Raw genomic sequence first — 110,473 nt, forward strand, 5'->3', positions numbered from 1 at the left:
AACGTCGTCCATTTGCGAGCGCAAATTCGAATTTCCAGAAATGACGTCATGATAGAACAATGTTTTCAAGAAATTAACGACATTTTGTTCTTCATTGTTATTTGTGATTTATCGCTTCGCTATCTTATTTACAATCGTAAACGTCGTCAGTATTGTGCTAGTCGACGTAGATGGGGTAGCCTCGTCGTTAAAGCGTTCGCTCGCCATTCCGAAGGCCCTGTTTCCATCCTCCATATGGCTACAATGGCCAAAATATATTTCTCTTGTCCCCAAATATGATTTTGAGGGAATAGTGCTTAAAACGGGTCAAAATACTACTCACTCACTCTGTTAGGCGCTATACTAAGTTTTGTAGGAACACAGGCATTGGGTTTTCTCCTGTATATACTCTTTCAATGTGTTATTGAGATCTATGCATAAAAGATTCACATTAACAAAACACCCTCCACAAGACTCTATGACTAGAGGGATGGCCATAACTTTACCTTCATGTCGAGCAATATTCCTGCAGCTCCAGCCCTTGGTGTCTATATTTCACAACTTTTGAGATCCAATCGAGCTTGCTCTTCTACCAAGATTTCAAAGAGCGTCATACTTCTCTTGCTCAGAGTGAACGAGTGAGTGAGTTGGGTTTAACGCCGCTTTTAACAGTATTCCAGTTATATCACGGCGTGTCAGCTTAATGTGGGAGGAAAGCCCGAAGTGATGCAGGTCTCAGACGTTTACCACTTCGGTGAAACCCCACGAGCACGGGTATGGTGCTGACAAACCTAGACACATAATCGGGGCGAGCCGGGATTCGAACCCACAATCATAGGTTTCTGGCGTGCCCAAGGGTCGCAACTCTACACAGCGAATTGCGGCGCCTTAGACGACTGGGCCACCCGTGCCCCCTCTCTTGCTCAGAAGTTGTTTGGTGAAGGTTACAACAGTCAAGGCCTCAGTCACATCTTCAGAACGTTTATGTGTACTTAACTTAAAGCCTCGGTGAGAAAAATGACGTCCGATGCAATTCCTTATTTGGACTTGTACCAAATGTTTCTGTGATTATTAGGTGAAGAATTGACTTGCCTTTGCCTGTGTTTGTGATGGGTACCACCGGTTGGTCAGGATACGCTCACCTTTTCACGAACCCCTGATGAATAAAGAAAATGTTTTGTCACTTCTATTTATTGAATATTATCGGTTCTACTTATCTGATCAAGATGGATGCACAACTCTTGAAAGGGCACTATACTGGGTAATTTAATTCCAACCATTGTTGTGTTGGGTATCACTTCTCTTCTTGTAAACTTGTAGTTGTATTAGTATTAGTGGGAGGAGGAGTAGTAGTAGTAGCAGTAGGAGTAGTAGTGGGAGTAGTAGTAGTAGCAGTAGTAGTGGTAGGAGTAGTAGTAGTAGTAGTAGCAGTAGTGGGAGTAGTAGTAATAGTAGTAGCAGTAGTAGAAGTAGTAGTAGGAGTAGTAGCAGTAGTAGTAGTAGCAGTAATAATAGTAATAGTAGTAGTAGCAGTAGTAGTAGTAATTGTTGTTCTAGTAATAGTAGCAGTGGTAGTAGTAGCAGTAGTAGTAGTAGCAGTAGTAGTGGTATTAGTAGAAGTAGTAGCGGTGGTAGGAGAAGCAGTAATAGTAGTAGTAGTAGTAGTAGTAGTAGTAGTAGCAGTAGCAGTTGTAGTAGTAGTAGCGGTGGTAGGAGAAGCAGTAGTAGTAGTAGCAGTGGCAGTAGTGGCAGTGGCAGTTGTAGCAGCAGTAGTAGTAGTAGTATGAGTATGAGTAGTAGTAGTAGTATGAGTATGAGTAGTAGTAGTGGTAGAAGCAGTAGTAGTAGTAGTAGATCACGTCTAATACCGAACGTACATTCAGACTAATCCTCCACTGTTCCGTATTAATGTCTCCAGAAGATTCTGGTTTTCAGTGTAAAACTGGATACGACACATCACTCTCCACAATGGCTCTGTCAATCAGAATATCCATATCCTCACTGCCCTTAAAACTACGTGACCATGTGCGGTGATATCAGATTTGAGGTGCCAGCCCACCTCTGAGCAGCCATTGATTAACACATTGAGATCCGGATGTACACACATGATTGCGTGCTCGGATTGCATGATCAGAGTACAAACAGCATTGGGGGGTGTACCACAATCTGATTATACTGACGCGCAAAAATAACTTCCCACTTTAAAAAATTAACTGGCATCACCGACAAAAGACCAAAGGTCTTTATAAACGACGGCCTGAGACCAGAGCTATGGCCGCCCGCAAAGCCGGATTTCTTACGTCCGAGAATAGGGCTAAAGGGGCGTAAAACCATACTCACTCACTCACTACGTCCGAGTATAGGACTAAAGGGGCGTAAAACCATACTCACTCACTCACTACGTCCGAGTATAGGACTAAAGGGGCGTAAAACCATACTCACTCACTCACTACGCCCGAGAATAGGGCTAAAGGTGTGTAAAACCATACTCACTCACTCACTACGCCCGAGAATAGGACTAAAGGTGTGTAAAACCATACTCACTCACTCACTACGTCCGAGAATAGGGCTAAAGGGGCGTAAAACAATACTCACTCACTCACTACGCCCGAGAATAGGGCTAAAGGGGCGTGGCTTTCAGGGTAGTCATGCCCACTCTCTTCGCGAACACCTGGTGTCATCACTGATGTTCAGTCATATGATTTTCATCACACTTTCGCCTTTTGTGCCCAACGGAACTTGTGTCGGCAAGAGTGATTATTCTGGTTGACCTTTAATACTTCTTGGGGGTGAAATCCTAATAAAAAAAATAAATAAAAATCCTACGCAATTCAAAGAGGTGAATGGGGCTACACGACTGATTTCTAAGATTTCTAAGACCGTCTTTTGACTCTTGCTCAGAAGTTGTTTGATCACGGTTACAACATTAAAGGCCTCAGTAATGCTTTTAAACAGTTTTATGGTAGATATGTGGAGGACATTTCCAAATTTGACGCATCAGTGACAAATACATGTATGATGTCCGATGCAATTCCATAATTTCAGGTGAACAATTGCTTTGCCTTTGCATGTGTTTGTGACAGGCGCCACCAGTGGAGCAGGATACGCTCGACTTTTCGCGAACACCTGGTAACGTCACTCTGTGATGGTAATTCATAAACACATGCTTACGGTATGTAGTCGGAATCATACAGTGGATCTGCTTGAGTAGAGAGTTCTTATGGTTATTGAAATGAATCTTGTCGCTGTCAGTTTTTTAAAGAGAAACATAAAAAGTCATGACTTAACTTTCCACATTGATTGCAAACATGAAAAGTCACGTTGCATTTAAACTGTGCGACACACTTCACTGAAGAAAGTCTGCGTTATATACAACCCACAAAAGGAAATTGTGCATAGGTCTGCAGAATATTAGAAAATATTAAGTGAACCAAACGAAAAATGACAATGAAATATATATAGGCTCATGATCGTTTATTTGCACATGTAACAATTTCTGACAATAACCCGACAATGACGGAATAGTAATGTCCTCAAACAATCACAGGGGAATGTTCAGATTCACAGTGTCAGCACGGCCGTACACCCCAGTGGGAGAGCGTTCCCTGTACACGGCCGTACACCCCAGTGGGAGAGCGTTCCCTGTACACGGCCTTACACCCCAGTGGGAGAGCGTTCCCTGTGCACGGCCGTACACCCCAGTGGGAGAGCGTTCCCTGTGCACGGCCGTACACCCCAGTGGGAGAGCGTTCCCTGTGCACAGCCGTACACCCCAGTGGGAGAGCGTTCCCTGTGCACGGCCGTACACCCCAGTGGGAGAGTGTTCCCTGTCCTCGTGAGTGCTGCTGCCAAACCTCGTACGTTATCAGGTGTGTAGGAATGACATCGAAGCCGTTGCTCCATTTCATCCCATACATGGAAGAGAGACCAGGGGAAACAGTCGGACGGGGAAGTCTGTGAATGTTGTTTTGTTGAGTAACCTGCTGTACGACTGATGAGGGTATGGTCGTGTGTTGTCCTGCTTCAAGCCAACACCGGCCCAATGACGACTGGTGCCACAATTTGGTATCTGTCTCGAAAGCCGAATTTCCTTGGACAACAACAAGTGGTGTAGGGTTACGTGCAGTCACACCTCCCCACACCATCACAGAGCCATCATCTGGGTGGTTTCTCTCAATAACACAGGCCTGGGCATAACGTTCTCTGAGAGTGTGACATGTGCAACCTGACTCATCTGACTTTGTTTGAATGGATTCTCCTGTGAGGAATTGTTTGCGCTGTCGTCACGGCCGTTTAGATCCGGTTCCGCAGATGAGTGACCACTGTCGAACGCTTCTAAGCGTTGTTGGCCATGTGCAACGCTCTTGCATATGCGTGACAAGTTGACCTATAGAATATTTCATTGTTAGGACAATGACATATGTTAAATTCCTTGATGCCCGTACTGTTCGAAGTTGAACATATATCATATTTCAATATCATTACAATTGCCAAATTTGAAATTTGCAAAGAGAAAATACTTTCCCTTTAATGTCGTGTTCATCAATTCATTGACACCCTCTGCCTTGTGCACGTGCATCCTACTGCTAGCGATATGACCGCAGTCTGGTAAGTGAAGTTACCATTTGCACAACCGGTTTCCAAAACTCGAATGGACGTCACCACAGGCTCACACTGATTATTTGTGTTACCAATACAATCATCGCATGTGCACACCGCCTCCCAGAACTGTCGTGGGTAGTACTTGTCCTCCAGCGTAGTAAAAGTGTACCGCCAGGGACAGATGGAACGTTCCCAGATGACGTCGTGACGGCTGGAGTTGACGTTGCTGAGATCATGCTGATGCTGTGGCAGGTGGATGTCGAGAGACAGATTGTTGTATAATTCCCGGATGTTGGCTGGTTTTTGACAGTGAGTGACATCCCGCCGTACCCGTGTTACGTTACCGGCGTGTTCTATCTGGGGCAGAGCAAAACTTTTCCCAACGACGACAAGCAGGGACGTCACATGTAATAGCTGTAAGATCGTGAACATGACCTTGAGACTTTGCCCTTGTGCAAAAATCCTTTCCCGTGTAATTGTGAAGAACTGTTTGGCATGGAACCTCTTCACAACCGTTTGTCCCTGGAACCTCAGAATGACGGCTTGTGTATGAAGTCAAGGCCAGCTTGAATAAGGAACTTCAACAAAATGTGTTGGTTTCGAAACTAACCCCGTCAGGTTTGATGTCCAGCCGAAAACGGTTTCTTTTATAGGCACGGAAGGTGCGACAAAATTTATTCTTTTTTACGGAAGCCGTGACAAGAAAAACATTCTTTCCTGTGTGGCGCTCCTTGTAACCATATAAGATAACATCCCTGTGGATATCCTGCCGTCGTACGTGTAAAACATAATAATGTTATTCACCAATTTGATAAGGATGGCGGAAGTCGAATGATGAATCTGATGCATTATTGTGGGCGGGGAGAGAAGGTGGGTGTTGAGAACAATGGTGTGACAGAATACCCTGGCCTTTTCGCGAACATCTGGTATCATCAATGTTTGATAGTGATTCATAAACATATGAAATAGTCGGAATCGTACAATATGATTCTGCTGTTAGCAGATATTTCTTGTGATAAAAGCTTTCGTAAGTGTATGTCATTTTCAGTTATCAAAATTAACGAAACATATTACATTTTGCTGAAATGAGGCCCCGATGCAAGCAAGTGATGAGGTTATGCCATTAAGGAAGTTCTATTTTCGAGTAATTTTTCGATGTTGATGTCTCATTTTCGATGTTTTTAGTGAGTTGGGTTTAACGCCGCTTTTGAAAGTATTCCACTTATATCGCGGCGCGTCAGCTTAATGTGGGAGGAAAGCTCGAAGTGATGCAGGTCTCAGACGTTTACCACTTCGGTGAAACCCACGAGCACGGGTATGGTGCTGACAAACCTAGACACATAATCGGGGCGAGCCGGGATTCGAACCCACAATCATAGGTTTCTGGCGTGCCCAAGGGTCGCAACTCTACACAGCGACTTGCGGCGCCTTAGACGACTGGGCCACCCGTGCCCCCTCTCTTGCTCAGAAGTTGTTTGGTGAAGGTTACAACAGTCAAGGCCTCAGTCACATCTTCAGAACGTTTATGTGTACTTAATTTAAAGCCTCGGTGAGAAAAATGACGTCCGATGCAATTCCTTATTTGGACTTGTACCAAATGTTTCTGTGATTATTAGGTGAAGAATTGACTTGCCTTTGCCTGTGTTTGTGATGGGTACCACCGGTTGGTCAGGATACGCTCACCTTTTCACGAACCCCTGATGAATAAAGAAAATGTTTTGTCACTTCTATTTATTGAATATTATCGGTTCTACTTATCTGATCAAGATGGATGCACAACTCTTGAAAGGGCACTATACTGGGTAATTTAATTCCAACCATTGTTGTGTTGGGTATCACTTCTCTTCTTGTAAACTTGTAGTTGTATTAGTATTAGTGGGAGGAGTAGTAGTAGTAGCAGTAGGAGTAGTAGTGGGAGTAGTAGTAGTAGCAGTAGTAGTGGTAGGAGTAGTAGTAGTAGTAGTAGCAGTAGTGGGAGTAGTAGTAATAGTAGTAGCAGTAGTAGAAGTAGTAGTAGGAGTAGTAGCAGTAGTAGTAGTAGCAGTAATAATAGTAATAGTAGTAGTAGCAGTAGTAGTAGTAATTGTTGTTCTAGTAGTAGTAGCAGTGGTAGTAGTAGCAGTAGTAGTAGTAGCAGTAGTAGTGGTAGTAGTAGAAGTAGTAGCGGTGGTAGGAGAAGCAGTAATAGTAGTAGTAGTAGTAGTAGTAGTAGTAGTAGTAGTAGTAGTAGCAGTAGCAGTTGTAGTAGTAGTAGCGGTGGTAGGAGAAGCAGTAGTAGTAGTAGCAGTGGCAGTAGTGGCAGTGGCAGTTGTAGCAGCAGTAGTAGTAGTAGTATGAGTATGAGTAGTAGTAGTAGTAGAAGTAGTAATAGTAGTAGTAGTAGTAGTAGCAGTGGCAGTTGTAGCAGCAGCAGTAGTAGTAGTAGTAGTAGTAGTAGTAGTAGTAGTAGTAGTAGTAGTAGTGGTAGAAGCAGTAGTAGTAGTAGTAGATCACGTCTAATACCGAACGTACATTCAGACTAATCCTCCACTGTTCCGTATTAATGTCTCCAGAAGATTCTGGTTTTCAGTGTAAAACTGGATACGACACATCACTCTCCACAATGGCTCTGTCAATCAGAATATCCATATCCTCACTGCCCTTAAAACTACGTGACCATGTGCGGTGATATCAGATTTGAGGTGCCAGCCTACCTCTGAGCAGCCATTGATTAACACATTGAGATCCGGATGTACACACATGATTGCGTGCTCGGATTGCATGATCAGAGTACAAACAGCATTGGGGGGTGTACCACAATCTGATTATACTGACGCGCAAAAATAACTTCCCACTTTAAAAAATTAACTGGCATCACCGACAAAAGACCAAAGGTCTTTATAAACGACGGCCTGAGACCAGAGCTATGGCCGCCCGCAAAGCCGGATTTCTTACGTCCGAGAATAGGGCTAAAGGGGCGTAAAACCATACTCACTCACTCACTACGTCCGAGTATAGGACTAAAGGTGCGTAAAACCATACTCACTCACTCACTACGTCCGAGTATAGGACTAAAGGGGCGTAAAACCATACTCACTCACTCACTACGCCCGAGAATAGGACTAAAGGTGCGTAAAACCATACTCACTCACTCACTACGCCCGAGAATAGGGCTAAAGGGGCGTAAAACTATACTCACTCACTCACTACGTCCGAGAATAGGGCTAAAGGGGCGTAAAACCATACTCACTCACTCACTACGCCCGAGAATAGGGCTAAAGGTGTGTAAAACCATACTCACTCACTCACTACGTCCGAGAATAGGGCTAAAGGGGCGTAAAACCATACTCACTCACTCACTCACTACGCCCGAGAATAGGGCTAAAGGGGCGTGGCTTTCAGGGCAGTCATGCCCACTCTCTTCGCGAACACCTGGTGTCATCACTGATGTTCAGTCATATGATTTTCATCACACTTTCGCCTTTTGTGCCCAACGGAACTTGTGTCGGCAAGAGTGATTATTCTGGTTGACCTTTAATACTTCTTGGGGGTGAAATCCTAATAAAAAAAAATAAATAAAAATCCTACGCAATCCAAAGAGGTGAATGGGGCTACACGACTGATTTCTAAGATTTCTAAGACCGTCTTTTGACTCTTGCTCAGAAGTTGTTTGATCACGGTTACAACATTAAAGGCCTCAGTAATGCTTTTAAACAGTTTTATGGTAGATATGTGGAGGACATTTCCAAATTTGACGCATCAGTGACAAATACATGTATGATGTCCGATGCAATTCCATAATTTCAGGTGAACAATTGCTTTGCCTTTGCATGTGTTTGTGACAGGCGCCACCAGTGGAGCAGGATACGCTCGACTTTTCGCGAACACCTGGTAACGTCACTCTGTGATGGTAATTCATAAACACATGCTTACGGTATGTAGTCGGAATCATACAGTGGATCTGCTTGAGTAGAGAGTTCTTATGGTTATTGAAATGAATCTTGTCGCTGTCAGTTTTTTAGAGAAAAACATAAAAAGTCATGACTTAACTTTCCACATTGATTGCAAACATGAAAAGTCACGTTGCATTTAAACTGTGCGACACACTTCACTGAAGAAAGTCTGCGTTATATAAAACCCACGAAAGGAAATTGTGCATAGGTCTGCAGAATATTAGAAAATATTAAGTGAACCAAACGAAAAATGACAATGAAATATATATAGGCCCATGATCGTTTATTTGCACATGTAACAATTTCTGACAATAACCCGACAATGACGGAATAGTAATGTCCTCACACAATCACAGGGGAATGTTCAGATTCACAGTGTCAGCACGGCCGTACACCCCAGTGGGAGAGCGTTCCCTGAACACGGCCGTACACCCCAGTGGGAGAGCGTTCCCTGTGCACGGCCGTACACCCCAGTGGGAGAGCGTTCCCTGTGCACGGCCGTACACCCCAGTGGGAGAGCGTTCCCTGTGCACGGCCGTACACCCCAGTGGGAGAGTGTTCCCTGTCCTCGTGAGTGCTGCTGCCAAACCTCGTACGTTATCAGGTGTGTAGGAATGACATCGAAGCCGTTGCTCCATTTCATCCCATACATGGAAGAGAGACCAGGGGAAACAGTCGGACGGGGAAGTCTGTGAATGTTGTTTTGTTGAGTAACCTGCTGTACGACTGATGAGGGTATGGTCGTGTGTTGTCCTGCTTCAAGCCAACACCGGCCCAATGACGACTGGTGCCACAATTTGGTATCTGTCTCGAAAGCCGAATTTCCTTGGACAACAACAAGTGGTGTAGGGTTACGTGCAGTCACACCTCCCCACACCATCACAGAGCCATCATCTGGGTGGTTTCTCTCAATAACACTGGCCTGGGCATAACGTTCTCTGAGAGTGTGACATGTGCAACCTGACTCATCTGACTTTGTTTGAATGGATTCTCCTGTGAGGAATTGTTTGCGCTGTCGTCACGGCCGTTTAGATCCGGTTCCGCAGATGAGTGACCACTGTCGAACGCTTCTAAGCGTTGTTGGCCATGTGCAACGCTCTTGCATATGCGTGACAAGTTGACCTATAGAATATTTCATTGTTAGGACAATGACATATGTTAAATTCCTTGATGCCCGTACTGTTCGAAGATGAACATATATCATATTTCAATATCATTACAATTGCCAAATTTGAAATTTGCAAAGAGAAAATACTTTCCCTTTAATGTCGTGTTCATCAATTCATTGACACCCTCTGCCTTGTGCACGTGCATCCTACTGCTAGCGATATGACCGCAGTCTGGTAAGTGAAGTTACCATTTGCACAACCGGTTTCCAAAACTCGAATGGACGTCACCACAGGCTCACACTGATTATTTGTGTTACCAATACAATCATCGCATGTGCACACCGCCTCCCAGAACTGTCGTGGGTAGTACTTGTCCTCCAGCGTAGTAAAAGTGTACCGCCAGGGACAGATGGAACGTTCCCAGATGACGTCGTGACGGCTGGAGTTGACGTTGCTGAGATCATGCTGATGCTGTGGCAGGTGGATGTCGAGAGACAGATTGTTGTATAATTCCCGGATGTTGGCTGGTTTTTGACAGTGAGTGACATCCCGCCGTACCCGTGTTACGTTACCGGCGTGTTCTATCTGGGGCAGAGCAAAACTTTTCCCAACGACGACAAGCAGGGACGTCACATGTAATAGCTGTAAGATCGTGAACATGACCTTGAGACTTTGCCCTTGTGCAAAAATCCTTTCCCGTGTAATTGTGAAGAACTGTTTGGCATGGAACCTCTTCACAACCGTTTGTCCCTGGAACCTCAGAATGACGGCTTGTGTATGAAGTCAAGGCCAGCTTGAATAAGGAACTTCAACAAAATGTGTTGGTTTCGAAACTAACCCCGTCAGGTTTGATGTCCAGCCGAAAACGGTTTCTTTTATAGGCACGGAAGGTGCGACAAAATTTATTCTTTTTTACGGAAGCCGTGACAAGAAAAACATTCTTTCCTGTGTGGCGCTCCTTGTAACCATATAAGATAACATCCCTGTGGATATCCTGCCGTCGTACGTGTAAAACATAATAATGTTATTCACCAATTTGATAAGGATGGCGGAAGTCGAATGATGAATCTGATGCATTATTGTGGGCGGGGAGAGAAGGTGGGTGTTGAGAACAATGGTGTGACAGAATACCCTGGCCTTTTTCGCGAACATCTGGTATCATCAATGTTTGATAGTGATTCATAAACATATGAAATAGTCGGAATCGTACAATATGATTCTGCTGTTAGCAGATATTTCTTGTGATAAAAGCTTTCGTAAGTGTATGTCATTTTCAGTTATCAAAATTAACGAAACATATTACATTTTGCTGAAATGAGGCCCCGATGCAAGCAAGTGATGAGGTTATGCCATTAAGGAAGTTCTATTTTCGAGTAATTTTTCGATGTTGATGTCTCATTTTCGATGTTTTTAGTGAGTTGGGTTTAACGCCGCTTTTGAAAGTATTCCACTTATATCGCGGCGCGTCAGCTTAATGTGGGAGGAAAGCTCGAAGTGATGCAGGTCTCAGACGTTTACCACTTCGGTGAAACCCACGAGCACGGGTATGGTGCTGACAAACCTAGACACATAATCGGGGCGAGCCGGGATTCGAACCCACAATCATAGGTTTCTGGCGTGCCCAAGGGTCGCAACTCTACACAGCGACTTGCGGCGCCTTAGACGACTGGGCCACCCGTGCCCCCTCTCTTGCTCAGAAGTTGTTTGGTGAAGGTTACAACAGTCAAGGCCTCAGTCACATCTTCAGAACGTTTATGTGTACTTAATTTAAAGCCTCGGTGAGAAAAATGACGTCCGATGCAATTCCTTATTTGGACTTGTACCAAATGTTTCTGTGATTATTAGGTGAAGAATTGACTTGCCTTTGCCTGTGTTTGTGATGGGTACCACCGGTTGGTCAGGATACGCTCACCTTTTCACGAACCCCTGATGAATAAAGAAAATGTTTTGTCACTTCTATTTATTGAATATTATCGGTTCTACTTATCTGATCAAGATGGATGCACAACTCTTGAAAGGGCACTATACTGGGTAATTTAATTCCAACCATTGTTGTGTTGGGTATCACTTCTCTTCTTGTAAACTTGTAGTTGTATTAGTATTAGTGGGAGGAGTAGTAGTAGTAGCAGTAGGAGTAGTAGTGGGAGTAGTAGTAGTAGCAGTAGTAGTGGTAGGAGTAGTAGTAGTAGTAGTAGCAGTAGTGGGAGTAGTAGTAATAGTAGTAGCAGTAGTAGAAGTAGTAGTAGGAGTAGTAGCAGTAGTAGTAGTAGCAGTAATAATATTAATAGTAGTAGTAGCAGTAGTAGTAGTAATTGTTGTTCTAGTAGTAGTAGCAGTGGTAGTAGTAGCAGTAGTAGTAGTAGCAGTAGTAGTGGTAGTAGTAGAAGTAGTAGCGGTGGTAGGAGAAGCAGTAATAGTAGTAGTAGTAGTAGTAGTAGTAGTAGTAGTAGCAGTAGCAGTTGTAGTAGTAGTAGTGGTGGTAGGAGAAGCAGTAGTAGTAGTAGCAGTGGCAGTAGTGGCAGTGGCAGTTGTAGCAGCAGTAGTAGTAGTAGTATGAGTATGAGTAGTAGTAGTAGTAGAAGTAGTAGTAGTAGTAGTAGTAGTAGCAGTGGCAGTTGTAGCAGCAGCAGTAGTAGTAGTAGTAGTAGTAGTAGTAGTAGTAGTGGTAGAAGCAGTAGTAGTAGTAGTAGATCACGTCTAATACCGAACGTACATTCAGACTAATCCTCCACTGTTCCGTATTAATGTCTCCAGAAGATTCTGGTTTTCAGTGTAAAACTGGATACGACACATCACTCTCCACAATGGCTCTGTCAATCAGAATATCCATATCCTCACTGCCCTTAAAACTACGTGACCATGTGCGGTGATATCAGATTTGAGGTGCCAGCCTACCTCTGAGCAGCCATTGATTAACACATTGAGATCCGGATGTACACACATGATTGCGTGCTCGGATTGCATGATCAGAGTACAAACAGCATTGGGGGGTGTACCACAATCTGATTATACTGACGCGCAAAAATAACTTCCCACTTTAAAAAATTAACTGGCATCACCGACAAAAGACCAAAGGTCTTTATAAACGACGGCCTGAGACCAGAGCTATGGCCGCCCGCAAAGCCGGATTTCTTACGTCCGAGAATAGGGCTAAAGGGGCGTAAAACCATACTCACTCACTCACTACGTCCGAGTATAGGACTAAAGGTGCGTAAAACCATACTCACTCACTCACTACGTCCGAGTATAGGACTAAAGGGGCGTAAAACCATACTCACTCACTCACTACGCCCGAGAATAGGACTAAAGGTGCGTAAAACCATACTCACTCACTCACTACGCCCGAGAATAGGGCTAAAGGGGCGTAAAATTATACTCACTCACTCACTACGTCCGAGAATAGGGCTAAAGGGGCGTAAAACCATACTCACTCACTCACTACGCCCGAGAATAGGACTAAAGGTGTGTAAAACCATACTCACTCACTCACTACGTCCGAGAATAGGGCTAAAGGGGCGTAAAACCATACTCACTCACTCACTCACTACGCCCGAGAATAGGGCTAAAGGGGCGTGGCTTTCAGGGCAGTCATGCCCACTCTCTTCGCGAACACCTGGTGTCATCACTGATGTTCAGTCATATGATTTTCATCACACTTTCGCCTTTTGTGCCCAACGGAACTTGTGTCGGCAAGAGTGATTATTCTGGTTGACCTTTAATACTTCTTGGGGGTGAAATCCTAATAAAAAAAAATAAATAAAAATCCTACGCAATCCAAAGAGGTGAATGGGGCTACACGACTGATTTCTAAGATTTCTAAGACCGTCTTTTGACTCTTGCTCAGAAGTTGTTTGATCACGGTTACAACATTAAAGGCCTCAGTAATGCTTTTAAACAGTTTTATGGTAGATATGTGGAGGACATTTCCAAATTTGACGCATCAGTGACAAATACATGTATGATGTCCGATGCAATTCCATAATTTCAGGTGAACAATTGCTTTGCCTTTGCATGTGTTTGTGACAGGCGCCACCAGTGGGGCAGGATACGCTCGACTTTTCGCGAACACCTGGTAACGTCACTCTGTGATGGTAATTCATAAACACATGCTTACGGTATGTAGTCGGAATCATACAGTGGATCTGCTTGAGTAGAGAGTTCTTATGGTTATTGAAATGAATCTTGTTGCTGTCAGTTTTTTAGAGAAAAACATAAAAAGTCATGACTTAACTTTCCACATTGATTGCAAACATGAAAAGTCACGTTGCATTTTAACTGTGCGACACACTTCACTGAAGAAAGTCTGCGTTATATAAAACCCACGAAAGGAAATTGTGCATAGGTCTGCAGAATATTAGAAAATATTAAGTGAACCAAACGAAAAATGACAATGAAATATATATAGGCCCATGATCGTTTATTTGCACATGTAACAATTTCTGACAATAACCCGACAATGACGGAATAGTAATGTCCTCACACAATCACAGGGGAATGTTCAGATTCACAGTGTCAGCACGGCCGTACACCCCAGTGGGAGAGCGTTCCCTGAACACGGCCGTACACCCCAGTGGGAGAGCGTTCCCTGTACACGGCCTTACACCCCAGTGGGAGAGCGTTCCCTGTGCACGGCCGTACACCCCAGTGGGAGAGCGTTCCCTGTGCACGGCCGTACACCCCAGTGGGAGAGCGTTCCCTGTGCACAGCCGTACACCCCAGTGGGAGAGCGTTCCCTGTGCACGGCCTTACACCCCAGTGGGAGAGCGTTCCCTGTGCACGGCCGTACACCCCAGTGGGAGAGCGTTCCCTGTGCACAGCCATACACCCCAGTGGGAGAGCGTTCCCTGTGCACGGCCGTTCACCCCAGTGGGAGAGTGTTCCCTGTCCTCGTGAGTGCTGCTGCCAAACCTCGTACGTTATCAGGTGTGTAGGAATGACATCGAAGCCGTTGCTCCATTTCATCCCATACATGGAAGAGAGACCAGGGGAAACAGTCGGACGGGGAAGTCTGTGAATGTTGTTTTGTTGAGTAACCTGCTGTACGACTGATGAGGGTATGGTCGTGTGTTGTCCTGCTTCAAGCCAACACCGGCCCAATGACGACTGGTGCCACAATTTGGTATCTGTCTCGAAAGCCGAATTTCCTTGGACAACAACAAGTGGTGTAGGGTTACGTGCAGTCACACCTCCCCACACCATCACAGAGCCATCATCTGGGTGGTTTCTCTCAATAACACTGGCCTGGGCATAACGTTCTCTGAGAGTGTGACATGTGCAACCTGACTCATCTGACTTTGTTTGAATGGATTCTCCTGTGAGGAATTGTTTGCGCTGTCGTCACGGCCGTTTAGATCCGGTTCCGCAGATGAGTGACCACTGTCGAACGCTTCTAAGCGTTGTTGGCCATGTGCAACGCTCTTGCATATGCGTGACAAGTTGACCTATAGAATATTTCATTGTTAGGACAATGACATATGTTAAATTCCTTGATGCCCGTACTGTTCGAAGATGAACATATATCATATTTCAATATCATTACAATTGCCAAATTTGAAATTTGCAAAGAGAAAATACTTTCCCTTTAATGTCGTGTTCATCAATTCATTGACACCCTCTGCCTTGTGCACGTGCATCCTACTGCTAGCGATATGACCGCAGTCTGGTAAGTGAAGTTACCATTTGCACAACCGGTTTCCAAAACTCGAATGGACGTCACCACAGGCTCACACTGATTATTTGTGTTACCAATACAATCATCGCATGTGCACACCGCCTCCCAGAACTGTCGTGGGTAGTACTTGTCCTCCAGCGTAGTAAAAGTGTACCGCCAGGGACAGATGGAACGTTCCCAGATGACGTCGTGACGGCTGGAGTTGACGTTGCTGAGATCATGCTGATGCTGTGGCAGGTGGATGTCGAGAGACAGATTGTTGTATAATTCCCGGATGTTGGCTGGTTTTTGACAGTGAGTGACATCCCGCCGTACCCGTGTTACGTTACCGGCGTGTTCTATCTGGGGCAGAGCAAAACTTTTCCCAACGACGACAAGCAGGGACGTCACATGTAATAGCTGTAAGATCGTGAACATGACCTTGAGACTTTGCCCGTGTGCAAAAATCCTTTCCCGTGTAATTGTGAAGAACTGTTTGGCATGGAACCTCTTCACAACCGTTTGTCCCTGGAACCTCAGAATGACGGCTTGTGTATGAAGTCAAGGCCAGCTTGAATAAGGAACTTCAACAAAATGTGTTGGTTTCGAAACTAACCCCGTCAGGTTTGATGTCCAGCCGAAAACGGTTTCTTTTATAGGCACGGAACGCTGAAGGTGCGACAAAATTTATTCTTTTTTTCTTGTGTGGCGCTCCTTGTAACCATATAAGATAACATCCCTGTGGATATCCTGCCGTCGTACGTTTAAAACATAATAATGTTATTCACCAATTTGATAAGGGTGGCGGAAGTCGAATGATGAATCTGATGCATTATTGTGGGCGGGGAGAGAAGGTGGGTGTTGAGAACAATGGTGTGACAGAATACCCTGGCCTTTTCGCGAACATCTGGTATCATCAATGTTTGATAGTGATTCATAAACATATGAAATAGTCGGAATCGTACAATATGATTCTGCTGTTAGCAGATATTTCTTGTGATAAAAGCTTTCGTAAGTGTATGTCATTTTCAGTTATCAAAATTAACGAAACATATTACATTTTGCTGAAATGAGGCCCCGATGCAAGCAAGTGATGAGGTTATGCCATTAAGGAAGTTCTATTTTCGAGTAATTTTTCGATGTTGATGTCTCATTTTCGATGTTTTTAGTGAGTTGGGTTTAACGCCGCTTTTGAAAGTATTCCACTTATATCGCGGCGCGTCAGCTTAATGTGGGAGGAAAGCCCGAAGTGATGCAGGTCTCAGACGTTTACCACTTCGGTGAAACCCACGAGCACGGGTATGGTGCTGACAAACCTAGAAACATAAGCTTGTGTTTTAGTCATTTTAAATCATGCAAATCCAAGCAGGGTCATTTATTTCTGCTTATTTGGAGTATTTATTTATTTTTTTTTTTTTTTTTTATTTCGTCGCCTCAATCCCGACCGTCCCAATGAAAATATCACGTTGATGAACAGTAGTCAAGGGAAGTGGTAGATAGAAGTTCCCATCAGTCAGTTGCTGATTGTGAAAAGCGAATGCATGGAACTGCAAGTGATGCTTGATGACTTGGTTGATTGCATGTCATCTTGCCCGGCGGTCGTCGGACCCTGACATTAATATCAACCACTGGTTTACCTGCCTCACATTCCATTATTTGCTGACGCCGTGATATAGCTGAAGTATTCACAGCGGTGTAAAACAATCAATATAATACCACAAATACTGTCAGATAGTAATAGATCATATGAGGTGAGGTGAAATGGGTAAAGATTTTCATGACTAAACATGGCATTCTGATTTGTCGAGTAACAAGAATTATATACAGTGTTTCAGAGTGTTACATTATCGCTATTCTTGTCCAGATTATTATCAAAAGAAAATATACGTACGCTTAATATATTAAGTATTGTTGAATTGGAAATTATATATTATATAGGGAGGAGAGCGGGCATCGTTAAGACACTTCGGTTTTGTCCGTTGCGTAACTTACATATGTGATTGAAAACGAAATATATAGTGTGTTTATATGCCCAACATTCAAAATAATTCCGTGTTTTCAATGTCCGTATTGATGATAACCCAAGGGATAGTTTGATAACAGTGTTGCAGTCCTCTAATGTAGTGAGTGAGTGAGTTTGGTTTAACGCCGCTTTTAACACTATTCCAGTTATATCGCGGCGTGTCAGCTTAATGTGGGAGGAAAGCCCGAAGTGATGCAGGTCTCAGGCGTTTACCACTTCGGTGAAACCCACGAGCACGGGTATGGTGCTGACAAACCTAGAAACATAAGCTTGTGTTTTAGTCATTTTAAATCATACAAATCCAAGCAGGGTCATTTATTTCTGCTTATTTGGAGTATTTATTTATTTATTTTTTTATTTCGTCGCCTCAATCCCGACCGTCCCAATGAAAATATCACGTTGATGAACAGTAGTCAAGGGAAGTGGTAGATAGAAGTTCCCATCAGTCAGTTGCTGATTGTGAAAAGCGAATGCATGGAACTGCAAGTGATGCTTGATGACTTGGTTGATTGCATGTCATCTTGCCCGGCGGTCGTCGGACCCTGACATTAATATCAACCACTGGTTTACCTGCCTCACATTCCATTATTTGCTGACGCCGTGTAAGCCCTCCTGCGAGGTTTTACAATCGTTGTAGTACCTCCTACGAGGTGTTACAATCGTTGTAATAGCTCCTACGAGGTGTTACCACAATTTCAAAAACTCTATATCGAGTTACACGAACAGCCAGTAGGTTTACAACAATGAAATAATTACTTTTATTTGGTTTAATCCTTAAAGGTTTAGAGAATGATGATTGAATCGCGAGAGATTAACATTTGTAAAATCTTCATGTTCTCAAAATGTGCAAGCAATTCCTATAATGACGCGTTCAGCACCACACTGCGATGATTAACTCTCGACGGAGCATGGCGCCCATGCATGAGCTGCAGAGATCTCATTCCACGTGCGTCACAACGCTTAACGCACTGCACACAGGATTCAAAGAGTTCCCTGGGTTTTTTTTAATATTTTCTACAAAGTGTCAAGAGCCAATGGCTTTTATCCGGTACCGGGTAATAAAATTTATTATGAAAGACGCCATGCATGTCCTGGTTCTGCTTTACCAGCTAGGAGTGTTTGTAACTGAATGGGATCACTTGATCCGATTATTTATCGCGATCCTCTCTTAATTACCAACGTCTAATCACCTAGGCCAGACTCGATGTCAGTTTTTTACACGAGAAACGCCTCTATAACTCAAATCGGCCAACCTCCTCCCCCTTTACAATAAGCGGAAACAAGTTATATTTACAGCTTCAATGGCCAATCGTCGTCAGGGCAGTCTCTGGCTGTTTCCATTGGAAGACCAGCTTATGAAGACGCGATGTCATTGTCTGTGCATCCTGAATGACGCTTTCTGGCATGCGTGAGTGAGTATAGTTTTACGCCGCTTTTAGCAATATTCCAGCAATACCACGACGGGGAACACCAGAAATGGGCTCCACACATTGTACCCAAGTGGAGAATCAAACACGGGACTTCGGCGTGACGAGCGAACGCTTAAACCACTGAGCTACCTCACCGCCCCGCGGGCATCATGAGGAGAACCTGTGTGGGACGACAAGTAAGTCATCTTTTGGTCTGTAGATTTAAGACAGAAGGAATTTGGTATATTATTTTGTCAGAAAATGTTTTTATTTCATATATAACCGTACTTTATTGTATGAATAAAGTATTTCTTTTGTTTCGATATTTCTGATAGGGAAAAAAAAATTATCATAATATTTGGATGACAAAATGTATCCTTCTCGCTCCCGGATGATTTGGCCAATTTCGGAAAGACATACATCCCAAGTAATATTCTGTTGTCGTAAAATGTGAAGACGTTTACTGCTGCTGCAAAACGGACATTAGATGAAACTAACACTGAATCCGGGCAACATCGTGATGTTTGCAAGTCTGACCCGCTTCTTGTTATCCCGCAGACTTATCTAAACATGGCGGATCGACATGTAGACTTACATCAGTCTGTGCAAGAGTACTGGGGTAAATAAATAAGTGGACTGGATATGTAGGTGAGTGAGGCGTATTCAGTCAATGAGGAGGTACTGGATTTGTATAGCGTTGAACGTTATTGTTCAGATGTTACAGGTTTATTCCGTGTCCAAGTGAGCCCAGCTCATCTTAAACCTGATATCCATATAGTTCTCTATTAAATTCGGAAATTCCCCGACAGTTTAGATGCCACGCTGTTCTGAAATCATACATCAGTGTGTGTATATGATATTCATACTGTCTTACTATATATATATATATATATATATATATATATATATATATATATATATATATATATATATATATATATATATAGATAGATAGATAGATAGATAGATAGTAAAATTGCAAAAATACAGAATCTTACGGTAGAAAGAGAAGCATATAGACAGAGGAAGTTAATGGAACACCTATGAAACGGGGTTGAATGAAGAACACATTATGCTGCCTCTTAAATATCACATTCGACCAATAGAAGGTGAGAGTGGTGCAGCAAAAGATATTCGTATCAAGCTAGCAGTTCAGATATTGCGAAGTAACATTCAGCTGATGCAAATAAACGCGGATAATTATCGCCGTAAGTTTGATGACGCAGATGAACATATGCGGGAATTGCTACATAGAAGAAATTCAGGGCATGTACTTGATAAACTTCTTAAAATCTGGAAAGATGAGTGCAACAAAGATGAAGAAAACGCATTTGAAAAGTGGCGACAAAAAGAAAACCTGTTTGCTGAGATATCAAGAAAGATATGGGAACAGTGTTTTTTTCAAAAATAAGAAGCAAACAGATCACACCCCTCATGCATTTGTTAATAAACCCGTTGTGATCAGGAATCAAGGATCCCAGATAAAATGCCTAAGACAAATAACAACAATTCAAAGGTTGTTAAATGCGGGAAAACCTTTGCCGATGCAGTTACAGTTGAGAATTCTGAAACAGTTCATTCACAACAGCAAACCCTTTCTCAAAAAGAGATACGAAGGCGCATCAGTAATAGATACAAAGGTGGGGATAAACTAAAGAGTATTAAAACATATGACCGACAACGGGGTCCCAACGGACCAGGACGTGATCATAAAAACAAATCGTATGGAAACAAGTGTGATGGTGACAACGTTACCTACATCGGCAATGCAATAAAGAAATCTTTTTTAGGAAGAGGCAGTTTCCACGAAACGCCAAGACTCCCCAGGTGGAAAAGGCAGGGAATCACATAAAAGATCCTAAAATCATAAACCTGTCTTGTCATCCCCTCAGTGTAAATAAAGTCAGTTTACTGAAAAAAAGGTTTAAAGTTTACACCTACACCTACACCTACACCTACGCCCAATCCGGAGGCTATCAAAACAGACTTAAGAACTTTCCTCGAAAAGTGAGACTGGCTGAATATTTGAACCTGGAGAGGACAACGACGTCAAATGGGATGATGACGCGGGCAATATGAAATATGGTGAAAGTCTGGTGAAAAATAAATCCAGTTTTATACCTCCACGCGGGAGAGAAAAATATTTGGAAGACATTTGTGATAGACTTGAAAGTGCTCCTATTCATGTAAAACAAACAAAACAAAACCTATCTGAATATGAATTGAAAGGCCTTACTAATCTTAAAGAAGCCGATAAAGGGGGTGCTATTGTTATTATGAATAAATCATTTTATCAAAGAAAGATAATGTCCATTTTAAATGATGATCAATATTATAGCAATTCTAGTAAAAGAGAAGAAAAATCTGTCCAGAATAAGAATAAGAAATTGTTAGATAAGTATGATGACGAAATTCTAGACAAAAAAAGGACTATCTAACCAATTTTGAACCTAAAACCGCTAATTTTTATGGCCTACCCAAAGTACATAAAAGTAAATGTATTCAAAAGGAAATTAATGATAAAAATTGTGAAGTCATTTCTATTGAAAATCCCGAAGATTTACCATTTAGACCAATTGTGGGAGGACCCGAGAGCTGTACTCAGCGTCTTAGCAATTTCATAGATATTATTCTTAAGCCTTTATGTAAACATGTAAAAAGTTTTCTCAGAGATGACATTGATTTTTTATGTTAATTACCCACTGAGGTACCGGAAGGATCTATGTTAGTTAGTTTTGATGTTGTTAGTTTGTATAGTAATAGTTTTGTATTGAAGTTGGTTATTACCAATAACATGTTTTATTTTGATGGATCTTATTATTCACAAAAGAAAGGAGTAGGCATGGGTACTAAGGTAGCCCCTACTTATGCAACCCTTGTGTTTGGATTTTTAGAGAATATGTTTTATGATAAGGTGAGAGATACTCATGGTGAATCTATGAAAGAACAAATTGAATATTCAGAAAAAGGGTTTTAGACGACTGTTTTATCATATTAAAAACCAGTGAAAGTCAACTTACCGCTGTTCATGAAATTTTAAATTCACTTAATGCGTCACTCAATTTCACTATGGAAAAAAGCGAATCGAGTTTAACCTTTCTCGATGTAAGAATCAATTTAATATCTGGGAGATTCGTACAAACTGATATCTTTTATAAAGATACTGATACGCACCAATATTTGGATTTTGGATCATGTCACCCGTATCATACAAAACGTAATATCCCTAACTGTCTCGCAAGACGTATTTGTACCATGTTTCTGGGAATGATGTTAAAAACTACCCGTCTTGCTGAACTTAAAGGGCAAGTTCGCACTGAAATGAACCTTTTTTTCTTGTACTTTTTCCACATTAAAAGTGTTAACATAGAAGTGTCATAGACAAAAATATAAAAACATCATATTTAATTAACATATTTTTTGCACTAAAACGATTTATATTTTTCACATTTACCAAGGGTTCTATTTCCATAACAAAAACACCATGGCTTATGTCCCTTGCAATATGACGTCATTGGTGCCAATTGATAAACATTATGACGTCATCATGCTTTGTTAGAGCCGCTTCACGTGGTGTAGGTACAGTTTTGTGATTCTAGCATCTCAGATGCCAGCCAGAATTGTGTTATGCTGAGTCACCACTGCGCCGGAGTGTGTCGTAGACCATGTTGTTTTACCGCAAACTGGTCCTTGATATCTTTTGCGTTGAGAATAGACAGGGACCCAGTTGAATTGGCACCAATTACGTCATAATCTAAGGGGGATAACTCAGGCCTATTTCGCTCGTAAAACGAAGGCCTCATAACAGCATATCACTTTCACACTATTGTGAGCTTCCTACTTTCACTGTGAAAAAAAATGAGTGAATATTTTCAAACACAGATACTAACTAATTCTAAAATTGCGTTTTGTTTAGAAAAAGAAAGAAAGTGATTTTTGCGTGTACACTTCCCCTTTAAGTGTTTCCTACTGCATAAAAATTATCCCGCAAAGCTAATTGAAGATAGCATACAGAAGGCGCTAAGTATTAAGCAACTAAAACTGAGAGAAAAGTCTGAAGAAAACAATGTGGGGAATAATTTAACTCTAGTATCTACCTTCAACCCTAATCATGAAAAAACATTATCCATGGTTCAACGATACCTGCCTATTTTGAATCAAAGTATTAAAATGGAGAAGATATTAAGCAAATACAAAATTATCAACAGCCAAAGACAACCCAAAAATCTTAGAAAGATTTTGACAAGTTCTAAATTTGATTCTGTTGTCATCACTCCACAGGTTTCTAAGTGCGGTGACAAACGTTGCCTAACTTGCAGCAATATAATTGAAGGCTGTTCAGTCCAAATTACCAAGGACACTAAATTTACTGTAAAACAATATATGACTTGTGATACTAGAAATGTTATTTACTTGATTGTTTGTAGTGGATGCAATGAAAAGTATATCGGAAAGACAGAACTTAAATTAAAAAGAAGAATGAATCTTCACCGTTCACAAATAAAGCAGCCACTCAACCGCACGATTCCACTCAGTGAACATTTCCCCGCTATATAAGCTCAATTTTGATCATGAACGTACATTGTTTAAAAAAGAGCAACATTTCATTCATAAATACGCGCCTAAGTTAAATGTAAAGGCGTAAGTTATTTGGCCATTGTCACCTTGGTATTGTGACGTCATAGTTTCCTAAATGTTATGACGTCACGTAACTATATGTTACTATTTCATGTCCGTTATTCAGTTATGGCCTCGTACGTGGTACGAGTTGAAAGCGCTAGCCTATTAAAACTGTGTTCAATATTACTCCACTTATTTAATTATTACTATATATATACACACAGTAAACTACATATATGTATATTTATCATTTAATGGGTAGGTTTCTCGGCAGGATAAAGCCAACGGATAAAAACGATATCCGTTGGGGTCATATGCGGATAGAGATGCAAATTTCAAAGGTCAAGTAGGGACTACTTTCAGTGTTTATAAACAAACATGGCATCGCCCTCCACACTCCGTCGCAGTGATGACTCAGCATAACACCACTGCCACAGGCTAATTTGCATATCACGTGACCGGACTTTTCTCTTGTTTGTAAACAAACGCGCTTTTTCAGAAATCAGTATAGAACGGACTAATGCAAGTATTTGGGGGCGCTTTACATACTGTCTGGCATAACTATATAGATATGCTACTACAACTGCGACACTGAGTTGCATGACAATATATATTTATGCATCAAAGTGACCGTGTCGCTACCTCTCCGTTGAGCTTCGATGACAGCACGTGGAGCCGTACAACCAATGTAAACATAGGATAACTACGCAAAAACAAGTAGATTTTTACGTATTAGCATACTTTCTCAATGAAAGTTAACCATTCGTTGACTTTTGTTTATGAAAATGTGTAGACTTGTCAAACATGAAACGGATGAAAAGCATATGCAATATCTTGAATGGACTGTTAAAGATGTGACGAATCGTCACACGGCGCTGGCCTGTGGCAGAGGTACTATGCTAGCTGGCTCCCGGCCGCATGGAGCTCTGGGTAGGAGAGTGGTCGCCCTTGTCATTCGGTGATCGAGTCAGAATTAACCATCGGGAATCTGGATAAACTACAGGGCTAATTGCTATCATTATCAAACAACAGTCTAATATACTGAAAATCAGTGTCTAACTGTGACGTAGCTAAGGCATTTTATAAGTTTGGGCAACTTTAGAGATATAAATTTCGAAACAATTTTGCGAGGGCACGAGGCCTAGCCAAGCGGGATCAGTAGCCATATATCTGTGCTTGTAGACCTCTGCGGCTTAAAACCTTCTCCACAAATTAAAATAGTTGGATTTGGCCGAAATATGTTTGAATTGCTACCTTGTTTCCTTTTGTCGCTGTGTGTACATCTGACTACACTTCTTAACGTTATGACAGGACAGACCGATTGTCAACAACGTCTGACCATGGCCGTGTGACGTCTCATAGACTAGGGTTAGAGTAGCTTCCCTTTGACAAAGGGCAGTTACTCTAGCTGACAGACCGATGGATTGCCGCGAAAGGTAATTAAAAACAATTGTTGTTTTGCGTAAATGTTGCTTCGTCACTGTATAAGAAACAGATTTCAGCTCGAACTATATTGGCTACTGTCACTGTCCGACTGACAACCACTTACCCTGTGACGTAATTAATATCAATGCACGCATTCCAGGAAAACTCGCAATGTTTCGCTAATGTAAGTGAGAGAGGGAAAGCGATTTTGAAGCATAGAATTGAAGAATGACATTATATGATAAAGAGGTTATCACGCTTGTGCAAATATATACAGTAAACTATACAGTAAACTACGGTTCTAACGAACATGCCTATTACGAACTGACGGATATAACGAACTTACTTTTTGATCCCGACTATTTGCTGTAGTTATGCTGTATATATGCTTATAACGAACTACGGCTTTAACGAACTTAAATTAGTGGTCCCTTTGAGTTCGTTATAACCGTCGTTTACTGTATATATATATATACATGATTGGTATCGTAGATATCTTATCTTTGAAAATCAATAATTTTTTATCTTTTCGGCACAAATTTACAACATTTGAAATATGTAACGGGTCATGTGTTTGCAAATTCATTTCTTACCCCTGTCCTCCTTTGTACACAGCAAATAATGCACCAATACCAATACCGGAGTTAAGAACGACAACACACAATGCATTGTGTTATTCCATTGTGATGTCATTTCTAAGTAATCGCACCCGACATCTGTTATCTGTCGATTACATCAAATCTACATTTTAACTTATCGGAGTCTAACGCTTCGTTGTCTGGTTCAGACTCGGTTATTTACAGACCGCCGTCATTTAGCTGAGTGCGGCGCAAAACAACAAACAAACAAATCGAATCCATAAATGAGCTGTATACTAACCAACTTTCTAGTTTAGCTGGTAAAATTTAAGCTGTACCTTTTCAATTTTTAAATCTTTGTCATATGTTTTATCCAACCGGACGTCGTATACTTGTCCCCATTTATATGTACAAAAGATCGAAAATGTCTGTTATTCCTGTCCTTTTCAAATAATCGTCAGTTTTGAAAATTCCCGCTTCTGTATTATTTGTGCTGCTTAACTTGGTTTTATCTGTCACCTTGTCTTTATAACATTTTATTGTCTTTATAACATGTTATTGTCTTTGTAACATGTTATTGTCTTTATAACATGTTATTGTCTGTATAACATGTTATTGTCTTTATAACATGATATTGTCTGTATAACATGTTATTGTCTTTATAACATGATTTTGTCTTATTTACAATTTGTTTGTTTTTGTACGTGTACGCTCTGATGAAAAGAAAATCCCTCTCGTATAAGAAGCAAAGCACTATCATATCTTATCTTTTTGTAAATCGTGTGAGCTGGAACGAAATCGAGAAAGAGTTATTCCAAACTTACGTAACTTTACACTTAAAATATTATGTTCAACTACTATAGTAGTTTTAAATACTAGTATAGTGTAGTATTTACCATGCCGTTTTTCGATGTGCATTTCTTGTAATGTCTGTGCAAAACATGTTGCTGTAGCCAAATATAACTGTAGCCACATATGTATAATATGCTGGTTCGTAGCTATTGGAACCAAATTCGTTTTCCCATGGCTGTCGTAGGGAAACATTGTCCTAACATCTACTGGAGTGTCCTAGTGCGTAGGGGGCACGGGTGGCCCAGTCGTCTAAGGCACCGCGATTCGCTGTGCAGAGTTGCGTCCCTTGGGCACGCCAGAAACCTATGATTGTGGGTTCGAATCCCGGTTCGGCCCGATTATGTTTCTAGGTTTGTCAGCACCATACCCGTGCTCGTGGGTTTCACCGAAGTGGTAAACGTCGGAGACCTGCATCACTTCGGGCTTCCCTCCCACATTAAGCTGACACGCCGCGATATAACTGGAATACTGTTAAAAGCGGCGTTAAACCCAACTCACTCACTCCTAGTGCGTAGCTTGACCCAGATTTTCATGACCTTTATGCAACAACAGGGATATATCAGAACCCTTCCACATCCATCATGTACCCTTGAGTATTGTGTGTTAGATTTTACACCCCAAAATTATTTACATGCATATACATGAACCTTTCCAATAACCTCAAAATGTTCTAGGCCCAACATCCATACAACAGATTTTTTGTTTTTGTTTGTTGTTTGACGCCGCACTCACCAATATTCCAGTTATATGACGGCGGTTCAATACAATAGAATCGGGCTTATTTGTGTATCAAATATTTTGGAGTAAACATCATATGTAATAATGTCGAAAACTCGTTTTTTAAATATGTCGTCTAAATTTGTCTTGGCTTTCAATGCAATATTGCGTTTATTATTTGACTAAGTTTATCTGCTTGTAAAATATACACCTACGAATTTATAAAATGAAACAACTTCTTAGGGTTTTCTTTTATAATGCCATTTTTTTTCTTTTCTTTACCAACGTTGTTTACAAACCAATTTTTTGTGGTTTTTTTCCATATTTACATTGTGAATACAGCCTTGAGTACAGTGATTCGTGCTGCACTGAACTGATGGAAGATTTAAGAGAGATGACGGTGGCAGTGTAATAATGTGGGAGGTTGTCCCAAACAGGTAGAACAAACCTTGTGCCAGGCTCCGTGACAACCCCAAGCTAGTCTGATGACATTCTGCTGCTTACAGGCCCACACGGGGCGGTCGGATAGCCTAGTGGTTAAAGCGTTCGCTCGTCACGCCGAAGACCCGGGTTCGAATCCCGACATGGGTACAATGTGTAAAGCCCATGATATTGCTGGAATATTGCTAAAAACGGCGTAAAACCAAACTCACTCACTCACTCACTACAGGCCTACACGAGTTTTCATTATTTAGACATAGGCAATTTCCTTGGAATGTCTTACAGAGTTACAACAATCGAGCTACAGTTAGATACAGTGTGTCGTCGTGCTTGCGAATTCAGTACATGGGCTTAAGGGTGCTGTCTTTTATTAGATGGTCAGTATGCACCTACCTATCCGCTTTACATTGTTTCCCGCGACTGAGCAAAATCGCCATATCGCCATTCACCGTACCGTGTCGTGGCGAGCTATCGCCATGTCGTGTCATATTATCACCATGTCAGTGTTATTTCGTTTTGGGCCGCATTGCAATATCGCTGTATCGCGTCACTAAATCGTGTTGATTTCACGGGGCGATGGCCCTAATCAGCACCCATAGGAGGAGTGTTTATTCAACAACAACCTAAATGCAAGAATTACCAGAAAACATCGAAATACCTTATACTGAGACAATGCAGTGTGTCACGGTATAAAAGGAATTCTATCATGGCGTGAGAGAGAAAACACGTGCAGCAACTCTTGCCATGACGTAAAATTGACATGCGAGGTTGCGGGTTCGATTCACGTCATGGAATTTTCAGGAAAAAGAAATTGTGACTTTTAACCAATCTAAAATAGACATTTCATTCATATCAAAAGGCTAGTTTATAAAACGTCAATAGTAAAACATAAAGTAATACTGGAAATAATAGAAAAAAAGCTTTTTGCGACTCTGTTGTGATGAGTGAGTGAGTGAGTTTGATTTTACGCCGCTTTTAGCAATATTCCAGCAATATCACGGCGGGGGACACCAGAAATGGGCTTCACACATTGTACCCATGTCGGGAATCGAACCCGGGTCTTCGGCGTGACGAGCGAACGCTTTAACCACTAGGCTACCCGACCGCCCCTGTTGTGATGATAATACAAATAACAAAGTCCTCATCACAAAAAGCAAGAGAAAAGCCTGTGCATCTTAAAAAATAACAAACGACGCTGCATTTGTTTTGTCAACACTGATCCCATAATGCATGTTGCAATAGACTTGCATAGACAGAGCAATGGTACACGATATAGGGTCTGTCGTAGGAAGTGTGGATAGTGGGAAACCATTTAGTATTTTAGATATGGTTTAAAACCGATCTGCACAAGCTCTGGGTCTTTCATGAAACATACAAATATCCGGTATGACACATGAAGCAACGAAGGTTGGGGTCGTCTCAAAAACCAAAAGGAAATTACACAGCTTTGAGAAAGGGGTGATTCGGCGTACAGCGTACAAGCTTTGAGCAGAAGGTACTCCCGACTTGTAGTATAATTCGGGAGGAAATTGAAGGCACAATTAATGTTTCCCGGGCTACATGAAGTATTGTTCGCTATACTGCACGTGGCGATGACAGAACATTTTTCAAGTGAAAATATTTATTCTGCCTATTGTCATATGGCAGTGTAATTTATTGGTAAACAGTGATATTACATTGTTTCTGTTGGGATTCTGTAGACGCTCATTGCTTTGTATTTGAACAATGATTAGTCGTCAGGAATGTAGTACTTTTTAATGTAAGCAGTCGCCAGGAAGATATTGCATTTAGATGTTTGAATTTTCTGTAAAGAACCGGAAAAGCATGGATGGTTGTCAAGCGTTATAGAAACATATGGAATATTTTGTGAGTGAGTGAGTTGGGTTTGACGCCGCTTTTAACAGTATACCAGTCATATCGCGGCGTGTCAGCTTAATGTGGGAGGAAAGCCCGAAGTGATGCAGGTCTCAGACGTTTACCACTTCGGTGAAACCCACGAGCACGGGTATGGTGCTGACAAACCTAGAAACATAATCGGGGCGAACCGGGATTCGAACCCACAATCATAGGACGCAACTCTGCACAGCGAATCGCGGTGCCTTAGACGACTGGGCCATCCGCGCCCCCTGAATATTTTATGATGTTCTAGTGACACTGGACTGGTCAAGCACTTTGTGGAAAGTCCATGAAGCTGGTTGCACTATACAAGTGGAGCGGGCGCGTCCATGTCTCATCTCACATTTCATCTCACATTTCACCTGACACTATATCAAGACCAGCTTTTATGTGAAGATCACTTATAACCCCGGATTCTCGGGAGCTTCATCACTGTTGCGGATAGGTGAATATTATTATCACAGAACTATTTTTTTATATCGCCACTGCCATCATATTTTGTATCTGATACTGCCACTGAATATTGTATTACCACTCTATTGCATAATGCCATTGTAATTGTTGTGCAATAATGTGTATTGATTTGTAAACCTAGTTAATTGCGTAATACAACGGTCGGTTGTTAGTTGGTTTCACTCTAAATTCTTTTACCACAGATTTTTGGGACAACATACTGTTTATATTTGGGAATCGACACGTAAAACTATGAGATCACATATTCTCCGCATCATTCATGAATATCGCAGTCAGGGCTTCCAGATCATTTACTTTGATGAAACCTGGGGGAATACGAATCATTTCAGTGACAACATGTGGCTACCGTCATGGACGAAAAGTACCAATGGTACCATACAAAATGATGATTATCAGTAGGAAATGAATGGTGTTGTGATCATAGACTGGGCAGTAGCTGATGGCCCAGCCAATCGGAACAACACCAGCGTTATTGTCCTGGATAACGCTTGATATCATAAGGCCCGGAAACCACATACGGTCGCGCCTACCATGAACAGTCTGAAGGTGACCAATCAGGATTATTACCCTTATTGGCTCAAATATGTAGTGTAATAACTTTAACAGAACTTTATTTTTCACGCGTAACAAGACGTTAATTGAGTAATGCGGTTGGAATGAGTGGACAGTGTTTTTTCACACGCGGATTGATACAAAACAGCTGATTCTTGGTCGGCGACAGTCCATTGTTTTTTTCTTGAAACATGTCTTTAATATGAATATGGGTAATAAATAGAATAACCCACTCGGTACGAGTGATTATGGAAAATAAAGCTCGGAACTTAAAAAATTAATTTCACTCGTGACATATTTTCCGTAATCACTCGTACCTCGTGGGTTATTCTATAAATATCTGATAACTTGCATAGCCGACTTCATACCATCTGAAACGAAAGTTTCAACTGATGGAGAAATTTCGCCTGAATTTAAGAAACCAGTAACGTACAAGACAGGCCAGTCCTTGTGAACTCAGCCCTGTTGAGCTTATGGGGGCTAACTGTAAAGGGTTCGGGGCAAGGTATAACAAAACATTCATATGTCAAAGGGTTGATCAACGCAGCCTTTGCTAGAATCACACCAGAGATATGACAAAGGGTTGATCAACACAGCCTTTGCTAGAATCACACCAGAGATGTGGCAAAGGGTTGATCAACGCAGCCTTTGCTAGAATCACACCAGAGATGTGGCAAAGGGTTGATCAACACAGCCTTTGCTAGAATCACACCAGAGATATGGCAAAGGGTTGATCAACGCAGCCTTTGCTAGAATCACACCAGAGATATGGCAAAGGGTTGATCAACGCAGCCTTTGCTAGAATCACACCAGAGATGTGGCAAAGGGTTGATCAACACAGCCTTTGCTAGAATCACACCAGAGATGTGGCAAAGGGTTGATCAACGCAGTCTTTGCTAGAATCACACCAGAGATGTGGCAAAGGCCGAAGATCACGTTCTTTACAGAGAACTTCAGTACCGCCAACGTGACGGCTTGATATCAGCATTGTTGCACCAGTTATCATTCATTTGGCTGAGAGTAAGATTCTGATATCACCTGAATCAGGAGCTGGCTAAAGGAATCTTCTTTCGAACAACAAATACTCCGTGATAAAGTTAAATGGCATTGTATTGTGTTGAACCAGGATTTTAACTGCGTTATATTGTTTCTGTTGAGATTCGGTAGACTCTCGTTGCTTTGTATTTGGCCAATGATAACTCGTCAGGAATGTAGTACTATTCAATATGTAAGCAGTCGTAGGGAAGTAATTATAGTTTGAAGCACGAGTGGTGTGGTAACCTACGGAAACGGCGAGGTACGTCCAGCCTTACAACAATGTGTAGAAAGTTCTGGAGGTGAGGTGAAATTGGGTTTAACGTCGCGTCGGAGATTATTGCACTTATATAGCGACGTGCATGCACGTGTGTGTGTTTGTACTAATCCGGACTGATACCGATTTATAGTGCTAGCTCACTGAGATACCATGCCGCAGTTTAACATGAATACCCCACTCAGACACAGTATACTGACTCCGAGCCGACCAGTCCTTGTTTTAGTCCCTTAATGCCGAACGCCATACAGGGTAACAACAAGAACCATCTTTTTAACGTCTTTTGGTATGACGCGGCAGGGGATCGAACACCGGACCTTCCGCTCTCCGGGCGGACGCTCTACCACTAGACCACGGAGGCGGTTAGAACGTTCTGGAAGCTGGTTAGACGGTATATAAGAGGACAAGAGCATGCCTTTTGTATCATTCACATATTTCATCACGTGTTTTCATCCAAGAATACACAAAGACAAGCTTTCATCCCTGATTCCAAGCTTTGGCCCATCTCGGAAGTTGGACCACCGTTGCCGCTGGGTGAATATACTACTATCACTGACTTTTGATATCACCACTGTATTTCTGTATTTGATACTGACCACTGCCATCATATTATATACTGTCGTTGAATATTGTACTATTGTACTCTATTGTGTACTGCCATTGTCAGTGTGAAGCCAATTTCTGGTGTCGACACCGGGAATGGTGTTGAGCAATTACCTCAGGCTAAAGGCCGTTTCATACACACATGACCTCAGGCTAAAGGCCGTTTCATACATACATGACGACACAGGAATATTTCTGTTTGTCATCATTTAACATCTTTTTAGGCTAACCACAGTGTCAGTTAGGATAGACAAAACCTCGGTTCATCCACAGCAGAAATGACGTGATCATCATTTGCATAATACTTGCCAGACAGATATTTATTCATGTTTTGAAAAGGAGGAAATCTTACGGTGCCAGTCTAGTGAATACGGAGGATGTTCAATGCCTTCAAAGACATAGTTATGCATTTCAGCCATGGCATCTTCCCGAGGCAAGTCCAGTTTCCACCCTTGCCGAACTAGGCTGGAATTCTTGGGCTCGATCGTAGCGCCACCAGGGGTTATTACGAGTTATGTCCCTTATAAGCCTCTCCTATAGACCAATAAGATTCCACCTCTCGAGACCATCTGATCGAAAATCAAGATCTATATTGTGACAAATCGGTCTTACATCGCGAAGTGCATCTTTGGACTATGCATAGGCTCGTTAGACCAGCCAAAATGTAACACCAAAATACCAGCCTACTTCGGCAAGGGTGGAAACTGTGCTTTTATAGTCACTTAACTCTCTTGCTTCGGGAAGATGAGCAATGGCGACACTAGACTTGACTGCAGGTACATTGTCCTGGTCGAACAACACTTGTAATATTAAGTTTCCCACGACGTTTAGCCTTGGTATTCTCACGCAGTTGCCTGAACAGAGTAGCGTGATATTGACCATTAATGGCCTTAATGGGTAGTCCACCAGTAAGATTCGTTTGGAAATAGAAGCCATCACTTTTCCAGTTGATAGAAACATCCTGTGTTGTGTACTTGGTTAATATGTATTGTATTGTACTTAATACATCTCTCACTGTTGCCACTTCAACAATGTAGAACAATCACATGTGACAAAACAATGCAGAACAATCATTTAGTGACAAAACAATGCAGAACAATCAAATAGTGACAAAACAATACAGAACAATCACTTAGTGACAAAACAATGCAGAACAATCAAATAGTGACAAAACAATGTAAAACAATCACATAGTGACAAAACAATGCAGAACAATCACATAGTGACAAAACAATGGTCCAATGACTGTTTTATTGCCATGACATGATGGAATCTCTAGGTCAGTGACAACCCGGACAAGTAATCGGTAGTGAGACGTGCAGCTTAAACTTTACCGTAGACTTGCTCAAGTCTATAAGGCAATAATTATAAGTTTACATCATACTGTCTAGATTGAGTATATGATAAGTACAAGTTGTCCCTATAAGAGACTGGCGTCCTTAGATACTGTCCACATATCTGGACTTCCACATCCGTGGACGACAAAGAACAACGTAAAGAAACTACTATAAATTACTATAAATAGTAAGAAGGAAACTTGTAAAGAATATAGTGAAGACGTCTTACGCAGCGTCACTATGACGACATACGTGTTAGTATCACAACGCCTTGCACAACGCCACAATGTGTCACAATGACTTGCACAACGCCACAATGTGTCATAATGACTTGCACAACGTTGCAATGCCTTTATAAAAGCCTAACATGATGCCACAGTGCTTACACATCATTACAACACAGGATGTAACGTCGGTGTGCCTTACTCTGCATTCAACTGTAATATCAGTGCCCTAACATGCATTTCAACGACATTTCCTTACTACGCCTTACTATGTCTTAAGATGTCTTGTGTCACAAAAACGTCTACCCCTCTTGCCTCAGTGTGAACCTTCGTCAACCGGTACGAGGCTTCGTACACGTACACCCAACTGTTATTTCTATGTTAACGGGTTCATACTGCAACACTCCGTTCTCGCAATGAGTTCTTAAAACTCCTATGGTAGATTGGACAGGCTCGCACTGGTTCAGGTCGTTCCCAACACACTCTCTGCACGCACACGCAGCCTCTGACACCTGTCGTGGGTAGTACTGGTCTCCCAGGGCCCTGATGGTGTAGTACCAGGGGCAGATGGAACGTTGCCAGATGGGGTCGCGAGGGTTGTTACTCACATCGCCGAGACTCCTTGGACAAGTAAGCATTCCGTAATTCAAACCACGCGTCAGTCTGTTCATACTGCGATAGATGAGTTGTATGTCGAGTGACGGCTCACACCATTTTGTATCCCTCCGCGCATTCGTACTTCCAGCGTTCATTACTGAATCCTTTCCCGTCCTCGCATTACCAACGCCCATCATTGAATCCCTTCTCGTCAGTGCGTTACCAAAGTCCATCAATGAATCCCTTCGCGTCATTGCGTTACCAAAGTCCATCAATGAATCCCTTCGCGTCATTGCGTTACCAAAGTCCATCAATGAATCCCTTCGCGTCATTGCGTTACCACCGTCCATAACTGAATTCTTTCCCATCATCGCGTTACCAACGTCGATCATCGAATCCCTTCGCGTCATCGCTTTCACAAAGTCCATCACTGAATCAATTTCCGTCCTTCTGTTACCAACATCCATCACTGAGTCCTCAAAGTCTATCACTGACACAGAATACGTCGTCACGACGACACACAGCCATACACACACGTACGCTTGCCACATATTCCACAACATATTCAGCACAGTCTTTTGTGACGTCTTAGCGGTGAGCAGAACGGGCATGTTGAGAGGCTGTCATCACTCATTATATACCATCAGACCCAAGCCACGTGGTACATGCATGTGTAATGGTGCTTGTTATTTGATCATTCCATCCCTTGAATGTTCATTCGAAGCGACTGGGATTAATTTACCACCAATGTCTCCGCTAAAACAGTAATACTCGTTAGGGTTATTGAAGTTTGTTGTCACTTTTAAATCATGTAATGAAAACGATGTAATTGCCAGTAATGGCTCCCATGTGAGATACATATCGTGTTGTAAGATGAGCTACAGTCGTTATGTACGAAGGTGAAGTGTGATAAGTGATTGCAGGAGGTTTCAAGTAACCCACACAAAAGACTTGTAATGTCCGGTAACTAACGTAGTTAGGCCCACTAAACACGAGTCCAACATTACTCATATAACAGTACATGACGTCCAGAGGGACATTTGTTAGTTTGTGTTTCACATGGCCATCACAGTGGCGTCAAACACAACTCACTCACTCACTCACTCACTCACTCACATCGCCATCAGGCTAAAACATTTGATTGCATTGTCTCTAATTAAATGAATGAGTTTGTTGTTACACCTCTTATAGCAATATTCCAGCACAATACCGGACACTAACCATAGACTTCGAACCCCGTCTTTAAGTTCCAGTTCTTTGACTACTATGCTAATTGTATTGGCTGCTACTAATTAAAACGCACATTCATGTGCGTTCAAAGCCTAATGATAGACCTCCAACTTCAGCGCTTGTCACAATTATTTGGTTGAAGTGTTGGTTCTTTTAAATTACTTCCTTAGAAGCTAAGAATTCAAAACTAGTAATAAACCTTCACGAAGTATGAAAGGCAGATTCAAATTTAAAGTGACTAGAGAGAAACAGTTCAAAACGTATGTAATTCCACTTCACCCAAGGCGCCGAAAGTCGCTGTACAGAGTTGCGTCCCCCGGGCACGCAAGAAACCTATGATCGTGGGTTCGAATCCCGGTCCTCCCCATTTATGTTTCCAGGTTTGTCAGCACCATACCCGTGATAGCGGGTTTCACCAAAGTTGTAAACGTCTAAGACCTGCATCACTTTGGGCTCTCCTCCGGAACCAAGCTGACACGCCGGGATATAACTGAAATACTGCTGGAAGCGCGTTGTACTCACTCACAGACTCCACCTCTCAAAAAGATATATTGTTAAAATTCAGAACATAATTTCTCCAGGATCAGACCCTGCAAGGAGAAGAAATCCTGTCTCACATTTTCGCACTTTTTGAATATTTAGCTTTTTTTCAAAGGGCAAGAGAGTGTCCCTTACATTACTTCAAAGTCACACCATGTTAAATTCATTATGGAGATAAACTGTTGAAATGTGACATTTGTCAATTAGTCCACAGATGTATGGACAAATATAAGTAATATGATTGACAAGTGGTATTATTGGATCGGGCTGATTTGAGGGATGACGATCCAGGTCATGCTGACATACCATGGATATCCATGTTGTGTACGGATATTAATACAGGTTTACGCACAGGTCACAAATCAGATTAAGTTATGCAACGTCAGTCGCGGAAAGTCCTGGGATGGGTTTCGTGTTGTACTGTCCAGTGGCTAAAGTTACCTGTAGCTAGAAGTTGACAAACTGGCAAACGACTCCTATTACATAAACATTGACATCAATGTTAGTGATTGAAAATATCACATGGTATATATATATAGTAATGATTAATTAAGTGGAGTAAGATTGAACACACAGTTTTAATTGGCTAGCGCTTTCAACTCGTACCACGTACGAGTCTCTTCAGGCCATAACTGACTAACGGACATGTTATTACAATATTGTGCCTGAGAGTTAGAGCTTTACTGTGCTTTATATATATATATACCCGATGTCATATCTATACTGATGAAAGTCGTTTGCAAAGACTTACCAAACATTACATCATAATGCTTGAAGCGGCCCATCAAGGTCGACTTCATTGTCGTAAGTCGAACGTGGCGAATATTCTTCTCGTATCTTGCTTGTGCAGTGCAGCTCACACGCGGTCGCGTGGGGAGTGACATACATTCAGCAGTTGCTAGTTGCAAGTATTCCACCATCAACAACGTTTCTACATTGAAAAGTATTATACAAAAGTATATGTCCAAACGTAAAGGAGGATTTTGTTATATAATCATGATATGATAATTGTTGTTTTTCTTATTTCTTTGATTCAGTTAAGAGAGATCTTTGGTATTTCATGTTATCGGGTAATATCCGTGGTCATAAACTGGCGGCCAAAAGAAACTTTACCGTAGTTTTAAATCACTCTAGTTTAAAAACTACAAAAGATAGATGCATGAAGTAAAACGTATTGAAAAGATCGAAATCTCAACGAAATCAACACTTAAAATGACAGTCATACATGTGGCATCTGATATTGGCGTGACAGTTGCCCGAACTGAGGTTGGGTAGCAAACACCAGCTTTCAACGTAATGAACAAAGGGTACACACATCTAAAATCGCTCAAGTTCAATGACACGTCACATTAATAGCGTGTGTGACTACTGCCTTCAACAAAACACGCAAAGACAATCCGGCGCACAGAAAACGTCTGCCGTCTGATGATGTCTAATGGGATACGCCGCCATTCTTCTTGGAGGTCCTGGTCCATTTCTTGTCGGTTGGCTGGAGGATGTGGTCGCTGTCGAACACGACGATCCATGACATCCCAGAGATGTACTATGGGGGACATGTCTGGGGAGGCATCACGTTGACGATGTTGGCTGTATGGGGTCGAACCATGTCATGCTGATAAAGGACACCACGTGGCAGCTGTTGTAGAAATGGTGGGACAATCGGACGAAAAATGTCATCCATGTGACGCTGAGCTGTCAAATTTCAGTAAACGATGACCAGTGGTGTCTCCTGCCGTCCTCCACACACCATAACACCATACGGCACGACCTCCCGAACGCAACATGCCGCCGTTCGTTCTCCGTTAAACACAGTCTTCCATCAGCTCTAAACAGACAAAACCGGCTTTCATCAGTGAAGACAACCCTCTACCAGTGACGTCACAGACGTACAGTCCGGGCCCATCTAAATCTCTGGCGACGATGTTGCTCTGTCAACAACTGTCCTCTGTAAGGTCTGGCCACTGTCTGTCGTCTAACCATATGCCCTAAGGGCATTCGTCGTGGATGACGTCACTGCGAGGTATCGATTCCGGAGATGCGAAGTACACAAGTACAAGTCTTCATTGGGCGTAGTTACCCTGGGTCTGCCTGTTCTTGGCCTGTCTCATCTCTGACCGATCTGTCTGTAACGTTGCATCAGGTTTGCATCATGTGATTTAGATCATGTTGGCAGGAAAACTTAGATTTATTATGTTAAAAATATTTTGTTTAGCTCTGGATTGGGATGCCCAAGGGAATTCCAGAACGTTGATAGTAAAGAACCTTTTCTGAATTAATTTTCATCAGGCATGAATGATTGTTATGTGCAGTCTATCAAACACTGCGTATGTACCGAGCCTAAGGGGCGGCGGGGTGGCCTAGTGGCTAAACAAAATATTTTTAACATAATAAATCTAAGTTTTCCTGCCAACATGATCTAAATCACACGACATAATATAGCACTGTTTTGGGTATCTAACCTCCGGCAGCTTCAAAAAGTTCAATCAGTATTAAACAACTCTTAATGGGGAACCAACAAACATGTAATTCCTGCCACATTCAGCTGAAACGGCAACATTTGTACAGTTATAACTTATACGCAACACATACGTGCAAAGCTTCACCTGAAACTGTTCGACATCTGCCCATATCTGAAATCCCCATACTTCGCTTTATTTGAACATCAAACATTTCAAATAAAAGCTGATACCGGAGAATCTCATATATTCTACGTTTGGTTGCCAAAAACTGGAGATATTGCTTTATTTGCCCTTTTTCACAAGAGTTTTTTACTGTTCATGATATTTTGAAATTATTAACCTTCTATCACCAACATCCCAGGCTTCATGCTGCTTTTACTAACCACCTTTCTGTTAAACCTCATATTTGACAAAATTGAGCGAATGTCATTCTTTCTCTATCTACAAACTGATGACAGAATCAGAATTAGACACAGACCATCTGCATTCAAGAACAAATACATTTCCAAAACACCAGACCAATAAATGGCAAAAAGTGAAAAACACGTGCCGCTTGGGTAACCGAAACTACTCTTGCAATAAGGTATATAAATTATATGGACGGCATGTCAGACACTCACACCGATAAAAAAAAACACCACAGAAATGCCACGACTGAGACTCGAACAGTGCGAGCGGGCCCTGGGTATGATACATTGCTAAAACTTTCGGTTGCTCCCGTGTTGGTGTAGCTAACCTGATGCAACGTTACAGATAGATCGGGAAGAGATAAGACAGGCCAAGAACAGGCAGAACCCGGGTAACTACGCCCAATGAAGACTATGTGTGACGCCCATTTACGGTGTCCCCCGCCGTGCTATTGCTGGAATAGTGCTGAAAGCGACGTAAAACCATACTCACTCACGACTGTGTCTTATGTGTTAGAGTTACGGCGCGGGATCACCTTATTATGAATACTGGATGACGCATGGAGTAATCAGACAGTCAGTTTTGTGTAATATTGTTGAAGATGAATTTCGTTGTATAAATGAATGTCCACTATATAACGATTTGCATCATATATAGTCTGCAAAAAAAGAAAAGCAAAAGTGATTTTAGATCTATATTTTATGTATCATATAAATAATCAACAGATGGTAAGCGATGGTAGAATAGGCCCATATCATTGTCATTGACCAAGGCTCCATATGGCGCACAATGAACAGTATATTTTGAAGGTAAAGATCATCTGTTCTCAATATCTTGTATGGCCTCCATTAGAGTCCAAAACTGATTGGCGTCGTGGTCCCATGGAAGTAATCAGATCCCGAGTTGTGACCGGGGAATGTCCACCCACTCTGCCTTCCAACTGTCGGAGGTTCTGTGCATGTCGCTGACGTGCTCGCAGGCGTTGATTCAGTGCATCCCATAAATGTTAGATTGGGTTTGAATCTGGAGACCTGGAGGGCCACAGCAGCAACAGGATGTGGTGATTCCTACAAACGACTGTTGTCAGTCTTCACGTATGAGGCCGGGCGTTGTTTTGTTGGAAAATGACGTTTGCTAAGGACGTGTGGTCGAAGGATCTCATCCGTTGTGCCGTTAAATTCTCCAGACCTTACACAAAGTCTGTGTCCAACAGTGTAGGAGGGGCGGTCGGGTAGCCTTGTGGTTAAAGCGTACGCTCGTCACGCCGAAGACCCGGGTTCGATTCCCGACATGGGTACAATGTGTGAAGCCCATTTCTTGTGTCCCCCGCCGTGATATTGCTGGAATATTGCTAAAAGCGACGTAAAACCATACTCACTCACTCACTCACCAGTGTAGGAGATGGCTGCCCCCCTCATCACGCTACCACCACCAAATCTGTCCACTTCCTGTATGCAGTCTCGTGCATAACGTTCCCCACGACGCCTGTAATCACGATGTCTACCATCCGCACGGCGAAGCGTAAACTGTAACTCGTCACTAAACCAAACTTGTCTCCTTCGCAGTTGTGGCCATATTACTGTTTGCAGGCGGCCGAAGGCTTTGTTGCGTTGGGCTTCCGTCAGTCGTGGCATGTTTGGGCGTGATGTAAGATTGTGATGGTATGCAGATGTAGACCCAGTGCTTATACGAAATAAAACTGATTGGTGGATTGATTGTTAGTAGTGGTGGCATTCATCGGAGTAGTACAAGCAATTCCGATAATAGTAGGGAGTGAATGAGTATGATTTACGCCGCTTTTAGCAGTTTTCCGGGACTGTGACGGCGAGGGACACCAGAAAAGACCTTCACACATTGCACCCATGTGGGGAATCGAACCCGGGTCTTCGGCGTAATGAGCGAACGCTTTACCCAGCAGGCTACCCCACCAACCCAGCAGTGGTAGTGGTAGTAGTAGTTGTTTGTTTGTCAATAGTATTTAATCTATAAAGGTGGTGGTCTCTAAATAATCAAGTCTGGACCAGACAATCCAGTGATTTGACATCATCAGTCCACGCATTTAGGATGATGACATGCATCAACCAAGTCAGGGAGCCTGACCACCCGATCCCGTTAGTCGCCTCTTACCACAAGTAATATAGGTAATGAACGGCTGGAATGTTTCTTTCCAATTACCAAGAAGAGTATATAGTCTGGTGTCCTAGTAAAATGAACGAAGAACTTAGTAAAAATGTTGAATATCACTTTGTTAACCAAAGACATTGGCTTAACACATCGCACCACTGTGGGGAATCGAACCCGGGTCTTCGGCGTAATGAGCGAACGCTTTACCCAGCAGGCCACCCCACCAACCCGGTAGTAGTAGTAGTTGTTTGTTTGTCTGTAGTATTCAATCTATATGACGGCGGTCTCTATGGTCCAAACAATTCCATGATTGTCATCATGAACTAGTAGTAGTAGTAGTAGTAGTAGTAGTAGTAGTAGTAGGCCGACACAGCGCTGACGCGACAGACATCTGAGAGAGTCGAGTGAATGAACAACGTCCAACGCTGCGCCTCACAGCGAGAGCTATTAATGTCACGTGACCAGAGGAATGCGGAAGTTGGATCAGAGAAGCGTGAAGCACGATCCCGACCGCACGAGCAGGCTGGGGTTTTGTGACTGGGACACATCGGTCATGCACAACAAGGGAGCATGGCGACCAGGAGCTCAAATTTCAGGCTTGACGTCACAATGAGAGAGTGAAGCGTCACATCGTGTGGTCGGTCCTCACTTCTCTGTGGTGAACGTGTGTGTCCTGCTTGAATTGGGTATTTCCCTGCCCCGTCATTGATCTAGCATGTTGTATTAATAGATTAGTACAAGCGGAAGTAACGATAAAAATAGACGCGTATTTGGACAAGTCAAAGAATTATGAAGCACAATTACCATCGTACCAATAGCTGCTTGTGGGCGAGGAGGGGACGACAGGGGGAGCTGGTGTTTATGACGCGGCTGTGAACAGTATCAGTTGTATCACGGCGTGTGAGGTGGGGTGGGTGGAAGTGATTCAGGCCTAACACCTTTGGCATTTTTGGTGACACCCACGAGTGCTTTATCGTGCTGACAAACATGGAAACAATCGGGGGAGGGAGGAGGGAGTCGATTGGATATCGTAAGCGTAAGATTCTGGTACGCCTAAGGGACGCAACTCTGCACAGCGAATTGCAGTGACTTCGTCGAGTGTATGACTCCGGGTTTTCCTCCCACATCTAGCTGACACACCGTGATATAATTGAAATACTGTTGAAAGCGGCGTTTAACCAAATTAACTCACTCCCTCACTCATCACTCATTCATTCCAAACACACGCGCGCGCACACACACACACACACACACACACACACACACCCTCACTACCTCACTCACTCACTCACTCACTCACTCACTCGCTCATTCCAAACAAGTAGATCAGACAGTTTTGGAAGAAAAACATTTCACTTCTCAAAGTTTTTATTCGTTCAACATCCAACTGGGCATTTGTACGAAAGTACAAAATGCACTCAATGCACTCTAATGCATTAACCGTACAGAACAGGAAAACTACGGTTTTTAAGAACATGACAAAACGGCCTCGTGTATTACCCGCAGTATTACATGTTATAAACATTATCTCTTGTTAACAGATATATGGTCATGGAGTTCAATATATAGTTAATAGACATTATATACATTAAAATAATAGACATATCGCTCTAGAATCACATGGGAATAATAACTTAATAAACATGTAGAAAGACACACAAATATTAAATAACGTATATTATTAATGTGTCAAATATCATCGGTCCAATATTTCAAATAAATCAAATGAGTACGATAAATGAAACATGCGCAGCGTGAATGTCATGATATGGCGGGAATACACTGAAACTCCCTCACAGCGGGCAAAAGGCGCCTACTCTCTGCATGAAGTGATTCGTTTTGTTTTGTTTGTTGTGGCTTAACCTGCATCAACCAAGTCAGCGAGCCTGACCACCCGATCCCGTTAGTCGCCTCTTACGACAAGCATAGTCGCCTTTAACGGCAAGCATGGGTTGCTGAAGACCTATTCTACCGCGGATCTTCACGGATCCTGAGTTAATCAAATGCGGCATGATAGATGTGGGAATTGCACGACACGGCCGACAAACATGTCCTTCAGAGTAAAATACAAAACGTATAATGCTGACAGGGGATAAAATTATCACATCCAACTCCATAGAAGGCTATGGAAAACAAAAGTGAAGTACTCAGTCGACGAAGAACACAAGGTCTGCAACATTTGTCCATTGTCAACGTAAACCTGTACAAATAAATACCAGCCATTAACTGACTTAATCGATGTTTCCAAACACTGGAATGAGTATCGTGGCTGGAACGTATACATATATGCTAACAACATAATCACGTGGAATGGGTTTGCCTGTATATTATTTTGTGCATGGATAGTCGCCACACATCAGGGTACGGGAAATGCCGCTCGAACTAGACTGACTAAGATTTAACGTCGCTATGCGACGGTTAGCGCACGTGCATCCAACATAGTGAGCGATAGTTTTAGGTTTGTATTTGTAAAATCCATTTCCACAGCCAATTTCTTCTAAAACTCGGATTTGAGTGGAAACTCTCTCGCACTGCTTTTGGTTATTGTCAACGCATTTCTCACACTTACACACGGCCTGGGGGATGGCACTTGGGTAGTGACCGGCGGGGAGACGGGTGACGTTGTAGTACCAGGGACAGAGGGACCTCATCCACAGGGGGTCCTGAGGGTCGTCACTGACGCTGCTGGGACAGGTGGTACCTCTGTAGTAGTTCTCGCTGTCGAATACCTGGTCCGTGTTCAGTTCTGTGTGGAGGTACGGCCTTATGCCTTCTCGGACATGGCGGAAGTAGAGCGACGTGTCGGCGTTCTTGTTGAGACTTTGGAAGAGTTGGTTGATATCTTGAGGTGGTTGACAGTTGGCGGCGTGACGACGTTGACTTATCACGTCGTCCCAGTGTGTGGCCACAGGTAACGCTGACACAAGAGTTTTGTAGACAAGGATTTGCATGAACACCAAACGCAGCAACATCATGGAAGAATCGCCGTATTTCGATGTCTGATACATATTGGTGATCAACAAATGCGAACTGTCCTAGTCTATCCAGGCCGCGCTCTTATATAACTACTGTATTACAAAATCCCCTTCCACAACAGCATTCCAAAAATAGATGTTTTTTGCGGATGAGTTATCATTCGCGCACGGAGCTGTATCTCGTGACTGGAAAACGTTAATTAGGCGCACACAGTTCATCAACATTGCAACACTGAGAGTTTGTTCTTATAGGGTTGTGTTTCCAAACTGTCGTACATGTGGCAATAGTGTTGTCTTGGAATACGTTGTCTGCAACATTTTCTGCAATACATTTCTGCAATTATTTTATGATGTGAAAGTTAAAGTATAATGTTATGATTCATTGTGCAACATTGTAAGACAATTTACAGAAATGCCCATGGCTCTCTTGAATTGAACGAAACATTTTATATCGTACGGGGAACCAACATCCCGGGGTATTTATTTTAGGGACACTGATATATCTTGATACATATCGTACGGGCATCAATATATCATGGTGAATGTCGTACAGGCACAATATATCAGGATATAATTCTTACGGGTACCAATATACCATGGTATACATTGTGTGGGTACTAATATATCATGGTATAAATCGTGTGGGTACCAATATATCATGGTATACATCGTGTGGGTACTAATATATCATGGTATACATCGTGTGGGTACCAATATATCACGGTATACATTGTGTGGGTACCAATATATCATGGTATACATCGTGTGGGTACTAATATATCATGGTATACATTGTGTGGGTACTAATATATCATGGTATACATCGTGTGGGTACCAATATATCATGGTATACATTGTGTGGGTACCAGTATATCATGGTATACATCGTGTGGGTACTAATATATCATGGTATACATTATGTGGGTACTAATATATCATGGTCTACATCGTGTGGGTACCAATATATCACGGAATACATTGTGTGGGTACCAATATATCACGGTATACATTGTGTGGGTACTAATATATCATGGTATACATTGTGTGGGTACCAGCATATCATGGTATACATCGTGTGGGTACCAATGTATCATGAAATGGATCATGTTGGCACCAACGATACGGTTATTTTTTAATATATCAAAATCACATCAGCACCAAAATAGTTATCAGGACAGTCTCTGTCCTGACGATATTCCTCTCTATTTCCTGAATGAAGTCACATCATGTCGGGGAGACATTTTTATTTATAATACCAGTTACATGATATGCCTCCAGTCATCGTTATATTTAACAACTGGGGTATTGCAGATGTCAATACCTATAAGTAGAACGTATAATTTCGTTCAACTTTGGAAATAAAACAGTTAATGATTTAAAGAAACAATCTGAAATAGTTTGTGCGAGTTTCTCATAATCGTTTATTGGTTATTCAGTACAAATCCAGTGACGCGTATATTTTAGATTATCCAAGATGAGGTTTAATAATCACTCCATATCATGTCATGTAAGTTTGTATAGAACTTCAAGATAATTACTTTGATCACACAGATCAATGTATTTACGTTCACAAAAAGGATAAAAGTGTACATTAATCGTCAACCGATATTCATGACTTCATGAAATAAATAACTGCACCAGGATCTTTATCGCGTACGACGTCAGAAAGGGGCGAGATGATAGAAGACGGCACCAAGTTCCGTCCACCCCTAGTGCATGCACATCCTAGACAACGTTTGTTTGCTTGTTGCGACAACGCGTAACATGATAGGAAACTTTCTGAGGGTTTGGAAAGATATTTTAGGGATACCTTTTCACAGATCCTTTTGGTTATACTTACATTGGGCTATGACGTAGAGACAAGCCCTTGAAATGACTTAAATGGTTTGCGCTCCGTTAGCTCTGTATATCAAGGGCGTCAAGTGCCGCAGTGGAGCTTACAGTCCCGAGACAGCAATGGTGACACACTCATGCTGGTGTATTGTTTTCTAAGTAAAACTCAATCTATCCAAGCAAAATAGCTATTTGTCTTCAATTTCAAATTACCACGTGCTTTACGTGTCAATATTTTATTACGTGCTTTACGTGTTACTTTATTACCTCTTGCGTTACGTGTCACTGTATTGCCACGTGCTTTACGTGTCACTGTATTACCATGTGATTTACGTGTCAATATTTTACCACTTGCGTTACGTGTTAATATTTTACCACTTGCGTTACGTGTCAATATTTTACCACTTGCATTACGTGTTACTGTATTGCCACGTGCTGTACGTGTCACTGTATTGCTACGTGCTGTACGTGTCACTGTATTACCACATGCTTTACGTGTCAATATTTTACCACTTGCGTTACGTGTCACTGTATTACCACGTGCTTTACGTGTCAATATTTTACCACGTGCTTTACGTGTTACTTTATTACCACTTGCGTTACGTGTCACTGTATTGCCACGTGCTTTACGTGTCACTGTGTTACCACGTGCTTTACGTGTCAATATTTTACCACTTGCGTTACGTGTCAATGTATTACCATGTGATTTACGTGTCAATATTTTACCACTTGCGTTACGTGTTAATATTTTACCACTTGCGTTACGTGTCAATATTTTACCACTTGCATTACGTGTCACTGTATTACCACGTGTTGTACGTGTCACTGTATTACCACGTGTTGTACGTGTCACTGTATTACCACGTGCTGTACGTGTCACTGTATTGCCACGTGTTGTACGTGTCACTGTATTACCACGTGTTGTACGTGTCACTGTATTACCACGTGTTGTAGGTGTCACTGTATTGCCACGTGTTGTACGTGTCACTGTATTACCACGTGTTGTAGGTGTCACTGTATTACCACTTGCGTTACGTGTCACTGTATTACCACGTGCTGTACGTGTCACTGTATTACCACGTGTTGTAGGTGTCACTGTATTGCCACGTGTTGTAGGTGTCACTGTATTGCCACGTGCTGTACGTGTCACTGTATTACCATGTGTTGTACGTGTCACTGTATTACCACGTGTTGTACGTGTCACTGTATTGCCACGTGCTGTACGTGTCAATGTATTACCACGTGCTGTACGTGTCACTGTATTACCACGTGCTGTACGTGTCACTGTATTACCACGTGTTGTACGTGTCACTGTATTACCACGTGTTGTATGTGTCACTGTATTACCACGTGTTGTACGTGTCACTGTATTGCCACGTGTTGTACGTGTCACTGTATTACCACGTGTTGTACTTGTCACTGTATTACCACTTGCGTTACGTGTCACTGTATTACCACGTGCTGTACGTGTCACTGTATTGCCACGTGTTGTACGTGTCACTGTATTGCCACGTGTTGTACGTGTCACTGTATTGCCACGTGTTGTGGGTGTCACTGTATTGCCACGTGTTGTACGTGTCACTGTATTACCACGTGCTGTACGTGTCGCTGTATTACCACGTTTTACTGTGTTTGCCGCACGTAGTAACACATGTTTTACTGTTACCTACCGCCGTGTGTCGGGTGACGGGTCAACATGGAATGTCTTGGATTGGTGGGAGACGGGTGACACGTACTGATAGAGATCATAGGACTCGACTGATGCTTCACAATTGACGAGAACCGGATGTGCGTCATTGCCTCCCAGAGTGAGACTGTCGGGATTAAACTGTGTGACCCGACCCCCTGGGGATAGCTCCAACCAAGATAACCAGTAAAGGCGTCACTCGTTGTTTTTTTACCACTGAAAACATCTATAATAATTCCTAATAGTTAATGACTTATCACGATCTGTGGGTCTGATTCAGTGGCAACCGGATGTTCCGTGTAGAATCTGTTTGCCCACTGCATAGGCCTTCCTACGGAAACATAGCATCTGAGAGGGCCATGCTCCACTCGTCCAATAAAAATTATTTGGATTTTGTGGATGAATATAAATATCTTAGTATTTAATTCCAAAGCAATAATTGATGTTCTAAAATTCTTAGCAAGCAACGGAAGCAAAAAATGAATGTATTTATCTTACGAGAATTTTTCATCCCCAAACACTATTAAAAAAACAAATATGTTACAACTCCAGCAATTATGTAACTGCCATAAGATATCTGTCCAAACGAAACTATGTTAATTTGTTAACATTATGATAAAAATTGTAAAAGCTCCCGATTAACCTCTGTCCATCGAAATATAGCCATATCATCCTAGAGTATAGCCATACCACCCTACTGTATAACCAGCCATACCAACCTGATGTATAACCAGCCATACTACCCTGGTGTATAACCAGCCATACCACTCTGGAGTACAACCAGCCATACCATCCTGATGTATAACCAGCCATACCACCCTGGTGTATAACCAGCCATACCACCCTTGTGTATAACCAGCCATACCACCCTGGTGTATAACCAGCCATACCACCCTTGTGTATAACCAGCCATACCACCCTGGTGTATAACCAGCCATACTACCCTGGTGTATACCAGCCATACCACCCTTGTGTATAACCAGCCATACTACCCTGGTGTATAACCAGCCATACTACCCTGGTGTATAACCAGCCATACCACCCTGGAGTATAACCAGCCATACCACCCTGGAGTATAACCAGCCATACCACCCTGGAGTATAACCAGCCATACTACCCTGGTGTATAACAAGCCATACTACCCTGGTGTATAACCAGCCATACCACCCTTGTGTATAACCAGCCATATCACCCTGATGTATAACCAGCCATACTACCCTGGTGTATAACCAGCCATACCACCCTTGTGTATAACCAGCCATACCACCCTGGTGTATAACCAGCCATACTACCCTTGTGTATAACCAGCCATACCACCCTGGTGTATAACCAGCCATACCACCCTTGTGTATAACCAGCCATACCACCCTTGTGTATAACCAGCCATACCACCCTTGTGTATAACCAGCCATACTACCCTTGTGTATAACCAGCCATACCACCCTGGAGTATAACCAGCCATACCACCCTTGTGTATAACCAGCCATACCACCCGTGTGTATAACCAGCCATACTACCCTGGTGTATAACCAGCCATACCACCCTTGTGTATAACCAGCCATACTCTACTGGTGTATAACCAGCCATACCACCCTGGTGTATAACCAGCCATACCACCCTGGAGTATAACCAGCCATACCACCCTGGAGTATAACCAGCCATACCACCCTTGTGTATAACCAGCCATACCACCCTTGTGTATAACCAGCCATACTACCCTGGAGTATAACCAGCCTTACTACCCTGGAGTATAACCAGCCATACTACCCTGGTGTATAACCAGCCATACTACCCTTGTGTATAACCAGCCATACCACCCTGGTGTATAACCAGCCATACCACCCTTGTGTATAACCAGCCATACCACCCTTGTGTATAACCAGCCATACCACCCTTGTGTATAACCAGCCATACTACCCTTGTGTATAACCAGCCATACCACCCTGGAGTATAACCAGCCATACCACCCTTGTGTATAACCAGCCATACCACCCTTGTGTATAACCAGCCATACTACCCTGGTGTATAACCAGCCATACCACCCTTGTGTATAACCAGCCATACTACCCTGGTGTATAACCAGCCATACCACCCTGGTGTATAACCAGCCATACCACCCTGGAGTATAACCAGCCATACCACCCTGGAGTATAACCAGCCATACCACCCTTGTGTATAACCAGCCATACCACCCTTGTGTATAACCAGCCATACTACCCTGGAGTATAACCAGCCTTACTACCCTGGAGTATAACCAGCCATACTACCCTGGTGTATAACCAGCCATACTACCCTGGAGTATAACCAGCCATACTACCCTGGTGTATAACCAGCCATACTACCCTGGAGTATAACCAGCCTTACTACCCTGGAGTATAACCAGCCATACCACCCTGGTGTATAACCAGCCATACTACCCTGGAGTATAACCAGCCATACCACCCTTGTGTATAACCAGCCATACCACCCTTGTGTATAACCAGCCATACCACCCTGGTGTATAACCAGCCATACTACCCTGGTGTATAACCAGCCATACCACCCTTGTGTATAGCCAGCCATACCACCCTTGTGTATAACCAGCCATACCACCCTGGTGTATAACCAGCCATACCACCCTGGTTTATAACCAGCCATACTACCCTGGTGTATAACCAGCCATACCACCCTTGTGTATAACCAGCCATACCACCCTGGAGTATAACCAGCCATATCGGCTATAATTTTGCTATTTTATCCCCAAAAGTGGGAACAAATGTTATTATGTATTTTAATTTATAATATACTAACTGATTCATAACTAGACACCAGAACGATATATTCTCGCCGACATGAACATAGGTCTTTACAAATGGTTTTAAACAGAATCAATAAACCTTTGCCTCCACCAGTGACACACTTGTCATCGCACGAATCGTTTCTCCAGAAATATGCCTAAAAGGAATAGTTTGTTGGCATTGGTGAAAATAATGAATAGTTTCTTTTGTGGAAAATACCCAAAGGTCCCATTTTTTTGTTAATGGTGAAAATGAATAGATTGTTTTATGATTCTCGGTATATTATCCCACCCCATACACATCAAATTGATGCTCCCTAAATAAAGAACAGATTTTACCCTGGCCACCGCCAGACACATTGAATGTGGAGCCCCCGATCTGTGTACCTATACTGAGTACAGTGGACCTCAGGTAGTCTGGACACTCCACATTCCGGGCGATGAAGTTTGAACGTCTGAACCAGTTGAAAGCGACGTAAATCTATGTTTTGTTACCCCGGAAACTTGTCAACCCGAACAGGGAACGATACAGTCCGGATTGACGGGGTGTCCTGTCTCAGCGGATCCCTGTCATTCGGCACCACCTATTGTCACACCCCGGGGTTTTCCAGCGTGGAATGATGTCATCCTCTGTGTATTCCGTTAGGATGGGGTTTGCTATTTGTTTATATTTATTTAACAATATTATATGTCTATGAATAAATTTATCATGTAATTGTGATCACAATTTCAAGAAATTATGTAGGTGGGGCGTGCGCATCACACGTCCCCTGAAATCTCGGTATTGACAACGTGTCATTGATGACGTTAACTGTATGTCCTGTTATCACCCGGGCGCATCCGCTATTGCATCAGTGGAGCTGTTTCTCCGGACATGGAAGGACCCGCTTGTAATTCCTGGGCCAGCGCCAGCGTCCACTGAGAGACGTGGGTTACTGTACGCGTCGTCCCTCTCAACGGCTGACGGGAAACTGAAGCACAATCGTTCATTGAGCTTTATGAGGTTGGATTGCGGTCAAGGTTTTCAACTGTTTCCTGGTGGCTGCATGGCCCGTTACACTGACACTTGAAAATGAGCGGCCCCGAGCATGAATGTAGGTCGACAATGACAACAATGCGTAGAACAAAGAACACATATAACCGTTTCTTTGTTTCTGTTTGTTAGTTTAACGCCGCACTTGCTTGTTGTTGTTTGTTTGTAGATTAACGCCGCACGTGGGGTTGGAGTGAAAGGGGTAAACATAGAGAATAGTAGCGGAGTGTTTTCGTGACGTAATACATGTTAGGAATAGAATTTGAGAAGCACTCCCTAATCTGAATATCCAATCGAACATTGTTACACGGTATCTTCGCACGAATGCGAATTGCGGTGCACTTTGTAGTTTGTTTTGTTTGAGTTTGTGTAAGGGATTGTTAAGGGGCTTGTAAAAAGCTCAGCTGACATGATTGGTGAACAGATTTACAGACGACGTCGAACTGTAGCGGACACTGGGTCAGAACCCAACGAGATACGCCAACAGCGCATCACATGTTATAAAATTAGCATAATGTATGTGAGATACATGATAAGTCTGTGACTTTTGCTTGTGAATGATGTATTATAATTGTTTCTTCTTTGATAGGCATTTATAAGTTGGAGTACTAAGTAAGGATAAGAATGTATGGATGAACAACTTCTTTATTACAATTATGAGCGACTTGCTTCATAACAGTGTTAGAACCTTCACCGAAACGTCGCTCTTAATTGTAATAAAGAAGTTGTTCATCCATAAATTCTTATCCTTACCTATTATAATTGTGTTTATATATATGTTATTATTTATAGTAGACAGTAGAATGTTTACAGACTTATCGCACATACATTATGCTAATATTATAAAATGTGATGCGCTGTCGGTAAATATATATATGGATAGTGAACCATGTGTAAGATGTAAGATGTAAGATGTAAGATGCATGGGCGGATACAGCTTTTTTGAAAAGGGGGATGCACAATAAAGACCTATTTATTGTCTTTGGTGGTAATTTATAGAGAAATAAAAAAAATCGAAATAAAAAGGGAGTTTAGGGTTTATTGGCAGCTTGTTTGTTGTACTTTAATATTTAAATGCGACCAAGTAGGCCTGTTTTTATTAGATATATGCCTAGTGCTTTAAAGGTTTGTAAGTCATTTAGGGGATTTAGTACCGTTGCTAGTGTCATTTGATTGTTGCAATTTAGTGTGGATTGGAGCGTTGTTCTGTGTTGCTGGTAATGTGTGCAATATAGTATTACGTGTTCAGGCGTTTCTTTTAAGTTGCAGTGGGGGCATTTACCGGTTTGGTGTTTTTTTTAATTTGGTGTGGCCTGTTTGTAGTTTAGTTATTACTCTGTCAATTTTTTTGGTATCATGATGGATTGTTGTTTTTTTAGTGGCTTTTGTAGCAGGTGTTTTAGTTTGCAATCAGATTTCAGATAGTTATTTTGCCACTTTTTGAAGATTTTCTTCTTTGTAATACTTTTAATTTCGTTTTTTTTTTATATTGGTAGGTTGATGTTTACTTCTTCTAATTTTAGTGCTGATTTGGCTGCTTTGTCTGCGTGTTCGTTGCCAAACACTCCGACATGGGCAGGGATCCAAACTATTTCTATGTCTTTACCTAGTTTACGTAGATTGTTGGCGCTTTTAATTATCTGTTGTATTAGTTTGGGGCGCTTTTTTTGTGTTTTTGTTTTTTATGGCCTGGAGTCTACTTAATGAGTCTGAAAGGATTAGGGTTTTTTGGTGTCTATTTATTTGATCGCTGTGCAGGGCTGTTACTATCCCCATTAATTCGGCTGTGAAAATTGATTGATTATTTGGGAGCCTATTGGATTGTGTTTCTTTTTGGGGTTTGTTGATATGGATGCCGAATCCTGTGCGTTTTGAGCTCGGGTCAAAGGACCCGTCTGTGTAAATGTGACACCAGTTTGGCCATTTTTCGTGAATGTATGCTAGTGTGATGGATTTAGCGGTATTTGGATCAGTTTCTTTATTTAGTCTGGTGGAGAGAGATATGTCGATTTGGGGGGTTTGGAGTTTGGGTGTGAAGGTATTATTTGGGGCTGTGTTTAACTGTATATTATTTAGGTTGTGTGTATTTAGGTAATTTATTATGTGTTGAGAGATTGGTGTTAATTGAGGGTTTTTGCGAGCTAGAGCTTGGAGTCTGGGGCTTGTTATTTTTAAGGATCTGTTGGATTTGTTGGTTTTGTTGGGTTGAGGCCCAGTAATTTATTAGATGTTAGATGTTCTCGGCGTAGATTCAGGGGTATTTCGCCTGTTGGTGCCTGTAGCGATATGCGCGGCGTGCCCTGCCATGCTGAGTGCGTTCGATGTATAGACTGTGTGCATGGCGAGAATAAAATATACCGGAAACTAACATTTCTGTTGTCTACATTTGGTTGGTTGGTAGGTTTGTTGTTTAACGCCGCACTCAGCAATATTCCAGCTATATGACGGCGGTCTGTAAATAATCGAGTCTGAACCAGACAATCCAGTGATTAATATTATGAGCATCGATCCACGCAATTGGGATCGATGACATGCATCAACCAAGTCAGCGAGCCTGACCACCCGATCCCGTTAGTCGCCTTTTACGACAAGCATAGTCACCTTTTAAGGCAAGCATGGGTTGCTGAAGACCTATTCTACCCCGGAATCTTCACGGGTCTGTCTACATTTGAGACGACCCTACCCAAGCGCAAGGCTTAGCTTGCGAAAACATAATAACCTCTCGTTGTTTAAGTCAATTGGACAGGAGAGAAATTCGCAGGAAGGTGACAGAAAAAAGAGTACCATGTTGTTACACCCGAAACAAAAGTCGCCGTCCTGCGAATGAGCCGTTGTACGTTATGCAATAGATGTCTCAGGAAGAAGCCTTCGCATTGGTGTATGGAGCTCACTAAAAGTAGGTCCTTCTTAGTGATCCAGTTTGCTTTCTTATCAGATCAAGAATCACGTGTAGAGATTTCCTTAAGTACAACAGCGACCGGGTACAAAACTAGAACATTTATATCGCGCAGGGGCAAGAACATGGTACATATCATTCTTTTGCATTGGAGTGTTCATGATTTCCGATCTCACACCAAGTTTATCGGTTTTTGGGGAAGGGTTCTAAACATTCTACCTGATACCAATTTCATAGATCTGTCGCATCGATGCCACTGTCCATGATGTGATACAGGAGAATCTGACAGAATCCGGCCACAGCTGACAGCAGCGGAAACAGAGAGGTCTCTGAAATGTGAGGCGTGCTATCTGGTGTCGCCCCTCCAGGGCTCAGTGACCGCCTCCGTGGTCTAGTGGTAGAGCATCCGACTTGAGAGCGGAAGGTCCGGGGTTCGATCCCTGACCGCGTCATACCAAAAGACGTTAAAAGATGGTACTTGTTGTTACCCTGTCTGGCGCTCGGCATTAAGGGGCTAAAACAAGGACTGGTCGGCTCGGAGTCAGTATACTGTGTCTGAGTGGGGTATTCATGTTAAACTGCGGCATGGTATCTCAGTGAGCTAGCACTATAAATCGGCATCAGTCCGAACTAGTACAAGAAGCCACACAAACACACACACGTACATGCACGTCGCTACATAAGTGCAATAATCTTGGACGCGACGTTAAACACCATTTCACCCCACCTCACCTCCAGGGCTCAGTATTGTTTGAACAGGGAAAATGGAAGGAACATGACCGTTGCGCCATATTACAACATCCGGTGAGTCCATTTAATCACGTTCCTGCACCGGTCGCACAAGGCAACAACCTCGCTATCTGCCTGTCACTCTTATGACACCACTTCCTTCTGGGCAGATTCAAGTGTTTTCACTCCAGTACGGGGAGAGCGCGCGCACAGCTTGTGGACAGGAAGTCATCTTATTTCAGAAGTCGTTTTCAGTAGACATAAGCTGACCTTACTTCATGTACTGTCGCTAAGACAAACATTTGTTAAGTATTAATTTGTATAAACAGGAAAGGTATGTGGTATGTCGTCCATGAAGTAAGTGGTATGTAGTATGTCGTCCATGAAGTATGTGGTATGCAGTATGTCGTCCATGAAGTATGTGGTATGTAGTATGTCGTCTATGATGTATGTAGTATTTCGTCCCAGAAGTATGTAGTATGTCGTCCATGAAGTATGTAGTATGTTGTGTATGAAGTATGTGGTATGTCGTCCATGAAGTATGTAGTATTTCGTCCATGAAGTATGTAGTATGTCCTCCATTAAGTATGTAGTATGTCGTGTATGACGTATGTGGTATGGCGTCCATGAAGTATGTAGAATGTGGTCCATGAAATATGTGGTATGTAGTCTGTCGTCCATGAAGTATGTAGTATATCGTCAATGATGTATGTAGTATGACGTGTATGAAGTATGTGGTATGTCGTCCATGAAGTATGTGGTATGTCGTCCATGAAGTATGTAGAATGTCGTCCATGAAGTATGTAGTATGTCGTCCAAGAAGTATGTAGTATGTCGTCCATGAAGTATGTAGTATGTCGTCCATGAAGTATGTAGTATGTCGTCCATGAAGTATGTAGAATGTCGTCCATGAAGTGTGTAGTTTGACGTACATGAAGTACGTAGTATGTCGTCCATGAAGTATGTAGACTGTCGCCCATGAAGTATGTAGTATGTCGTCTATGAAGTATGTAGTTTGTCGTCCATGAATTATGTAGTATGTCGTCTATGAAGTATGTAGTTTGTCGTCCATGAAGTATGTAGAATGTCGTCCATGAAGTATTTTTTTTCGTCTATGAAGTATGTGGTATGTCGTCCAAGAAGTATGTAGAATGTCGTCTATGAAGTATGTAGTATGTCGTCAATGAAGTATGTAGTTTGTCATCCTTGAAGAATTTGTTTCTGTTCAATATTTGACATGCTGATACTGACATACAGAAAACGAAATCGATGATCCAATAACATGTTTTCTGACTGTTCCTTGCTACTTGTTACTTTTGAACTCTTTCAACTATCTTTTTTCCTGCCTCAAATCAGATCATGTGAGCCAGCGTGTTTGGCCATCTGGAGGAACAGTCCGTTTTTCGTTGCCATCGGTGCTTTCTTGGATGCTTTCCACGTGCTCACCAAAGTGGTAAACGTCTGAGACCTGCATCCCTTCGAGCTTTCCTCTCCCATTGAGCTGACGTGCCATGATATAACTAGGATACTGTTCACTATTACTGTACCTACTCCGATGGTCCCCAGGAGGTCATCGAATCTGCAATGCTTTAGTCTGTAGTTGAGGAAAGGGATCTTTTTGTAGAAATGAACATAAAACATTAACGGAACTATTGTCATACAAGAGTTACCTTCCCTCAAATTGTCACCCGTTATCGTAAGTGTCTGGCCCGTACACAAACTGTTGACTTCCCACTTACGTTAGTTCCACACTGACAAGGCAAAATAATGACAGATGGTCATTTATGGAGTTAATACCGCCGACTCGTCAATCGAGACTGGTCGTTTCGCAAAGCGCCGTTTTTCTTACTTGACCAGCGTGTAATCCTTCGCCCTAACAGTAGTCTCGTAGCTTTCGAGAATAGTTGATTTTGTATATAATCATATCCAAATGTTTGGTAAAGAAGTTTAGTGGCCGCTAATAGTTTTTTGCCAAATTTATTGTTTGTGTGTATTATTTAGATTTTTTTTAAATTTTCAAAGTCGAATCTACTTCGCAATTACAAGGGCTGGTGAAACGTCCCTGCGTGTCAGGTAGGGAGAATTTACTTTTTAAGGTTTTACATTAGTAATGATAAAAAAATTATAACTTTCCGGTAGACAACTGCACGAAATGTATTTAATAGATACTAAAAATATCTCCTTTCCCCGTCTCTCGTTGAGAGAAACAAGATATTTCACTCGATACGCGGAATATCCTCCATTTGCTCATAGGAAACGGGCATTGCAGAAAGAATTTAACATTGACACATTACTGATATCTCATACATGACGACATTTCTACGGACATACACCCTAGACAAGAGCATATTTGTCCTTGTCAACAGGACAGTACTATCAGCTGCTGTAGACGTCAACAGAAATACTCGATGTGCGCAATAGACTTATGGAAAATATAACAACATGGATGACTGATGTTTATAATTACTGTCAACATCATAACGATTCATATAAATATGGAATACACTGGTTCTAACTCACTACATTGTCTAACGATCTTCGTGAGATTTATTTTGAAGTCACGAAATTAAATTTTAAAAATATTATTACGGTTCCCTTATTCAATGCCATGCGTAAAGTTCAATTATCTAAATTGATTCCTTTTTGTTCTTTCTTTCCCACAAAATAATTCAAAGAGGATAATTGGATTTTATTCATGAGACACGCGGACACAAAGCAAGGAAGGAGAAGAGGGAAGGACATAGCACCACGCGCCTGATGTTTGTGTTCTCACGAGCACAGGACATGGGCGTATTTCGGCGTTCATGTTATTTCTAAAGCTTTTGTCAAATTCTACTTCATGTTCCGGATTCCGAACCAAAGACTCAAATTACTGTGTAGTCTGAGTTCCTGATCGACACATTTTGAGAAACAGAAGTAGGAAGTTGGACGTTTATATCCACATTCTGGTAATGAAGTGTTACGCAAATGTGTTCAGTACGTGGTTGCGTAAGAGGGATGTAACGTTAGTTCCGAGTGACGCGTCTGTTTGGCAAGCTAGCAAGTTTAATTTGAGTTGTTCGAACTCCATTTGTGTGATCTTTTAACTCAAATAAATGACAGTTGCTGATCACTTCAGATACACAAATACAATGTCTCCGTTTCACACAGGTCACTGACAACAGCATCTAAATAATGTCTCTGTTCACACATGGCACTGACTACAACATCTACACAACGTCTCTGAACCAAGTCAGCTCCCTTTCTTCCTGATTTGTTTCTTTATGCATATGAACCGGAGTTTTTGCTCGGAATGGCAAAGTCAAAAGAAAGTAATTTGGCCAAGACGTTTAACTGAAGCTTCAGATATACCGATGATCATGTAGCCAATTCAGTAACTCGCCTGAACCAGAAATATGGGAGGCCAGTGGGACCCGTCTGTTTCATACACTCTCCACAAGCCTGTATGACAAGAGCTATGACTTCAGCAATCCAATAGTCAACTTTACTTTATGTCAATATTTCAGCAGCTCCAGTCTTTTGCTCTAACTTCTGAGATACGAGTATGCTCTGTCTATGAATATTTGAAAGAGCGTCATACAACTACATATTGTTTCATCAAGGTTACAACTTTCAAGGGCTCGCGGTAAACGTGTGAAGGGCATTTCCAAATTTGACGCATCAGGGACTAAAGTTATTTGCCTTTGCATGTGTTTGTGTTATGTCCGTTTTGACGTGTATGGTATGCTACCGTGTGTTTTCAGGTGAAAAGTTTACTTGCCTTTGCATGTGTTTGTGTTATGTCCGTTTTGACGTGTATGGTAAGCTGCCGTGTGTTTTCAGGTGAAAAGTTTACTTGCCTTTGCATGTGTTTGTGACGGATGACACCTGTGGGGCAGGATACGCTCACTTTCCGATGTCCATATTCTCCTTGATTATTGTTAAAAGGAGACCAGTAAGATAACCACACACACACAAACACACACACGCACATACAACCACACACGCACACACACACACATACAACCACACGCACACACGCACGCGCACACACACACGCACACACACACGCACATACAACCTCTATCTGAGCCATAAATCGATATTTTGATAGCGAAGAAATTAAATAATCATAAGTTATATATGGTAAATCAGATAATAAAGATTGTCACTGAAATAAGTATGAACCTTGAGTTTAATATCTAGGGTTTTTTAAAAATTCTTTCTTGATGAAAACAAACTTACGTTATAAATCTCTACCAAATTCCCCGAAACCGACACTCATCTGTTCAACGCCATCACGCTATTGTCATATGTATGACGTCATTGAAAAGTCAAAATAGAACAAATGAGAATATCTCTATTGAATCTCAATACCCACTGTCCACGTTATATTAATTAAGTATACACGCTTGAAGTACAATCCCAGTGAACAATTATTATTACGTAATGTTTTTGTCTTTTTTATATTTCAGGATTACCAATATGCTAGCACTATTTCGGTAACCTGACGTCACGTGTCATTTCATAATGTGGATACTAACTAATTAGGGATGGATCAATTATTAAATGGGAGGGGTGGAGTGGAGGGGAAGGGGGGTAGATCGGTGAGACTGGTCTTAGGACTGTAGGAGAGACTGTATCATATTTGACTAACGCGCTACCCACCCTCTTCTTTGTGACATGTTTTCACCGCGTGTAATCTTGTTGTGGCAATAACACTCGAAGTGATGAAGGTCTCAAACGTTTACTACTTTAGTGAAACCCACGGGTATGGTCCTAGAAACATAATCATGATCATCGGTTTCTGTCACACCTAAGGGACGCAACTCCATACAGCGAATTGTGGCGAAGAATGCTACCCCACGGCTCGTGTCCCCTTAAGGGGTGATCGGGTAGCCTATTGGTTAAAACGTTCGCTCGTCACACCGAAGAGACTGGTTGATTCCCTACATGGGTACATTTCGTTCAAGTCCCCCGTCGTGATATTGCTGGAATATTGCTAAAAGCGGCCTAAAACCATACTCACTCACGCACGTGACGCAGAGGATACCCGGATGAGATTAATCCAAGCAACGCCGGGAATGCGTTTTTTACTTCATCACTTGATGTAATTCCGTGATTGCGTGGCAATATCCTGGCAATATATTTAAAAAAGCTGCAATCAAAATCCCCTTTGAATCCCATGTATGCCTATGGCCTCATTATCGAATACAGAAAGGGGAGGTGGGGGCACTTGCCCCTCCTTGTTGGAGAAAAGAAATTTCACACTTGTGGAGTGAACTGACAGGAAGCATACAATAATATAATGACTCAGTTATTGAACGCGCATTGCCAAATCACAAAAAGCCCCCATCCCTTTCCAGATGGTTGTATCCATGCTTAGAGCTAAATCTAACCCTCATCGTGTCCTGTTGGAGAGTCCGCGATTATGCAAGTCTCTTAACTTCCATGGAATTATACGTGTATCAAGATAAATACAGTAAACTACGGTTATAACGAACTCAAAGGGACTACTATTTTTAGTTCGTTATAACCGTAGTTCGTTATAAGCATATATACAGCATAACTACAGCAAATAGTCGGGACTAAAAAGTAAGCTCGTTATATCCGTCAGTTCGTTATAAGCGTGTTCGTTATAACCGTAGTTTACTGTATATGATTGTGGTCTGGCAGTTTCATAGTAACGCCCAGAATTGTTGAAAATGTACGAACTCGGTGCAAAGAGAATCTGGCGATACAGGGGCAACAGGTTCTACTTCCACTTCACTATTGCCCTCAGTGTTATGTAACAAGTGCAATAAGCCGGGTTGATCGACTGAAGGGATTGTTTGACGGTGTTCTGTTACCCCCTGCTTGGTCGAGGGGACGCCGATGGGGTGTTATTAACGCCAAGGGGTTTGTTTCACTGTTGATCGACTGAAGGGATTGTTTGTCGGTGTTCTGTAACCCTCTGTTTGGTCGAGGGGACGCCGATGGGGTGTTATCATCTAGTGGGTTATACCATGTTTACGTTGCAAGTTGTGACATCAGTGATTTCACAAAATGCCTGAAAATAACCACAAACATTTCACTGTAATCACTGATATCTAAGATGTAAGACAAATAATTAATTGTATTTCAGAGACCGCAATAACCTTTTTCTTCAAAGAGACGCATCATTAATAATTGATATTTTGACATTTTAAATGGACGGATTCGTTTCAGCTTGTTGATCTAGTCTCCTCACACTCTCTCACCCCAACCTCACCCAACCTCACCCAACCTCACCTAGCCTCACCCAACCTACCCAACCTCACACCAAACCTCACCCCAATCTCACACCTAACCTTACCCCAACTTCACCCCAACCTCACCTCACCCCAACTTCACCCAACCTCACACCTAACCTCACCTAACCTCACCCAACCTCGCCCCACCCTCACCTCATCCACATCTCATTCTCAACCCATTCCTAACATAATCCCTCCCTATTCCCACTCAAATCTCGCCCTAACCTCGCCCCATTTCATATCCATTTTACAAACATTACAAGGTGCATCACTGATTATTGTTAACCTGTTTCCGACCTGCGTAAATCGATCCAAAATATCCCCAGAAACATGCCGGTGACCTCGTGCCCCCTTGTAACTGAAACACCTCATGAGTCAGATTTGACTTAATGAGTGACCCCAAGTAGAATAGGGGCGCAGGGGATGTTCGTAACACAATGGCAAAATCCATGACAGGGTGATATTTTAATTAGGAATATCTGCCGGGCGTGGATATATTTTAAACAATACTAGTCAGTGATAGCGTGATATTTTGGTTCAGTGTTTTCGAACTTTCTATTAAACTGTATGACTAAAACTGGAAAAACCCAAGTCAGGTGCCAGTAAACCACAGTCTTGTTATGTTATCTTGGGATATCGTAGCTGGGGCGCTACCCACGTCCTCCTCCGTGATGGTAATGAAATGTTACCGAATATTTATCTCCATAAACTAACATAATGACGTGCAGGAAAGATATCTCACAACCCCACTTCATCAAGTTAACGTCCTTATTTCACTGCCCCAACTTCAACTATTAAGCAATAAGATTAATTCATTTAACAGGATGATACTCAGGCAGATATCAAATATCATAACAGGGGATTCATATTTATTGATTTTCCGATAACGTTCTGAGAAATTGTCCTGTTGATACACCACGATTGCATCGGCGCCCACGGGCTCAGCTATATGAGATGTGTGGATCTTACACCGCATTTGTGTTATTGGATTGTAAATATCCTGTATTAGGAACATACATTGTCTTTAGTGAGCCTTCGGGTATCACGATTGTGGGGCGTATTTCAGCTATCAAAAATCTGGAGCAGGTTTCAGAAATGACAAATGTGGAGTACATTTCAGAAACATGTATCACACATGAGGTGTATACTTCAGATATCACAAATGGCGTGAATATTTCAGAGATCGCATATTTTAGATATCACACGAGGAGCATATTTCAGATATCACAAATATGGAGCGAGTTGCAGGTATCACACGTATACAACTCAGATATGGCAGTGTAGATTAGATATAAAACATCAGCATGTTATCTGGTGTCAAGAGAAGGTAGCACTGAGATACCACATTCAAAGACTACGCAATTGAGATACCAACATAAGAGGACACTATTTGATACATCACTTGAATATATATCGGAACTTTTAACATATGTTATGTGTTCAGTAATTTCAATGATTCATCATCTTAAAGAGCAACAATTTAGATGCCACTTTTCTGGGAGATATAATTCAGAAAAAAACAAAAGGGGTAGAAGTGAGATTTACCATTTTGGAGATATAACTAGGATATTATTTTTTGGAAGAGTGGTATGGTTTTAGACCGCTTTAGTAATATTTCAGCAATATCACGGTGTATATTTCAGATATTACAAATGGCGTGAATATTTCAGAGATCGCATATTTTAGATATCACACGAGGAGTATATTCTTCATATTTTGTACCCATGTCGGAATCAAACCCGGGTCTTCGGCGTGATGAGCGGACACCGCAGCCACTAGACACCCACCTTCCACTGTTTGGAAGAGCTAAATGAGGTTTTTTAAAGAAATATCACTTTATGAACATCTCTGGGAAGGTATTAGATAGGTTTCCCAATACATGTCTGATTATTCGAGCTTAAACCGGAGGTTGAATTATCGTTAAACACCCTATATACAACTTTGACGTCTCATTGTTATAATGTTTATTTTCACGGAAGGACTAGTGGCTAAGATATACACGCCATCATAGTGGATACAAACACATATACGAGTGAAATGGTATGAATGTGGAACACACGTGTAAAATTCCCCGCCAGCCATCGTGTAATAGGAGGGGAATTTCTGTGTAGTTTGCAAGATATAATAGCAGCAAAGCTACCAACCCTTCATTCACAAGGAACTATAAAAGCTGGGCTTGCTTAGATCTACTGATGTAAGAAACCCAGCGACCAATCGCATTACCGACCTGTCAGTGGGGACGGATATAAACTTCCGGGTTCTCATGCGGAGACGACACTTCACTATAACGCTTTATCGCAAATACACCATAGAAAATGTAATCAAAGATGAAAATAAGAATTCACTTAGTAATTAATATAAGTTATAGCAATGATCATTCATATAAGTGATCAATGACAATGTAACTTTGATGCCATTAATTAACGTTATAACGGGGTTAACCCTCGCCCCAAACGTGTCACCTCACAGGCGATCATGTAAATGTTTAAAGAGACAGTAAACCAATTTTTCTAATTTATTAAGAGCAGATTTGCTCTCTTTTTTCACTTTTAAGTCTTGAACAGCATTATTATTATGCCGGGGATATAATATTATCATTACTATTTCTGAGGTTGCTATTTTGTGAAGGTGACACTTTTTGAACGATCGCAATAGGGATAAGTGCTGACGTATTCCGGTATGTTAATTGCAAATCCGTCCACGCGTTCGTGTGTTCGGAATCAATTATATTTGGGATTGTTCAGATGATAGTCAAATTGCAAAGTTACTGTACGCATTGTCCATCTCTTCAGGAGAACAGACCTGTCACGGAAATACAATAATGGGTAGCCACGTCACCCCACACATAAGCTGATATGTATTATTATCGCAGGGAAACCCCACCGGATTTCTTCGTGTATATAAACCGCTAGTTAACCGACAGTCAATCACTAAGGAAAACATCAAGCGTTTGCTGTAAACCAATCTTCTTCAGTGAACATTCTTGATTCCAAAATCGATTTCCAACATGATTTATGAGCTGTGTGTTCTGATCTGCGTAGGGATCCTCTCTGCGTCCGCTCTACCTGTCAACGACGCCTGGAAACACGTGGTCAGACAACGTCGTAACGCTGCCAACTGTCAACCACCTCAAGATATCAACCAACTCTTCCAAAGTCTCAACGCCAACACCGACACCTCCATCTTTCTTCGTTACGCTCAGGGTGCCAGACCGGGGTCATATTTACACAACGAGCTGAACACCGACCAGGTTTTCGACAGTTCCAACCTCGGAGGCATCACCTGTCCCAGCAGCGTCAGTGACGACCCTCAGGACCCCCTGTGGATGAGGTCCCTCTGTCCCTGGTACTACAACGTCACCTATCTGCCCGCCGGTCACTACCCAAGAGCCATCCCCCAGGCCGTGTGTAAGTGTGACAAATGCGTTGACAATAACCAAAACCAGTGCGAGAGAGTTTCCACTCAAATCCGAGTTTTAGAAGAAACTGGCTGTGAAAATGGTTTCTTTATCTACAAGCCAAAAATCGTCACCCATTTCGTTGGGTGCACTTGTGCCAAACGCCGGACAACAACAGTAGGCTCGAACACCGCCCCAACAGCATCAGACAGTGGAAGCAATTGTGGGGACTTTGGATGTGCCTCCTAAACGAGAAACTCGTAGACGATGTCGCAAATTGATGGTGTCGTTTTCTAATGGAACATTTCCAGTGAGGAAATACCGTGTTAGTCAGTGTCTGACAACCATGTACGTAGATATTCGTTTGTTCAAAAGCTGCATTTCCGTCCATTTATGAAATGCCTAATGTCTTCATACATCATGACATTAACTCAATCCATTTTCATTTATTTATTTATAAGTTATTGTATATGCTTAATTTATAATGTGTGAATTTTGAAGATTTACAAGTTTGCATTTTTTGACATGTGTATATTGTATTATGTATTTTCAACGCATCAAGTTGAAAGTTGAACTGACATCTCTGTGAACGTTCAGATATTGCCCAAATATATATTATTGCTCAAGGTCGATATCCAATGCCATTCCATTCACCTAACGTATGTATATTTGTTTTGTTATTGTTATTGTTATTGCTGACACGTTGAATAAATATTGTTTTCAAAAAGAGAGTATTTCCTTTTCCGTCACTGTCCGGTAGAGGATCCAAGAATCCTGTTAGTATGTGGGAGACTGTGTTTTCTGCTTCGTCTTTCTCGGTAGAGGCTCCAAGAATCCTGTGACTGGGCCATGACTTTGATTCATAAACACATGCCAATGGTATGTTCGGAGTCGTACAACGATCTCTGCTTTTAGCTGTGATATCTGATGATAGTAAAATAATGTTGTCCCTTTTGTTCCAATAGCCCGGGCGCCACATTGTTACATCTGCATATCTAATGGGCCAAGTGCTAAATTGTGAAAATCCATTAGATCTCTGCTCGTGTACCACCATTAAGATCTCGTTGTGAGTAATGTCACGTCACAATTGATTCGAACTATGAGCCGAATGTCTGCTGATGCAGTGAAGCTGATTTTGTTTGTTTGTTAAATTGTTTGTTGTTAAACGGCGAACTCAGCAATAACCCAGCTATAAGACGGCGGTCGTAAATCATCAACTCTGGACCAGACAATCCAGTGAGTGACATCATGAGCATCCATCCACACCATTGGGATCGATGACAAGCATCAACCAAGTCAGCGAGCCTGACCACCCGATCCCGTTTGTCGCCTCGTACGACAAGCATAGTCACCTTTTAAGGCAAGCATGGGTTGCTGAAGACCTATTATAGCTGAAGCTAATTATCAGATTGATCTCTGTGGGTAATGATACATTCCTTCAAAGTCTCTAAGTTCATAAAAATAGCTTCGTATTACTCAGACAGGCGGACGGACGGAAAGACAGATATACATACGGACGAACAGACAGACAGACAGATGTTTATATTCCGTGGCTTTGTGGCCCAGAGTACAACCAAACGAACAAAACATAGGTGTGGTCACGTGACTGATAGCACATTTGCTAAATTAACAACTCTTAGCAATTGCAATCTGGTAAAGTCCAGTTCAAATCGGCTGGCCACGGATTGCCATTCCGATAAATATAATCATGAACAAATGTTCATAACAACAACGTTCATGTACACGCCTTGTTATAGCCTTCATAAGCCAGTCACATAACAACAATGTTCATGCAAACACCGTGTTATAGCCTTCATAAGCCAGTCACATAACAACAATGTTCATGCAAACGCCTTGTTATAGCCTTCATAAGCCAGTCACATAACAACAACGTTCATGTACACACTTTGTTATAGCCTTCATAAGCCAGTCACATAACAACAACGTTTATGTACACGCCTTGTTATAGCCTTCATTAGCCAGCCACATAACAACAACGTTCATGTACACGCCTTGTTATATCTTTCAACAGCCAGTCACATAACAACAACGTTCATTCATACGCCGTGTTATAGCCTTCATTAGCCAGTCACATAACAACAACGTTCATGTACACGCCTTGTTATAGCCTTCATAAGCCAGTCACATAACAACAACGTTTATGTACACGCCTTGTTATAACCTTCATTAGCCAGTCACATAACAACAACGTTCATTCATACGCCGTGTTATAGCCTTCATTAGCCAGTCACATAACAACAACGTTTATGTACACGCCTTGTTATAGCCTTCATTAGCCAGTCACATAACAACAACGTTCATGTACACGCCTTGTTATATCTTTCAACAGCCAGTCACATAACAACAACGTTCATTCATACGCCGTGTTATAGCCTTCATTAGCCAGTCACATAACGACAACGTTCATTCATACGCCGTGTTATAGCCTTCATAAGCCAGTCACATAACAACAACGATCATTCATATGCCGTGTTATAGCCTTCATAAGCCAGTCACATAACAACAACGTTCATTCATACGCCGTGTTATAGCCTTCATAAGCCAGTCACATAACAACAACGTTCATTCATATGCCGTGTTATAGCCTTCATAAACCAGTCACATAACAACAACGTTCATTCATACGCCGTGTTATAGCCTTCATTAGCCAGTCACATAACAACAACGTTCATGTACACGCCGTGTTATAGCCTTCATTAGCCAGTCACATAACAACAACGTTCATGTACACACTTTGTTATAACCTTCATTAGCTAGTCATATAAAAACGTTAACCTCGCTCTGATGTTTCACAGCACCAACCTTTCTCCATCAAATAGATAACGAAAACTGTGTGACAATGTGGACACGACGTTGAAATTACGCCCTCTTTTGAGATTATTTGGACTGTTATGTTGCAGTGTATTTTATTGTTGATCAGTGATTGTAACTGTGTTACATTGTCTCTGCTGAAATCCGGTGGACACTCATTGCATTGCATTTGAACAGTGATTCTACCATGACATTGAAGAATGCTTGATTCTGATTGGTTAAAAAGAGGTTTCCTTTTAGCTACGGAAACCCCTTTTAAATATATTTAGCCTTTTCACACAAAAAATGTGTGCATGAGTGCATTGATATCCAACATACTGATTCATTAAAAGATAGCTGCACATCGACTGATTTTATTATTTACTGGGGGTAATTGCTAACTAACTAAAAAGACTACACATGTAAAACAAATAGTAAAATGTTGATTCATTACGTTTTTTGCAGAAATATATTTGTTTAGTATTTCTCTATACTATTTCTACCATCTGTCACCCCTGCAAACGAAATGGCATTTTCGATTTCCAAGAAATGACTTGGTTGGTCCAAACAGTGCACAACAAGTTGTGATGAAATAAATACATCTATTCTTGGACTAAGATTGGAGGGTTATTTGAGAACTTCTTTTTAAAAAAATATGTGTTTTGAACACTTATTTTTTAACTACTCATGATTATGGGTATTTTAATGTTGAACTTTATTAATATTTGTTACACATATTACCTCTGACCACTTTTTCGGAATGTTCTAAGATTGCGAACCTGTATACCTGTGTTGTTACCCGTTGCAAGAGAGCACCGTTTTCAAAACGTTGTTGCCGTCATGGAAGAATGGAAATGTGTTTTGAAATTTGCTTTAGTCCCACTGTAGAGTAAACACCTCTTATTTATCACTTAATTAGTTATCAGGAATGTAGTAGTTGTTGGTTGGTTTCACACTAAATTCGTTTACGTACAGATTTCTGGGTTAACATATTGTTTCAATTTTGGAATCAACACGTAACAATTGTAACAACTCTATTATATGACTCAGCAACGCTATAGAACAACCACGATAAGATAGCACAGTAGCCAGCCCCCTTCATTGTGGTACCCAACAACGCTATAGAAGAACCACGATAAGATAGCACAGTAGCCAGCCCCCTTCATTGTGGGACAGAACAACGCTATAGAAGAACCACGATAAGATAGCACAGTAGCCAGCCACCTCCATTGTGGGACAGAACAACGCTATAGAAGAACCAGGATAAAATAGCACAGTAGCCAGCCCCCTTCATTGTGGGACAGAAGAACACTATAGAAGAACCAGGATAAAATAGCACAGTAGCCAGTCCCCTTCATTGTGGGACAGAACAACGCTATAGAAGAACCACGATAAGATAGCAGAGTAGCCAGCCACCTTCATTGTGGGACAGAACAACGCTATAGAAGAACCAGGATAAAATAGCACAGTAGCCAGCCCCCTTCATTGTGGGACAGAACAATGCTATAGAATAACCACTATACAATAGCACAGTAGCCAGCCCCCTTCATTGTGGGACAGAACAATGCTATAGAAGAACCACTATACAATAGCACAGTAGCCAGCCCCCTTCATTGTGGGACAGAACAATGCTATAGAATAACCACTATACAATAGCACAGTAGCCAGCCCCCTTCATTGTGGGACAGAACAATGCTATAGAAGAACCACTATACAATAGCACAGTAGCCAGCCACCTTCATTGTGGGACAGAACAATGCTATAGAAGAACCACTGGGTGGGTCAGTAGGTCAGTGTACGTGTCAGAGGTCTCCTTACATCAACCATAGGTCCGGCTTGGAAGCCCGATTTATGCAGAAGACTGACAATATTCACTTCATAGATACAGGCGAAGCTTGCATCTGACAAAGTATAATTTTCTGAAAAAGGTGGGTCAGTAGGTAAGTGTACGCGTCAGAGGTCTTCTTACGTCAACACTAGGTTCGGTTTGGAAGCCTGAATGCGCTCTACAAGCTGATGGAAAACAGGCCTGGTCCGTACGTGGAATCTGACTCAAACTGGTGTACATGATTACAGATCGAGAGCTGCCTCCCTTAGCTGGCAGCATCCGCTGTTCGTTGGTTCGAATCCAAGATTCGCCCAGAAATATCTTCCCTGGTCTGTCAGCACCAGACCCAGGCTCGTGCAGTACACAGTTACAACCTGCGTCACTCACACGAGAAAATCAACAACCAATCACATGACCGGCCAAAAGGCACGGATATTAGTTTCCGGGTGTTTATTGGTGACTGCACTTCGTTATAACACTTGTCGGAAAATATCTGATGAAATGTTGTCAAATATGTATATAGGAAAATATGGAGGATAAACCTAAATTACATAACTATTCGTCCATCTACGTTCTTAATAAACAATTAAAATATGACTCTAAAATATGATTAACGTTATAACGAGGTACGCACATACACTTCAAGACTAGCTTGAAAGTTTCATTCAGAATATGAATATGTTACATGACTTAGTGTCAACAAACACAAATTTTATAGTTCTGAGGATAATTGTTATAAATGTCTGGACAACGTTTATGTTTTTATTTTTTGTATATTCTCAATTCAGATCCTCATTGACAAATCCTTCATCCATCCACGCGTTCGTGGGTTTCTGTTCAACTTTCCATGGGATTATTTGAGATGATGGTCTTGCTGCTAAGTATCTTCATGCCTGGGCAACCAAGAGGAACAATAACGGAAATACATCAGTGAGTAGCTACCTCATCCCACATGTTACGCTGAAAGTGCGACGAATGTATATTTAGCCGAGGGACACCCCACCGGATTTGTTAGTGTATATAATGTGCCATCACTTGTTGACAGACAGACCACACTCCACCGTCAGGCACAACATCAAGCGTTTGCTGTTCACAGATCATTTCCCACTTCAGTGAAAGTTTAAGTTAAAGTACTCAATTTCCAACATGATTTATGAGCTGTGTGTTCTGATCTGCGTAGGGATCCTCTCTGCGTCCGCTCTACCTGTCAACGACGCCTGGAAACACGTGGTCAGACAACGTCGTAACGCTGCCAACTGTCAACCACCTCAAGATATCAACCAACTCTTCCAAAGTCTCAACGCCAACACCGACACCTCCATCTTTCTTCGTAACGCTCAGGGTGCCAGACCGGGGTCATATTTACACAGCGAGCTGAACACCGACCAGGTGTTCGACAGTTCCCACCTCGGAGGCATCACCTGTCCCAGCAGCGTCAGTGACGACCCTCAGGACCCCCTGTGGATGAGGTCCCTCTGTCCCTGGTACTACAATGTCACCGATCTGCCCGCCGGTCACTACCCAAGTGCCATCCCCCAGGCCGTGTGTAAGTGTGACAAATGCGTTGACAATAACCAAAACCAGTGCGAGAGAGTTTCCACTCAAATCCGAGTTTTAGAAAAAACTGGCTGTGAAAATGGTTTCTTTATCTACAAGCCCAAAATCGTCACCCATTTCGTTGGGTGCACTTGTGCCAAACGCCGGACACCAACAGTAGGTTCGAACACCGCCCCAACAGCATCAGACAGTGAAAGCAGTTGTGGGGATTATGGATGTGCCCCCTAAACGAGAGACTCGTAGACGATGTCGCCAATTGATGGTGTCATTTTCCAATGGACTTTTTCCAGTGAGGAAATACCGTGTTAGTCAGTGTCTGACAACTATCCCGTTTAGGTAGAAATGTGTTGTACAAAAGCTGCATTTCCGTCCATGTATGAAATGCCTTATTTCTTCATACATCACCACGACATTAATTCAGTCCATTTCATTTATTTATTGTATGTGCTTAATCTATTAGAAATGCAATGTGTTTATTGTGATATTTATTGTTTACAACGCATCAAGTTGAATGTTAAACTAATATCACCACACATTAATTGAATCCATTTCTATTTACATATTCATAAATTATTGTGTATGTTATACTTATTGTGAATGTGTGGATTTTGCATGTTTACAGTGATGCATTTATTGCATTATTATTATGATATTATATTGTTTTTACAACGCATCAGCTTAAAACTTGGACTGATGTCTGTATGAATGTTTGTTTATTGCTCAAACACATGTTCATTCCATTTACCTAACTTATATACTTTTAGATTGTTATTTTTATTGTTGAATAAATATTGTTTTCTATGAGAGAGTTTTTCCTTCTCCGTCACTGTCCGGTAGTGGACCTTAGCATCATGTTAGTATATCGGAGACTGCCATCAGCCACTAGTCACATAAATTCCATTATTTGCATCAATCGCGCAGTCGTTTTTTCCAAAACCAATGCATACTTGCCCTGTGGGACCATTCTGACGTCATTATGATTGATGTGACGTTATATACTTGTCACGTCACAATAGATTTGTGCATACGCGTAGAGGTCACGCCACGGGCCAATTGTCACACAGGATTACCTAACCTCAGAGTAAAGATGCAATCATTGACTGTGTCATTAGTTTTTAAATCTAGCTGGCTGATCGCCTTTTTATGAAAAGACATATCATTGCACCGGCTAGTCATGACAATATTTGATGTGGATGTTTAGAATGCTGCTTGTAATAGGCGTGGTATGAGGTGGCGATCAGATGATAGCGTGTTTTACCACATGTGATAAAGCTGTTCTCTGGGTTACTCCGCCATATTCCAGCTTTATGACGGTTGTCTATAAATAATCAAATCTGGGCCAGATAATTCAGTGACTGACATCGTGAGCATCGACCTACGTAATTGGGATACGATGACATGCATCAACCAAGTCAGTGAACCTGACCACCCGATCAGTCAATGTGTAAAATGATGGAAACTTTCACTTAGGCAATTTACAAACAGCCCAATTATTTCAGGCATTTTTCAATTATTTTTCTATGTATTATATTATAATAACAAATTCCAGGCCTTTTATGCTCTATTTCATCACCCAGAAAAAGAAAACGAAAGTCAACATATATTTTATTTATTTTTGTGTTATATTACTTTAGTAAAATATGTTGCTGAAGATCAATTCTAACCCGGATCTTCACGGGTATGTTCTCCCTAACATAAATAGAGATGGGGTTACTTGTATGATGGCGACTTCACATGTTACACGCATTTAGTGATGAAATAATAAAATTTGTAAATATATAATCTATACTTAACTCACGCGAAAAAACATGTTTATTTATATATATTTGTCATATAACAGAAATTTCAGCAAGGTTACAAACTGACCAAATTTAAGCCTTGGCTGTAAGATATAGCTGCCTCGATACTTAGCGAGACAGAACAACCGCTGCATGAACAACCGCTGCATGAAGAACGCCGAGGCACATGTAGGTCAGCGTGGACGTCAGAGATGTGCTTACGTTAAACAGAGATCCGGGTTCGAATCCTGACTCATTCTGGCGACTGGCGTTATAGATATCGCAGCTGCTTGTATGTTTAGACTTTATTAGCTACAATAAATTAACTAAACTTCTACCTGTGCGTTTCTTTTTTTGAGGAGTGAATATATTGAGGAAGTGTATATGTATATATAGCGTGCACAGAGTACATGTTTATGTCTATATATGGTGTCCAGAGTACGTGTATTTGTCTATATGTATATAGGGTGTACAGAGTATGTGTATATGTGTATATAGGGTGTACAGAGTATGTGTATATGTATATATAGGTGTACAGAGTATGTGTATATGTATATATAGGGTGTACAGAGTATGTGTATATGTATATAGGGTGTACAGAGTATGTGTATATGTGTATATAGGGTGTACAGAGTATGTGTATATGTCTATGTATATATAGGTGTACAGAGTATGTGTATATGTATATATAGGGTTACAGAGTGTGTGTATATGTATATATAGGGTGTACAGAACATGTGTATATGTGTATATAGGGTTACAGAGTGTGTGTATATGTATATATAGGGTGTACAGAGTATGTGTATATGTGTATATAGGGTTACAGAGTGTGTGTATATAGAGAATACTACACTCGTTCTCGTTAGATACCATTTTTACGAAACGAGCGGACTTTCTATGGTATCCGCTTATCCTTACTTTAAATCAAATTGAGAGTTGTGAAAGTGGTCGGGTGCGTCAGGCTCATGGGGACTCTCGCTCTATTGATCGGTAGTCGTACATTGTAAATGGATATAGCTCGATTATATAATGTCTGTAGAAGCTCTATGCGTAACTTATATATAATGCAAACCGAATTTGATGCGTGTGACTATTTTGTTTGGTTTTATAAAGTGTTTGTAAATATCTCTCGTTCTCTTTAATTTCTTCAGTTCTGCCTTGTACTGGCAAAATGAATAACGTCTCGCGATTTTTTATGAATGAAAAAAGTAGTCCCGGTGTGACAGAGGTCACGGTTATCCAATCAAAACGAATAAAACAAGGTCAACCTTGTACGACACACGTGTGACGTACGGATTTAGTATCTTACCACCTGTATCTTCACCACGTGGGTAATAAATGTATATATAGGGTGTACAGAGCATGTGTATATGTGTATATAGGGTTACAGAGTATGTGTATATGTATATACAGTGCTGGCGACTTCAACTTCCCCCACCACAGTTCAACGTAGCCCCTCTTCCCTCTCTGTCACGTCTAGCTGTTCATCCCATCAAATTGATAGTAGACGCCATAGATAAACGAGATGTCATCGTACAGCCTGTGATACACTAGGAAGTGGAACACGCCATGACTTGTCGATTTTGTAAAGCTGAATATATAACACACTAGATACTTTATGTTAATGACCTTCCGCCTTGAGAAATGTTGTGATGAAATTACAATGTAACATACTTAGAACAGAGGACACGTATATTTTGAGAGCTAGCAGCACCTACAAGTCATTAAGGGACTGGTGATTTATTAGGGGGTGGGGGAGGCGATGATATTAAGCAGTTTATAAAAAATGACATCGAAAGGGAGACCCCATGATAACATGATATAAAAAATGACATCGAAAGGGAGACCCCATGATAACATGATAGTTGTATTTTTAGTTTGCAAATTTGAACATTATTTAGGGACTGGTCGTTTAACGGAGTAAGGGGGTTACATAAAAATATGATACAGCCCTAAGACCAATTACTCCCCCCCCTCCCCTTCATACGACACACACTAACACTACTAACACTATACTACATGACACGCCCCTAACCTCGGGGAGGACTTCATGGGGAGGGGAAAGGATGGGAAACACACCAAGGCATTCTAAATACTTCAGTCACACCCTTGTCTACTTTACTAGAGGTAGTTTGCTCCTCATTTCGAAGTGTTATGTACGTGCGATCTTCACTCATGAAAGAAAACATTCAAAGATATTGCGAGGTAAGGCGGCTTCTGCTGCAATCCCCACACCTTTGTCTTCGCTTGGGAAGAGTATAAAATAATATTTGTGTGTGTGTGATTGTGATTATGTGTGTGTGTGTGTGTGGTTAGCTACTTTACACTCAGTTCTAGTTATTTATTGCTTCATCGAGACGATACCAACCTGTTTTTGCCTTTTTAGTGATACCATTATGTAAATAGATCTCGCAATTCTAAAACTCTTTCAACACCCTCATACTAAAAATAGCACCACGAAGACTAAAATATCTCTTATAGAATCGATTGCTCAAAGCGCATCGTGTGTGTGAGCACAAACCACGGTTACGTCAGAGTCAAAAGTAGGTCACCCGTATTCCTCATTCCCATGGACTCTGCATTGCTCACCAGGGGAACAAGGAAGTAGCAGCGAAGTGGCAAAAACTCTTCAAGAATCTGATTGGCTGTTCTCGGCCGGCTCACACGAAACTGATTGGATCATTTCACATGGTAACATGGAGTGAGTTCATTCATGAAATCTGCCTTGATCGCGCTTCTCTGTTACATCCTCCGGAAGGATGCACTAGCCATCGCCATTCGTGTCTCGTTCACACTGATAAATGAATTAAAATCCATATTTAAAGAGGGACTATCATCCGACAAATTTGCAGGCCTGTCAGGTTTGATTCAAGTCGTTAAATGACAAACAAGATTCTGTGTCTCCCCACTGAAAAGTCATGTTCCCGATCCGACCATTACTTAATGATTACATTGACCACACGGCTACATTGGCTCAGTTTCTATCAGTGCATTAACAACAACGTCTAGGTAATATCAGTCTACACAGAGCACTCATAACAACGTCTAGACAATCTCGCAGTTTCACACAGAGCTCTAATAACAACATCTAGGTAATCTCACAGTTTCACACAGAGCACTATTAACAACGTCTAGACAATCACACAGTTACACACAGAGCACTAATAACAACGTCTAGGTAATCTCACAGTTTCACACAGAGCACTAATAACAACGTCTAGACAATGTCAAAGTTTCACACAGAGCACTAATAACAACGTCTAGACAATCTCACAGTTTCACACAGAGCACTAATAACAACGTCTAGACAATCACACAGTTTCACACAGATCACTAATAACAACGTCAAGACTGTCACAGTTTCACACAGAGCACTAATAACAACGTCTAGACAATCTCACAGTTTCACACAGATCACTAATAACAACGTCAAGACAATCACACAGTTTCACACAGATGACTAATAACAACGTCTAGACAATGTCACAGTTTCACACAGAACACTCATTACAAAGTCTAGACATCACATCTACTGTCTGCTGACATCACATCCACCGTCAGCTAACATCACATCTACCGTCAGCTACCATCACATCTACTGTCAGCTAACATCACATCTACCGTCAGCTACCATCACATCTACTGTCAGCTAACATCACATCTACCGTCAGCTGACATCACATCTACCGTCAGCTGACATCACATCTACTGTCAGCTAACATCACATCTACTGTCAGCTACCATCACATCTACTGTCAGCTACCATCACATCTACTGTCAGCTACCATCACATCTACCGTCAGCTACCATCACATCTACTGTCAGCTAACATCACATCTACTGTCAGCTAACATCACATCTACCGTCAGCTGACATCACATCTACTCTCATCTGACATCACATCTACAGTCAGCTACCATAACATCTACCGTCAGCTAAAAATTCCATCTTCTATCAGCTAACATCACATCTATCGTCAGCTAAAAATTCCATCTTCTGTCAGCTAACATCACATCTACTGTCAGCTAACATCACATCTACCGTCAGCTGACATCACATCTACCGTCAGTTGACATCACATCTACCGTCAGCTGACATCACATCTACTCTCATCTGACATCACATCTACTGTCAGCTACCATCACATCTACCGTCAGCTACCATCACATCTACTGTCAGCTGACATCACATCTACCGTCAGCTACCATCACATCTACCGTCAGCTACCATCACATCTACCGTCAGCTACCATCACATCTACTGTCAGCTACCATCACATCTACCGTCAGCTACCATCACATCTACTGTCAGCTAACATCACATCTACCGTCAGCTGACATCACATCTACTGTCAGCTACCATCACATCTACCGTCAGCTACCATCACATCTACTGTCAGCTGACATCACATCTTCCGTCAGTTTACATCACATCTTCCCTCAGCTGACATCACATCTTCCCTCAGCTGACATCACATCTTCCGTCAGTTTACATCACATCTACCGTCAGCTACCATCACATCTACCGTCAGCTACCATCACATCTACCGTCAGCTACCATCACATCTTCCCTCAGCTGACATCACATCTACTGTCAGCTGACATCACATCTACCGTCAGCTACCATCACATCTTCCCTCAGCTGACATCACATCTACCGTCAGCTACCATCACATCTTCCCTCAGCTACCATCACATCTACTGTCAGCTACCATCACATCTTCCCTCAGCTACCATCACATCTACTGTCAGCTACCATCACATCTTCCCTCAGCTGACATCACATCTTCCCTCAGCTGACATCACATCTTCCGTCAGTTTACATCACATCTACCGTCAGCTACCAACACATCTACCGTCAGCTGACATCACATCTACCATCAGTTTACATCACATCTTCCGTCAGTTTACATCACATCTACCCAAGATGACATCACAATCCATAGATGAAATTCGTTCTTTGTATAGAAAATACATATGAAATTTACCGATGCGTTCACAATTTTAGCTCAGTGTTAACGTGCATAAAAACTTATTTTTTCTGTACAAATACAGAGAAATGTCTCAAGTCGGGATTGCGTTGGGAGAACACACACAGCGCAGAACATCAACTGTGATCAGCTTCACACACGGCCATTCTTGAATTAGATAGAAAATAATGTCAACACATGGCTTCTGTACTAATGAGTGAGTGAGTGAGTGAGTTTGGTTTTACGCCGCTTTTAGCAATATTCCAGCAATATCACGGCGGGGGACACCAGAAATGGACTTCACACATTGTATCCATGTCGGGAATCGAACCCGGGTCTTCGGCGTGACGAGCGAACGCTTTGACCACTAGGCTACCCGACCGCCCCTCTGTACTAATGGCTACCTTGACATCAACACCTACACCATCACCAACAACTACTCAGATGAGGTGGCCAGGCTCGGTGAATTGGGTGATTGCGTGTCCACGACAATGTACAGGCTGACTTTCCAAGCTGGACTATTCATGAGGTCACGTGATCCTACGACTACGAGTAACACTACTGTTACTACAATCAGTATACTACAACGTGATCCTACAACTACAAGCAACACTACTGTTACTACAATCAGTTTACTACAACGTGATCCTACAACTACGAGCAACACTACTGTTACTATAATCAGTATACTACAACGTGATCCTACAACTACGAGCAACACTACTGTTACTACAATCAGTATACTACAACGTGATCCTTCGACTGAAAGTAACACTACTGTTACTACAATCAGTATACTACAACATGATCCTACAACTACGAGCAACACTACTCTTACTACAATCAGTATACTACAACGTGATCCTACAACTACGAGCAACACTACTGTTCTTACAATCAGTATACTACAACGTGATCCTTCGACTGAGAGTAACACTACTGTTACTACAATCAGTATACTACAACGTGATCCTTCGACTGAGGGTAACACTACTGTTACTACAATCAGTATACTACAACGTGATCCTACAACTACAAGCAACACTACTGTTACTACAATCAATATACTACAACGTGATCCTTCGACTGAGAGTAACACTACTGTTACTACAATCAGTATACGACAACACGATCCTACGACTACGAGTAACACTACTGCTACTATACTGAGCCAGAAAAGAAAAGTCACCATGGATAGATATATGAGAAACCTTATATGTACAAACACTGTTAACATACTTTGAGACATATTAGAAAGATGAAACTTGGCTAAACTGATCAAGGTTGAAATTAAAGTGTCAAATGTTTTTAAAGAAAAACAGAACACTAGTCTCTGAGAAAATGGCATCACAAGTCAGTATCTTGTGTGTCCGCCATGTGCATTGATGACGGCCGTGCAACGTCGATACATGGAATGGATGAGGCGGTTTATGAAAGCCATAGGCACTTGAGCCCACGCTCTGGGGAAAGCCTGACGCAGTTCAGGTGCAGTTGTCGGCCTTGGTCGGACGTCATTCAGCCGTCAGATGCTCAATGGGATTTAAATTGGGACTCAGGGCAGGCCACTGCATGATTCTGATGCCATTCTGCTGGAGGAAGTCTCTTGTTCTCGCAGTGTGGGCACGGGCGTTATCGTGTTGAAACTCGTGGTTGCGGCGACGTGCCAAATGGGGTATGGCTAGTGGTCTCAAGCCTTGATTAATGTACCGAGCTGCTGCGAAACCATTGCTTCTCCCTGGGCCGATGTTCTGGAAGACCACAGGGCCGACCCAACAACACAAGCATCCGAATATCGTTCACCACGGCGTCGCAAGAGTCTCTCTGTCATGTGCTGTTGAGATACAGTAACGGCTGTCGTCTGAAAAGAGGACTCTTCTCCACTGCTGGTGGCACCAATGCTGGTGCTGTGTTGCCCACTGAAAACGGTCCCGGCGATGAGATGTGGTATCAGAATGGGTCCTCGGTATGGCCTGTGACAGAGGAAGTGTCTGCTCGTCAATCGTCGACCGACGGTATCCGCACTAATGTGTCGCTGGTGTGTCCCCATGGTCTGTCGAGCAGTTTCCGCAGCAGTAACAAAGAGATCATGAAGATTCTGTCGCACAATCTGACGATCCTGACGTAGGTTGGTGACCCTTGGTCTTCCACTACGTAGTCGGTCATCTGTAGTGTTGGTGGTCTGGTACCGTTGCTGGAGCCTGTATATGGTCCTTTCGTGGACGTGAAATGCATTGGCTACTTGCCGGGCGGTTTGTCCAGCTTGCAATCGTCCAACGGCTTGGTGTCACTGATTTCTTGTCAATCTTGGCATGTGGTAGCAATTCAATAACGAATAAATGTTATCCGATCCGGGCGGATTTTTATAGGGCAAGAAACTGGGGAACGCATGTGCATGGGGTTACCATGGCCGTTGCCGTGATGCGTTTGGGCGATCGGTTTTATTGTCATCGGCTTTGTTTTTTATCATGAAATTTATTTTTTCCGGTCAGGGTAATGTTAAATTTTAGAAACTTTGACAAACATTACCAAGATATTTAAACGACAACTTTTCATGCAATGTTACGTTTCTTTTGCAGTTCAGTAAATAATCAGTATACTACAAAGCGATCCTATGAGTAACACTACTGCTACCACAATCAGTATGCGTCAAACCTTTGGGTTATTGATAAACATACTGGTATTACTATCACAACAGCCACTAGAGAGCTCTTCACCTACAACCACTTAGCTGCTGTTACATATGGGGCTTCCACAGATGAAGTATTGCACAAGAGCCGACACTCCACTCGAGACGCTGCTTCCGTACAGCTGGAGATAACATCCCATTACACGCGTGTCAATTGCCTAACTGCTGGTGTTTGTTGCTTAACGTTGTTTCCACACTACACACGGACATGTGTTAGGTACTGATGCATTTCAAGTGAGAGGATTTCATAATAAACAATATTTTTTTCTAGCCATACAATATTTAATTATCTGAATGATACCATGCATCGACGTGCTCATACAGCCATTGAATATGCACAATAAATGATAGTTTTAATATTTTAGTAATATTATTTTTATTCTTTTCTTCCTATACAAAATCACAAATGTTACCTGTATTGACTGAAGAGTTCCAATGGGGTGTTTTCAAAAGATGTACTTGCTGTACTCCATGGCTATTAATGATTTACTGTTTTCATGCAGAATTTATTCCCGGGGGATTTATATAATCATAATATTTACAAAATCTTTTCTGCCAAAATATTTTTCGTGTTGGTGCGTGCTCCACTTTGGGTATATCTTTACACCTTTAGTCTGTGAGTATTACACTGACCATCGTAAGGGTCACTGAATGTCATTAAGTTCATATGGGAATCGCTTGTGACGATGATATAAATATATGCAACTATGTCACCATGACCTACTTTTGATGTCCTTCTCTGCCTATGAAATAAACATCGGCACGTTTAATAACCAATCAAACAGGCGTGCAACAAACGTTGTTTCATGTATCACTAAACAAGATTTATATCCAATAAAGATAAACCAGAGTCCGCTGACAGGCTTGTATATCAATCGGTCTGTGTATGCTCGTCAGCTTGTCACTTCCTTTACACCCACACAGGTAAACACTGACGAGTCTGTTGTGCCGGGATGAGTCTGTGATATCACGACAATCATAATGACGTCGTAATGGTCATAGAGGGCCACAGCATTTTGCGGAATTTTACGACCTTAATGATCCTGAACATAATTCTTTGTGACCAACCGCTTGTTGGTGTCATTGTCAGACATCTTTATCAGAGTGCTTGCCTTGGTTTGTGTCAAAAGGGACAGAGAATTTGATTATATAAATGATTTCATAACATGTATCAAAAAGGACAAGGTCAGGTTTGTTGTCCTGGATACGTCTGAGGCTGTATACGGGCCTATTCCAAAGAATTTTATTGCATCATTTTCCAAGATAGACCTCTGAGTCAAAACCACAAGCATGGCCAAAAAGGTAGTTAACTTACTCAGCCACGCCATCATGTCGCTTAAGATAATGTGTTTGTGTCAGAGCTGGACATCCACGGGCGGTTTCTTTTAATTCATTGCATAAACTATATTTCGTGTTTATATTTTGATGTAAAATCACACTTTGACGGTTTCGAGTGGGGAGTGACTGGGCCTGAGCAGCATACTTGAGTCAGGCCTCACCTGGAAAAGCCGAGTATCATCAGTTTTTGATGGAGTCGTTAAGGTGGTAACCAGGTGTCTGTGTGTCTGTCAATCTGGACAGTCACCAAAATACACAGATGAGCCAGCATTGCAGTAATAGTAACCGGATTTGTTGGTGTATATAAATGTATCACAAGTAACTGACAGACAGACCACTTCAATCAAACATCAAGCGTTTGCTTAACATCTGTGCAATTTCTACTGTCTTCTGTTTCACCAACTTTTTTCCATCATGATTTATGAGCTGTGTGTTCTGGTGTGCGTAGGGATCCTCTCTGCGTCCGCTCTACCTGTCAACGACGCCTGGAAACACGTGGTCAGACAACGTCGTAACGCTGCCAACTGTCAACCACCTCAAGATATCAACCAACTCTTCCAAAGTCTCAACGCCAACACCGACACCTCCATCTTTCTTCGTTACGCTCAGGGTGCCAGACCGGGGTCATATTTACACAACGAGCTGAACACCGACCAGGTTTTCGACAGTTCCAACCTCGGAGGCATCACCTGTCCCAGCAGCGTCAGTGACGACCCTCAGGACCCCCTGTGGATGAGGTCCCTCTGTCCCTGGTACTACAACGTCACCGATCTGCCCGCCGGTCACTACCCAAGTGCCATCCAGGACGCGGTGTGTAGGTGTGTGAGGTGTGTTGACAACGCCAGAGCCAGGTGCGAGAGAGTTTCCACTCAAATCCGAGTTTTAGAAGAAAAGTGAGTGTGAGTGAGTGAGTGAGTGAGTGAGTGAGTGAGTGCGTTCGTGCGTGCGTGCGTGCGTGCGTGCTGTTCGTGCTTGTGTTCGTGGGTGCGTTCGTTCGTGCGTGCGTTCGTGCGTGCGTGCGTGCGTTCGTTATGTCACTTCGGCAATATATCAGCCACATATTTTTAATACATATATATAAACTAATAAAATCCTGTCAGCGATGGACATTAGATTAATCGATGGATTACTAGAAAATCACAGATAAATATTTAAAACTAGCATACAAGTATAAAATGATATCACTATAAGTAACGGTACAATATAAAAAAGGGCAAAAGATCGCCAGCAGCATGAGTCATTGCTGAAGGTAGATCACCATGCTCGGGTCCATGGGGACTTACAGTATTTTTGCTCCCTGCATGGACCCCCAGCCGGATTTACATCATCACTTCCCTGTTGGCGATTAATGACAAGTTTACACAGTTAAATGAACATATATACTACGATTAAAAAATTGTGGTGAAAAAAAAATTACTTTGAATGACGTGGTCTGACAAAACCTCTCTGGGGAACAATCATTTTACACTACTTCAACCCCCATCAAGGTTAACAAGTTTCTCTCTACCAATTCTAAAATATTTACTTATTACAAAACATCTAATTCAAAATTTATTTAATAATTCTATTTCTTTTAAAAAAACAATAATTAAATGAGAACTTACCTGATACAAAAGATCCTTGAGCAATGAAATAGTCATCCCTTGTGATGGAAAAATCAATACAGTCAAGCAGGACATGCTTGACTGTGATTCTTTCATCACAAAGGATGCAGAATGGTGGATCCTCACATTTTAACAAATATTCATATGTATATCGAGAATGGCCAATACGACATTGTCTTAATACGACTTCTTCAAATCTGGACTGACGACCCAAGTAGGTATAACCAATATTTGTTTTTATTGCATGTAATTTATTTATAGCCACTTGGGTGTCCAACTTCTTCTGCATGAGATCTCTGATGTAACATCTAAGGACAGGTATATAATCAGTGTAGGGCATAAGAAGTGGTGTCACAGATTGGTTGAGTGCTGCCTTAGTAGCAGCATCAGCCATTGTGTTACCAACGATCCCAACATGGCAACAGAAGCAACAAAAGACGATGTCGTGATGGCCAGTTGCAAGATGATTGTGTAATTCAATTATTTCTAGTAAATCTGGATGCTGACATGACATATTTTATATATTCTAGAGCAGTTGATATGTCCTTTGATTCAGCTGTAAAGAGTGAATGAGTGAGTGAGTGAGTGAGCCACCTTCAGCAATATTCCAACAATAACACGTCATCACGTATTGTACACAGGAGGGCAATCTAACCTAGGACTTCCGCGTAAAAGAGAACTGTTTACCCACTTACTGCAGGGAAAAACACGTATACACCTATGTTTGATGGTGGCTAAAAAATGAAAAAAACATGAAATGGTTATTCGATGGTGATGTATTTGATAAAAGTGTCACAATTGTGTTTGGACCTTAAGTTTGCGATGTTTCAGCGACTGTTTACAGACGAGTCATTTTGTTTTTTTAGACACTTTGGTTTAATCCTATTTTCACGATTTTTCTATTTTTCGCAGGCCAGTTAATACGTCAACTCATTCTAGTTTCTTCCTTTTCATATGTTTGAACCATATAGAAGAACCACTTTCAGATAGCACAGCAGCCGGCCCCCTTCATTGAGGGACAGAACAACGCTATAGAAGAACCACTATATAATAGCACAGTAGCCAGCCCCCTTCATTGTCGGACACAACAACGCTATAGAATAACCACCATAAACTAGCACAGTAGCCAGCCCCCTTCGTTGTGGGACAGAACAACGCTATAGAATAACCACGACAAAATAACACAGTAGCCAGCCACCTCCATTGTCGGACAGAACAACGCTATAGAATAACCACTATACAATAGCACAGTAGCCAGTCCCCTTCGTTGTGGTTCAGAACAACGCTATAGAATAACCACTATACAATAGCACAGTAGCCAGTCCCCTTCGTTGTGGTTCAGAACAACGCTATAGAATAACCACTATACAATAGCACAGTAGCCAGTCCCCTTCGTTGTGGTTCAGAACAACGCTATAGAATAACCACTATACAATAGCACAGTAGCCAGTCCCCTTCGTTGTGGTTCAGAACAACGCTATAGAATAACCACTATACAATAGCACAGTAGCCAGTCCCCTTCGTTGTGGTTCAGAACAACGCTATAGAATAACCACTATATAATAGCACAGTAGCCAGTCCCCTTCATTGTGGGACAGAACAACGCTATAGAAGAACCACTATACAATAGCACAGTAGCCAGTCCCCTTCGTTGTGGTTCAGAACAACGCTATAGAAGAACCACCATAAAATAGCACAGTAGCCAGCCACTTCATTGTGTGACCCAACACGGCTATAGAAGAACCACTTTCAGATAGCACAGTCGCCAGCCCCCTTCATTGTGGGACAGAACAACGCTATAGAATAACCACTATACAATAGCACAGTAGCCAGCCACTTCATTGTGTGACCCAACACGGCTATAGAAGAACCACTTTCAGATAGCACAGTAGCCAACCCCCATCGTTGTGGGACAGAACAACGCTATAGAACAACCACCATAAAATAGCACAGTAGCCAGCCACTTCATTGTGTGACCCAACACGGCTATAGAAGAACCACTTTCAGATAGCACAGTAGCCAGCTCCCTTCATTGTGTTACCGAACAACACTGTAGAATAACCACTATACAGTAGCAGAGTAGCCAGCCCCCTTCATTGTGGGACCGAACAACACTGTAGAACAACCACTATACAATAGCACAGTAGCCAGCCCCCTTCATTGTGTGACCCAACAAGGCTATAGAAGAACCACCATAAAATAGCACAGTAGCCAGCCACTTCATTGTGGGACAGAACAACGCCATAGAACAACCACCATAAAATAGCACAGTAGCCAGACCGTTCATTGTGTGACCCAACAAGGCTATAGAAGAACCACTATCAAATAGCACAGTAGCCAGCTCCCTTCATTGTGGGACAGAACAAAGCTATTGCCACCTTCATTGTGTGACCCAACAACGCCATAGAACAACCGCGATAACATAGCACAGTAGCCAGCCCCCTTCATTGTTGGACAGAACAACGCCATAGAACAACCACCATAAAATAGCACTGTAGCCAGCCCCTTCATTGTTGGACAGAACAATGCTATAGAAGAACCACCATAAACTAATACAGTAGCCAGCCCCCTTCATTGTTGGACAGAACAACGCCATAGAACAACCACCATAAAATAGCACTGTAGCCAGCCACTTCATTGTGTGACCCAACAAGGCTATAGAAGAACCAATATCAAATAGCACAGTAACCAGCTCCCTTCATTGTGGGACAGAACAAAGCTATTGCCCCCTTCATTGTGTGACCCAACAACGCCATAGAACAACCGCGATAACATAGCACAGTAGCCAGCCCCCTTCATTGTTGGACAGAACAACGCTATAGAATAACCACTATACAATAGCACAGTAGCCAGTCCCCTTCATTGTTGGACAGAACAATGCTATAGAGCAACCTCTGGGTGGGTCAGTAGGTCAGTGTACGCGTCAGAGGTCTTCTAACATCAACACTAGGTCCGGTTTTGAAGCCTGATTCATGCAGAAGACTGACAATATTCACTTATTCGATACAGGCGAAGCTTGCATCTGACAAAGTATAATTTTCTGAAAAAGGCTGAATGCGCTCTGCAAGCAGATGGAATACAGGCCTGGTCCGTACGTGGAATCAGTCACATGTTCCTAAAAGGGCTTTGACTAAAACTGATGTACATGATTACAGATCGAGAGTTGCCTCCCTTAGCTGGCAGTATCCGCTGTTCGTTGGTTCGAATTTAGAAAAGTAGGGAAACTAATAATACCAGCACTTTTATCGATGGCTGGGCAGTGCATAGATCTTTTGGATTTGGTGACTTTAGATACTGATGGAAAGACAATCAACTCCAGTTGCATGTTATACAATTTGGTTACACTGTGTGATGAAATAAAGACGTTGTAACACTTTTGATACAATGTATACGTTTTTGAAACAGCGACGTCATCACAGTGCGGCACTGTGCGTATGCAGGCTGACTGACGTCCAGGCACTATGAGGGTTAAGACCGACATATTCCAGCTATATGACCGTGGTCTATAAATAATCAAATCTGGACCAGATAATCCAGTGACTGACATCATGAGCATCGATCTACGTAACTGGGATACGATGACATGCATTAGTAAAGTCAGTGAACCTGACCACCCGATCCCGTCAGTGGCTTCTTACGACACGAATATTTGCAAGCATGGGTTTATGAAGATGGAAAAGACATTCGCGCCAACAGGCAGGGGTAATTCACTTTCATCCGAAGGTGTACCAGTTCCAACCCGGAACTTCACGGGTATGTTCTTCCTAACATAAATAGAGATGGGGTTACTTGTATGATGGCGACTTCACATCTATTACGCATTTAGTGATGAAATAATAAAATTTGTAAATATATAATCTATACTTAACTCACGCGAAAAAAACATGTTTATTTATATATATTTGTCATATAACAGAAATTTCAGCACGGTTACAAACTGACCAAATTTAAGCCTTGGCTGTAACATATAGCTGTCATACTTAGCGAGACAGAACAACCGCTGCATGAACAACCGCTGCATGAAGAACGCCGAGGCACATGTAGGTCAGCTTGGACGTTAGAGATGTGCTTACGTTAAACAGAGATCCGGGTTCGAATCCTGACTCATTCTGGCTATTGACGTTATATATATCGCAGCTGCTTGTATTCACAATAGGTTTTCTATTAGCTTGTAAGGTACATCTCGTAATTAAGTGAAAATTTATCGGTCTGAATGGGGTATTCATGCTAAACTGAGGCATAGTATTCCAGTGGTCTAGCACTATAACATCAGCACTAGTCCGTACTGGTATAAATAATCTGGAAAGCGACGTTAACACTTTTATCTCACCTCATCTACATATAAAAATGAGGAAGTTTGAGGAAGTGTATAGACCCCCCCCACCCCCCACCCCACCCCCACCCCCCCCCCCACCCCACCCCACCCCTATAGGGTGTACAAAGTATGTGTATATGTATATATATGGTGTACAGAGTATGTGTATGTGTTTACATAGGGTGTACAAAGTATGTGTATGTGGTTATTTAGGGTGTACAGAGTATATGTATATGTGTATATAGGGTGTGCAGAGTATTTGTATGTGTTTATATAGGGTTACAGGGTATGTGTATATGTGTATATAGTGTGTACAGAGTATGTGTATATGTCAGCTTACATCACATCTAACGTCAACTAACATCACATCCACTGTCAGTTGACATCACATCTACCGTCAGTTGACATCACATCTACTTTCAGCTAACATCACATCTACTGTCAGCTAACATCACATCTACCGTCAGTTGACATCACATCCACCGTCAGCTGACATCACATCTACCGTCAGCTGACATCACATCTACCGTCAGTTGACATCACATCTACCGTCAGTTGACATCACATCTACTGTCAGCTAACATCACATCTACTGTCAGCTAACATCACATCTACCGTCAGTTGACATCACATGCACCGTCAGCTGACATCACATCTACCGTCAGCTGACATCACATCTACCGTCAGTTGACATCACATCTACCGTCAGCTGACATATCATCTACCCAAGCAGGAGAGAGAAAGCCTTCTGTTTCACTTTTCAGGCCAGCTGACTTATCCAAGCGAAGGACTCTTTGGCCACGTCAGCCAGCATTGCAGTAATAGTAACCGGATTTGTTGGTGTATATAAATGTATCACAAGTAACTGACAGATAGACCACTTCAATCAAACATCAAGCGTTTGCTTAACATCTGTGCAATTTCTACTAAAGTGTGCATTCTGTTTCACCAACTTTTTTCCATCATGATTTATGAGCTGTGTGTTCTGATGTGCGTAGGGATCCTCTCTGCGTCCGCTCTACCTGTCAACGACACTTGGAAACACGTGGTCAGACAACGTCGTAACGCTGCCAACTGTCAACCACCTCAAGATATCAACCAACTCTTCCAAAGTCTCAACGCCAACACCGACACCTCCATCTTTCTTCGTAACGCTCAGGGTGCCAGACCGGGGTCATATTTACACAACGAGCTGAACACCGACCAGGTGTTCGACAGTTCCCACCTCGGAGGCATCACCTGTCCCAGCAGCGTCAGTGACGACCCTCAGGACCCCCTGTGGTCTTCACGTATCGTACCCAGGTGGGGAATCGAACCTAAAGTATTAGATACGTAATGTCCTTCCATCACGAGCCAGTTGTGAGGTACTACAGTTTCTTTTGTCACTTTGAATAAATGTTGATTTCTAGACGAAAGCCTTCCTACTTCGTTCATGTTCAGTAGAAGATATGAGAGTACCCATTCATTACTCGGACTTTATGTGATTGAATGATTGATAGGATTTGATTAATTGATAAGATTTGATTGATTGATAGGACTTGACTGATTGATAGAACTTGACTGATTGATAGGACTTGATTGACTGATTGATAAGACTTGATTGATAAGACTTGATTGATTGATTTATTGATTGATTGATTGAAATGTTTTTGATACGGGTATCACAACTGTGTTTGGACATTAAAGTTGGAATGTCTCGGCGACTGTTTACAGACGAGCAACTTTTTGTAATACTTCATTGTGTGACCCAACAACGCCATAGAAGAAGCACTATCTAATTGCACAGTAGCCAGCCTGTCCACGATTTGACCCAACAACGTTATAGAGGAACTACTATCAGTAGCCAGCCACCTTCATTGTGGGACAGAGCAACGCTATAGAGGAACTACTATCAAATAGCACAGTAGCCAGCCCCCTTCATTGTGGGGCCCTACAACGCTATAGAACAACCACTATATAATAGCACAGTAGCCAGCCCCCTTCATTGTGTGACCAAACAACACTATAGAACAACCACTATATAATAGCACAGTAGCCAGCCCCCTTCATTGTGTGACCAAACAACACTATAGAACAACCACTATATAATAGCACAGTAGCCAGCCCCCTTCATTGTTGGACAGAACAATGCTATAGAACAACCACTATATAATAGCACAGTAGCCAGCCCCCTTCATTGTGTGACCAAACAACACTATAGAACAACCACTATATAATAGCACAGTAGCCAGCCCCCTTCATTGTTGGACAGAACAATGCTATAGAACAACCACTATATAATAGCACAGTAGCCAGCCCCCTTCATTGTTGGACAGAACAATGCTATAGAACAACCACTATACAATAGCACAGTAGCCAGCCCCCTTCATTGTGTGACCAAACAACACTATAGAACAACCACTATATAATAGCACAGTAGCCAGCCCCCTTCATTGTTGGACAGAACGATGCTATAGAACAACCACTATATAATAGCACAGTAGCCAGTCCCCTTCATTGTTGGACAGAACGATGCTATAGAACAACCTCTGGGTGGGTCAGTAGGTCAGTGTACGCGTCAGAGGTCTTCTTACATCAACACTAGGTCCGGTTTTGAAGCCTGATTCATGCAGAAGACTGACAATATTCACTTATTCGATACAGGCGAAGCTTGCATCTGACAAAGTATAATTTTCTGAAAAAGGCTGAATGCGCTCTGCAAGCTGATGGAAAACAGGCCTTGTCCGTATGTGGAATCAGTCACATGTTCCCAAAAGGGCTCTGACTAAAACTGGTCTTCATGATTACAGATCGAGAGTTGCCTCCCTTAGCTGGCAGTATCCGCTGTTCGTTGGTTCGAATCCAAGATTCGCCCAGAAATATCCTCCCTGGTCTGTCAGCACCAGACCCAGGCTCGTACAGTACACAGTTACAACCTGCGTCACTCACACGAGAAAATCAACAACCAATCACATGATCGGCCAAAAGGCACGGATATTTGTTTCCGGGTGCTTAATTGTGAGGGCACTTCGTTATAACACTTGTCAGAAAATATCTGATGAAATGTTGTCAAATACAAAGATAGGAAAATATGGAGGATAATCCGAAACTACATCACTATACGTACATGTACATCCTCAACAAACATAAAATATGACTACAACAATCAGCGTTATAACGAAGTACACATGTGCACTTCAAGACGAGCGTGTCAGTTTCATTCAGAATACGGATTTCTTAACATAGTCAGCAAACACAAATGCTTATATGTACAGAGGGTTGATGTTTTTGTGACTTCGTTAATGAATATTCCCAATACTGATCGTCATTGACAAATTCCTCCATCCGTCCACGCGTTCGTGGGTTTCTAATCAACTTTCCATGGGATTATTTGAGATGATGGTCTTGCTACAAAGTATCTTCATGCCTGGGCAACCAAGAGGAACAATAACGGAAATACATCAGTGAGTAGCTACCTCATCCCACATGTTACGCTGAAAGTGCGACAAATGTATATTTAGCCGAGGGACACCCCACCGGATTTGTTAGTGTATATAATGTGCCATCACTTGTTGACAGACAGACCACACTCCACCGTCAGGCAAAACATCAAACGTTTGCTGTTCACAGATCATTTCCCACTTCAGTGAAAGTTTAAGTTAAAGTACTCGATTTCCAACATGATTTATGAGCTGTGTGTTCTGATCTGCGTAGGGATCCTCTCTGCGTCCGCTCTTCCTGTCAACGACGCCTGGAAACACGTGGTCAGACAACGTCGTAACGCTGCCAACTGTCAACCACCTCAAGATATCAACCAACTCTTCCAAAGTCTCAACGCCAACACCGACACCTCCATCTTTCTTCGTAACGCTCAGGGTGCCAGACCGGGGTCATATTTACACAGCGAGCTGAACACCGACCAGGTGTTCGACAGTTCCCACCTCGGAGGCATCACCTGTCCCAGCAGCGTCAGTGACGACCCTCAGGACCCCCTGTGGATGAGGTCCCTCTGTCCCTGGTACTACAACGTCACCGATCTGCCCGCCGGTCACTACCCAAGTGCCATCCCCCAGGCCGTGTGTAAGTGTGACAAATGCGTTGACAATAACCAAAACCAGTGCGAGAGAGTTTCCACTCAAATCCGAGTTTTAGAAGAAACTGGCTGTGAAAATGGTTTCTTTATCTACAAGCCCAAAATCGTCACCCATTTCGTTGGGTGCACTTGTGCCAAACGCCGCACACCAAAAGTAGGTTCGAACACCGCCCCAACAGCATCAGACAGTGAAAACAGTTGTGGGGATTATGGATGTGCCCCCTAAACGAGAGACTCGTAGACGATGTCGCCAATTGATGGTGTCATTTTCCAATGGACTTTTTCCAGTGAGGAAATACCGTGTTAGTCAGTGTCTGACAACTATCCCGTTTAGGTAGAAAGGTTTTCTACAAAAGCTGCATTTCCGTCCATGTATGGAATGCCTTATTTCTTCATACATCACCACGACATTAATTCAGTCCATTTCATTTATTTATTGTATGTCTTAATTTATTAGAAATGTGTGTATTTTGAATATTTACAATTATGCATTTATTGCAATGTGTTTATTGTGATATTTATTGTTTACAACGCATCAAGTTGAATGTTGAACTAATATCACCACACATTAATTAAATCCATTTCTATTTACATATTCATAAATTATTGTGTATGTTATACTTATTGTGAATGTGTGGATTTCTACAGTGATGCATTTATTGCATTATTATTATGATATTATATTGTTTTTACAACGCATCAGCTTAAAACTTGGACCGATGTCTGTATGAATGTTTGTTTATTGCTCAAACACATGTTCATTCCATTCACCCAATTTATATACGTTTAGGTTGTTATTTTTATTGTTGACATGTTGAATAAATATTGTTTTCTAAGAGAGAGTTTTTCCTTCTCCGCCACTGTCCGGTAGAGGATCCAAGAATTCTGTTAGTATATAGGAGACTTCCATCAGCCACTAACCACATACAAATATACCATTGCCAAGTCGATGTCTTTCCAAACTGACGCCATTTTTATTTATGTGACGTCACATACTCGACGCGTCACTACAGATAGCAGTAGAGCATCGTACATGTCAATATACCATTGCCAAGTCGATGTCTTTCCAAACTGACGCCATTTTTATTTATGTGACGTCACATTCTCGACGCGTCACTACAGATAGCAGTAGAGCATCGTACATGTCTCACAGGAAGGATGTACGGGTTGTTAATATATAAATATAATGGGTTGGTTTTTCGGCAGGATAAAGCCAACGGATAAAAACGATATCGGTTGGGGTCATATGCAAATATCACAGAGCAAGTAGGGACTACTTTCAGTGTTGATAAACAAACATGGCGTCGCCCTTGTCATTCGGCAATCGACTCAGAATTAACCGTCGGCAATCTGGAGACACTACTGGGATAATTGCTATCATTGTCAAGGGAATAGTCTAATATACTGAATAACAGTGTCTAACTGTGACGTAGCTTAGACATTTTGTGTTTTGGCTGCTTTGGAGATATAAATTGCGAACACAATTTAACGAGGACACGAGCCAAGCGGGATCAGTCTCAATATCTGTTCTTGTAGACCTCTACGACTTAGAACCTTTTCCCAATTTAACCAAAAAGCTGGATTTGGCCGAAATATGTTCGAATTGTCTGTACATCTGACTTTGAACATTGTAACGTTATGACAGGACAAGCAGACTCGTAACAAACGTGACGTCTCATAGACCAGGGTTAGAATATTTTCCCTTTGATAAAGGACAGTTATCCTTGCGGGCGGGCCAATGGATTGCCGCGAAAGGCAAGTAGAAACAACATATGTAGGCAATTGTTACTTTGCCTGTGTATAGGTTAGACCACGAGGACCCAGTGTCTAATCGTTGAAATGGTTATTTAAACCACCTGGTTTAATCAACCATTTCAACGATTAGACACTGGGGTCCGAGTGGTCTAACATATTTAAACCATATCCAACATTTATGGCACCTAAAATTCTTAAGAAACATTGTTTTGTTTAAGATATTTTGAAGATATTCAGGAACTCTATGCTCAGCTGTGAGAACACTGTGTGAGTCGGCCCTGCGTGAAGCACGTGAAATGTGTTCCCCGAGCCTTTTGCACGTGCCACTCGCACTTTGCCGATTTGGGTTATGAAATGCATGTCACGGGGCAGGTATACCATTCATTTTGGACCAACTCGAGCACATTTATCAATCAACTAAATAGTACTTGCCCATGTTGATGGGCCTATTATGAGTAAATGTAGCCCTGATCAAGATAATAGTAAATTTTTTTCTATCTGTTCGTTTCGTTGAACGAAAAGCTACAAAATCACAAGTACTGTACAAATACTAGAATGCATAGAGTAACATATTGTATAAAAGTTGCATAAAACACATATCGCAATTCATAAAGGAATAAGCAATTGGTACTGATGTAAGTAAATATCTAGTTGTTAATTTCATACCCTATCTCCCATGTCGCCGTGGCAGAAGACTACATTCGTTAGCCTTCAGTGCGGACTTCTCGGGTTCGAATCCCGCTGGTGACAAACGTTTTTCATAAAATTGTTCTATCATCAAGACAAAAGATAGAGGAAAAAAGAAGTTCCGTCATTGCCAAGTGGTGTTCAACTAACAATTCAGTTAGTTAAACCTCGGTCAAAGACAAAGCAGCCATTGTTCAAATATTGTTACGCCACTGTCTGAGAAACACGTTTCAGTTGGAACAATATTGACTGTTATAACTGTCCGACTAAAGAATAACCGACCTTGTGACGTACTCTATACATGTATTAGCGAGTCTGACCACCCGATCCCGTTAGTCGACAAGCAGGGTCGCCTTTTACATGTGTTGCTGAACACCTATTCAAACCCGGATCTTCACGGGTTGAAAACGCAGATTGTTTTATTGTGAAGTAAAACATACTCCAATGCATTTTTTCAGTGAACAGTTGAACCTTTTTTATATAAATGTACGCGAAAGATTTCATAATATTCTATAAATAACAAGAACTACCGCAATGTTTTATAACAACAAAACTCCACCGACAAATCCATGAATTTCAATAACTGTGAGTCATACAAGTGTCTGTTCACCCTTCAAGTAATCACACTGAGATTCTGTCAGCGGTCCGAAGACAAATGGAGAACCTCACCCAAATGTATTTTGACATCAACAAAAGCCGATAAATACAGGTTGTCTCGCGAGTGCGTTTTGGGATGGTAAAAATCCTGTATTAGTAAAAAAACAGTGTATTTAGCGAGCCTTGGGCTAATACAGGATATTTACCATCCCAAAACACACAAGGGTGATAATGTCTTTCCTAAATTCTGTGAGCGAAAAATGTTCTCATCTCCCACAAACATTACCTAACCATTGCAAGTTTTCCTGGAATATGCGCATTAATACATGTATAGAGTACGTCACAAGGTCGGTTATTCTTTAGTCGGACAGTTATAACAGTCAATATTGTTCCAACTGAAACGTGTTTCTCAGACAGTGGCGTAACAATATTTGAACAATGGCTGCTTTGTCTTTGACCGAGGTTTAACTAACTGAATTGTTAGTTGAACACCACTTGGCAATGACGGAACTTCTTTTTTCCTCTATCTTTTGTCTTGATGATAGAACAATTTTATGAAAAACGTTTGTCACCAGCGGGATTCGAACCCGAGAAGTCCGCACTGAAGGCTAACGAATGTAGTCTTCTGCCACGGCGACATGGGAGATAGGGTATGAAATTAACAACTAGATATTTACTTACATCAGTACCAATTGCTTATTCCTTTATGAATTGCGATATGTGTTTTATGCAACTTTTATACAATATGTTACTCTATGCATTCTAGTATTTGTACAGTACTTGTGATTTTGTAGCTTTTCGTTCAACGAAACGAACAGATAGAAAAAAATTTACTATTATCTTGATCAGGGCTACATTTACTCATAATAGGCCCATCAACATGGGCAAGTACTATTTAGTTGATTGATAAATGTGCTCGAGTTGGTCCAAAATGAATGGTATACCTGCCCCGTGACATGCATTTCATAACCCAAATCGGCAAAGTGCGAGTGGCACGTGCAAAAGGCTCGGGGAACACATTTCACGTGCTTCACGCAGGGCCGACTCACACAGTGTTCTCACAGCTGAGCATAGAGTTCCTGAATATCTTCAAAATATCTTAAACAAAACAATGTTTCTTAAGAATTTTAGGTGCCATAAATGTTGGATATGGTTTAAATATGTTAGACCACTCGGACCCCAGTGTCTAATCGTTGAAATGGTTGATTAAACCAGGTGGTTTAAATAACCATTTCAACGATTAGACACTGGGTCCTCGTGGTCTAACCTATACACAGGCAAAGTAACAATTGCCTACATATGTTGTTTCTACTTGCCTTTCGCGGCAATCCATTGGCCCGCCCGCAAGGATAACTGTCCTTTATCAAAGGGAAAATATTCTAACCCTGGTCTATGAGACGTCACGTTTGTTACGAGTCTGCTTGTCCTGTCATAACGTTACAATGTTCAAAGTCAGATGTACAGACAATTCGAACATATTTCGGCCAAATCCAGCTTTTTGGTTAAATTGGGAAAAGGTTCTAAGTCGTAGAGGTCTACAAGAACAGATATTGAGACTGATCCCGCTTGGCTCGTGTCCTCGTTAAATTGTGTTCGCAATTTATATCTCCAAAGCAGCCAAAACACAAAATGTCTAAGCTACGTCACAGTTAGACACTGTTATTCAGTATATTAGACTATTCCCTTGACAATGATAGCAATTATCCCAGTAGTGTCTCCAGATTGCCGACGGTTAATTCTGAGTCGATTGCCGAATGACAAGGGCGACGCCATGTTTGTTTATCAACACTGAAAGTAGTCCCTACTTGCTCTGTGATATTTGCATATGACCCCAACCGATATCGTTTTTATCCGTTGGCTTTATCCTGCCGAAAAACCAACCCATTATATTTATATATTAACAACCCGTACATCCTTCCTGTGAGACATGTACGATGCTCTACTGCTATCTGTAGTGACGCGTCGAGAATGTGACGTCACATAAATAAAAATGGCGTCAGTTTGGAAAGACATCGACTTGGCAATGGTATATTGACATGTACGATGCTCTACTGCTATCTGTAGTGACGCGTCGAGTATGTGACGTCACATAAATAAAAATGGCGTCAGTTTGGAAAGACATCGACTTGGCAATGGTATATTTGTATGTGGTTAGTGGCTGATGGAAGTCTCCTATATACTAACAGAATTCTTGGATCCTCTACCGGACAGTGGCGGAGAAGGAAAAACTCTCTCTTAGAAAACAATATTTATTCAACATGTCAACAATAAAAATAACAACCTAAACGTATATAAATTGGGTGAATGGAATGAACATGTGTTTGAGCAATAAACAAACATTCATACAGACATCGGTCCAAGTTTTAAGCTGATGCGTTGTAAAAACAATATAATATCATAATAATAATGCAATAAATGCATCACTGTAGAAATCCACACATTCACAATAAGTATAACATACACAATAATTTATGAATATGTAAATAGAAATGGATTTAATTAATGTGTGGTGATATTAGTTCAACATTCAACTTGATGCGTTGTAAACAATAAATATCACAATAAACACATTGCAATAAATGCATAATTGTAAATATTCAAAATACACACATTTCTAATAAATTAAGACATACAATAAATAAATGAAATGGACTGAATTAATGTCGTGGTGATGTATGAAGAAATAAGGCATTCCATACATGGACGGAAATGCAGCTTTTGTAGAAAACCTTTCTACCTAAACGGGATAGTTGTCAGACACTGACTAACACGGTATTTCCTCACTGGAAAAAGTCCATTGGAAAATGACACCATCAATTGGCGACATCGTCTACGAGTCTCTCGTTTAGGGGGCACATCCATAATCCCCACAACTGTTTTCACTGTCTGATGCTGTTGGGGCGGTGTTCGAACCTACTTTTGGTGTGCGGCGTTTGGCACAAGTGCACCCAACGAAATGGGTGACGATTTTGGGCTTGTAGATAAAGAAACCATTTTCACAGCCAGTTTCTTCTAAAACTCGGATTTGAGTGGAAACTCTCTCGCACTGGTTTTGGTTATTGTCAACGCATTTGTCACACTTACACACGGCCTGGGGGATGGCACTTGGGTAGTGACCGGCGGGCAGATCGGTGACGTTGTAGTACCAGGGACAGAGGGACCTCATCCACAGGGGGTCCTGAGGGTCGTCACTGACGCTGCTGGGACAGGTGATGCCTCCGAGGTGGGAACTGTCGAACACCTGGTCGGTGTTCAGCTCGCTGTGTAAATATGACCCCGGTCTGGCACCCTGAGCGTTACGAAGAAAGATGGAGGTGTCGGTGTTGGCGTTGAGACTTTGGAAGAGTTGGTTGATATCTTGAGGTGGTTGACAGTTGGCAGCGTTACGACGTTGTCTGACCACGTGTTTCCAGGCGTCGTTGACAGGAAGAGCGGACGCAGAGAGGATCCCTACGCAGATCAGAACACACAGCTCATAAATCATGTTGGAAATCGAGTACTTTAACTTAAACTTTCACTGAAGTGGGAAATGATCTGTGAACAGCAAACGTTTGATGTTTTGCCTGACGGTGGAGTGTGGTCTGTCTGTCAACAAGTGATGGCACATTATATACACTAACAAATCCGGTGGGGTGTCCCTCGGCTAAATATACATTTGTCGCACTTTCAGCGTAACATGTGGGATGAGGTAGCTACTCACTGATGTATTTCCGTTATTGTTCCTCTTGGTTGCCCAGGCATGAAGATACTTTGTAGCAAGACCATCATCTCAAATAATCCCATGGAAAGTTGATTAGAAACCCACGAACGCGTGGACGGATGGAGGAATTTGTCAATGACGATCAGTATTGGGAATATTCATTAACGAAGTCACAAAAACATCAACCCTCTGTACATATAAGCATTTGTGTTTGCTGACTATGTTAAGAAATCCGTATTCTGAATGAAACTGACACGCTCGTCTTGAAGTGCACATGTGTACTTCGTTATAACGCTGATTGTTGTAGTCATATTTTATGTTTGTTGAGGATGTACATGTACGTATAGTAATGTAGTTTCGGATTATCCTCCATATTTTCCTATCTTTGTATTTGACAACATTTCATCAGATATTTTCTGACAAGTGTTATAACGAAGTGCCCTCACAATTAAGCACCCGGAAACAAATATCCGTGCCTTTTGGCCGATCATGTGATTGGTTGTTGATTTTCTCGTGTGAGTGACGCAGGTTGTAACTGTGTACTGTACGAGCCTGGGTCTGGTGCTGACAGACCAGGGAGGATATTTCTGGGCGAATCTTGGATTCGAACCAACGAACAGCGGATACTGCCAGCTAAGGGAGGCAACTCTCGATCTGTAATCATGAAGACCAGTTTTAGTCAGAGCCCTTTTGGGAACATGTGACTGATTCCACATACGGACAAGGCCTGTTTTCCATCAGCTTGCAGAGCGCATTCAGCCTTTTTCAGAAAATTATACTTTGTCAGATGCAAGCTTCGCCTGTATCGAATAAGTGAATATTGTCAGTCTTCTGCATGAATCAGGCTTCAAAACCGGACCTAGTGTTGATGTAAGAAGACCTCTGACGCGTACACTGACCTACTGACCCACCCAGAGGTTGTTCTATAGCATCGTTCTGTCCAACAATGAAGGGGACTGGCTACTGTGCTATTATATAGTGGTTGTTCTATAGCATCGTTCTGTCCAACAATGAAGGGGGCTGGCTACTGTGCTATTATATAGTGGTTGTTCTATAGTGTTGTTTGGTCACACAATGAAGGGGGCTGGCTACTGTGCTATTATATAGTGGTTGTTCTATAGCATTGTTCTGTCCAACAATGAAGGGGGCTGGCTACTGTGCTATTATATAGTGGTTGTTCTATAGCATTGTTCTGTCCAACAATGAAGGGGGCTGGCTACTGTGCTATTATATAGTGGTTGTTCTATAGTGTTGTTTGGTCACACAATGAAGGGGGCTGGCTACTGTGCTATTATATAGTGGTTGTTCTATAGCATTGTTCTGTCCAACAATGAAGGGGGCTGGCTACTGTGCTATTATATAGTGGTTGTTCTATAGTGTTGTTTGGTCACACAATGAAGGGGGCTGGCTACTGTGCTATTATATAGTGGTTGTTCTATAGTGTTGTTTGGTCACACAATGAAGGGGGCTGGCTACTGTGCTATTATATAGTGGTTGTTCTATAGCGTTGTAGGGCCCCACAATGAAGGGGGCTGGCTACTGTGCTATTTGATAGTAGTTCCTCTATAGCGTTGCTCTGTCCCACAATGAAGGTGGCTGGCTACTGATAGTAGTTCCTCTATAACGTTGTTGGGTCAAATCGTGGACAGGCTGGCTACTGTGCAATTAGATAGTGCTTCTTCTATGGCGTTGTTGGGTCACACAATGAAGTATTACAAAAAGTTGCTCGTCTGTAAACAGTCGCCGAGACATTCCAACTTTAATGTCCAAACACAGTTGTGATACCCGTATCAAAAACATTTCAATCAATCAATCAATCAATCAATCAATCAATCAATCAATTCTTATAAATCAAGTCTTATCAATCAAGTCTTATCAATCAAGTCTTATCAATCAGTCAATCAAGTCCTATCAATCAGTCAAGTTCTATCAATCAGTCAAGTCCTATCAATCAATCAAATCTTATCAATTAATCAAATCCTATCAATCAGTCAATCACATAAAGTCCGAGTAATGAATGGGTACTCTCATATCTTCTACTGAACATGAACGAAGTAGGAAGGCTTTCGTCTAGAAATCAACATTTATTCAAAGTGACAAAAGAAACTGTAGTACCTCACAACTGGCTCGTGATGGAAGGACATTACGTATCTAATACTTTAGGTTCGATTCCCCACCTGGGTACGATACGTGAAGACCACAGGGGGTCCTGAGGGTCGTCACTGACGCTGCTGGGACAGGTGATGCCTCCGAGGTGGGAACTGTCGAACACCTGGTCGGTGTTCAGCTCGTTGTGTAAATATGACCCCGGTCTGGCACCCTGAGCGTTACGAAGAAAGATGGAGGTGTCGGTGTTGGCGTTGAGACTTTGGAAGAGTTGGTTGATATCTTGAGGTGGTTGACAGTTGGCAGCGTTACGACGTTGTCTGACCACGTGTTTCCAAGTGTCGTTGACAGGTAGAGCGGACGCAGAGAGGATCCCTACGCACATCAGAACACACAGCTCATAAATCATGATGGAAAAAAGTTGGTGAAACAGAATGCACACTTTAGTAGAAATTGCACAGATGTTAAGCAAACGCTTGATGTTTGATTGAAGTGGTCTATCTGTCAGTTACTTGTGATACATTTATATACACCAACAAATCCGGTTACTATTACTGCAATGCTGGCTGACGTGGCCAAAGAGTCCTTCGCTTGGATAAGTCAGCTGGCCTGAAAAGTGAAACAGAAGGCTTTCTCTCTCCTGCTTGGGTAGATGATATGTCAGCTGACGGTAGATGTGATGTCAACTGACGGTAGATGTGATGTCAACTGACTGTAGATGTGATGTCAACTGACGGTAGATGTGATGTCAACTGACGGTAGATGTGATGTCAGCTGACGGTAGATGTGATGTCAGCTGACGGTGGATGTGATGTCAACTGACGGTAGATGTGATGTTAGCTGACAGTAGATGTGATGTTAGCTGACAGTAGATGTGATGTCAGCTGACGGTGGATGTGATGTCAACTGACGGTAGATGTGATGTTAGCTGACAGTAGATGTGATGTTAGCTGACAGTAGATGTGATGTCAGCTGACGGTAGATGTGATGTCAACTGACGGTAGATGTGATGTCAACTGACTGTAGATGTGATGTCAACTGACGGTAGATGTGATGTCAACTGACGGTAGATGTGATGTCAGCTGACGGTAGATGTGATGTCAGCTGACGGTGGATGTGATGTCAACTGACGGTAGATGTGATGTTAGCTGACAGTAGATGTGATGTTAGCTGACAGTAGATGTGATGTCAACTGACGGTAGATGTGATGTCAACTGACGGTAGATGTGATGTCAGCTGACGGTAGATGTGATGTCAGCTGACGGTGGATGTGATGTCAACTGACGGTAGATGTGATGTTAGCTGACAGTAGATGTGATGTTAGCTGACAGTAGATGTGATGTCAACTGACGGTAGATGTGATGTCAACTGACGGTGGATGTGATGTTAGTTGACGTTAGATGTGATGTAAGCTGACATATACACATACTCTGTACACCCTATATACACATATACACATACCCTGTAACCCTATATAAACACATACAAATACTCTGCACACCCTATATACACATATACATATACTCTGTACACCCTAAATAACCACATACACATACTTTGTACACCCTATGTAAACACATACACATACTCTGTACACCATATATATACATATACACATACTTTGTACACCCTATAGGGGTGGGGGGGGTGGGGGGGTGGGGGTCTATACACTTCCTCAAACTTCCTCATTTTTATATGTAGATGAGGTGAGATAAAAGTGTTAACGTCGCTTTCCAGATTATTTATACCAGTACGGACTAGTGCTGATGTTATAGTGCTAGACCACTGGAATACTATGCCTCAGTTTAGCATGAATACCCCATTCAGACCGATAAATTTTCACTTAATTACGAGATGTACCTTACAAGCTAATAGAAAACCTATTGTGAATACAAGCAGCTGCGATATATATAACGTCAATAGCCAGAATGAGTCAGGATTCGAACCCGGATCTCTGTTTAACGTAAGCACATCTCTGACGTCCAAGCTGACCTACATGTGCCTCGGCGTTCTTCATGCAGCGGTTGTTCATGCAGCGGTTGTTCTGTCTCGCTAAGTATGACAGCTATATGTTACAGCCAAGGCTTAAATTTGGTCAGTTTGTAACCGTGCTGAAATTTCTGTTATATGACAAATATATATAAATAAACATGTTTTTTTCGCGTGAGTTAAGTATAGATTATATATTTACAAATTTTATTATTTCATCACTAAATGCGTAATAGATGTGAAGTCGCCATCATACAAGTAACCCCATCTCTATTTATGTTAGGAAGAACATACCCGTGAAGTTCCGGGTTGGAACTGGTACACCTTCGGATGAAAGTGAATTACCCCTGCCTGTTGGCGCGAATGTCTTTTCCATCTTCATAAACCCATGCTTGCAAATATTCGTGTCGTAAGAAGCCACTGACGGGATCGGGTGGTCAGGTTCACTGACTTTACTAATGCATGTCATCGTATCCCAGTTACGTAGATCGATGCTCATGATGTCAGTCACTGGATTATCTGGTCCAGATTTGATTATTTATAGACCACGGTCATATAGCTGGAATATGTCGGTCTTAACCCTCATGGTGCCTGGACGTCAGTCAGCCTGCATACGCACAGTGCCGCACTGTGATGACGTCGCTGTTTCAAAAACGTATACATTGTATCAAAAGTGTTACAACGTCTTTATTTCATCACACAGTGTAACCAAATTGTATATCATGCAACTGGAGTTGATTGTCTTTCCATCAGTATCTAAAGTCACCAAATCCAAAAGATCTATGCACTGCCCAGCCATCGATAAAAGTGCTGGTATTATAAGTTTCCCTACTTTTCTACATTAATCGTGACATGGAAGCACCCGCGTATGGCAAGCAAAGTCAAGTAAGCGCCCTTGTTTGAAATCTAAATGTCCGATAATTCATATCATTGGCAAGTACATGTCCTAACAGTGATAGACATATGACATTTATGTTGAAGTACACATTCACTGAGAATTTTCCGTGAGTTATATTTACCGATAAAAAATCCCGATGAAATTGTGCGTGTTTTTGACGTCAAAACAAAATTCATACGCAGACTGTTTCAAAGATTATGTCACAATACGAATGACAGTTTGGAATTTATATCTTGAAGAAATCCCGGTTACGTCCATGTATGTTTCAGTGACCGTGCTCTTTTATTAGTGATAAAAACAACTTCGGGGTAATTGACATCGTACATTTTCAAAGGACAACATGTGAAAGATCGCTAAACAGCCCTAACAATACTCAAATTGACATCGCTCAATATCGGGCATCATTATTATTTCTTAATAATTAATAAGATTACACTAACGTTATACCACCAAAGAGTAAGTACATGTAGATTCAATCAAAATTGTTGAAACGTTTTCATGGGCAGCAAATCTATTCAACAAACCTATTTTCGGGCCTCGGGCGCCATATGTCATTGTTTCACTATGACCACCAGAAAACATACATCCTCGTCTCAGCTAGTATTTCTCAGCTAGTATTTATCAACATTCACAGTTTAAAAAGGGCATTTTCTCGGGACCATATATGGTCCCTTGGCACTAAGCGGATGTGAAAATTGAGAACAGTTTTAACACATGTGGTAAAACACGCTATCATCTGATCGCCACCTCATACCACGCCTCTTTCAAGCAGCATAGGCTACTAGGGACCCATTCTAAACATCCGTATCAAACATTGTCATGACTAGCCGGTGCAATAATATATCTTGTCATAAAACGGAGATCAGCTAGCTAGATTTAATAACTAATGACACAGTCAATGATTGCATCTTTACTCTGAGGTTAGGTAATCCTGTGTGACAATTGGCCCGTGGCGTGACCTCTACGCGTATGCACAAATCTATTGTGACGTGACAAGTATATGACGTCACATCAATCATAATGACGTCAGAATAGTCTTAGGCCCTCTACCGGACAGTGGCGGAGAAGGAAAAACTTTCTTTCAGAAAACAATATTTATTCAACACGTCAACAATAAAAGCAACAACCTAAATGTATATAAGTAGGGTGAATGGAATGACACTGAGTGTCTGGTGCTGACATTGAAGAAAATTACATGTATTTCAGCAATAAACAAACATTCATACATACATCGGTCCAAGTTTCAACTTGAGGCACACACACACACACACACACACACACACACACACACACACACACATATGCAGCTTTTGAACAACACATTTCTACCTAAACGGGATAGTTGTCATCAATTGGCGACATCGTCTACGAGTCTCTCGTTTAGGGGGCACATCCATATTCCCCACAACTGCTTTCACTGTCTGATGCTGTTCGGGCAGTGTTCGAGCCTACTTAGGGGGACGGCGTTTGGCACAAGTGCACCCAACGAAATGGGTGACGATTTTGGGCTTGTAGATAAAGAAACCATTTTCACAGCCAGTTTCTTCTAAAACTCGGATTTGAGTGGAAACTCTCTCGCACTGGTTTTGGTTATTGTCAACGCATTTGTCACACTTACACACGGCCTGGGGGATGGCACTTGGGTAGTGACCGGCGGGCAGATCGGTGACATTGTAGTACCAGGGACAGAGGGACCTCATCCACAGGGGGTCCTGAGGGTCGTCATTGACGCTGCTGGGACAGGTGATGCCTCCGAGGTGGGAACTGTCGAACACCTGGTCGGTGTTCAGCTCGCTGTGTAAATATGACCCCGGTCTGGCACCCTGAGCGTTACGAAGAAAGATGGAGGTGTCGGTGTTGGCGTTGAGACTTTGGAAGAGTTGGTTGATATCGTGTGGTGGTTGACATTTGGCAGCGTTACGACGTTGTCTGACCACGTGTTTCCAGGTGTCGTTGACAGGTAGAGCGGACGCAGAGAGGATCTCTACGCAGATCAGAACACACAGCTTATAAATCATGTTGGAAATCGAGTTTGGAAAGTAAGATTTTTAGCAAAATTTGATAAAGCAAACACTTGATGTATAAGATCAAAGATGCTCTGGCAACGGTCCGAGGTGTGTTATATATACAATTCCGTGGGGCTTCCCCAGCATATTACAGCGGGCATGCTAGAACTGTAATATGTGGGGGGGCGTGATGGGTTTCCGACACACGTCCCCTCAGACAAACGGGACGGAAATTCACATTGCATGGCGGAATTTCTCAACGCGGATTTGTATCGGATATCTTTAAGATGTTCATTCGCGATTAGCAAGAAGCTGAAGTATGATGATGCTACTGTTGCTACTTTTTTTGCACTTTACCTTAGTGTAAATATTAATTACAATTTGCTCTGACACGTTTTTCTTACCAGCTGCGACCTGTTTGTGTAAAAAATAACAGACAAACACGCAACCTTTACAGTGCTTTCATTTAACTCATTTTAATGTCGATTACTTCAGCGAAAGGACCCGCGAAGATCCGGGGTAGAATAGGTCCTCAGCAACTCATGCCTGTCGTAAAAGGCGACTATGCATGTCGTAAGAGGTGACTAACGGGATCAGGTGGTCAGGCTCGCTCAATTGGTTGATGCATGTCATCAATCCCAATTGCGTGGATCGATGTTCATGGTGTCAATCACTGGATTATCTGGTCCAGACTCGATTATTTACAGACCGCCTTCATATTGCTGTAATATTGCTGAGTGTGGCGTTAAACAACAAACAAACAAACGTTTATCATTAAAGTACCGTTCCCCTCGCACTCGTCATGACATTTTTTAATCCGGGTTAGCGAGTAAAGGATATTGATGACACTGTGTTTGCGGGGACGCTCCCAGCCAGACGCGTGACTTCCGGCCAGGCTGCGTTCACTAAAATACAGAGAGAAGAGAGAGCAAAATAGATTACAGAATAATTATATACAAATTCAACACCTTAGTAACCATGTAACGCCCAGCCATAGGGCTTATGAGTCACGATGAAAACATGTAAAACATATCATTCATAAAAAGTATGAAGCTATAACAATTTCAGCACTATATCAGTTTTATTAAAGACAATTCATATAAAAGATAGTAATCGTTTATACATTACCAACAGGTTCTTAGGAAAACAATACTGCAAGTCGTCCGATTTCAATATAAAACATATCTTATCATCAAGGGTATAAATACTCTGGGAACATTTGAAGCTTCATCAAATAATTCATATCTTAAATCTTCATAAAAAGGACAACATATAAAAAAGTGCTTTTGATTGTACCCATGTTAGTAGGGAATCGAACCCGGGCCTTCGGCGTGACGAGCGTATTCTTTCGAGAATTAATCACATTAGCAATAAATATAATAAGACCTGCAGAAATTAATTCTGTGCATATGAGAGGAAATGTTTTGAGGAAAACATTAACAATTCAAAGGCCTTCTGGGATGTGATTAAAGTTTGACGGTCAGTACATTGCTCACAGGTGATACCATTCGTCACCACTCGCATGTTTCCGTAACCTACAACAAGCATTCGTCACCTCTTGCCCCTTTCCGTAACGTGCAAGAAGACTCGTCCCCCTATCGATGAATGTTATGTGCGAAAATACGACAAAACAATCAGACTGCGCGTATGACTTCAAGTACTTCGGTCAAAGAATCCCTCGGAAATATATTTTTTTTAACTTTACAGATGTCTTGCATCTAAAAATATACCTAACACACAGTTAAATGTTTTCAGTCATGCTGTATAATACCGTAAGTCCCCATTTGTTTTAAATAGCATCTGGAATATATCATATATATATATATATATATATATATATATATATATATATATATATATATATATATATATATATATATATATATATATATATATATATATATATATAAAATATACGAGTTTACAATTCTTCCAGCGATACCCGTTTGCGCTTACACGGAACCGAATCGCATAAAAAGGGCACGTGTCCGAATCGGCTTGTCCCGGAATGGGATGAGTTGGTCACGAATGAGGTAATACGAGATCGAATACGAGATTCTCTGGCTATTCCCCATGATATACCAAATGATTATACAAACACGATTACAGAAGATTATTCTCAATGTGCCCTCAGAAAACACGGACTATTAAAAAGGTTCCGTCATCTAAAATGCTACAAATTCCCTGGAATAGATTATACTTTCTGAATTCTTTGTACACTCGGCTGATATCCTTGTGCCTTATTTAGACTTGTTATTTTAGATGATGTTTGACATGTTCTCTTCGTATTTCAATTCCTCTTCTGTAGAAAAGTGATTCACATGATATGATGAGTACACGGGATAACCCTATTATCTTTAATAAAATATTTACTTTTATTATTGACAAACGACTTGCATTTTGGGCCGATATTACGGATGAAATTTCTTATTCTCAAGCTGGTTTTAGGAAACTGTTATGTAGTGTACAATGGAATGTTGAGAGTGTTATGTAGTGTACAATAGAATGTTGAAACTGTTATGTAGTGTACAATGGAATGTTGAAACTGTTATGTAGTGTACAATGGAATGTTGAGAGTGTTATGTAGTGTACAGTGGAATGTTGAAACTGTTATGTAGTGTACAATGGAATGTTGAAACTGTTATGTAGTGTACAGTGGAATGTTGAGAGTGTTATGTAGTGTACAATGGAATGTTGAGAGTGTTATGTAGTGTACAGTGGAATGTTGAAACTGTTATGTAGTGTACAATGGAATGTTGAGAGTGTTATGTAGTGTACAGTGGAATGTTGAAACTGTTATGTAGTGTACAATGGAATGTTGAAACTGTTATGTAGTGTACAGTTGAATGTTGAAACGTGTGTAAGATGTCATGAATACAAATATACACGGTGTGCTCCAAGGATGTATATTGAGGTCATTTTTCACAAACGATTAGAAATTCACAACAGTCACGCCAACAGTATTCATTTACATTCAGATGTACATCTTTACCTTCTACGTTTTGCAGATAAATGAGTGAGTGAGTGAGTTGGGTTTAACGCCATTTTTAACAATATTCCAGTTACATCTCACTGTGTCATCTAAATGAGGAAAGAAAACCCGAATGATGCAGGTCTCAGACGTTTACCGCTTCGGTGAAACCCACGAGCATGGGTATGGTGCTGACAAACCTAGAAATATAATCAGGGCAAACCGGGATTCGAACTCATAATCATAAGTTTCTGGCGTGCTGAAGATGATATGTTTTCAAGCACAGTTGGGGATTTGCAAAACCAAGGGGAAGTATTAGAAAATTTTCAACAAATGGAACCTCACTGTTATAAGGGTAAACGTGACATCATCGTGTTCAAAAAACAATTGTATATTGGCCAAAAAATGGAAAATTTAAAACTCTGAAAGTCCACACCCCCCTGTAAATACTTGGATTGTATTTCAGTGAACATCTCACAGGATCTATACCAACACCTAGTCCCAGCAATAAAGTTATATATGTATATATATCTACAAAATACAAAATAAAGTTGGGTTTAACGCTGATGTTAACAGTATTCCAGTTATATCGCGGCATTCAGCTTAATGTGGGAGGAAAGCCCGAAGAGATGCAGGTCTCAGATGTTTACCACTTCGGTGAAACCCACGAGCACGGGTATGGTGCTGATAAACCTAGAAACGTAATCGGGGCGAACCGGGATTCGAACCCACAATCATAGGTTTCTGGCGTGCCCAAGGGACGCAACTCTGCACAGCGAATCGCGGCGCCTTAGACGACTGGGCCACCCGTGCCCCCTGATGAGAAATGAAGTAGAATACCTCTACTTATATATTCACTCCTTAAAGTAATTAAATACTGGTTGAAACTCCTTAAAATGTCTTCATCGATACAAGACAATACTGGTATATTAAGGTGGCTTGAAGATCTGGGGTAGAATAGGTCTTCAAAAATCCATGCTTGCTTTTACAGGCAACTATGCTTGTCAAAAAAGGCGACTAATGGATCCCCACATGGCTACAATGTGTGAAGCCTATTTGCTGGTGTCCCCCCAGTCGTGATATTGCTGATATATTGCTGGAATATTGCTGAAAGCGATGTAAACCCTTACTCACTCACTCACTCATTCGAAAGAGCCAGTAGCGTTATTCTTTCTGAATCTACCCAGTGCGATTCATCAAACCAAACTTATTTATGTGTGTATTTTCTTTCTCCCAGGGGTAGAATAGGTCTTCAGCAACCCATGCATGCTGTTACAGGTTACTAAGCTTGTCGTAAGAGGCGACTAACGGGATCGGGTGGTCAGGCTCTTGACTTCTTGATTGATGCATGTCATCGTATCCCAGTTGCGTAGATCGATACTCATGATGCCAATCACTGGATTGTCTGGTCCAGATTCAATTGTTTTACAGGCCGCCGTCATATAGCTGGGATATTGTGGAGTGCAGTGTTTAACAACAAACAAACAAACAAATCCTATTGCTATCAGTCATTACATCAGCGTGTGTGAGGTGGCCCCGTGGGCAGTGGTCATGTGTAGCAGGAGGCAGTATCTGGGTTTAATTCCCAAATTCTCATAAAAATCATCTGAGGAAAATCATCGAATAAATATTTTATTGAAAAAGCAGGTGATATGATGATTACAATGGTGAAAATCACTGGAAACAAAAACAATGCAAAACAAACGAAATTAAATAAATGTTTGTCAATTATTACACCTACATGCACGTGGTTGACCACTACGGCTGCACCACCTGAGTGGGAAGGGCACCACAGACCTCGTGGAGAGCTGGGGAGTCATGGCAGGGAGGGACTGACCAACTGGACAGGGTAGGACGAACAAACAGGACCTCCACATGGATCACATGCATTGTATTCTGGGCTTTCGGCTGCTCGGTTTCAAAATGTTAGACAAAGGCAACACTTTATGTTTCACGGATTTATTCTTGCTTTTTAAAAAAAATAGCCATGTCAACCATTTATTTATTTATATGAAAGTCATCCTACCGTGGAATTAAATTTGCAGCTGGCTTCTTGAATCACTGACAGTAATTTAGACATGGTACTTATATATAATGTTTTATACTGTATAAGAGGGTCCATATAACAAGCAGGCG

General features: G+C 41.8%; 8 protein-coding genes across 8 annotated transcripts; 4 read left to right on the forward strand and 4 right to left on the reverse strand.

Moving 5' to 3' along the window:
• Positions 1-33,436: 33,436 nt before the first annotated feature.
• On the reverse strand, positions 33,437-34,924 carry LOC139472399 (uncharacterized). Its single transcript, XM_071254876.1, has one exon. It carries the CDS (start codon positions 34,893-34,895, stop codon positions 34,068-34,070), a length of 828 nt encoding a protein of 275 aa, XP_071110977.1. The 5' UTR covers positions 34,896-34,924; the 3' UTR covers positions 33,437-34,067.
• Positions 34,925-43,420: 8,496 nt separating this feature from the next.
• Positions 43,421-44,068, reverse strand: LOC139472224 (uncharacterized). Its single transcript, XM_071254599.1, has one exon. The coding sequence runs from the start codon at positions 44,066-44,068 to the stop codon at positions 43,421-43,423; it is 648 nt and encodes a 215-aa protein (XP_071110700.1).
• A 20,191-nt stretch (positions 44,069-64,259) lies between these two features.
• LOC139472486 (uncharacterized) lies at positions 64,260-64,919 on the forward strand. Its single transcript, XM_071254963.1, has one exon. It carries the CDS (start codon positions 64,281-64,283, stop codon positions 64,917-64,919), a length of 639 nt encoding a protein of 212 aa, XP_071111064.1. The 5' UTR covers positions 64,260-64,280.
• A 5,536-nt stretch (positions 64,920-70,455) lies between these two features.
• Positions 70,456-71,094, forward strand: LOC139472491 (uncharacterized). Its single transcript, XM_071254967.1, has one exon. It carries the CDS (start codon positions 70,456-70,458, stop codon positions 71,092-71,094), a length of 639 nt encoding a protein of 212 aa, XP_071111068.1.
• A 10,957-nt stretch (positions 71,095-82,051) lies between these two features.
• LOC139472551 (uncharacterized) lies at positions 82,052-82,534 on the forward strand. Its single transcript, XM_071255020.1, has one exon. The coding sequence runs from the start codon at positions 82,052-82,054 to the stop codon at positions 82,532-82,534; it is 483 nt and encodes a 160-aa protein (XP_071111121.1).
• Positions 82,535-91,141: 8,607 nt separating this feature from the next.
• LOC139472493 (uncharacterized) lies at positions 91,142-91,897 on the forward strand. Its single transcript, XM_071254969.1, has one exon. It carries the CDS (start codon positions 91,216-91,218, stop codon positions 91,852-91,854), a length of 639 nt encoding a protein of 212 aa, XP_071111070.1. The 5' UTR covers positions 91,142-91,215; the 3' UTR covers positions 91,855-91,897.
• Positions 91,898-97,469: 5,572 nt separating this feature from the next.
• On the reverse strand, positions 97,470-98,225 carry LOC139472494 (uncharacterized). Its single transcript, XM_071254971.1, has one exon. It carries the CDS (start codon positions 98,149-98,151, stop codon positions 97,513-97,515), a length of 639 nt encoding a protein of 212 aa, XP_071111072.1. The 5' UTR covers positions 98,152-98,225; the 3' UTR covers positions 97,470-97,512.
• A 6,583-nt stretch (positions 98,226-104,808) lies between these two features.
• LOC139472555 (uncharacterized) lies at positions 104,809-105,378 on the reverse strand. Its single transcript, XM_071255026.1, has one exon. The coding sequence runs from the start codon at positions 105,376-105,378 to the stop codon at positions 104,809-104,811; it is 570 nt and encodes a 189-aa protein (XP_071111127.1).
• Between the last annotated feature and the right edge of the window lie 5,095 nt (positions 105,379-110,473).

Source organism: Haliotis cracherodii, unplaced genomic scaffold (genome assembly GCF_022045235.1).
Source record: "Haliotis cracherodii isolate W230 unplaced genomic scaffold, xgHalCrac1.p SCAF_24, whole genome shotgun sequence".
Classification (NCBI taxonomy): Eukaryota; Metazoa; Mollusca; class Gastropoda; order Lepetellida; family Haliotidae; genus Haliotis; species Haliotis cracherodii.

Bases quoted from the DNA above. Each gene is read 5' to 3' on its own strand.
- LOC139472494 (XM_071254971.1), bottom strand. From the start codon at position 98,151: ATGATTTATGAGCTGTGTGTTCTGATCTGCGTAGGGATCCTCTCTGCG.
- LOC139472399 (XM_071254876.1), bottom strand. From the start codon at position 34,895: ATGTTGTGGAATATGTGGCAAGCGTACGTGTGTGTATGGCTGTGTGTC.
- LOC139472555 (XM_071255026.1), bottom strand. From the start codon at position 105,378: ATGATTTATAAGCTGTGTGTTCTGATCTGCGTAGAGATCCTCTCTGCG.
- LOC139472224 (XM_071254599.1), bottom strand. From the start codon at position 44,068: ATGATGTTGCTGCGTTTGGTGTTCATGCAAATCCTTGTCTACAAAACT.
- LOC139472486 (XM_071254963.1), top strand. From the start codon at position 64,281: ATGATTTATGAGCTGTGTGTTCTGATCTGCGTAGGGATCCTCTCTGCG.
- LOC139472493 (XM_071254969.1), top strand. From the start codon at position 91,216: ATGATTTATGAGCTGTGTGTTCTGATCTGCGTAGGGATCCTCTCTGCG.
- LOC139472551 (XM_071255020.1), top strand. From the start codon at position 82,052: ATGATTTATGAGCTGTGTGTTCTGGTGTGCGTAGGGATCCTCTCTGCG.
- LOC139472491 (XM_071254967.1), top strand. From the start codon at position 70,456: ATGATTTATGAGCTGTGTGTTCTGATCTGCGTAGGGATCCTCTCTGCG.